At 41.4% G+C, this 110,238-nt stretch overlaps 2 protein-coding genes across 3 annotated transcripts; one reads left to right on the top strand and one right to left on the bottom strand.

Moving 5' to 3' along the window:
* Positions 1-13,365: 13,365 nt before the first annotated feature.
* Positions 13,366-36,316, top strand: CRB3 (crumbs cell polarity complex component 3). Of its 2 annotated transcripts, none has more exons than XM_075206556.1 (4): positions 13,366-13,459; positions 13,928-14,035; positions 33,163-33,206; positions 33,797-36,316. In XM_075206556.1, exons 2-4 carry the CDS (start codon positions 13,972-13,974, stop codon positions 33,998-34,000), a joined length of 312 nt encoding a protein of 103 aa, XP_075062657.1. In that variant the 5' UTR covers positions 13,366-13,459; positions 13,928-13,971; the 3' UTR covers positions 34,001-36,316. The 2 variants fall into 2 exon arrangements, with proteins under 2 accessions (XP_075062657.1, XP_075062656.1); XM_075206555.1 differs by lacking the exon at positions 13,366-13,459 and adding an exon at positions 13,463-13,523.
* An 842-nt stretch (positions 36,317-37,158) lies between these two features.
* Positions 37,159-94,772, bottom strand: LOC142151187 (DENN domain-containing protein 1B-like). The gene is made up of 22 exons (XM_075206554.1): positions 94,491-94,772; positions 85,076-85,140; positions 75,185-75,228; positions 74,492-74,541; positions 73,512-73,628; positions 72,008-72,077; positions 71,833-71,913; positions 70,612-70,665; positions 68,645-68,755; positions 67,110-67,210; positions 66,978-67,023; positions 66,700-66,801; positions 65,037-65,162; positions 63,918-64,019; positions 60,454-60,541; positions 59,930-59,970; positions 59,261-59,332; positions 59,119-59,175; positions 56,882-56,989; positions 56,009-56,067; positions 47,654-47,852; positions 37,159-38,538 (listed from the first exon to the last, which is right to left on the bottom strand). Exons 1-22 carry the CDS (start codon positions 94,505-94,507, stop codon positions 37,600-37,602), a joined length of 2,649 nt encoding a protein of 882 aa, XP_075062655.1. The 5' UTR covers positions 94,508-94,772; the 3' UTR covers positions 37,159-37,599.
* Positions 94,773-110,238: the final 15,466 nt, after the last annotated feature.

The following is a 110,238-nucleotide window of genomic DNA, read 5'->3' as shown; positions in this document are numbered from 1 at the left end:
GGAAGGTTCTAATGCTGGTGATGTTACGAAGATAGAAGCAACATGAAGTGGAGAGGGACTGGATGTGGCGAGTGAATGAGAAGGAGGAGTCTATGATGTCCAAGCAGTGGACTTGGGGAACAGAGGAAATTGCAGTGTTGTCAACAGTGAGGAAGAGATGGGAAGAAGTGGAGACTTGTGAGGGTGGGAAGACAATGAGCTCAGCTCGAGAAAGCATTGAGTCATCCAGGAGGAGATGACAGAGACAGCTGGACACCCGAGAGAGCAGGTAGATTTGGGTGTCGTCAGCATATAGGAGGTATTGGAGACCAAAGGAGCTGGTTAGTTAACCAAGGGAGGAGTTGTACAGAGAGAAGAGCAAAAGACAGAGGACAGAGCCTTGAAGGACCCCAACTGGAAGCTGGGGGGGAGGGGCAAGAGGTAGAAACTGAGAAGAAAAAAGAGTTAAATCAGCAGAGGAATGTGTTGTGAACTCATATGGCGTGAAGGGAGCACAACAGGAGAGGGTGGTCCACAGCGTTGAAGGTCACTGATGATACAGAAGGATAAGCATGGAGAAATTACCCCTGGATTTGGCAGAAAATCGATCATTGTTCGGGGCAGTTTCTGTGGAAGGAACAAAAGCCAGTTTGGATAGGCTCCAGGCGGGAGTTGTCAGAGAGGAAGGTGATATGTCGGCTATAGACAAGCTACTCAAGTATTTTGGAGGCGACGGGAAGGAGAGAGGCTGGGCATAGTTCAAAAAAGAAATAGGCTCAAGATTGGATTTTTTTTGAGAACAGAAAGTGTTTGGAGGAGGGGCAGATGGTGGAGAGGGATCGATTGAAGAGGTGCACGAGGTGCAGGCAGGTGTTGGGAGAGAGGGAGCAGAGAAGGGAAGAGGGGATGAGGTTGAGAGGTCAGGTCGATGGGGGAGAAGATGATAGAAGATCTTGGACTTTGTCCCCCACTGTGGGAAGGAAGGAGCACATGGAGGGACAGCTGGAGGGGAAAGGGGAGCGTGAGGTAGGAAGGGCATGCTAGAGTATGCTAGAGTATAAAGGGGAGGTTAATGTTGGAAGGGGCAGGAGGGGTCAGACAGAGGGAGATTTCAAGTCTGATGGTATAAATTTAGCAGTCGAAGAAGGTGACGAACTTAAGGGTGGTAAGGGAGAGGAGCAGGGCAAGGGCAGAGGAAGGAGTTGGGGATGGTAAAGAGGCATCGGGGGTTGGAAGAGGAGCGAAGGAGATGGCAGAGCTGTAGGAAAGTATCCCACTTGATACAAGTCACAATAATGCACCCTCACAACCATCCCAATCTCCACTCTGATCCACACTCGCTCCTCTTCCACTTAAAATGTAAGCTCACTCGTGAGCAGGGTCCTACATACTGTTTGTTTTCATGTCTGCATTTATTTTGTCTGCCTTGTTTATCCCTGTTGTATGCATGTCCTCTTTTCCCTATTGTACGGCACTGTGGAGCCTTACAAATTTACGATAATAATATATATAGTATTGGGTTGTGCTCTACTGAGACAAGCCAGCAGCTCAATGGCCACTGCGAACAATGCAGGCAAGAGAGGGCAACTCTGGACTCAACCAATAAAACCAGGACCAATGCACCTCATGTCTTCCCAAAGATATATCCACTCTGCTGAGTCAAAGGCCTTCAAGGACACCACCACTGCTTCGTCGGCAGAATGTGAAATATGCAGGTGTGTGACTAATCTAAAATGTAGTGAATTTCCTGAGTATAAAGCCTGTCTGATCTAGGTGAACAATTTGGGCAATAACCTTGTTAATTTTGGTCGCTAAAATCTTGACCTGTACCTTAGCGACAATAGCCAGAAGTATATGGGATGGTATGCCTAGAAATAAAGTAGGTCCTTGCCAGGTTTCAGGATCTTAATACTAATTTCCTCCAACATTGACAGTGGCAGAGATCCATTCCACTGTAGGTTAGCCAAATTGTCTAGAAGTTTTGGAATTCAAAATTGGCCACATTTTTTGTGTACTGCCACGGGGATACTGTCCACACTGAGGGCCTTGTTATTGGGAAATTATGTGATTGCCAGGTCAGTTTCCTCCTCGGTTATGGGAGCATCAAGAAACTCCACTGAACCCGAGGACAAAGTAGACATGTCCAGATACCAAACAACTGAGAAGGCTGATAGTTTGCTTGCGATTTATATACATTTTTATAAAATAAAAACATATGCTTTGACAATCCCATCACCTGTATAATGTTTAACAGTATTATTATTAAGGATTATCTGGAAAACCCGATTTGACAGTTCATCTGTAGCCAGGCGAGCCATGTAGTTTGCCCCAATATTGAGTATATTGAACCTGTCAGGCCTTATCAAACAAATCATCATCATCACCATTTATTTATATAGCTCCACTAATTCCGCAGCACTGTACAGAGAACTTACTCACATCAGTCCCTGCCCCATTGGGGCTGACATTCTAAATTCCCTAACACAGACAGCCCCCCCCCCCCCTTCCTCAGAGCCGGATCATAGATATATACCCTCTAGATTACAGCATATTCCCTCTAGAAGTTTCCTCTCTTCTGTGAAACTTTTTAAGATTAGCAACTCCAGTAATGAATATATCCATAAGATAGGCCTTGTTGAAGGGTTGAAGTGTCCCACAGAATTCCAGGGCACACATTCCCAACACTCTCCCCAAAATAACCATCGCATTAGGCGACAAATTCGCTTCCGGCAACAATTAGAGTCAGCCAAAAGGGATTTATTTCCCAGAAGTGTATTCCCTTGGAGGAAATGTCTAGCGTTAATGACACGGGGAAATGGTTAGAAATGCCTATTGGAAAATACTACAGGCTTAAGGCCTGAGGTACCAACCTATAGAACAAAAGGATTAGATCAATCCACTAAAAGTTGTGATGAGCTGTAGAATGGCGTGAAAACTGTTTCGCTTGAGGATGCCTAGTTCTCCAAATATCCACCTAACTAATCACATCTGTAAACATAGCCAGGGAAGTACACGTAGGTCTCCTAGGCCTGGGTACTTCCCTTCATCAATCCAGATTAGTATCCATTGTATTATTGAAATCCCCCATGCATACCACAGGGGTATCTGGGGTCAAAGTTATGAAGGCAACACATTTCTTGAGAATTTTGCTATTGTAATGAGGAGGTACATAAATTCCTAATATCAGGAGTGGGTGTGAGTCTATACCGCATCTCATAAAGATGAACCTACTGTAGGGATCACACTAGGGGGTAAATGTATCAATATGCGGGTTCTTCAACACCCGCGTGTTCAGCCTCTTCCGCGATTAAATTTCAAGCGGCGCTGCATTGTAAAGGGTTAACTTCCCTTTACAATGCAGCGCCGCTTGAAATTTAATCGCGAAAGAGGCTGAACACGCGGGTGTTGAAGAACCTGCATATTGATACATTTACCCCTAGATCTGTTTAGAAACAAAATTTAGATTTTATTTTTAATGAGAACGTATACTCCTCTTGTATTAGGAGAGTGTGTGGCATGATACACCCAAACAACACAAAGTTTCTTGAGGACGAAGACCTTGCTACCAATCAGATATGTCTCCACCAGGCTGCGATATCTGGGATGCATTTCTTAACCTGTTTCTGAACTAAAGATCTTTTTATTTTTCCATTATGTCAAATAGTAAATCCTTTTAAAATGAACATTTTCCTTGCTCAACCCACCTCGTATATCCCTAACTAACCTAGCTATACCTATTCCTCTCAACAATAACAACAAAAAGACCCTCAAAACTACCATCCCACCCACCAAACTACCTATCTCAAACACCAAGACTAACTTAGAAGTCAGGGTGAGATACACAGTAGGCCACATAGGGGGCACTATTAGAAATCAAGGCAGGGGCTAGAAATGACTAGCTCTATAGCAAGGAACCCTCCTATATATTAGGTTACATATAGAGAACTAGAAACTCCAATTTAAGTAAAAAATAAGAAGTGCCCAAATGGCTGGACCAGACAAAGCCCAATATAAAGCTAGCAAAACTAATATACAGTTAGTTAATGAGCCAATACGCTGCCGTTTAAGGAGTTTAAAAGAAGTGGGTTCTGCCATACGTGTCACGATTGCTAAAGTGTAACAGCTTAGCTATAAATGTTCGAGGAAGAGCTCCTGACTGTGAAACCTGAGGAAGAAGGAGATGAGCCTTCTCAACAGCAAACTGCAGGGTGAACAGGGGCGGATTTAGACAACTGCTTTACCCCGGGCGATTTTAGTGGGGGCGATTTAGGCCCCGCCCCCCTTTCTGATTTCTAAGGCTGCCGGCGGCTGCACACTATGTGCAGATCCGCTCGGCAGTGACAGTGTGCTGTCCCGCTGCTCGGATTGTGTTTAAAACACAATCAGAGCAGCCGGGCAGCACACTGTCACTGCTGAACGGACCTGCACAGTGTGCAGCTGTCGGCAGCAAGCCTCTGCTAGGGCGGGGGTGATCCCCCCTCCCCCCTGGATCCGCCACTGAGGGTGAATACTGTTCTCTCATGGCTCTAATAGATAAGCACACAGTAGTGACAGGAGAGGTCCCAGAGCATACAGACTCACTTTTAGGCTGTGTCCCAGCATATCCCTGATGTCTGTGGCAATAAGACCAGGCAGGCACCTAGATGATTGCAGACAGCATAATATGGAGACAGCTGCGCCTGCTGGGAATTGCGGCAGTCCGGTCTCAGATCTGTGACAATGGAGGATGGGTATTCAGGTGTGAGGAAGAGGGTTAGCCAATCAAAAGGTGTTACAACAGGATCCTCGTCTGTGTCTCCATTAGACCCGGATTTCCCTTGAGCCAGCAGCAGTCTAAGGTCAGCAGAATGGTCTCCCTCCTCCACCTGCACAGGACCAGAGAGGCTGCAGAGCAGCGGTGCACAGGTTACATTCGTTCTAGCAATTGTCTGATCAGAGTCAGGTTGGGCAATAAACAAGGGTGTAATAAACAGGCAGTTGAGTTACCAAGGTACTCTGTAGGCAAAAGGGTAAATGCCTGGATTTTTGGCAGGAGATTAGGAACTATGCTGCCTACTCCATGCTCAGTCATGCTATGTCCCCACAGTGTGATAGTGTATTACTATTGTTAAGTCATATAGATCCAGGCACTTTCAGAGGATCATAGAGGCCCAGGGAAACCTAAATTAAGAGGCCTCCCACCCCTTCTTTCTTACAGAAAAACCCCAAAAACATTAAAAATGCATTTAATGTGGCATATTCAATTAGGTTTCCGGTCCGCGGTAATGCGCGTTACTGCGGAAAGTGCGCAGTATTGACGGTAATACGGTAGCGCACGAAAATCCACGTTATTTCGGTACCGTGGATTGACTTTGCGGCGCGTTACTGCGGACCGGAAACCTAATTGAATATGCCCCGATATGTATTGTAAATTGATTTTACCGCTTAACTTTGCTAAAATTTACAACTAAAATACTTTATACATATACTGATGTACTGGATTATTGGAGATTTCAAATTAGAAATGCTTTCCTAGGTTTTTTCGGCAAATGCAGCAATCAATTTTTAAAAATTTCACTATTAATTTTGAGCACGGCCAACCCATCCAATCAATCGCTCTTGCCCCATAGTTGAGCAATGCTAATTTTTTTACGTTCTTTAAACACACTGAACGTTCGTTCAACAAAAGCAATAGATGTTGGCAAACTGAGAAAAATGAATTGTAATGTTGGGGAAACACCACAGAAAGTCCTAGTTCTAGGATTTCTGTTAGAAGTTCCTTTGGCTTGCTTTCTATAAATTTGCTTTGGGAAAATTAGTTTGTCACTTAGATCTTGGGCAAAATATATATATAATATATCTTGTATTGTTGTTGTACGTTTTCAGCTGCGGAGCACAGATTTTCATTACTCATTTTGTTGAACTCCCAAAGAAATTGAAACAAGTTACAAACTTCTTCCACTTTAGTAAATCAACGATGAAGACCAGATAGAATGGAGTCTACAACTACATAGAAAATGTTGACCCTAGTGCTTTTCGGCATCGGAATGAGTAGGTAAATGAATGTTTTTTGCTCTAATTTTGCTCTCTATGACGATCTCATCCCATTTATAGGGCATCGGTTCAATGTCTTTGATAAGACATTTGATGTTGTCCAGCTCAACGTCTAAAGTAGCATTGCGTGCTTCAATAAGGATGGTAGTTTGGTCGATCATTATAAGTAGATTTATCCACAAAAATGACATTAGAACGATTTCAAATTTCGAAAAGTACTTCTTAATTGACTGAATTTCCGATCCGAGTTTGTGCAGTGAGAATGAGAGTTACAATATTTGATAAAGCATTTCTCAAAGAATAGAAATGATGTGCAACTGGTTTAACAGAATCAATGTGTGCAGACCATCGAGTTGTGGATATATTATGGAGTGAACAGGAAGATGCTCTTCAGAATTCCCCACCTTTGTGGAGAGGAACATGTATTGCACAGTAAGTGATTGCCTCCTTACAGGATTTAGGGCTAGATTTACTAAGCTGCGGGTTTGAAAAAGTGGGGATGTTGCCTATAGCAACCAGATTCTAGCTGTCATTTTGTAGAAGGTACTAAATAAATGAAAGCTAGAATCTGATTGGTTGCTATAGGCAACATCCCCACTTTTTCAAACCCGCAGCATAGTAAATCTAGCCCCTAGTGCATTTAACGCCCACAAGGTTTAATGTGTGGTTTCCACAGCTGGGGAAAATACAGTATGAGTTTTGCTCAAGCAGAATTTCTTGTACTCTATTGTATCTCCCGGCCATGTTAGATTAATTTTCATAGGCTTGGCCAATGCATGCTTGAAAATCCAACTTTAATCCTACCAAATTTTGAAATACTCAAACAGCAATTTCTTTTCCATTTCTTTGGTGAAATTATCAAACATGACAAACCGTTCAACTGAAAATTTTGAGAATTCTACAATCTTTACATAACGAATCACCAGAGTGGTCTGTTCCTTGTGAGAACTACCAGGTGTGGCATCAACTATGATAGCAAAGTATTTTGCAATTCTAAATTCATTAATCATTGTTTCTTGTACAAATAACCCACACAGCTCAATAAATTTTCTATCTGCATTGATAGGTAATAAACTTGAAGGCGTTTTTGGATCTTATTCGATTAATGTACAAATTTCATCATCATCATCATCATTTATTTATATAGCGCCACTAATTCCGCAGCGCCGTACAGAGAACTCATTCACATCAGTCCCTGCCCCATTGGAGCTTACAGTCTAAATTCCCTAATATAGACACACACTCACACACAGAGAGGGAGACAGACAGAGACTAGGGGCAATTTTTTTTTTTTTAATAGCAGCCAATTAACCTATCAGTATGTTTTTGGAGTGTGGGAGGAAACCGGAGCACCCGGAGGAAACCCACGCAAACACAGGGAGAACATACAAACTCCACACAGATAAGGCCGTGGTCGGGAATCAAACTCATGACCCCAGTGCTGTGAGGCAGAAGTGCTAACCACTAGGCCACTGTGCCTTGATAAAATTGGGTCATAAATGCTGATAAGCTCGATTATACCTAGAAAGTTTCCATTATTACGGTCACCAACGCGAGAACTGGAAACAAAAATTTGGTATTTCCAAACTAGGAATCAGAAGAAATGACATATGGGCAGCATCGCTTTTGTTGATAATACCGATGTTGATTGTAGTGATATTTTCAGCAGAAAATAATTCTTGCTCTTCTGATTCTCAGCTTTTTTGCTGTAGAGTTTCTGGACAGTAAACTGGATCTTCTGCTGCTGGTGATGTCGGCAGACTCGGTGATACGGCTGTTGGCACATTTCGTTCTCAAGAAATGTCTTCATGCGCATGTTGAACTTCAACCCCAAGCACTGAATTTGGAACAGAATTGTCATCATTTGCAGTTGTGGCGGTTTGGCTGGTTTCACTTTTAACTGGGTTTGAACCTGGAGTTCCAGGTCCTGAAGCACTTGTTGTTGAATCACTTGGGTGAGGAGCGTTTTCTTGTAGAGGTGATTTAAAAAATTAAGTGTTTGGCCTTAACTTTTTACATTTGTCTTCCATTGATTTTTGCCGTCGCCTTTTAGATGCCCCATTTTCAAATTTCCTCAACAACATTGTACGGCTTCTTGTAATATCCTGAAACATCAGTTGTATAAAAACGATTATTATTATTTGTTATTTAAATTGCCATAATAGATTTCTGGAAACCGAATACATATACACATGGGTGGGGTTAAAGGCTTTATGTGACGCTTGCTCCCTTCCCCCACAGCTCACACTGCCCCATCACACTGCTCCCATTTGCTCATACTCTTCCCCTCACACCTCAACCTGCTCCCCTCATGCCCTTGACCTTTTCCAGCACCCCAAATAATTTCTCCCGCTACTGTAATTTTTCCCAGCATCTTAATTGTCCCAGCATACAGCAATCACACACATACACTTCAGAAAACAGTGAGTCTTTCCTGCTCCCTGTGAGTCTGACAGCTGCTGCTCAGTCCGTATAGTAGCCCCGACCCCATGATCTGATGTCGCTCTCCCTCCCTGTCCTCTCCTCAAGATCTCACAGCCCTGCAGGAAGGAAACTGCAGAGAATGAGCAGGGTACACTGCTTATAAAAACATTGCAGCGGGCGCCCGGCAAATGGTCATTGTCACCAGGGCAGACTGCGTTCTGCGCTAGGGCACCGGCAGCACCGCCCTAGTTACGGCCCCGGTTACCTAATTTATGCTATTTACCTTTAAGAGCATTCAGATGTTCATGTAAAAACATCAAATAAATGCTGAACACCAACCAGTTTCCTAATTATAAATAAACTATACACACACACTAGGGTCCAATTTGAAGAAAGCGGAGCACCTGGAGGAAACCCACTCAAAGACATAGAGAACATACAAACTCCACAGAGATAGAGAAAGTTGTCAGCGCTTATCCTTTAAACTGCATATCTGTGTGTGTCTAGCAAAATGAAAATATGAGGTATTAGTTCATATTTTGATCAAAAGACTTAAGCCTGCATCCCAACGTCAAGGGTACCTCATTATATGCAGGTCCTACACTGACCTATACGCTTTAAACACTATTAAAATGCAGTTAAAATCAGATGCACTCACCTCCCAGGTATAGGGGTTTACATCTAGCAAAGGCTGGCCTGTGAGCCACACCCAAATGTGCCTTAAATAGGCTTGATGGACAGCTGCTATGACAAAAAGGCAATATTTTGAAACAAAACCAGAGAAAAATAAGCCCGCGCTCCGTATATCCCACATTATATATGGTACCAGCTGCTTGGCAACAATTTTGCCTTTACAAGCCATCGCCCCTTTAAATTTTCACTGCAAAGTCGCCGATTTCCGGCAACTTGCAGAAATCGGACTTTCATACATTTGCCCCCCGAACGGTACTACAGTCACCAGGTCCCAACAGTGATGTATGTTTCATTAAAGTAAGACGTCAGTACGGGTGCAGCTGGCAGTGAGGGAATTATTGAACTGGTACATAAGGCACAATTTAGAGTTTTTTGTTTTGATATTGTATGTAAGAGAAAATGTTTGTGGGCCCAGTGTAACTTGCGAATACCTGTTTACCTACATTGTAATCTCTGTAGCATCTGTGACCTACTCTGAGCGAATTTTGTGCTGCTGTGCCAAGGTGACTGCACCCCAACCACTGCCAGGAAAAACAATATACTGCTAAGTATAGAACAATCCTTTTGAGAATCAAGAGGTGGAAAAAAAAAAATTATCAACATAACACGAACTATGAAAAGGAGCTATTTAAACTAACTGTACTTCCGTTAAATAACAAAGAACTCTTAAACGGCGATATGGTTGACACATATCTGCACAGATATAAATGTATAACCAGTCAGCAGTAAAATCTGTTATTTTATCTAATGCAGAGAAAAAAACATTAAAATTAAGGGTCCAAAACAGACCTGTTAAAGCATTGGTGCTGGTGGGTTCCTACAGCTATCAAATCATTGGTGTAGCAACAAACTCTTTACAGAAAATATCTGCCACAAAAGGCAGATAATGGGAATGGTCCCGATTGCTGCTGGAGTGACAGCTTACTCCCAGAGAGGTGCGGAGTCTAACGGTGGAGAGGTCTTCACCAGGAATTCCTGCAAGGGAATACGGCCTTGGCTGCTCTCCACCACAGGTTGTGGTCCTCTAGGGGGTGCAGAGCAGAGAATGCGCAGAACCACCAAGTAGTTGTTAGGCAGCACAGTAGTAGTTGTTAAGAGATGCACGGCAGAGAGCTGGAGCGCTGAGGTCCACGCAGGTGTATAACTCTGGGACAGAACCGATGAGGAGCGATGCTCTGCAGTGAATCTACAGGTCTTGACTGTGAGCGAAGCTGAACCAATATGGCGGTGAAGTGATGAGCTGCAGAGAGCAATAGCACTGAGATCCACACAGGTGGAAAAGGACCAATGATGAGCGATGCTCTGTGGCGATAATACTGGGAAGCAATGAGCTGCACAGGTAGCTGCTGAGAAGTAGTGAGCTACACAGATGTTGCTGAGTAGTGATGAGCTGCACAGGTAATGCTGAGAATCAGTGAGCAGCACAGGAATTGTTGAGTAGAGATGAGCTGCACAGGTAATTGCTGAGAATCAGTGAGCAGCACAGGTATTCTGAGTAGCAACAGGCTGCACTATCCACGATGTCAGGAACAACAGGAGTCAGAGGGAATGCTTCCTATCAGGTAGAGAGACCTGATTATCTGACACCCATTAAAGGGAGGAGGGCCCTTATAAAGGGAACTGGCTGCAGATGATCCAATCACTGCGGAGCAGAGGTTTTGAAGGTTCCCAGGCAAACGCATGCGCAGACCACTAGGCAAGATGGCGTCCGATGATAAAGTAACGCCAGGCTGAACAGCAGATAGTGGTAACCAAGGGAAACCAAAGCACACAGTGAACCACAGGGGCGAATCTGGTGAGATGCATGATAATATCAAGGATAAGCAACTGTATTAACTAAATCTTCATCAAGGGTGCTCATATCATATGCATAATCACTGAGATTGTGGATGATAGCGATATGTTAATTACGTAAAGGGTAATCTTACTTTCACTCTTACTTTCAAGGCCCTCTCCAACTCCACTGCTCCCTACATCTCCAACCTAATCTCCATTCACGCTCCTTCCCGCCCTCTGCGTTCGGCTAACGACCGCCGCCTCTCTTCCCCCTGGTTACCTCCTCCCATGCTCGCATCCAAGACTTCTCCCGCGCTGCCCCCCTCCACTGGAACCAGCTCCCCCGCTCCATCAGAACTTCCCCCAACTTGTCCAGCTTCAAACGGGCCTTAAAAACCCACCTTTTCCTTAAAGCCCTCCAGTCCCCCACCTAATTGACCTTCTCCCAGTCTCCCACTACCTCCCTCCTTTTCATTCTCCTCTCCCCCCCTCTCCGTCTCAGCCTCCGTTCTCCCCATTCCCTCCTCCTACCATTGCGTCTCTGTCCGTCTACCCTCCCCTTAGATTGTACGCTCCTTCGAGCAGGGCCTCCTCTCCTTCTGTTCTCCACCACCTTAACTCTGCTCTTCAGCTCCTTGTCTCTTACACAAGGTCCTCCTGCCCTTCTACCCCTCTCTCTACCCCGCTTGGGGCTCTCACCTCTCATCTAGCTGTACATTGAGCTTCTGAGTTACTGTGCTTTTTGTTAACTGTACCGTGCTGTCTCACCCTGTATCATGTTTCTGTCTGTCCCTGTACGGCGCTACAGATAGCTAGTGGCGCCCTATAAATTAAAAATTAATAATAATAAAATAATAATAATCACTGAGCAGGAGATGCTGATCTGGAAGCTTGAGGTGAGCGCTGGCTCAATGGGTCAGGTCTAAATTAATGAAGGTGAGTAGGTCCTGTTCATCTCTGGAGTTTTTTAGAAGAATATTTTTTCCTCTGAGGTCTACTATATGTTTGAAGGGGTAACCCCACCTTGTAGTGGACACCTCTGTCATGTAGATCCTTTGGCATTCTCTCCTCAGCGATAGTCACTGGAGATAAGTCCTGAAAGAACTGCAGTTTGATGTTTACGTGTAGTATATGAGGTTTGTTTCGGGTTGCTCCCATTGTGCATTCTTTATCTTTAAAGTTCAGAAAATAGACGATAATGTCACATGATGGCTTGTTATCTCTTGCTTAGGATGCAAAGCCCTGTGTGATTTTTTTTAATTGGGATTAGTCACAAGTTTAGATCATAGCTGTAAATAGGCTTTGTAGGTAAGGATCTAAGACATCTCGGGTCATGGAATCCGATTTCTGATGCTAAAGTTTCTCGATTTTTGAGTTTTCCAGTTCTTTGTTGAGATGGTCTAAGTCTTCATCTGTATCTTGCTGAAACTTTTGAAAACTTTCCTGGCGCGGCTCCAGCTTGGTTGTGTGAGCCACTGGAATCGTCAGCTTTAATAGATGTTACAACTTTTTGTAGATCTGTTTCAAGTGATTATTTAAAGTCCATAATGAAGTTGTGAAAGGTCACTTTTTGTTGCTGGAGCTGGATTTGATGATTTGTCTCCTGTTCTGTTGGAGTATTTGAAGATGGTTGTGTTTCTGGTTGTGGGATATTTTTTTCCAGTCTCGTTAGATAGCAAGTAACCAATAAGGAGCCGTAGATATTGATCCTGGCATAGTTATAGCTGCCCTTAAGCCTTTGGGTAATTTGCACATAATGTATGGTAAGATTTAACAGGAATTGGGTTTGCACTGTGTTTGCTTATGCAATTAATCCCAAGAGATTTGTGTGGGAGAAAATCTGTGTAGCCTTCTCCTAAAATAATGAAATAACTTTATCAAAATACATATATATATATATATATATATATAAACACACATGCAGTGTGTCTGCTAAAAAAAAAAGCAGTTGACAAACTATAGTCAAATTATATATAGTTCAACACACATTTCCAGTACAGATAATTTTCTGTTGTAAGATTAGATTAAGTCACTTTATCCATGACTAAGAGATATGCTCCGTTTGGGGATACCCATGTCACTACATGGACCTTCACCACTCAACTATACTGTATTTAATTAACTTCAGTTGATTATTTTAACACTAACAATTGGAAAAAAAAGCAGAAAAACAGAGTATTATTACACTGGGAAATTGAGTGCCTAAATACACATAAACATCCATCATGCCAGCACATGTATGCCATACAATGTATATAATAAGGTGTATGCACACTAGATGCACTAGCACACAGCACTGTGTACACCATACAGACACCTATAAGCCACATCTGAGTACACCTGATCACAGCTGCATGTAATCACTGGGTGACACAGGTGAGCTCCCGGAAATGACGCAGACAGGTGAGCTCCCGGAAGTGCTCTCTGCGGCTCCACAGGTGGCTTCGGATGTGACGTGACGTTGCCCCTAAGGGTGTACCCGGATGTGTCGCCCAGGTGTGAGGGCGGGGTCACGTGAGCAGCCGTGAGGGCGGAGCCGGCGAGTTTCGGGCAGGTAAGAAAGTGTCTCTATCTACCAATTACCTGTCTATAGATGAGTATCGATGGTAAAGTAATAGGTGAGCTGTGTGCTGGGGGGATATTGGTATATAGCAGTATTGTGCATGTGTGTCTGGTCAGCTGGGTGTAGACGTACCTGGACAGGTGCATTCATTCCCATACATACAGACATATAGACAGACAGACACATATACACACACAGATATATATACACACACAGATATATAATATAAATATAATATATATATATATATATATATATATATATATATATATATATATATAATGTGTCAATCTCAACCATGATATCTGTAACATACAGTAGGCAGCCTGTGGAACAAGTCATGCTGGGACTTGTAGTTCAGCAACAACTGGAGAACCACTGGTTGCCCGAGGCTTAATATGCTGTCCGTTGTTTGTCATTAGAAGATAACTGCTATAATTGAGATTTCTTCTTTCTTAGCACCTGCACCCCTGGCGCAGTCTGCGCCCTCCCAACTTTGACTGATGGATCCGTTTATATTACTGGTATTATTCACCACTGTGGTGTCCACCCTTTCCCAGGATCCTGGTGAGTAATGCAGAATACTGTATTACTTAGTGATATTTATATTGAATTATTTTTATCTCCCTATACTACCTCAACTGAGTGTCTTATTATCTCTGTAATATGTTATTACATTAACCAAGCTCTTGAGTGTTGTATTGTCCTAGTACAGTGTTGGCTAACCTGTGACACACCAGGTGTTGTGAAACTACAAGTCCCAGCATACCCTTCCAGCAATAAGCTGCTATATATTGGCAAAGCATGCTGGAACTTGTAGTTTCACAACACCTGGAGTGTCACAGGTTAGCCAACCCTGTCCTAGTAACACATTATTACAGTTACACATGTCTATTACCTCTACAACATCTTGCTGATATAACCTTGCTCTATTACCTTGTATCATCTGATATGCTGTACACTAACTATAGCCATATAAATCTATATCGCTCAAGGATGCGGTGAGAATGTTGAGTCAAACCTTTGATCGCATTGTCCTCAGAACATCATTTTATAGTAGATCCTGATTCTTATCCTTGAAACGTTTTAGTGCGGTAACCCAGCGATGGGCCACATGTGTGGCGTTCAAGCCTTAAAAAGAGCCACACAAATGAAGGAGGGAGACCACAGTACACTCCCTCCTCCGCGCAGGGGAGGTCATGTGACATGAAAATCATCTGCCCTGTTCTGCCTCATTGTCTGTTTATTAAGCAGAGAAGAAGATCGGGAGCAACAAATGAAGGCTCAGCGGGCCGCTGGCTGTCCGCAGGGCACTTGTTGCCCCCCACAACATTAACTTATATCCTTGGTGACTTACTGTTGTGACTTCATCTTTTTACACATCGCCTCCACCTCCCGATAGTTCCTGTACAATGTAAAAATTTGTCATTCGGCTATGAGTCACCCAGATTGTCAGGGAGGAGGACTGTATGAATACAGCATCTCTGTTTGTTATGATCCATTAAGATTCGGTGCCCAGAGCCTTAAGGGTTATAATGATCTCCAATTGCTGTTGCTTGGCACATGATGTGTTGCAAGTGTCAGGTAGTTCATTATTAATGAACATAAACCGTGACGCTTGTCTACACTATGAGCATTAAAAGGATTTCCAGACAGAAATTCCACCAGGGGACAGGCTGCCAAGATCACAGTTGGCTTTTACAGATCAATTAGTTCACTGCCATTAAATAACCCTTTTAAGTGTCCATGTATGCTATATACTCTATCTTTGTTTTCTCAGCAGATATTTACTAAGGACTGTCTTCAGCTTGTGTTTGTATACTGCACAGGATAAAGGTTGTTGTACCAAGCAGGGTTTTTTTTTTGTAGTAGTGATCACATGAGGATGAATGAATCTAAGCTTTATGGCCATTCAGCAGATAAGAGGCGGCACAATACATTTAGTAATTATTAGGGCAAACATTATTAATTAAGGCAGGGGCTGCAAAAATAATAATGATCTTAGGAGGGGCAAATTTATTTTATGAATGTATTAGAGGGACCAAAATTATGTATAATTATATTACGGTAAGTGGGGCATATTTTATAATTCTGCTTTGGGGGTAACACTATTTGATTCGTAAGGGAGGCAATAATAATTTCTCTGACACTTATTGCGATTTAAAGTGCACACTTGTAGCACTACAAAGGCCAGCACGTGTGTGTGTATATGTATTACACCGATCATCCACAACATTAGAACCACTAACAAGTGAAGTGAATGACATTGATTATCTCGTTATAATGGCAAAAAACTAACAAGCAGGAGAGCGCTAGTTAGAGTGACATTTATATATGGTATTTACTATAAACCTTACATTTAAAAAACAATAATACATTCACACATAAAATATGACATAGAAAACATGCTAAATGTGACAGGTATAGATAAGAGTAAAATTCAAAACTATCTATTTCTCCAACTCAATTGCTTGTAAGCCATTCATGTCTGCAAACTCTCATTCCTTTGAATATATCCGTCCTTGTGGAGAGATTTACTTGCTCCAATAATCCAAGTTGAAGTCTCTAGTTTATGCCTCCTTTAAAAAAGCCAAGATGAATCACTAGAGTTAAAATCCTTCACAGGGATACTCCCTGGATATGCAAATAGCAATTAATTTTATCACATGTCCACACCTAATTCAATCCGTTTTAGGAAACGGCTCAAGCAATTTGGAAAGTCAGTAGCTTGATTGTCGTAAAATTAACGAACGCTGTACTGGTCCTGAAGGAGCATCCCAAGATGTATTCGGAGGATGGAACTCCTCTATACTAAATACGAATAGGCAATCATAAAAAGTGTTCAATATCTGAGCAGAGATTGTTTGGCAAAACCTGCACACATTAGCACGGTGGCTAAGTAGTTTGCACTTCTGCCTCACAGTACTGGGGTTGTGAGTTCAATTCCTGACCATGGCCTTATCTGTGTGGAGTTTGTATGTTCTTCCTGTGTTTGTGTGGGTTTCCTCCGGGTGCTCTGGTTTCCTCACTCACTTCAAAAACATACTAGTAGGTTAATTGGCTGCTATCAAAATTGACCCTAGTCTGTGTGTGTGTACATTAGGGAATTTAGACTGTAAGTTCCAATGGGGCAGGGACTGATGTGACTGAGTTCTCTGTACAGCGCTGCAGAATCAGTGGCGCTATATAAATAAGTGGTGATGAGGATTAGCGTCACCTGACGTGTTATTCCACCTCTTGGGGGGCAGTTTCATCAGAGGTGTAATGGCACCCGTCAAGGGGCGAGATATATTAGGCATCAAGTGAACAGTCAGTTCTTGACGTTGATGTGTTGAAAGCTGGAAAAATGGGCAAGCGTAAGGCTCTGAGCAACTTTGACAAGGGCCAAATTGTGGTTGCTAGATGACTGGGTCAGAGCATCTCCAAAACGGCAGGTCTTGTGTGGTGTTCCCGGTATGCAGTGGTTATACCTACCAAAATATATCCAAGGAAGGACAAACAGTGAAACGGCAACAAGGGCATGGGCGCCCAAGGCACATTGATGCGCATGCGGAGTGAAGGCTAACCTGTCTGATCCAATCCCCACTCTAGCACAAATTGCTGAAAAAGTTAATGCTGGTTATGATAGAAAGGTGTCAGAACACCGTGTATGGCAGCTTTCCGCATATGGGGATGCGTAGCCGTACACCGGTCATACTGCCCCTGCTGACCCCTGTCCACTGCCAAGAGTGCCAGAACTGGACTATGGAGCAATGGAAGAAGCCTGGTCTGAAGAATCATGTTTTCTTTTACATCATATGGATCGTTGGGTGCGTGTGTGTCGTTTACCTATGGAAGAGATTGCACCAGGATGCGCTATGAGAAGAAGGCAAGCTGGCGGAGAGCACTGTGATGCTCCTAGTAAACCTTGGATCCTGACATTCATGATGATGTTACTTTGACACGTACCACCTACCTCCTACCTAAACATTGTTGCAGACCAAGTACACCCCTTCATAGCAGTGTAATTCTCTGATGGCAGTGGCCACTTTCAGCAGGTTAATGCGCCCTACCACACTGCAAAAATTGTTCAGGAATGGTTTGAGGAACATGACAAAGAGTTAAAGGTGTTGGCTTGGCCTCCAAATTCCCCAGATCTCAGTCCGATCGAGCATCTGTGGGATGTGCTTGAGGACTTGAAGGATCCTCAACGTGTCAGAGCTATTTTGGTGGCACTCTATTCTCAATTCGGCTGCGAGACTTATCTTTCTTTCACTCCGTTCCTCCTCTGCCTCCTGTCTCTCCCTTGTCTTACACTTGCTCCCTTTCACCTACAGAATCCTCTCTCCCCTTATATCTTTAATCTCCTCTCCATCCACACTTCTGCCCGTTCCCTGTGCTTGGCCAATGATCATCACCCTCCTCCACACTGATCACCTCATCCCACACTAGAATTCTAACCTGTACCCACTTACATCATGGTATGTCCTCATCAACACAGAATATTTTAGGAGGTGAGCATACCTCCTGTTGGGTAGGTGGCATGAGGACAGGGCATGGCCACACCCAGGGCCGTGCCTAGCACTTTTGGAAGTGCTACGCTGCCTTGTTCTCTCCATCCCTTTCCTCCGAGCACCTTCATTGCCCTGTGCATCACTGCCATGCAGAGCAGAAATGAGCGGAGAATTCTTCCCAACTGCGGGAAAAAGCTGTCCTAATTGGAATGGTGGGACAGAGTCCTCAGATCGGGGCTGTCCCGTCTAAATTGGGACAGTTGGGAAGTATGAATTCAACTGTCGTCTCCTGTGGTTGATGAGAACAGGCCTGTATGTGACGGGCAACGTCACGATGTGAGGATGGGAATGAAGGCAAGGAGAGAATTACATAATGAAAAGTACAGGATCCCCAAAAGCACAGAATAGCTACTATCGCACTAAAGCTGGAAAATTGAGGGGTCAAATGCTCCATTCTAGAAGTCAATAGAAAACAAAATCTCCAAGGTGCATAAATATAAATTTAAAGGGAGAGGAGAATTGAAATGAACCGTATATAATGTATAAATGTAATGTGCAAAAAAATTAAATTAAATATACCTGCACACTAGTGTATTGATGATAAACTGTACTCCTATATCCTTTATGTATATTTGTTGTTCTGTCCAGAATCAACACACAGGTATATATGTGTTACAAGTACACATTGTATAAAATAGGCACCTATATCATACACAGTGTATGTAAAAAAAAAATGCCCAGAAGAGACAGCTTATCTCCATATGACTAACACACACAGGAGTTTAATGAATTGATAATCGAAAAGATATTTACTATCTGAAAAACCTTATATGGTCAGTGTTGACTGTGGTAGACTTTCTCATATACTGAAATAAGTCCACAACTCCAGCATAATACTCCAATCACCCTTACAGGTGTAGAAATAATGTAGGTCAAAGTCAGAATGGTTACATTGTTAAATCCATATAAGTACTTCACAAATAGATGATTTGTCTCCCAACACACCACTTCAGATACTTATGTCAGGCAGAAGAGGGCAGGCTGTGGCCACTATTATCCAGAAAGTGATAGCGGTGTGGTTGATGGCTCATATGATCCTGAGTGGGGAAGGGTATGACTCCGATACTCACCTTTGGTATAGTAGTACGCTGCTAGAGCTGCAGAAGGTATCTAGTGGTAACATTTGGCGGTGGTACGGTGTATCTGTTCTTGGTCATATCTATCGGGATGGTGTCCTTAAGTCTTTTACCCAGCTGCAATTAGAATTTGGTTTTCTTTCACTGTTTGCAGATGCGGCATGCTATTGGTTCCCAATTTAGTGACTCTCCTCTGCAAATCTCTGTCTCCCCAATTAAATAACTTCTGTTAACCTCAGAGACGAGTAATTTCCACACTTTATTCTAACTTGCCCCTAACGGATTGCTCCCCCTTAAATCTAAATCTGAGATCGATCTGGGTTCATTGTCTGATGAGGACTGGATTTAGATATTTAAGAGCCTTGCAGTTGCCACATCCTGCATTAGATTCCAGCATATACTTATATGTCCTTCATAGGGTATACCACACATCAGTTTCTCTATTTAGAATGAGTAGTAGACTGGACACTAACTTCCCGAAATGTTGCTTCTGTGACAGTGCATTTTGGTTCAACAATTCTGTCAGAGGTGTGGAAATGTGTATGTGATAATGTGCCTGGTGCTTCTTCCCTTGACCCAGGGATTTGTCTGTTTGACAACTCGCTGGAAGACAATTTGACAAAAATGCTTCACAAATATATTTTTACTCTGATCACCCTAGGGCCTAGGGAAAGGCATTCTTACCCGCACTTGGCTTGCCGCAGAACCACCTGACTTCCAAAAATGTCGTGCCCTCATAAATGTGAACGATATATGTACACAAGTAGAAATGCCAAACAGAAGTACCACCAGATATGGTCTTATTGGTTTAATGCAGAATACAGAACATGTTCTGGTCGACGGGAAGTTTGTCCACCTCCTGACTAGTAGTATTGTACGTTTCTTTTTCTGGATCCCTGGTTAGTCTAGTCCTGAACATCCAATTGTCTATTGTTAGATCTGTTCTAATGACTGCAAGGTTAACTGCATGAGGTTTAATAATGGTTTATTTGGTCAAAATGCTGTGTTTTGTGTGACGTAAGAGCCGCACAACTTACATCTAAATTGATTGCGTCTAAATGGAGCATGCGTGGATTAACCAGCAGCAGACTTCAAGGCTTTACATTACACTGCTCCCCGTTTCCCGTAGAGGAATTAAGGATGGTCTGACTGGAGGGAGATACTCCAGGACAATATCATCATCCTTCATCATCATCATCATCATTTATATAGCGCCACTGATTCCGCAGCTCTGTACAGAAAACTAATTCACATCAGTACCTGCCCCATTGGAGCTTACAGTCTAAATTCCCTAACACACACACAGATCGAGAGAGACTAGGGTCAATTTGTTAGCAGCCAATTAACCTAGTATGTTTTTGGAGTGTGGGAGGAAACCGGAGCACCCAGAGAAATCCCACGCAAACACGGGGAGAAGATACAAACTCCAGTTCCCAACCATGTGCTTATCTGTGTGAACTCATGACCCCAGCGCTGTGAGGCAGAAGTGCTAACCACTTAGGCACTGTGCTGCCATATATAACGGCAAGTGCCTATGACTTATGAGACTGTGACAGTTATCTGTTGTACCGACCCTTTTGAATGAACATTATTCATCAGATAAAACGCTTGCTCACTCTGCCATCTTAAATCCATATAAGTAGTTCACAAAAAGATTTATATTAAACATTGTAACAAGTTTGACTTTGATCTACATTAATTCTACACCTGCAAGGGTCATTGGAGGAGTACACTGGATTTGTGGACTTATTTACCTATATGAGAGAGTCTACAATAGTCATCTCTGACAATATAAGGTTTAATAAATATATATATATATATATATATTATATAAATACACACACACTCTGTGTGTTGATTCTGGCCAGAACAACGAACATGCATACAGGGCTATATGCTTACAGTTTGTTATGAATATACTTGTGCAAAAAAGAAATAAATTAAAAATACCTGTACATATTGCATTTTTACATTATATACAGTTAATTTCAGTTATCCTCCCCGTTATATTTATGTACCTTGGGGATTTTGTTTTCTATTGACTTGTGCTAATTTACGTCAGGGAATTTAGACTGTAAGCTCCAATGGGGCAGGGACTGATGTGAATGAGTTCTCTGTACAGCGCTGCGGAATTAATGGTGCTATATAAATAGCTGATGATGATGGGATTAGACGTTTTCCTATGCTACCTCCCATTTGGCTACATTTACGCGCATCATACACACAAGGGAGCGCAGATTAGGTGCCTACTACACACCTCTTGCTAAAATGTCAACTTTTTTTTTTAATAGGTCTTTATAAAAAGTATTCGCTAAAGTGATTTTGCTGTTGCCAATTCACACATGAACCCAAACTGTTATGTATATGAGGCAGAGCCGAGGTCACATGTCAAACTACATCTGGCAAAAATTGCGGCTTAAAATAAAATGGGCAGGGGCGAACTCTTGAATGGTGTTGACTGAGTGCGGATTCTTTTGCATTGATCCCGTTACCCATCCTCCCCGAGCCTCCCCTGAGTTCTGATCACATAGGGCCCAAGTCCTCATCTCTTGGTTAAATACGTTGCCAGCTCTCCATTGCACTGATCTCATTGGTAGTCCCCTACTTTAGTTATTCCCTCCCTTTGCATTAGCAGGATACCATTGCATAACAATATTTCCCCCTCATTGTGTGATGTGTCGTTGTAACCTGGAAGATTTTCTGGATCCAGTAAATTGACCCCATGACTAGTAATGTACTACTGTAACCTTTGGCTTGGCTTATACCAGCAGTTGAGAGGCTTTTAAAGACTCAACTGGCCAAGCAGAGAAACTTCTTGGAGGATAATACATATTTCCTCTGTTCCCCCCCCCCCCCCTTCACTGGAATGACCTCCCTCGTTCCATCCGCCTCTCTCCTACTCTGTGCTCCTTCAAACGTGCACTGAAAACCCACCTCTTCCTTAAAGCCTACCAACCATCCACATAACCCCTTCACCTCCTCCACTCTCTCTTTCCCATTGCCTCATTTGGCTCCCCTTGTGCCTGTTCTGTTTTCCCTCCCTTAGGATGTAAGCTCACATGAGCTGTGTGGAGTTTGTATGTACTCCCCGTGTTTGCGTGGTTTTCCTCCGGGTGCTCCGGTTTCTTCCCACACTCCAAAAACATACTAGTAGGTTAATTGGCTGCTATCAAAATTGACCCTAGTGTGTGTGTGTGTGTGTGTGTGTGTGTGTTTTTTAGGGAATTTAGACTGTAAGCTCCAATGGGCAGGGACTGATGTGAGTGAGTTCTCTGTACAGTGCTGCGGAATCAGTGGCGCTATATAAATAAATGATGATGAGCAGGGCCCCCTTCCCTCCTGTCTCCCTACCTGTTCTTCCGCTCCGTGTTTATTGCGTTAACCAGTCTGGAGTTTCTGAAGTACTGGTATTTTTTGTTTATTGTTTTGTACCGTTTCACCCTGTATGGTGTACGGCGCTGCGGAAATCTTGTGGCGCCTAACAAATAAAGGATAATAATTTTGATAAAACTCTTTTTATTTAGTGATGCCGTCCATGTGATTTTTAAACAGTGACGTTAATGAAGACCTTGCTACATGACAGGGGTTACAGATGACACATAATGAATGCTGTTGTGCTATGGAATTAGCATGTCGGCTGTGTTTCCTCTGTATCCGCATGTAAATAAAAGCTGAAGTCCTCTGGTTATGTGTCATGTACTAGGGAAGTTGATTACGTGTATATGTAAACTTAGTAAGATGTTAGTTTCCTCTTTACTTCGCAGGTTTGTCACCACACCAAGCTGACAGATTTCACAATTCCTTACACTGCTGCAAAGTCGATTAGATATTTATACCTGGGATGATGAATCCCTGTACTGTATTTATTTTAAGATATTCAAAGTTACCTAGAAGTCCTGCAGCCTTTTGTTTTTATACAGGGTATGGACCGCTAAGGCAAGTTCTAATATCCATATTAAATTAAAGGGACTGATTTTATTACCGTTTAATTGTGAATGATTAAATATTGTATTTGCGTAAAATGGTGGCACTATATAAACAAGAATAAAAACAAAGTGAATCCTATTTACTGTTATCAACCTTTTTTTTTTTTTTTTTTCATATGCATATGATTTACTAAAACGTGCAACTTTTCTGCATTAGTATGTTTTCTGTTTCGATACAGACCTAGGTTTGTTGTAAACAATTAGTAGGGAGGGACACAGTCTTGTAATTGGTTTTCTCCATAATATTGTGTGTTTATAATGTTACATTGCAATTATTCAGCGTTAATATTACATATTTTCAGACCACTTAGAGATATGAGAGCATGTAGTGAATACAGCTAAGAGTCTGGGGTACACATCTCAGATTTAGGTGCTTTTAGACACTGGACTGCTTTTTGGCTTTAGTATCTACACTTGTATTTTTAAATCGTGTACAACTCTAGTGTCCTAGAACAAGTTGGACGTATTTACTTTGTTTTCATACAGAGCTGCGTTTTGGCGTCACAATGTTCCTGCACCAGTTTTATAGGCGCTACTATGTAACTGCACTGTGCTGTTGGGAGACCCTGCTCGTTCCACCATTTAACTCTGTCTGTGGCTTCCTGCTTACCCTCCTAGCATCATGTCGCATGCACTCAATAACATTGTCACAAGAGTGTATAGGTCAATCCCACAAGATCGGCTAACTCATCTTCTGCTGGTGTGACTCCTAGATTCTGAGTAACTAATAAACGGGGTACGTAACTTGTGAGCAGCGATGACTAATAAATGCAATTGTGTTCAGATTCCATTCAAAATACCTTATAAAGAAAAGCTGGTTGGTGGAAACTGTATATTTTTTTTTTTGGGAGGTAAATTCATTGGCTTTCATTATGTACAGTATATGATACCATATGTAAATCGAGTCGGTATTTATATAATATATAACACACACACTGTTTACAACCTCGGGTAATTTGCCTTCTGAAACATCATCTGATCTTTTCATAGAGGAAGCATACATCCAGAGATTACTATAGATAATATTGTGAAAGCTGTACAGTCATGCAAGAACATGTCCCAAAAACTGCAGCTACATACCATGTTTATGGGACACATCTAAGGTACAGGCTGATTTCAGTGTTTTGCAAGCTACGGAAGTCCTTATAGTTGGTGACCTTCTGTGTCCTTATTAATTGATAAAATGATCTCGTGTGATGTATGTGAGATTCCTGTACCTCTAGAAAGAGACAGACGTGTCTAAAAACTGATCTACAGGTAACTGTGCAGAAAAGGTGGTTTGGGGCAAAACCACCAATCCGATTGTAACTGCTTCTTTTTTTTTTTAATACCTGTAGGAGAATTTTCACTAGTGTTCTTTAGAACTTTCGTCAATGTTGGCCCAGATTGGTAGCATTTTTAATAGCCCGATGTGTTTTTCAATGATTTTATGGATTTACACTAAACCGGTGCTTATGGTCAATACTGTGATACTTAGTGATGTTTTAAGCTGGACACTGCATTTTATTTGTATTATATATTTTTTGTGCATGAAAGGTGTTGTTTGTTTTTGTTTTGTTTTTTATATATTTATATATCTATGACCTCCTCTCCATTCTCACTCCTGCCCGCTCCCTGCGCTCGGCCAATGACCGTCGCCTCTCCTCCACTCTGATAACCTCTTCCCACTCCAGAATCCAAGACTTCTCCCGCGCTGCCCCCCTTCACTGGAATGACCTCCCTCGCTCTGTCCGTCTCTCTCCCAGTCTTGGCTCCTTCAAACGGCCACTAAAAACCCACCTGTTCCTCAAAGCCTACCCACCTTCCACCTAACCCTGCCTCCCCTCCTTTATACGCCAACTCACTCCCTTTGTACCTGAGTTTTGTTCACCCTCCTTTAGCATGTAAGCTCATTGAGCAGGGCCCTCTTCCTTCTTGTGTCCTTACCAGCTCTTCTGCTCCATCTCTACTGCATTAGCCTGCTTGGAGCTCCTGAAGTGTCAGTATTTTTTGTTTACTGTTCAGTAATGTACTACCCTGTACTGTCTACTGTTTTTGCATTGTACGGCGCTGCGGAACTCTTGTGGCGCCTAACAAATAAAGGATAATAATAATATTTGGGTTTGAGAAACTGGCAAATCAGCTGGCTGAAGACTGGTTGGCAATGAATGGTTAGCAGCGTGTTTATATTTACAATGGTTCTGTGAAGCCCAAGCATATCTCACTCCTGGAAGAATGTCATTCTGGTTTAGAGACCATTGTAAGTGGACCAACTTAAGATGGGTCTTGAGCAGATCATTGGATTGTTCCCATCAACAGGAGATAAACGTATGATGTTGGAGAAAGTGATTTGTCCACTCTTACGATTGTTAGTGGGGACAGGTCTGTATGTGACAGGGGCAGTGTCATGATGTTGAGGAATGAATGGAATTGGGAGGAAGTCACAGCCTGAGGGTTGGATAGAGGAAGGAGCTGGGTATCCCAACAGCTCAAATGCTTCTGTCAAAATGATGTAGGTAGATGGCAAGGTCAAAATCCCTCTATGTTAAATGAAGTTCATACATACAACTATTTGATCTTATCAATGAATCCTTTCAGCTAGCAGCAAGGTGGGGTTTGCATGTCTGGGGGGGACCCTTCAATTCCAGCGAGACTTAGATCCTGCTGGCACAATTTATTGATTTGTACTTGGGCTACTTCAGCCTTGACTAAATAAATCTTTTTGCCTTGTAACATCCTACTGTATTTGCAGCCCGGTCTTTTGATTGTCTGTTAGAGTTTTTAATCTTCGTTGCACTGAAGCACAAGCTGCTCTCTGGGTATAGCTGAAGCCAATGCAGAGAGCACAGCAGATCTGTGTCATAACCAAGGGCAATGGTAGAAAGTATGTTTAGTAATATTTAATAGAAGCTTAAAAAAAATAGAAATGGGTCAGGGAAAATGTTATGTTAGGGACATATGCAAACCAATATATTGCAGTCCTCTAAATGAGGAAATCCCCCTATAAAGAAGAACAGGAATGCCTATACCACTGTGGCCCTGAATGTGTTACAGGCTTATACCTTTTATACGTGCTGTGTAGACTATTGAAATAGCTTGTCAATGACAGCAACACCTCACACCTTGCAAAAATCAGATTACACTGACACTGAATTGACTAATTTAAGCAAGCTCTGATAACATGAGGTTTAAAGGAACCATGTCTGGGATCCCTTGTCGATTTGTTATTTTGGATTATTAATAAACGTAACTGCGAGGTATCTCCGGAATGTACGTGAGACACCTCGCGGCGGAACTCTCGCAGAAAGCTACGCTCATCTTTCCTAGCACTCCATAGAGTTGCAAGGGGAAAATGAGCACGGATTTCTACCGTAATTGCCGGCAAAGTGCGTGGCGCGATGCGGTGCGCGGACAGTTGAATGTCCCCCTTAATATCCCAGTACAATGCACATATTTGTAGCCGTTCAGACCCTTAGGGGAATTTTTAGCTCAAGGAGTCGTCTAATGTTTAACAGTGTAAAATATTGTTTAACCTTAATATAAGCACCACTTATTCTGAAGGTTAATGAGTAAGAATGCAGAACATTGTGTTCTCAACACAACTTGTGTCTTTTGGACTTTGGAATTCTATAATAAGAATAACGCTGCCCAATTTTTCCTGTTGCTGCGGCTCCTATTACATAGACATTGCCTCTTGGCTGCTGGGCATTCTCCTTGGTTCTTACATGCCAGGTGCTTGGAAATACATGTACCAGGATTGCACCATGTGCCCTCTAGCTGGGTGTGGTGTTGAATAAGGTTTGTTTATTTCAGCTGCAGGTAATTCTGTGATTATAAAGTGTGGCTCTGCAGGTGCGCGCAGATATTACAATACTGGAATTCTTCACAATGCAGACTGTCTCTCTCAAGGTCACCCTGAATGGTACATGGCAAGGACCTGGCCAGTGGTAGATGAAAAAACGCATTTTAATGAACATTTGTGACTTGATGTTGTCAAGAATATTTTAGTCATTGGCTACAGGCTGTTAAGTGATGTTGGTAAAAATAATTGAATTCAAATAATATGAAAGTGTAGTAAAAATGGATTAAAAATATGTATATTTGATAAAGAGGGATATTTGCCACACCTCTCCTACATAGGGACAGGTGAGGTCCCAGGGACTCTGCAGGTACGGGCTGCAGACAGGGTTGACTTCCTACAGACTAGGGGCTAGATTTACTAAGCTGCGGGTTTGAAAAAGTGGGGATGTTGCCTATAGCAACCAATCAGATTCTAGCTTTCATTTATTTAGTACCTTTTACAAAATGATAGCTAGAATCTGATTGGTTGCTATAGGCAACATCCCCACTTTTTCAAACCCGCAGCTTAGTAAATTTAGCCCTAGGACTCGTGGGTAGAGCGTGCACAGGTGGAGGACAGGGTCTAACGAGGTGATTAGACAAAAGGGCGGTGTTTATTGTACTTAAACCTATGTTGTTCCACTGTGCTGGACGACAGATGTCAGCGAGTTGGCCGGTGACTAGGCAGCAGGTCTATGTCTTGCTAGAGATAGGTTCGCCTGGTGTCATCCTGATGGAAAATGTGCTGTTTTATTTGTGAGGTGAACAATAATAGCACCAGTTATTCAGCACTAAGTTGTTTGTGTATGTCATCTGCTAGGTGTCAGTATCACAGTGGTGTTATCGTAGGATTACAGAGGACAGCCAGGTCCTGTTGTCCACCCAGTCAACAAATGGTGGCAAATGAAACGGTTGAATATCACTATCAAGTAACAAACTGTTATAAAGCTGTCCGTGGCAATGGAAAAAAATTGCTGTGTTGCAGAGAAAGCAAACACTGTGGAGAGACAGAGATAAACCAATATGTGAACTGTTGAGCAGCTGTTTGTTTTGTAAAGAAAGCAAAAGTGTTAAAAAAATAAAAAACTGCTGGTTATTGTAGCACCACACCTGCTGACTCACTGGTCCAAAAGAGCCCGTGCAAAGAAGTTTTGCTATTTGCCCAAACTTCTGTAGAAATAACATATACTAAGAGCCTTGGGGAATGTGGCAGCAACATAGGAGGATAATAAGTAGGAGATTGCTCAGGGGAGACGACACAGGGAGGCTCCAGCTGCTCCCCCACTGCAGAAATGAACATCCGATGATGATAAGGGAGCATATATGGTAGCACTTGAACGTACCACCATCGGAGTTGGTCTGAACATCTGGCTCCCTATCTTTCGGGGAGGCCCAGTGTACTTGTATAGACCTGGACGAGGTCCAGACTGGTCACTATCAGCAGCTGAAAGCCAATGTACTTCTGTGGATTGGAGACACCGTCAACAGTCAACGGTGTCCTGACTGGAGACTGTTCAAAGATTTGTGGGTTCTTGCTCAGCTTGCTGAACTTTGTAAAAAAAAAAAACAAAAAAAAAACTTACATTGCAGCCAGAAAAGAACACTGCGGTCAGGATGATCAAGATTGCGGTTATCAATCATTCTATCTGAGGTATGGATCGAGGGCTCCAAAGGTGGGCGCTACAGGTGGACCCTCAGACGTGTTAGGAATTGGTTGCTATAGTTGAGAGATACAGTGCCTTGCAGCTTATGCCCAAAACTTAGTTGCCCGCTCTAAAGTTTGTGCCTGGGCCAAAACCTGATATACAGAAAAGTGTACCGGACATTGGTGAGAGAAGTTCATTGGACAAAGAGGCAGTCAAAACTGCTTTAGGTCCAATATGCTTCGAGTGCGGAGAGCCTGGATACAATGCCCAACATTAATTGGACCTATGGATTGTTTGCTGGCGCACACAACTGATCTGTCCGAGCTGCAGTACTATGAGTCCAGTTCCATGTAAATCCTGCTTATTCCGCCTGGCTTTCTGTGATTCACCATCAGGTGCTGGTTTTTGCAATATAGAGCTGAAAACCAAGGTCGGTTCATTACCAGAATCTGCCAAAAGTTTTGGCTCCCAAACTGCACTAAGTAAAGGTCCTCTGTGTCCACAGGACTGCCGAGGTATATGACAGGACCCTTTTGCCTGTTACCATAAACGGCCATTGAGTCACTTTAAAAGCGGCAGTTGCCCCAAAACTACCTTACTCAGTGATACTTGACAGAGACTTTCCACTGTTTAAACAAGTCCTCCAGGAGCGAGTCCAGTCAGGCACCTCTGTGATTGAATCACTGTATGAAGGTCCAGCCTTCAAGGGCAAGTTTGAGGATAATGAGAGGAGAAGTGACATGCTCTGCCACAAAACCTTGATCGGAGTGCACTCTAAGAGAACAAAGCTTTGCCATCTAAAAGATTGGGGAAAAAGGTCAAGCCAATACCGAGGTGTCGGTTGCTCAGACCGGAGTAGCCTTGTCTTCGGATGAGTGTATAGACTGATCTGTCTTTCCAGAACTGTTACATTTGCAGAACTTTGCTTATGACTAGTTAAGTGATATAACTTTACAACATGTCTTTAAATTGGCTTACACCGTTGGTGATATTGCAAAACCTGTCATCTCTGCAGGCTGTATGTCCTCTCTGCAGGCTGTATGTCCTCTCTGCAGGCTGTATGTCCTCTCTGCAGGCTGTATGTCCTCTCTGCAGGCTGTATGTCCTCTCTGCAGGCTGTATGTCCTCTCTGCAGGCTGTATGTCCTCTCTGCAGGCTGTATGTCCTCTCTGCAGGCTGTATGTCATTATGTCAGGCTGTTTGTTATCAAAAATTATGTTGCATATAAAACGGAGAAAGGTAAAACAATTCGTAGTTTCACAGCTTCATGTACCCTTGGTGTTAAAAACTGTGTACACTCAGGTGGGTGGTGGACACGTAGGGGAAGATAGAACTAGTTATATGTGGATTTTACTGGCCCGCAGTCCACCTAGCCATAAAAAGGTTCTGTAGGTCTTGTTATGTATGCCAAAAAAAAAAACCGGTACCACAGTTGCAGTACTGCCACTGTTGTAAAGGGTTCATAAACATCCTTTTACAAAAGGAAGAGGGCATGAGTTGAGAGAGAAAGAAGACAAGGTGTTTCAAAATAGGGTTTTCAACAAGATAAGTTAGTTCGCAGGTAGCCGTGGATGGGAGGACACTTAAAATGACAATAGAACCTTCCTTTTCGTGGGCCTTAAAACATCAGTTGAGCAAAATGATCGCAGACACTCTTGTGCGTTCTTCACGGTGTCCACATCACCAAGGTTGGCGATGCTAAGGAGAGAAATATGTGACAGGGTTATTTGCTACACCTCTCCTACATAGGGACAGGTGAAGTCCCAGGGGAGGCTGCAGGTGCAGGCTGCAGTCAGGGTTAAGTTACAACAGATTAGGACCTAGATTTACTAAGCTGCCGGTTTGAAAAAGTGGGGATTTTGCCTATAGCAACCAATCAGATTCTAGCTGTCATTTTGTAGAAAGTACTAAATAAATGATAGCTAGAATCTGATTGGTTGCTATAGGCAACATCCCCACTTTTTTCAAACCCGCAGCTTAGTAAATCTAGCCCTAGGACTCCTAGGTGGAGCGTGCACAGGTGGAGGACAGGATCTAGTGAGGTAATTGGACCAAAGGGAAGGGTTTATTGTATTTAAACCTGTGTTCCACTGTGCAGGGCGACCGTTGCCAGCTAGTTGGCAGGATGTCTGTCTAGCTAGAGCTAGGGTTAGCTGGTGTCTTCCTGACAAAACTCTGCTCTTTTATTTGTGGTGTGAACAATTAAAGAAGAGTTCATTCCGGAAGAGGTTATTTGTGTCTGGAGATATATATATATTTTATTGATACAATCTTCATCCTAGAATCTCCGCTCATCTTACAGCGCATTGCCATAATGGCCGCCAGTGTACACAGCTGGACATTGCAGTAATGTCTGGTGGCTTAATGCCAGCAGTTGAATGTCCCCCTTAGAATAGAATGTCTATTTTTGGTTTATTGTACCTATTGCATGTTTAGTATAGTGCATCATGTTGCGGATTGCAGGATAGATGCCTGATGCATTTTACTTGTGTAATGAATCTCTACATTTCTGCTGTACAATATTTTAAAAAACATTTCTGTGGTGTTTGTAGTTATGATTTATCAATGTAACCGTTACACTGTTGCTAGTTTTAGAATAATTGTAGCTGAGGATGCTTTACACCCAGAACCTTCTTTACAAACATTTTATGATAAAATGCGATAAACCTGTGTCCTGCATCATTAAGTATACCCTGCTTATTTCTTAAGTTTTGAACATCATAAGACAATTTACCATGATGCTGAATTGGATAGAAATACCACTCAAAATATTAGGATATGTAATTTTACTCCACATAAAAAATGTAGTGCATCCACTGCATAGAGGTATGTCTGACAATAGTCTTCCTGATGATTGTGACAGGAGCCTGACATAACTACAATGTGCTGTTGGGGGGACCCTGCTCCTCCTACTATATAACTCTGTCTGTGACTAACTGCTGCCTCCATTCCCCTCCTCACATCCTGTCACTGCCCCTGTCACATGCAGCCCTGTCCTCACTAACACATCACTCATCTCCTGATATACTCTGTGCTGCTGGGGACCCTGCTCCTCCCACTATATAACTCTCAGCCTGTGGCTTCCTGCTGCCTCCATTCCCCTCCTCACATCATGTCACTGCCCCTGTCACATGCAGCCCTGTCCTCGCTAACACATCACTCATCTCCTGATATACTCTGTGCTGCTGGGGACCCTGCTCCTTCCACTATATAACTCTCAGCCTGTGGCTTCCTGCTGCCTCCATTCCCCTCCTCACATCATGTCACTGCCCCTGTCACATGCAGCCCTGTCCTCACTAACACATCACTCATCTCCTGATATACTATGTGCTGCTTGAGAACCCTGCTCCTCCCACTATATAAGTCTGTCTGTGGCTTCCTGTTGCCTCCATGCCCCTCCTCACATCATGTCACTGCTCATGTTTTATATGAGGCTCAAGTAGGTGGGTTGCTATTTTACAGGAGATCAGCTCACATCTCCTGGAATACTTTATGCTGCTCAGACATGCCATCAATCTAATTGGCTTAAAAAAAAACCAGGGGATGCATAGACCATTCTGGTCTCCTGGGAAAGACTAAGAAGGAGAGGCAGACTTGCTTTAATTTTTGCTGTCATCTATCGCTCACTTTCCTGATTGATTGAGTAATTACTCTTCTATTCTGAATGCTGTAAATCCCCCAACCACGCTGCCCCTTTCTTATACCTGTCCAAAGTGCTCTGTGATGGGCAGCCGGTCCTGCAGTCTCTCGTGGTTCTGGGTAGGAGTTCTGTCTGCTGTGAATGAACCCACATGCTGCATCTGATGCTTTCCTTGGTGTGGAACATAGGCCAGCCAGAAGCAAACATGGCTGAACCATTGATATTTTATTTTTGACATGGCCAAAACAAGTTGAATGTATGAACTTTGTTTCATATAGAAGTTCATCTGACAGCACTCTCCTTGCATCTGTTTGACAGGAGATTGACATTACTAATATGATGTTGTCCTGCTCGTTCCACTGTCTCTCAGCCTGTGGCTTCCTGCTGCCTCCTTTTCCCTTCCCATCTTATTACACTGCTTCTGTCACGTACAGGCCTGTCTATACGAACAGGCACACAAATGGACAGGTCTTTGTCTCCCATGAGGACGGGACACATCATCTGAAATAATCTCTGATGCTTTGAAATTTTCTTATGATCTGATTGGCTTCAGGTTGTTCTATACCTGCCTACTTTTAATCCGAGGACACACAGACATGCACGAGATAAAGAATTATATCAGAGAGGTGCTGTGACTTTAGTCAAAGCACCAAGTTAGTCAAAGTACCAAGTTAGTCAAAGTATCATGGAGTACAGTCATACATGGTTGAATACAAATTTTAAGGGGCCCAGCAAATTATTTTCCGCCTAATCCGATTCCAACATGACTAAACTGGTTGGAAAAATAATTTTGTGATTGTGGCCATCATTTGGACCTGTATCTGTAACATTCCTCTCCGTTTTGCCGTTTAGTTCTGGTCAATCTTCTCATTGGTCTTCCGTAGACTGATGTGTATTTTACATATAAAGACAAAAAGTCTTTATAAACATATTTATTTATTTTTGATATTTCTTTTATTTTATTCTTTCTACAGGTTCGAATGAAACAAGCGCTACACCGTCTCCGACAGGATTATCGGTGAGTGCTGGGGGTCTTGGGTTTACATGTGATGGCACCTTTTGGAGAGGGGAACAGCAATGCTAAGGTCTCGTCAAGGAAGAACAGGACTTTTAATAACACCTTGGACAGTAATGTTATCAGAGAAGAAAGCCTTAGAGCAGGCCTGTCCAACCTGCAGCCCTCCAGGTGTTGTGAAACTACAAGCCCCAGCATGCTTTGCCGGTAGACAACCAGTTGATAGCTGGAAGGGCATACTGGGACTTGTAGTTTCACAACACCTGGAGGGCCGCAGGTTGGACAGGCCTGCCTTAGAGGAACAGGAGAGCTGGGTAGTAGAATACTTTGTCCATGACTGGAGAGAGTACATTAATAGAGAGGACGTTGTGGTAGTCAAAAACGGGAAATCATAAAGCAGGACCGCCGCTTACAACTAGTGGTGGCAGATATTTTGTGTTCTAAACTAATAGTCAAGAGAATGCAGCGTATCCATTCACTAGGTTTTGAGCAGGCAATGTATGTACTCTAAATCTTTTTGACTGGTAGATATCAACAATTTTAAACTAGTCGTAGTAATACCTATTCTCTTTGTTTTGTTTTCTATTTCACAGGGGCCCGAGCGACTGGCAGCCATAATCGTCCCGTCTATAGTGGGCGGTCTTCTTTTAATTGGCATCGTTGTTTTCTTAGTCATCAAAGTGAAAGAGAAACGACAGACGGAGGGAACGTACCGGCCTAGCAATGAAGAGCAGGTAGGATCCAGAACGGAGCCCAACGCTGCCTTGAAACTTCCGCCCGAGGAAAGGCTGATCTAACCGGAGGCCTTCCTTTGCCGAGTAAATACTCCTAATTGCACGAGGAAGAACAGACCTTCAGAGACTCCTAGCGGGAGCTTGAATCTATACATTACCTATGCTGAAGCCAATTTGAACTCTGGTAGTAGAGATAATACAGCTGAAATTTTAATTACCACTCTACAAGAGTTATTTTTATAGACATGAGTTCATCAGCAAGACCTGTCCAAGAATGATTATGTGGAGAACAGTGGTTACGTCAGGACTGTGTAAACACTTGTCCATGAAACGTTTCTTCACCGTGGACTGAATGAGAAGAGAGACTGAATAACCACCTCATTCTCTCATTAAGCAGTATTAGATAAGGAGAGAAACTTAAGAGCTGTGGTTACCCTCCTATAAGGGGTAAATGCCACATCAACGCCTTATGTCAGGAGGGTAAAATATACAACTGAGTGCCTGCTTGGGCAAAATGTCACATGTGGTTAAAGGGGTTGATACCGTTCCCCCAAACTGTCATGTGAGGGTTTAAGGCTTTATTAGTTTTTTTGTTTTTTTTTAGTAATATTACAATTGTAGATAGCATAATTATTTTTGTATTTATACACCCCAAATCAAGGTATTGATCTTAACATACATTGAACTATATATTTAATCCATCAACGTATTTTTTTTTTCATGATGGTTTATTTTTTTTTAATCCACAGATCTAATATCAACTAATATATACCAGGTGATGAGTTACTACTTTGACACAGTCACACAAATACCCCTTTGGAGCAATTAATTCATAGCAAACTACCTGTAAAAGTATAATTATTTAGTCTAGTGCATTTTTTTTATTTCACACCATATATGTACTTATTCTGGAGATATGTTCATTTTTGTTGCTTCAGGTTTACTGCTCAATGGACAATTGCAGATTGTCATCTGGGCTTGTGCTCCTATTCACAAAAAAAGGCATTTTCTGATGCGTAGGCTGTAACCTGAGTGGATCAGCCAGGAGTATTGGTTGTCCTACAGGGATTAGATGTAATTCTCCATCTTTATACCCCCTTCCAAAGTAACATACCATGAGTATGGTGGCCTTGTCTCTGGTTGTTCCTCCTGAAGAACAGACCAGTCACTTCTCATAAACCTCTTGTTACTATGAGATTCCTGTAGTTGGGAAACAGGTTCAAAAGGACATGAGGTTTGTTTTTCAATGTTGCTCCAGGACGCAGATCTTCACTAAAACCATAGCTACAAATCATCAATGAGCTTTTATCTGTCTTAAAGCAAACATCTGGTTGCTGTGGTGTTAATGCACATTTGCAACTTTTGAGCATTGCTAAGAAGAAACAGTCAGTAACCTCTTCACCATTTCTCCTGGCCTATGTGAAGATCTGAATGTGCGTGTGCCAGCAAATGTACAATGTGTTTGTGTAGGAGTATTTGTGTCCATGGAGTAATTATCTGGAATTTGTTTTTTCATTTTAACCGTCCATATTCCTTTTTATTTATTTTTTAAAAGCATTAATGAGTTTAACAACAATCAAAGTCAATGCACTCCAGTACGTGCCCCCCTGCACCTTGTGATGAAATGCATTGCTTTTACTTCCAAACCTAGATCTGTGCTTTTCAGACATGTCTTTATGCTATGAAGCAGAGTCGTTAATTTTTGCTGCATGGATAACAAAGCTGCTCTGTGGATACAAGTATATCCAGTGCAGGGAGCACAGCAAGGTTGTGTCCTATGCCAAGGTAATACACAGCTTTGCCTATATTTAAACATACACTTGTAAAGCACAGAAAGGTAAAGCATTCTTCTAGTGAAGGTTTCAGGTTGGTACGTACAAGTCCGGTGCATTCATGTCATGTAACGTAGAGAACCACTTTAACAAATTTGCCACATGTTACATTTTCCCAGTAGCTTTGTGTATTTTTTTTCTTTTTTTACGTTTTTTTTAACATGTTCTTGAACGGCCCTCTGGCCCTACACTGGAGGCAGCCATTTTGTGAACTGACCAAATATTCCTAGCCTATAAATTTGCTAGGAGCTAGTGACATTAGTGAGGCAGATGACACACAAAATGGCTGCCTCCACTGCGTGTTGGTAATGGGTATACTTTAAACCTGGGGATGTTTTCCGTCTAGCACAGGACAGCGCTTCTGAATCTCGTGTGCCTTAACCACTACATCCTGGATCTCTTGCCCCTCACAGCCCCTCATCATGTTTCGCCAAATAACTGTTTTCTCACCACTGTTTGTGCAACCTCTCTGTGTAACCTGTTTTGTACTGATCCAGTGATTTTACACATTTTAGTTGTAAAGACAATAAAAGTATTTTATGAAAAAGTTCCAGATTGTGTTTCGCTCACTCTCCACCAATTGTCCTTTCGAGTAAAAGATTGGTGGTGACTTACTGGGTACTTTCTACAGCACTAGACACTGTCCAATCAATACAGACACCCTTACACTCGTTACTATTTGAGTGTGGTGCAGACATTTTATTAGGGGACAAATAGAAACTGCAAGCGACTGTGTCCTGCTAGAGTGCAGATAGGAGAAGCAATGTTCTCCTCTCCAATCAGAATACAGAATATATAGCTTGGCTCCGTCAGCTGGGAGAGTAAGGGAAAAATAGGTTGTGCAAATTACTAGAATCTCATCTCATAGTATCAGCACTTTGTATATGGTATTGGGAAGAATTTATATTAAACTAATAGTACATAAAAGCATTTCCTATTTTAAAAACTATATACACATTTTGTGGAAATTGTTTTGCTTCGATTTTCTGAGAGATGCTTTGTTCAATAGGTAATGCTGGGTAAAGTCAAACATCTAACTTACTGTAGGGCACTGGGGACATTGTTCAATTGAAGCTTATGGATGACATTTAAATATATTACCAAAGGGCTAGTGAATGGCATTGCAGCTTTGGGAATTCCAATATTGGAACATCCCTGTGTCTTACTAAGCTAAATAATATATATGATCTGTCCAACTAATTATTGATTGAATTTTAATGCCTGTAAAATCTTTTAATTGATTGTGAAGGAGGAAGGCGAGAAGGATCGCTGTACATGATTTCCAAGCTTCATCTCTGCCTCATTAGATTCCAGACTTTTAAATAATGACACAACTCTGTATAGATTAATGGATTCAAACTCTGGCATAAACAATGATGTCCCAGCACATTTTAAAGTATTAACTGTAAAAAATACAAAAAAAAATGTTTATTTATTAGCATATTTTCAAAGCTGTCCTGTATCACAATCAAGTTACATTCAATATCAAAAGGGGCAAAGTATACATTTGAGGGTTGTTTTTTTTTATCCAGATCATCAATTATTAGCCATTGACTACATACTGTTAGTGTTGGAGGATGTTGGAATTACTGTACTCAATCACACTTTTGCTTTCCAACAATACCTTGATGAAATGTCACATGGAGAGATGCTTATCTCTAGGCTTCACCTATTAAACTTTAACTTTCTGTCGTTTAATTCTTCTTTTAATGCAAATATTAATATGATCTTACCACAGGGGTGACCATAGTTAACAGGGTAGGTCTCTGTCTTTGGTACGGTATGTAATCTATATTATCAGATATATACAGTCTGGAGTCCCAGGATTACTTATGCTTCAAATTTCTTCTTTAGTTCCGAGACCTTGACCAGAGAGGATGGGCTCAGGTCATTTGATTGTGGAGGATGGACCTTGCTCTGGCCAGCGTCATCTCTGGTTATGTTGTGTGTTGTAGATGTTGTATCCTGCAATGAGGCGATGAGTTTTGGAATGGCAGATGTGGGGCTGCTGGGTAAGTCTAACTTTGGTGTGCTCTGTGTCCTAAGGAAAGTTGGACGGACAGAATGTGTCTGAGTGCTGGGTTTTGGGCTATGATAGGTCTCGGAGATGGGCCTTTGGGTGTTAAAAGAACGATAGATATGTGCTACTCTCTGGGCTTGTGTTGACTCTCTCTTAGTCCCAGTCCAAACCAGTCTGGGGTCAAATGGTCCTGCCTGAAAATGAGAAATAGCTGCTCGCACACAGGGTCCGGACACCATGAGGGGAGTGCTCTCCAAGGTATTCTTGGACCCTGTATCCTCACCAGTCACATTTGGCACTACAGTTATAACATTTTCCTGCTTTTCAGCCTCTGCGTTAAATGGTTGAAGAGTTTCAGGCTCGGGGGCTGGTGAAACTGCTTTTAGCTCAGTTGTGACGTTCGGATCCTGCAAAGTCACGTTATGGGTGGATGATTCAACCTCTGGAGATGATGATATGGTGATCTCTGGGGTGGAGACTTCAGGAGTCTGAGGTGTTATTTCTGATGGTAATATAGAAGTGTCTTCTACTCTCTCAGAAGTGGCTTCTTGAATGGGTGACTTTATCTCCAATGATGTGACTTCAGTGGTCTCTGAGTTGTGTGAAAAGTCCTCAGCTGGTTCCTCTGAGGTTTCCTGCAGGTCCAAAGATCCTTCATCCACTTCCTGCAGGTACCATAGATTTGAATCTCTAGGCTGACTCAAACTGAGGCTGAGATCCTCATCACTAGGGGAGTTTATAGAGTGGAACTGGAGAAGAGAGAGATGGAAGTCCCTCATTATATACATCAATAACACATGTAAATACTTAGGGGTATATTTAGTAAACTGGGTTTGAAAAAGTGGAGATTTTGCCTATAGCAACCAATCATATTCTAGCTGTCATTTTGTAGAATGCTATAAATAAAAGCTAGAATCTGATTGGTTGCTATAGGCAACATCTCCACTTTTTCAAACCCAGTTTAGTAAATATACCCCTTAGTCTGCAACGGACACTCATAGCCATAGCTAAAGCAGCTTGTGTGGAGTTTTGGAATAAAATTCTCCCCACTAACACTTTTTTTTTTTTTAAATTCAGTCACTATATTTAAGGCAATAAAAAGGTGTTAAGTAGCGTGGGAATTGCTTTCGTGACAGGTCTTTATTTTGGTAGAACAATTTGAATAATTTTTTATTTTATTTTAAGTGCAGTATATAAAGAAATAATGCTAGGGCGAAAACGCTTCAAGATTCTGTCAAAGATTACTTTCACACTAACTATTATTTTACCTCAACCTTTAATTTGTCACCAGATATACTACTTTTATAGCATGCAATGTAGTTACAGGGGAAGAAACCGGTTAGGATTTTGTTTATATTAACTGAGAGACACCTTGATGAGTACATCCAAAATCTTCTGAATGTAAACTGGATATAATCTGATTGGTGTCCTGGAGCTATTCTATAATCAAACATGCAATGAAAATACAATAGACAATAAAATTTTTCGGGACTGTCCCATTTCTGTTATTGTCCAGACTGTAGAGCAGTGGTCAGGGAACAGGGGTAAATTACCCCAAATGGGATAAAAATGAAATTCCTGGGGGTAATGCTGCCGATTCACATGCTGTCAGATGGATTGCAGACCCCTTTAAATGTGAAGTTGCTGTTGTACCAGAAGAGCCCCAAGGGTTGGCAGAGGCACTTCTTGAGCTTCGACGCAATAATGAAGCACGTATTGCATTTGAAAACAAAGCAGATCTGTCATATTTTTGGATGTCAACAGCTACAAAGGCATTCAAAATTGCACATGAGGAGGCAGTCAAAAAGTTGTTGCCTTTTGCCACAACCTACTTTTGCAAAGAAGGATTTTCCACTCTAACGAACATAAGAACAAAGCAGAGAAATCGATTGGACACTGAAAACTGTATCCAAATTGGTCTGACATCAAAATGCCCCAATATTGATGCTCTCGTATCAAAAATGAAGCAACATCATTTCTCCAAAACCTGAAGTTTTGAACTTGAAGCTTTCAAAGAAAGTTTGAATAGATTCAATAAAATTTTGAATTCCAATAATTAATAATATATGATTTCCTTCCTTTAAAATTAAGGGGGTAACGTTGTTGTATCTAAATATATTTTGGGGTAAAAGGTAAAAAAGTTCCCTGACCCCTGCTGTAGATCCAAGTTACAGCTTGTGTGTACTCACCTAACTGATGAGAAATATGCACTTTTCCTGATCTAGAAAATGTCTACCTACCTGCGTTACGGTGTAAAATGCTTTGAACAACTTAAATAAGTTGCATAACCCAGTGGATCACAAACTTTCTCCGTTCGAGGCACCCTTATGGTCTCTATAATTTTTTCAAGGCATTCCTAAGCCAAAATAATTACCAAGTAGTCCCGCGTCTTGCTTACCACCAGCACTGGCGCCCCTGTGAGAGCGCCACAATTTGGGAACCACTGGCACAAACCCAGATTCATTGGTTTTTCCAGGATTGTTAAGTTGCGTAGTAAATCTTGTTTTTTAATGCAGTGAAACATGCAATTAACTTTTAGGTGTGCTGCTAACCTTTCAAATCAAGGAATTCACACCTGATACACAAACCATTATGTAGAACTCTTAACACCTTTATCTTTCTATCCGCTCTGCATAGATCGCACTATTATACAGTCTATAGTCAGTTTCTCCAGCAAACCTGATCCCCATTCTAATGTCTATCTAAAGCATTTCTTATATTTAGAAAGCCCTTTAATTTACTTAAAAATTAACTTTGTCAGTTCTTACATAAAATAGATTGCAATCAGATTTTTACAATAGACTATTAGCGTGATAAATTGCTACTAGTAAAAGTTTGAATGATGTCCATATAAATCATTTGTTTACTTGGGAGGAACAATATATTTTTTTATGATTATTATTAAGGTGTTACCTTACACTCATCCTGCATTATGCTTTGCTGATTATGAGTGAATAGTAAAAGCGAAGTTACAAATAGCGCTTATTTTATATAGAAGAGTTTTCTCTCTTCCTTCCTTAGGTGTTTAGGAAATAGTTCATTGCATTCTTCCATTTATAGTAACAGTTTCTTCTTAGTCACAGCTGATTTGAGATCACTGTATACAATCAATTGAACATGAAGCAGGTATACAGTAGAAGTAGTGGAGAAATTTTTTTGAATCAAGAATTATATAATGAAGACTTAAAGGATATTTGAAGGATGGTATTAAGTTCATTTTAAAAAATATTTTTTTTCATTTTGGAGACATTTTATGCAGCAGACTGGGACAGCAATGGGCACTAGGTCTGCCCCTAGCTATGCAAACATTTTTATGTCACTGGGAAGATATGTATATTTGTGGTGACCGTGCGTTGGGGACAACCTATTGCTCTGGAACAAGTATATTGATGATATCCTGTTGATATAGAGGGGAGATGAGAGGTGTTCTGTGAGAAACTAAATATGAACCCATTAAACATTAATTTGACCTACTCCATTTGTAGAATGAGTATGAATCTCTTACAATATAGAGGATGGGAAAAAATTAAAACAAACAACTTCATAAAACCTACTGATAGTAATTCATATATTAAAGCAAGCAGTGGCCATCACCATCGGTGGTTTAAAAGTATTTTGGGTCGTCAATATAAAGGACTAAAAAGGAATTGTAGTAATGACAAAATGTATAAAGATCAAGCCAATGATATGTGCAAACAGTTCCTGAAAAATGGATATCAACCTGAAGCAGTTAATAAGCCTCTTGATAATGTAAATATGATAAGCAGAGAAACCCTGTATAGACTTAAAGATAGACAGACACAGGGTCAAGGAGTATTGATTACTCAATATAACAGTAAATATATAGAGTAAATATGTAATAAACATTGGAGAATATTGAAAAAAAAATCCAGTTTTATGTGACCATCTTACAGATCATATATAAAAGGACTCATAATCTAAATTGAAAAAGAGTGCCTTCACTAGTAGAGATATAATGACAGGTCAAATCAATTTTGAAGGTTTTTAAAGGTGTGGATCATGTATAGGTTTCAGAACATGTGAAGATAATACAGGGGGGGGGAAAAAGAACAAGCTTTACAATATCCACTACTAATCAGGTTTTTGAGATAAAGTGCATCTTCTCAAATGCCTGTATGGGGAAAAGTATACCGGTCACACCTCACGCCCCTTAAAACTAAGCACATTTAAGGAATATAAAAAGGGGTTTTGAAAACCACTCATTGTCAAAACATTTTAAAGAAGTCCATCGATGTTAACCAAGTTCTATAAAGCTTTTGTGCTATAGACCAGGTATTAGGGAATTAGAGAAGTAAAGATATGAATGCATCTTTAGCAAAAACAAAAATGCGTTGGGTGTACAAATTAAAAACCTTTCATCCAGAAGGTCTTAATACTGCCTTTGAATTGTTTTTTTTTTTTTATCACTTGTTATCAATAATCCATAATATATAATCATTTTCTTTGGTAACTTGGTTTAGGTTGCATAACACAATATGGGGCATATTCAATTTTGACGGCGGGATTGCCGAAAATCCCACGCTCCAAAAATATTACCGTTATTACGGTAATCCTGCGCGGGAAAACTGTTAATACGGTAATTTACTCGCTGGATTTCAGCTCGCAGCTCAGGGAGCTGTAATTCAGCAAGATATTACCATATTAACGGTAATATTTTTGGAGCGCGGGATTTTCGGCGATCCCGCCGTCAATTGAATATGCCCCAATGCATCCCTTATTCTATATACCTGTTCTCTATCTAGAACTTAATATATTTATTTCCTCTCTTAATGTGTATGTTATATGTATGGTACGTTGAGGTATTGATTGTATTCATAAATAAGAGCATTCATTCTTTAACTCTTTTTATATTTAAAATAGTTTTATTATATCATTGATTCTGCAATTCAAGTTATCTATGTAATTGATACTTTAGTATAATAGAATTAAAGTAATATATAGTCTATAGTTTTTCCTTTTAAAATATGGTATCCCCGTTTATAACATGTTTTAAAGTACACTATTCTCTCTGCAATGAAAATTCGTTTTGGATTATATAGTTTATATTTATATTACTGATTTAGGAAACCATCTCATTTATTTAATGCAAATCATCCCTCTATAAAGTTCTTAAGTTGGCATCTATATTAATACCAGAAATGAAGAGAAGTGCTAAGCTATTATTTCAATGTCCGACTAATTAATTTAATGAAAGCATTATGCCTTTATCTGTTTTATACTAGCACTCTCGCTGACTGTCTTTTTAGATTGGACATTTATGATGAATAAAAAACTATAAAGGAAGAATCCTCATTCTGAAACAAATCAAAAGGAAGAATACAATGAACTATTTTCTTAAACACCTAAGGAAGTAAGAGAGAGCAACTCTTATAATGAGCAAAGCATAATGCACAATGGGTGTAAGATAACACCTTAATAAAAAAACAAAACAAATCTATGTTATTTGTAAGCTATTTTATGTACGAACCGACAAAGTTAATTTTGAAAGGGCTTTAAGAGTTTTTATATAATGGTTGGTGTATCAGGAATGTTACTTCCTTGCTTATGTGAAAGGTTGGCAGCGCACCTGAAAGTTAATTGAACATTTGACTGCTATAAAAAGCAGGATTTACTATGCGGCTCAGTAATCCTTGAAAAAGACAGTGGAGCAGTTAAAACGCGTTGGGTAAGAGCTACAGAACTACAGACTGTTTTGTTTTCACGTTCCCTTTGCTTATGCAATCTATTGGAGTTGTTCAAAGCCTTTTCCACCTTAAAGTGTGTAGGAAGACTTGTAGGGGCGGACTGAATTTTTTCTAGTAAAATATCCATTCACTTTTACTCGTGTTCCATAGAGATGTAGAAATGGTAAAAATGCACAGCCGTGATGTTCCTAGGACAACATTGTAGCTAATTAAATCTGCCCTGTAGCATCTATTTCTATGTTATTTGTTATATATGCTTTTAAGGAGTTGGGTATGAAAATGTCGACATTCAGAGTGTCGATATGTTCATTAGATCGATATTTCATACCCAACCGGTTAAAAGCATGTTGACATTGGGAATGTTGACAAGTTGTAAAGTCGACAGGTACAATGTCGACATAAAACATTAAAATTAAACCAGCGATACCGCCGACAATACAGTAAAAAAAAAAAATATAACTAAATGTGAAAAAAAAAAAAGTGAAAAATGTGTGCCTCAACCCTCCCAAACAGCTTATCCAACCCTAATGCTGTCTGCCTAGGTTGGCTCAGGGGGACTACAAGCACTAGTAGTAGAATAGAATGGCAGTGCTCTGGTTGGTTAAGCTGTTTGGGGGGCGGGGCACGCATTTGTTTTTTTTTCCTTCACGTATATAGTTATTTATTTATTTTTTACTACATTGTTGGCGGTATAGTCTGTTTAAATCTAATGCTTTATGTCTACATTGTGACTGTTGACTTTAAAACATGTCGACATATTAATAACTCTGTCGACCTAATGAACTTGTCGACATTCCGACTGACAACCTTTTAACTGTCGACATTCTGAATGTCGACATGTACATTGTCGACATTCCTACTGCATCTCCTTTTAAGAATGTTTTTATTGTAAGTGCAATAATGCTCAACTTTAATTTTTTTTAAATAAAAAACTGTAATACACCAGGACTGCGGTCTTGCTGTCTATCACTCTTTCAGAGTTCTTAGTGATCAAGACCTTCCCTGCAACAATCAGTATTCAGGTGGGCTCAAGTCAACAGTAAATACTATAGGAATCAAAAGATGTGAAGAAAAAAAAAATGCATCATTTTCCATATGAGAAAAAGTGCATATTCATTAAACAAGTGAATGTACACACCAAAGGAGGAACACAGATGTACAGTATTTATGATAACATAAATAGGACTGTCCTGAAAATTGTTATTTTGTTTTGGAACTTTACATGTAGAGTATTCTCATTGCATGTTTGATTACAGAATAACAACAAGACACCAATTATACTCAAGTGTGGTGGCATTTGCAGATTGGTGACAGGCCACAATTTTAGAGTCATTTGTGAGTCTGCTGGGGGGGGGGTTAATGTTTTTTCAATGAATTTTTGCATTATTTGTTTGCCTGGATCTGTTACAGAAACGTGTCATCAAGTTTGAATGCGATGTGCAGTGATTATAGAGCCCAGCCTGTCATTAATAGCAGATGTCCAGGGATGGAGGCATATTTAAGATATCACGGACACCATCTTTATTGGATGTATAAAAAAAAATCCATTTAGCGATCAAGTATATCCAAAACCCCAGTTTATAAATGTTAGTGTTGAATGAATGAAGAGCTCTGCAGGAAAAAAATTACATTTTGTTTATTTGCCTGTGTGCATACCACAGTTTTACATCAGACTCCATTTCATTGCTACTTAACTTTATTCAGAATTATGTTGTCTCCTATAAGTCTCTGCACTCCTCTCTTCATCTCGCCCTACAACCTGTCTCCTTGACCCTTTCCCTCCCAACTTCTCTGCTCCCTCTCCTCCACTGGATGCCCAACTCTGTCTCACCTCTTCAACTTGTCTCCCTCCACTGGCACATTTCCATCCTCCTTTAAACATGCGCTCATCTCACCAATTCTCGATCCAGCCTCTCTCTCCAACTACCACCCTATTTCTCTCCTCCCCTTTGCCTCCAAACTTCTTGAGCGATTAGTGTACAAACGCCTGTTCCACTTTCTCCCCTCTCATTCCATTCTCGACTCTCTGCAATCAGGCTTCCGCCCCCAACATTCCACTAAAACTGTTCTCACAAAAGTGATCAATGATCTACTTACTGCAAAGTCTAAGGGTCATTTCTCCATACTCATTCTCCTGGACCTCTCTGTTGCTTTTGACACTATTGATCGCCCTCTTCTCCTACACACCCTTCACTCCATTGGCCTTTGTGACACAGTTGCTTTCTGGTTCACTTCAATATCGGTTCCTTTAGTGTTTCTACCTCTGGCAAATCCTCCCCTCCATTCCCACTATCTGTTGGGGTACCATAAGGGTCTGTTCTTGGCCCTTTACTTTTTTCATTATACGCTCTTTTCTTGGGGCACTAATTTGTTCATTCAGCCTCCAATACCACCTCTACGCTGATAACACCCACATCTATATCTCTTCCGCTGACCTCTCTCCTTCTGTACTATCTTGTGTAACCAACTGTCTTTCTGCTATCTCCACATGTATGTCACAACGCTACCTAAAGCTCAACATGTCCAAAACAGTGCTAATTATCTTCCCTCCTGCCAGACTCACCACCTGCCCTTAAATCTTCCTCACTGTCAATAACACCACAATTTCTTCAGTCTCCCAAGCCTGCTGCCTTGGTGTTGTATTTGACTCCACCCTCTGCTTTATTCCTCATATCCAGACTCTCTCCCAGTCTTGTCAACTCCACCTTAAAAACATTGCTAGAATATGCTTTTTTTCTTACTCAACATGCTACCAAAACTCTTATCCATTCTCTCATCATCTCTTGTCTTGACTATTGCAACCTCCTGCTATCTGGTATTCCTGACACCCATATATCCACACTTCAATCCATCCTAAATGCTGCTGCAAGGCTGATCTCCCTCTCTCACCGCTCCACATCTTCTGCACCACTTTGCAAATCCCTACACTGGTTCCCTGTGTCCTTCAGAATCAAATTCAGATTAATCACCCTTACATACAAAGCCATCAACAATACTACCCCTGCATACATCTCATATCTCATATCAAAATACTCTCCCTCCCGCCTTCTTAGATCATCATCATCATCATCACCATTTATTTATATAGCGCCACTGATTCCGCAGCGCTGTACAGAGAACTCATTCACATCTGTCCCTGCCCCATTGGAGCTTACAGTCTAAATTCCCTAATATAGACACACACTCACAGACAGACTCATACAGACAGACACAGAGGGAGACAGACAGGTAGAGACTAGGGTCAATTTTGATAGCAGCCAATTAACCTACTAGTATGTTTTTTGGAGTGTGGGAGGAAACCGGAGCACCCGGAGGAAACCCACGCAAACACAGGGAGAACATACAAACTCCACACAGATAAGGCCATGGTCGGGAATTGAACTCATGACCCCAGTGCTGTGAGGCAGAAGTGCTACCACTAAGCCACCGTGCTGCCCTAATCTAACTCTGACTTTTGCTGTGTCTCATCTCTGATAACCACCTCTCACTCCTGCCTACAAGACTTCTCCCGTGCTGCTCCCCACTTATGGAATTCCCTACGACGCTCAATCAGACTTTCCCACAGCCTTCAAACCTTTAGACGCGCTTTGAAAACCCATCTTTCTTTTTTTTTTTTTAAGAGGTGACCTTATCCCCGATAACTCTATTCACACAAGTGTCCCACTCTCCACTCTCAGCCACTTCTCTTCTTTCAACTGTACTCTCTTCCACTTAGAATGTAAGCTCTCTAATGAGCAGGGTCATTCATAACCTTTGTTTTCATGTCTGCGTTTGTTTTGTCTACCTTGTACATCACTGTTATATGAATGTACTGTTTTCCCTACTGTACGGCACTGCGGAGCCATACAAATCTACAACAACAGTGATGATAATAATAATAAGTCCCTACATCCACCCTCACCACACTTTATCATATATGAAGTTCTGGCTATCCTCTGCTCCATCAATTTCAATTTGTATTGTAGAAATTTTATTATCAATACATTAAACTGTTGGTTTGAGTTTTATCTAACAGGTTCTATTACCCGCACATCTGTCTGAGGGCATCCTGGGGATACACGTGCCGCAGGTTGATGAACCTTCTTCTTTATAACTCTCTTACCTGCATTCCACTCTACCTGTCAGGTGTGCGGCTTTGCTTTCCCCAACAGTCACTCACCTGTGTGAAGTATTGACTGTCCTCCAGACTGAAGCAGTCTAGGCTGTGTGCCCCATATAATGCACAGTTGTCTCCAGGTGCTCTTGTGTTTAGGGTTTCGAAAATTTCATTTAGCAGATCCATACCATCTTCTAGAAGGGGAAACTCTGTTTGTTCACTATCCCCAGAATCATCCACCTCATATGTTTCTTCAACATATCTGAGAAAAGATAGTTGGTTAACAAGATATTCACAAACTATTTTACTATAATAAGGGGTAATAAGACACTCAGGAGCTGGGTTACTGTAATAAGATGTTACAGGGGTAATAAGACACCCAGGAGCTGGGTTACTGTAATAAGATGTTACAGGGGGTAATAAGACACCCAGGAGCTGGGTTACTGTAATAAGATGTTACAGGGGTAATAAGACACTCAGGAGCTAGGTTACTGTAATAAGATGTTACAGGGGTAATAAGACACTCAGGAGCTGGGTTACTGTAATAAGATGTTACAGGGGGTAATAAGACACTCGGGAGCTGGGTTACTGTAATAAGATGTTACAGGGGTAATAAGACACTCAGGAGCTGGGTTACTGTAATAAGATGTTACAGGGGTAATAAGACACTCAGGAGCTGGGTTACTGTAATAAGATGTTACAGGGGTAATAAGACACTCAGGAGCGGGGTTACTGTAATAAGATGTTACAGGGGTAATAAGACACTCAGGAGCTGGGTTACTGTAATAAGATGTTACAGGGGTAATAAGACACCCAGGAGCTGGGTTACTGTAATAAGATGTTACAGAGGTAATAAGACACTCAGGAGCGGGGTTACTGTAATAAGATGTTACAGGGGTAATAAGACACTCAGGAGCTGGGTTACTGTAATAAGATGTTACAGGGGTAATAAGACACTCAGGAGCTGGGTTACTGTAATAAGATGTTACAGAGGTAAAAAGACACCCAGGAGCTGGGTTACTGTAATAAGATGTTACAGGGGTAATAAGACACTCAGGAGCTGGGTTACTGTAATAAGATGTTACAGAGGTAATAAGACACTCAGGAGCTGGGTTACTGTAATATGATGTTACAGGGGTAATAAGACACCCAGGAGCTGGGTTACTGTAATAAGATGTTACAGGGGTAATAAGACACTCAGGAGCTGGGTTACTGTAATAAGATGTTACAGGGGTAATAAGACACTCAGGAGCTGGGTTACTGTAATAAGATGTTACAGGGGTAATAAGACACTCAGGAGCTGGGTTACTGTAATAAGATGTTACAGGGGTAATAAGACACTCAGGAGCTGGGTTACTGTAATAAGATGTTACAGGGGTAATAAGACACTCAGGAGCTGGGTTACTGTAATAAGATGTTTCAGGGGGTAATAAGACACTCAGGAGCTGGGTTACTGTAATAAGATGTTACAGGGGTAATAAGACACTCAGGAGCTGGGTTACTGTAATAAGATGTTACAGGGGTAATAAGACACTCAGGAGCTGGGTTACTGTAATAAGATGTTACAGAGGTAATAAGACACTCAGGAGCTGGGTTACTGTAATAAGATGTTACAGGGGTAATAAGACACTCAGGAGCTGGGTTACTGTAATAAGATGTTACAGGGGTAATAAGACACCCAGGAGCTGGGTTACTGTAATAAGATGTTACAGGGTAATAAGACACTCAGGAGCTGGGTTACTGTAATAAGATGTTACAGAGGTAATAAGACACTCAGGAGCTGGGTTACTGTAATATGATGTTACAGGGGTAATAAGACACCCAGGAGCTGGGTTACTGTAATAAGATGTTACAGGGGTAATAAGACACTCAGGAGCTGGGTTACTGTAATAAGATGTTACAGGGGTAATAAGACACTCAGGAGCTGGGTTACTGTAATAAGATGTTACAGGGGTAATAAGACACTCAGGAGCTGGGTTACTGTAATAAGATGTTACAGGGGTAATAAGACACTCAGGAGCTGGGTTACTGTAATAAGATGTTACAGGGGTAATAAGACACTCAGGAGCTGGGTTACTGTAATAAGATGTTACAGGGGTAATAAGACACTCAGGAGCTGGGTTACTGTAATAAGATGTTACAGGGGTAATAAGACACTCAGGAGCTGGGTTACTGTAATAAGATATTACAGGGTAATAAGACACTCAGGAGCTGGGTTACTGTAATAAGATGTTACAGGGGTAATAAGACACTCAGGAGCTGGGTTACTGTAATAAGATGTTACAGGGGTAATAAGACACTCAGGAGCTGGGTTACTGTAATAAGATGTTACATAGGTAATAAGACACCCAGGAGCTGGGTTACTGTAATAAGATGTTACAGGGGTAATAAGACACTCAGGAGCTGGGTTACTGTAATAAGATGTTACAGGGGTAATAAGACACTCAGGAGCTGGGTTACTGTAATAAGATGTTACAGGGGTAATAAGACACTTAGGAGCTAGGTTACTGTAATAAGATGTTACAGGGGTAATAAGACACTCAGGAGCTGGGTTACTGTAATAAGATGTTACAGAGGTAATAAGACACTCAGGAGCTGGGTTACTGTAATAAGATGTTACAGGGGTAATAAGACACTCAGGAGCTGGGTTACTGTAATAAGATGTTACAGGGGTAATAAGACACTCAGGAGCTGGGTTACTGTAATAAGATGTTACAGGGGTAATAAGACACTGAGGAGCTGGGTTACTGTAATAAGATGTTACAGAGGTAATAAGACACTCAGGAGCTGGGTTACTGTAATAATATGTTACAGAGGTAATAAGACACTCAGGAGCTGGGTTACTGTAATAAGATGTTACAGGGGTAATAAGACTCAGGAGCTGGGTTACTGTAATAAGATGTTACAGGGGTAATAAGACACTCAGGAGCTGGGTTACTGTAATAATATGTTACAGAGGTAATAAGACACTCAGGAGCTGGGTTACTGTAATAAGATGTTACAGGGTAATAAGACACTCAGGAGCTGGGTTACTGTAATAAGATGTTACAGGGGTAATAAGACACTGAGGAGCTAGGTTACTGTAATAAGATGTTACAGGGGTAATAAGACACTGAGGAGCTAGGTTACTGTAATAAGATGTTACAGGGGTAATAAGACACTCAGGAGCTGGGTTACTGTAATAAGATGTTACAGGGGTAATAAGACACTGAGGAGCTAGGTTACTGTAATAAGATGTTACAGGGGTAATAAGACACTCAGGAGCTGGGTTACTGTGATAAGATGTTACAGGGGTAATAAGACACTCAGGAGCTGGGTTACTGTAATAAGATGTTACAGAGGTAATAAGACACTCAGGAGCTGGGTTACTGTAATAAGATGTTACAGGGGTAATAAGACACTCAGGAGCTGGTTTACTGTAATAAGATGTTACAGGGGTAATAAGACACTCAGGAGCTGGTTTACTGTAATAAGATGTTACAGGGGTAATAAGACACTCAGGAGCTAGGTTACTGTAATAAGATGTTACAGGGTAATAAGACACTCAGGAGCTGGGTTACTGTAATAAGATGTTACAGGGTAATAAGACACTCAGGAGCTGGGTTACTGTAATAAGATGTTACAGGGGTAATAAGACACTCAGGAGCTGGGTTACTGTAATAAGATGTTACAGGGGTAATAAGACACTCAGGAGCTGGGTTACTGTAATATGATATTACAGGGGTAATAAGACACTCAGGAGCTGGGTTACTGTAATATGATATTACAGGGGTAATAAGACACTCAGGAGCTGGGTTACTGTAATAATATGTTACAGGGGTAATAAGACACCCAGGAGCTGGGTTACTGTAATAAGATGTTACAGGGTAATAAGACACTCAGGAGCTGGGTTACTGTAATAAGATGTTACAGAGGTAATAAGACACCCAGGAGCTGGGTTACTGTAATAAGATGTTACAGAGGTAATAAGACACTCAGGAGCGGGGTTACTGTAATAAGATGTTACAGGGGTAATAAGACACTCAGGAGCTGGGTTACTGTAATAAGATGTTACAGGGGTAATAAGACACTCAGGAGCTGGGTTACTGTAATAAGATGTTATAGGGGTAATAAGACACTCAGGAGCTGGGTTACTGTAATAAGATGTTACAGGGGTAATAAGACACCCAGGAGCTGGGTTACTGTAATAAGATGTTACAGAGGTAATAAGACACCCAGGAGCTGGGTTACTGTAATAAGATGTTACAGAGGTAATAAGACACCCAGGAGCTGGGTTACTGTAATAAGATGTTACAGGGTTAATAAGACACTCAGGAGCTGGGTTACTGTAATAAGATGTTACAGGGGTAATAAGACACTCAGGAGCTGGGTTACTGTAATAAGATGTTACAGGGGTAATAAGACTCTCAGGAGCTGGGTTACTGTAATAAGATGTTACAGGGGTAATAAGACACTCAGGAGCTGGGTTACTGTAATATGATATTACAGGGGTAATAAGACACTCAGGAGCTGGGTTACTGTAATAATATGTTACAGGGGTAATAAGACACCCAGGAGCTGGGTTACTGTAATAAGATGTTACAGGGTAATAAGACACTCAGGAGCTGGGTTACTGTAATAAGATGTTACAGAGGTAATAAGACACCCAGGAGCTGGGTTACTGTAATAAGATGTTACAGAGGTAATAAGACACCCAGGAGCTGGGTTACTGTAATAAGATGTTACAGAGGTAATAAGACACCCAGGAGCTGGGTTACTGTAATAAGATGTTACAGGGTTAATAAGACACTCAGGAGCTGGGTTACTGTAATAAGATGTTACAGGGTTAATAAGACACTCAGGAGCTGGGTTACTGTAATAAGATGTTACAGGGGTAATAAGACACTCAGGAGCTGGGTTACTGTAATAAGATGTTACAGGGGGTAATAAGACACTCAGGAGCTGGGTTACTGTAATAAGATGTTACAGAGGTAATAAGACACCCAGGAGCTGGGTTACTGTAATAAGATGTTACAGGGTTAATAAGACACTCAGGAGCTGGGTTACTGTAATAAGATGTTACAGGGGTAATAAGACACTCAGGAGCTGGGTTACTGTAATAAGATGTTACAGGGGGTAATAAGACACCCAGGAGCTGGGTTACTGTAATAAGATGTTACAGGGGTAATAAGACACTCAGGAGCTGGGTTACTGTAATAAGATGTTACAGGGGTAATAAGACACTCAGGAGCTGGGTTACTGTAATAAGATGTTACAGGGGTAATAAGACACTCAGGAGCTGGGTTACTGTAATAAGATGTTACAGGAGTAATAAGACACTCAGGAGCTAGGTTACTGTAATAAGATGTTACAGGGGTAATAAGACACTCAGGAGCTGGGTTACTGTAATAAGATGTTACAGGGGTAATAAGACACTCAGGAGCTGGGTTACTGTAATAAGATGTTACAGGGGTAATAAGACACTGAGGAGCTGGGTTACTGTAATAAGATGTTACAGTGGTAATAAGACACTCAGGAGCTGGGTTACTGTAATAAGATGTTACAGGGGTAATAAGACACTCAGGAGCTAGGTTACTGTAATAAGATGTTACAGGGGTAATAAGACACTCAGGAGCTGGGTTACTGTAATAAGATGTTACAGGGGTAATAAGACACTCAGGAGCTGGGTTACTGTAATAAGATGTTACAGAGGTAATAAGACACTCAGGAGCTGGGTTACTGTAATAAGATGTTACAGAGGTAATAAGACACTCAGGAGCTGGGTTACTGTAATAAGATGTTACAGGGGTAATAAGACACTCGGGAGCTGGGTTACTGTAATAAGATGTTACAGGGGTAATAGGACACTCGGGAGCTGGGTTACTGTAATAAGATGTTACAGGGGTAATAAGACACTCAGGAGCTGGGTTACTGTAATACGATATTACAGGGTAATAAGACACTCAGGAGCTGGGTTACTGTAATAAGATGTTACAGAGGTAAAAAGACACCCAGGAGCTGGGTTACTGTAATAATATGTTACAGAGGTAAAAAGACACTCAGGAGCTGGGTTACTGTAATAAGATATTACAGGGTAATGAGACACTCAGGAGCTGGGTTACTGTAATAATATGTTACAGAGGTAAAAAGACACTCAGGAGCGGGGTTACTGTAATAAGATGTTAGAGGTAATAAGACACTCAGGAGCTGGGTTACTGTAATAAGATGTTACAGGGGTAATAAGACACTCAGGAGCTGGGTTACTGTAATAAGATGTTACAGAGGTAATAAGACACTCAGGAGCTGGGTTACTGTAATAAGATGTTACAGAGGTAATAAGACACTCAGGAGCTGGGTTACTGTAATAAGATGTTACAGGGGTAATAAGACACTCAGGAGCTGGGTTACTGTAATAAGATGTTACAGGGGTAATAAGACACTCAGGAGCTGGGTTACTGTAATAAGATGTTACAGGGGTAATAAGACACTCAGGAGCTGGGTTACTGTAATAAGATGTTACAGGGGTAATAAGACACTCAGGAGCTGGGTTACTGTAATAAGATGTTACAGAGGTAATAAGACACTCAGGAGCTGGGTTACTGTAATAAGATGTTACAGGGGTAATAAGACACTCAGGAGCTGGGTTACTGTAATAAGATGTTATAGGGGTAATAAGACTCAGGAGCTGGGTTACTGTAATAAGATGTTACAGAGGTAATAAGACACTCAGGAGCTGGGTTACTGTAATAAGATGTTACAGGGGTAATAAGACACTCAGGAGCTGGGTTACTGTAATAAGATGTTACAGAGGTAATAAGACACTCAGGAGCTGGGTTACTGTAATAAGATGTTAAAAGGTAATAAGACACTCAGGAGCTGGGTTACTGTAATAAGATGTTACAGGGGTAATAAGACACTCAGGAGCTGGGTTACTGTAATAAGATGTTATAGGGGTAATAAGACACTCAGGAGCTGGGTTACTGTAATAAGATGTTACAGGGGTAATAAGACACTCAGGAGCTGGGTTACTGTAATAAGATGTTACAGGGGTAATAAGACACTCAGGAGCTGGGTTACTGTAATAAGATGTTACAGGGTAATAAGACACTCAGGAGCTGGGTTACTGTAATAAGATGTTACAGGGGTAATAAGACACTCAGGAGCTGGGTTACTGTAATAAGATGTTACAGGGGTAATAAGACACTCAGGAGCTGGGTTACTGTAATAAGATGTTACAGGGGTAATAAGACACTCAGGAGCGGGGTTACTGTAATAAGATGTTACAGGGGTAATAAGACACTCAGGAGCGGGGTTACTGTAATAAGATGTTACAGGGGTAATAAGACACTCAGGAGCTGGGTTACTGTAATAAGATTTTACAGGGGTAATAAGACACTCAGGAGCTGGGTTACTGTAATAAGATGTTACAGAGGTAATAAGACACAAGACACTCAGGAGCTGGGTTACTGTAATAAGATGTTACAGGGGTAATAAGACACCCAGGAGCTGGGTTACTGTAATAAGATGTTACAGAGGTAAAAAGACACTCAGGAGCTGGGTTACTGTAATAAGATGTTACAGGGGTAATAAGACACTCAGGAGCTGGGTTACTGTAATAAGATGTTACAGGGGTAATAAGACACTCAGGAGCTGGGTTACTGTAATAAGATGTTACAGGGGGTAATAAGACACTCAGGAGCTGGGTTACTGTAATAAGATGTTACAGGGGTAATAAGACACCCAGGAGCTGGGTTACTGTAATAAGATGTTACAGAGGTAATAAGACACTCAGGAGCTGGGTTACTGTAATAAGATGTTACAGGGGTAATAAGACACCCAGGAGCTGGGTTACTGTAATAAGATGTTACAGGGGTAATAAGACACTCAGGAGCTGGGTTACTGTAATAAGACACTCAGGAGCTGGGTTACTGTAATAAGATGTTACAGGGGTAATAAGACACCCAGGAGCTGGGTTACTGTAATAAGATGTTACAGAGGTAAAAAGACACTCAGGAGCTGGGTTACTGTAATAAGACACTCAGGAGCTGGGTTACTGTAATAAGATGTTACAGAGGTAATAAGACATCCAGGAGCTGGGTTACTGTAATAATATGTTACAGGGGTAATAAGACACTCAGGAGCTGGGTTACTGTAATAAGATGTTACAGGGGTAATAAGACACTCAGGAGCTGGGTTACTGTAATAAGATGTTACAGGGGTAATAAGACACTCAGGAGCTGGGTTACTGTAATAAGATGTTACAGGGGTAATAAGACACTCAGGAGCTGGGTTTGTATAATAGGACACTCAGGAGCTGGGTTGCTGTAATAATAAAAGGTTACATGGGTGATTTAGTGTTATTTAAGTTCTTATGTGCTTTAGATATACTTTTCTGTATTATGGTGGATTGCTTATTGAATCCTAGAATTATTCACTCACCTCTGGCATTCCCAGGGGTTCCCCTCTGCGTACCCCTTCCCTGGTCTCTTGGGACGAGACTGCAAGGAGACCGTAATGCTCATTTAGAAACCTCAACAAAACAGACCTGTGCTTTATTTCCTTCTTTGCCTTCTTTTCCCTTTGTTTTCATTGAAATAGAATCTTACCCCAAAACTTAGGGCTAGATTTACTAAGCTGCGGGTTTGAAAAAGTGGAGATGTTGCCTATAGCAACCAATCAGATTCTAGCTGTCATTTATTTAGTACATTCTACAAAATGACAGCTAGAATCTGATTGGGTGCTATAGGCAACATCTCCACTATTTCAAACCTGCAGTTTAGTAACTATACCCCCTCATCTACACTCTGTAAGAAATATCCCATCTTCCCATAACAGAGTGTTTACTCTTGCACCCCTACGGACGTGGCCCTCATATTCATTTGTTTACTCATAAGACCGTGAAAGCAGGTGCATGGCGTTACAATACACTGCAATTTTGCACATTCATAAATGAGCCTTAGAGAGACAGATTCATTTAGATTTTTAAGAATGCGTAGATATATACGTTCATATTACTAATACAATTTCAAACTGTTCAGTACATTGCTTGTATGCTGGACACTGTTGCCCCTCATCAGTGAAACACTGCTCTCTCTTTCCCTTTGTGTGTTCATCCTCCTATATGTTCTCTGTCACTATCTAGTTATCACTCACTGTTATATTATCTCATAGTCACTTCCCTAAGCACTGTTGCTCATGTGATTGTCTGCCATGTTGTTACCAATCACTTCCGGCCCTGATTGATTGATGGGGCAATTAATCTTCTATTCTGAATGCTGTAAATCCCCCAACCACGCTGCCACTTTCTCTTACCTGTCCAAAGTGCTCTGTGATGGGCAGCCGGTCCTGCAGTCTCTCGTGGTTCTGGGTAGGAGTTCTGTCTGCTTTGAATGAACCCACACGCTGCATCTGATGCTGTCCCTGGTGTGGAACACAAGTCAAAATGCCAGTCGGAAGCAAAGATGGCTGAACCATTGATATATTATTGTTGACATGGCCAAAAGAAGTTGGATGTATAAACTTTGTTTCATGTAGAGGTTCATCTGACACCACAATCTTCTTGCAGAGAGTTATAGTAAATGGAGTGCATTCACAGGAGGGAAAGGTTACCAGTGGAGTCTCCCAAGGATCTGTACTTGGACCAGTGATTTTTAATATCTTTATTGGCGACGTTGCAAATGGTATAGAAGGGAAAGTATGCCTTTTTGCAAATGACACAAACTTATGCAACAGTGTAGACACACCAGGAGGGGTAAAACAAATGATTGGATGATCTAGGTAGACTAGCATAATAGTCAAGAGAGTGGCAACTACAGTTTGATGCCAAACAAATGCAAAATCATGCACTTGGGTCTCAAAACCCATATACTAAATATAGTATTAAGGGAACTATAATGGAAACTACTGAGGAGGAAAGTGATCTAGGAGTCACTATTTCAGGGGACTTAAAGGCAGGTAAGCAATGTAACAAAGCAATGAGGAAGGCACGTGAGATGCTTGGTTGCATAGGGAGAGGAAATAAAGAAGTAATAATACCACTGTATAGGTCATTGGTACGGCCTCATCTAGAATACTACTTTCAATGCTGCAGGCCTTATCTCCAGAAGGATATAAATACATTAGAGACTGTACAAAGAAAGGCAACTAAAATGGTGCATGGCCTACTGCACAAAACTTACCTGGAAAGACTAAAAGTTCTTAATATGTGTATTTTGGAGCAGAGAAGGGAACGGAGGGACATGATAGAAACGTTCAAATATATCAATGGTTTTAACAGTGTACAGACTGGAAACATTCTTCAAAGGAAAAGAAATATTAGAACACGAGGACATGCACTGAGACTGGAGGGAAGTAGGTTCAGAGGAAATTTGAGGAAAAACTACTTCACATAAAGGGTAGTGGATAAGTGGACTAGCCTCCCATCAGAGGTGGCTGAGGCTAATGCAGTAGAGCAGTTTAAACATGCTTGAGATAGACATAAGGATATCCTTACAAAGATTAAAAGATCAAATAGGGTTTGAGGCTACCATAGGTTAAAAATTGAGCAGACTAGATGGGCCAAGTGGTTCTTATCTGTCGTCGAATTCTATGTTTCTATGTCAGGAGATTGACATGACTACAGTGCTGTTGGATAACCCTGCTATTTCCACTATCTAATTCCTTTCTTTTATATCATGACACTGACCCTGTCACATGCAACCATGTCCTTACTTACACAGTCACACAAGTGTACGGGTTAATACCGTCACAAGATGAGAACACACATTGAAATGATCTGTGCTGCTGTGAACATTTGGATGATATGATTGGCTATTCTGTAAGCCAGGGGTATATCTAGGAACTTGTGCGTCACATAGCAAAATTTGAATGGGGGCCACAATGTTTCTTGGGAGGGGCACCTTCCCCTCCACCCACTCACTTTACCGGACCTTCACAATTCTGCACATCCTGCTCAGAGTGGATCAGAACACAGAGTACTCGTCACTTCTGGACGGAATTTCATTTTGGAAGACTAGAATGCTGGCTCGCACGCATAGCATTCTGAGAGGGCATTGCTACCCTGGTAGTTATGCTCATGTTGTGAGTATTCTGATTGTCTAATTGATTAAGCCAGGGTTTCCCAAACCCAGTCCTCAGGGCTCCCCAACAGTGCAGGTTTTCTGGATCACATGTGACATAATTAGGACCACCTGTGGATCTGTTACAATGTGTCAGGCAGTAATAAATACACCTGTGCTCCAGCAAGGAGATATGGAAAACATGCACTGTTAGGGAGCCCCGAGGACTGGGTTTGGGAAACCCTGGATTAAGCAAAGTGGGGACAACTAGGATGAGTAGAAGATGAAGATTGAATGCAATAACATGCTCTGACACTAGACAAATGCACCATAAAAATCTGTGAAAGTTATGAAGCATTCAGCTACCATGGAAGAATTTTGGAGGGAATCAGGTGAGTTGGAACCTGCAATAATAATTATAAGACACTTTCCACGTGGGCGGAGACTGCACCACTAGTTTCTAACAGAGATGATTAAACTGTGAGTGTTTACCTTGTGTTTAATGCGCCTCTTCATTCCTTGCAGACCTGTTTTGGCTTGTCCTTTAGCCTGAGAGAAGAAAAAAAAAGAACTTAATAGACGCATCCTAAGCATAGCTGAGATAATGTGGACACTAGGTTGATTTGCCACTTACATATCTCAGCATGTTCCTGACTGTGGGGTGTGTCCGGTTCTTCATGTTATTGATCAACGTTCCACCTCCTTTCTGGGTGAAGAAAATAGACAGAAATGACAGGCACGTTAATGAAATTGTGCTGTATATGACATACTTGGAAGATTTTGCAGATACATTAATATGAATTGGGTTGACATTGTACTCTCAATGAATTTGCCCAAAATTAGTAACCATGTTCTACAGACTCACTCTCCTCTCCCAAACAGCAACTCCTCCACTATTTTATACTGGGAACATAGGTGATTAATAAAGGTTCATTAAATAAAGAAAATAAATATAAAGCCACTTCAGTGCAGCCCCCTGGATAGAGCTGCCATAGTCTTGTGGCTAGTTGGCTCTTATGATCCTGATTGGATATAATCATCTATCTATTTCATTTAAAAGGTTAATATAAATAAATACATCATGGAACTTTGGCCATAAAGCTTTAGAACCCAAGAATCTTTCAGTATCAAGTATTAATGGTCAGAGTAGCCCAGTATTCTGTTCACAAAGTTTAAAGGGTATAAATTGGTTGGATCACTCTGCCACAAAATTGAAACACAATGTTGTGACCTTTATTTTAGTAGCGCAATATAAAACATTATTAATATCCTGTACAGGGATGGTACATGAGTCACATATTACCTTGAGGTTTTCCAGCCACATCTGATAAGACTTGGAGACTCCTAGATGGGAATAGAAAATGATTTATAACAATACATTGCGAGACAGTGCTTCATTGATAATACCATATGCTACAGTGTGTTAGACTGTGTAAATAAAGTTTACAGCATAAGGCTTTCTTACATTGTCTAGTTAATGCAAGTTATATCTGTGAACTTTAAACAAATTCTCCATGAGAAGATTTAAAATAAGTAAAATAGAGAAAGAAATAGAAGTTCAATAGTGATATTGTGATTTTCTTTTCCTGAACCTGGTCCGAAAATCAGAAAGTACAGCACGCTTGAATTAAATGTCTAAAAATGTTACTCTGGCAACTTAAACCAATATTTAAAATTTTACTTATACATGTGAATGTCACAAACAGGATGTAAAAGCAACATAAAATAAAAATGACACAAGAAGCAAAAAGTCAATGGACTAGAGGCCCCATGATTTTGGCTAGAATCCCAGAGACCCTGATATGTACCCAGGTGTGGACACAGTACCTGAAAGACCACAGTTGGTAACTTCCTGCTCAAATACATCTGTGAATTCTTCACCAGCGTTCAGCTTCTCCAGCCGGCTGTCTATGAACTGGGAGGAAATGTAGGTTAATTGGCATCTTTATAACTAATGACTTTCCTTGCTGCCAGCTCTTAATTGATAAGAAGTAATAAAAAAGGAATCTGCATTTCCCATGTCTGCAGACGATAATGAGCTTTCTGTAGCCAGTCAACAGCAAACTACAGAATAGCTAGCAGTGTTCTAGGCTATGGGGGATAGTATCGAGTATCAATGTCTATTAGTGGTTCATCAGTGATCAGAAGCAGTGTCTGAGGCTTGTATAATTTATTAGGAGATTGCAGTATGTCATGTAACAGCTACAGGCTTTACATTCACACCGTGTATTGTTCTTTGTTTGCGAATTGTATAATGCTAATGACTTATCCACCAATGGTTATGGCATTGTGATGTGTTTCAGTTGTTCTCCTATTGTCTGTGGTTTATTTTTATATTTTTTGGGGAAACCTTTCACCTAAATAGTGGAGGGAGCTATTATCATCAGCATCACCATTTATTTATATAGCGCTGTACAGAGAACTCGCTTACATCAGTCCCTGTCCCATTGGAGCTTACAGTCTAAATTCCCTAACATACACACACAGACAAACAGAGAGAGACTAGGGTAAATTTTTGTTAGCAGCCAATTAACCTACTAGTATGTTTTTGGTGTGTGGGAGGAAACCGGAACACCCGGAGGAAACCCACGCAAACACGGGGAGAACATACAAACTCCACTCAGTTAAGACCATGGTCGGGAATTGAACTCATGACCCCAGCGCTGTGAGGCAGAAGTGCTAACCACTTAGCCACCGTGCTGCCCAATTTTGTTGACAGAACTGCTATTAATGTGAATGCCACTTGTCAAGGCACTGGTAACTGGTGACATGATGGAGACATGTTTATGTATTTTGGTAATTCTGACTAACACAGTGGCAGTACCACCTATCTTCTTGATATGTATGCTGGAAAGTATACTCAGTGTTTGTTATTATCCAGTGTGAACGGACAACAGCACAGTACCAGTACCACCTCTCTGGATATGTATGCTGGATAGTAGTGAACAGACAATTGCACAGTGTCAATTACCTTGTTTTATATGCTACACGAACAATTCTAAATTTGCATGTCTGGATATTTTTACCCTCTATACCCCTGTGTGTCCCCATGTGAGCGAGCTGTATTGTTGTCTGCCAATCAGAGGTATTCAGATGCATCAGTACAGCAATAAATCACATATACCAGATTCCAGCTGATGTGTTTTGCTTTTAATCACGATGCTAGGCATGCAAGAGTTCAGCAATTGATCTGCCACTTTGCAGCGGTACGCGCCTTAGGATGTATAATTAGTGCATTGGTTTCCTGTCAATAATGTTTCTTAGCAATATACATTAGTTATTCTGTTCTGGTGCACTGACTGAGGTGAAACTGTAATGAGGTCTGGGCTATTAAGATGAAACTGTAACGAGTTTCTGTGGAATGTTTTGTTATTGAAGAGGTTCAATTCAATTCTATATTGTAATGGTTTGTTACTTTAGATTTAATTGCCTTGTTTACTACATATTAAGTCATGTACTATGGTAGATCGCAAAAGATTTTCTGTCTTTGGTAGATCCAAAATGAGCCCAGATCTGCACAATACCTCCGCTGTACATCTCTGTGTCTGCTGGATACAATGCTCAGTATTCTATCCTACCTCCTAATAGAAATTAATATTTACATTATGATAGAACGATATTATGACTGTATGATGTGGTGTCATGCCTAGATTTGTTATTGTTCTCCCTCCGACTTCAGTGACTCAAGGTTGCAGCAATATTGAGATGATGTCCGCCTTTGTTGAATTAATGTTTTTATTCTTTTTACTTAATCAGTTCTCTAAGGACATGTTTATGAAGGTGACTAAATTCATCAAAACTAAACAGGACGTCTCACTATATGGACCTCATTTAGAGTTGGACGCAAAGTCCGTTTTAGGCGCATCCAACACAAAAACACTATCACAAATGTGCAGAAAGCACCAAATCCGCCTGCATCTTGGATGCAATTAACACTTGCGACAGCTAGCGACTCACTACGAGAGAATGGGAGGAACGCGGAATTGTGAAGGCGTGACCATGTAAATACATCCTAGTCGCAGTGAGGCGCAGACGCAACACACGTCAAAAAAGGGCTAAAGCTGTGCGGCAGGAATTAGGTGGTGCAAGCGGTTAGCTAGCTGCAGGAACTGCTCGCAGCTCGGTAGGGTATTACGAGTGGGACGCGACTGGTGTTGCTTACCACTCGTAATACCCTACCAAGCTATGGCACACTCCCACTCCTACATTTCTTAAACAGACTTTGCATCCGACTCTAAATGAGGTCCTATATATTTATGCAGTGTTCTGAAATGTTCTAGCAACAGGCAATCAGGGGATTATCTACACTAAGGCTCACTTGTAAACCTCCAACATGTGGTGGAAACAGTAACAATGTATCATCGAAAGCCAACTAACTTCTACTATTTTCATTCATTTTAAATTTTACTTTCTGTGCCCTAAAATACTGCCATTAATTAAAGATGAGAGCGAGGGGACATCAGGACTATCTTTATTGCATGTGCAACTGGAAAGTGCAAAATGTATCCCATTAACAATATTATTATTATTATTATTATCATTTATTTGTTAGGCGCCACAAGGTATCCGCAGCACCGCACACAGTACTAACAGTAGACTATACAGGGTGAAACCATACAGAACAATGAACAAAAAGTACCAATACTTCAGAAACTCTGGCTAGTCATATGCAGTAAAGATGGAGCGGAAGAACAGGTATGGAGACAGGAGGGGAGGGGGCCCTGCTCATACGAGCTTACATCCTAAGGGAGGGTAAACAGACCAGGCACAAGAGGAGCCAGTTGAGGCAAGAGGAGAGAAGGGAGGACGAGCTAAAGGAAGGAGGTGGGGGTTAAGTAGATGATTGGTAGACTTTGAGGAAGAGGTGAGTTTTGAGTGCACGTTTGAAGGAGAACAGAGTAGGATGGAACGAGGGAGGTCGTTCCAGAGAAGGGGGGCTGCACAGGAACAATGGATGGAAAATATCTGATTATCGGGATGGAAATGAAAGTTCTTCTGTGGGGAGAAGGAGGCTGTACCCCTCCCACAAAGGAGGGACTGCTCATGTAAATGTGCCAGCCCTTTATTTCCTTTACGCAATATCATCCTACAAAACTGTTGCAAACTATTACACTCCCTCAGGTGCAGCTATCTTAAGCTGCAAAATTGATTTGCTTCCCTGTAACGTGGGGTATAAAATCAGGTCTGTGATGCCCCAAATGAGCATGTGTGCTGCAATTGACTTGTGCTACTCTCACTGTCAAAGATAGTTTAGAGCGTTGGTCATTTTACGTAGCGGCTGCTTCTCTGACCTGTGTGAAGAGCTGAAGGTGTACTGCGTTCTGCAGGAAGTTCCTCATGGAGCTACACTTGTGGTTCAGGAAGGTCTCCTGGCAGAAAGTAAGTGGCTCTCCCTGTGTGGACAAGAACCATAGCAGATAGTGAGGAGTCATTGAATGGTAAAGTAACGAGAAAAGAGTAGAATGATTTGAAGTCCCCAAGAGAACATCAATAAACCAGCTATTGACATGGCTAAAGTTCACAAAGCTGATGCTATTAATATTTCCTGATAGTTTGGTTACTGGGGACACAGTTCCATTGGACATATAGATGATACATCATTTAAGTGGATATCCTTGGGAGGAAAATTTTCTACTAAAGCTGTATCACCATTCTGCATAATATTTTGGAGGTCATCCATCCATCCAGACGATCCATAACTTTTTTTTATAATTGTTACCATCACTGCAAGTGTTGGCTGCAATTGGTTGAATTTCCTGAGACAGCCAACCAATCAAGGCCATCTTTCCTCCACTCTAACCCACTATGGAAGTCTGACAGTAAAGCGCTCTAGCACAGGTACAGTCAGTGGACTGAATACAGGTAATTGCAGAGGTTCTAAAGGAAGCAACATAATAATATTACATAAGGAGGATGGCACTGAAGAAAGGGTAAATATCCATGAGTTTGTTAATTTTCAGGAGAACAATTAAGATGGCACATTCCACTCATAATACAATCACACAAAATAGTAACTGTCCTATCCAGGACATGCTGAAACCTCCTGTTTTGATACACTATTCAATATCACTTTTTATTTATCTTTGATAAGAGGCAACTACCATGCTCATTGTTAGGCAGAAGCCAAAATAAGTATTGTCTATATCTGCAATGGATGAGTGCCCCGGATTATTATAGAATATGGTAGGGTATCGACTTACATAATAACATTTGAATAAAACATCTCTCAGATATGGGGGTATCCTATCAGAACTTAACAAACATGATGCTACATAATATACTGTATATCACTTATAGATCTGTGAACGTTTAATTAGCATATTTTACCAAAGGTCAGAATAACCGAAAAAGGAGCACCTGCATTCTGGAGATAAAGGAAAGTAAGTTCAAGTAACAATAGTACCACATACCGGAGTGCAGATGAGGGCATCCCTGTAGCTGCCGAACAGGAGAGCCTGGGCACCAAGGAATGCGTAGGATACCCTGTCACCCATAAATGCTGACTGTTTTGTCAGACGCAGCTTCAACAGAGAGACCTGGGAAGGAGGAGACTGTGTCAAGATAGTGAGAAATTGTGTCACACTCACAGTGTAACAGGGAGTAACTTTATACATCTGGTTACATACACTGAGGTGCAGTGATGATGGGTTCTGGGGAGGAGGAGACTGTGTGTCAGTATAGTGAGACATTTTATCACAGTGTAACAGGAAGTCACTTTATACATCTGGTTACATACACAGAGGTACAGTGTAGAGGTACAAAGCCAGATCCATAATATAGGAGTACAAAAGAGTTTTTTTGTAAACTTGCTTTGATCACCTGCATTCATTGAGAATGTGTTTCATACATCTATGGATATTTTTGCATCCGTCTTGCCCAGCACTATACCAGTAAAAGATTACTATTATATTCACATATACTGCCTTGCCCATGCTGTGGGGTGTACATACTCCCACGTCACCAATGTAAAGGAGATCCATGACCTATCTTGTGATGGAATGGGTCTGTCCAGATCTTGTGGCAGAATAAAAGACTTTTTCTTGCCCAAAAAGCAAGTCTCAGGCTGTGAGTTTCACTAGACTATAGTGGCTTGCTGCATACCCGGCATTGTGATCCCAGATCTGGTGACCCACTGCTAATATATGTGGGGCTTAGCTAGTCAGCGCACTTGTCTTTTTCAGATTCAAAAGCACTGTGTCTGGTGAAGTAGACCAGGCATAGAAGGCCTGCGGGGTTACCAGTGTTACGCTACTAAACAGTTGGGAGTTAGGGCACCGATGAATATTGTTCTGAGGAAATGCAGGGGCAAACGCAGGATTTGTAGAGGGGGGTATCTACACCACCCCGCCAGTGGGTGTGACCAGCATGCATAGGGGCATGGCTATAATTTTAGACAGTGCTTGGCTGCTCACCAACTCTTCCTATCACCATAATATACATGGGCAATGATGCATGCACTCAGGGCCGGATTAAGGGAATGGAGGCCCCTGGGCTAAGAGCGCCTCCATTCCCCCGTGAGGCCCCCAATGTGAGCCAACCGCCGCCCCCCCGTCCCCAGTGAGGCCCCACCAAGCACTTACCTGTCAGTGCAGTCCTCCGTCCCCGGCGCGCTGTAAGCTCCTTACTGAAGAGATCACTCATGAGATCTCCTCATTAAGCAGATTACTGAGCGCCGGGGACGGAAGACTGCACTGACAGTGCTCAGCAGCATTGATCGGGCTGGGGGCGCCCCCGGACCAATCAATAATGCTGCTGAGGACTTTGAAGGGCCCCCTGGATGCCCGAGGCCCCTGGCTATAGCCCTGTTAGACCTCGGGCTAATCCAGCCCTGCATGCACTACTGTTATGTGCACGCAGCTCTCCCTTTTCAAGCAGAGCTGTGTGAAGCGGAAACAGGGTCCAGCCACCTCAATTATACAGTGCCCCAGGCTTGGAGGGGGGTTTCCAGGCACTAGAACCCCCCTTCAGTTTGCCTATGAAATGGTAAGCGGATCATAGACTATCTAGGCATATGATTGTCCATGGGCAGAGGCTTATATATTTCTTTACTGAGAAATCAGCTACTGTTCTTACCACATGTGGGGGCAGATTGTCCAGGTCTTGGAACGGAGTCTCCAGGTTGTTTGTGTCCATATCGAATACTACAACATCTTCCAGAGCTCCAACATTGACTTTCTGTAGAAGGGAGACGGGTCAGTAAATTCACAAACCTCTTTATTGGCACAAGGTTACCCATCCCTGTAGATGTAGACCCACCAGCACCAAAAGATATAAAGATATCATTTTTATACCTAAGAAATGTTTACTGTTTATTGGCATACATGATATAAAGTGAGGAGTGATCCACTGACCTCAATCAGACTGCTGTGAACGCCAATCAGATAAGGCATAGGGGCCCTGGGAAAGAATGGATAAGCTGGGGTCAGGGTAAGAGTAGAGGGATAGAAAAACAAAATGACATCGCCATACACTGAGTGACTGACCCGCAGTAATCCAGGAGATGGGGTGGTAGTGTAGGGATGTAGATATGCTGCCAATACATGGGATACAGGAGGGCTGCGGAGGCGTGTACACACGCTGTCAGCTGGGAGAGAAGACACGTCACACATGCATGTTAGTATCCATGGAACCATCCTTCTCTGTTACAGTATATAAAAGAAACACTAACAATCAGGATATTCTATCACAATATCCCAAGTACTCTACTCTCTATTCCACTCTATAAATGGTCCTGTGGTTGATGATAAAGCTTCTGCCTTTCTTTCCTCCTCGCATATTACCTGATCCCTTGATCCCCATCAAATTAAATTTTATTTTTTAAGTTTTTATTTTTTAAGTTTTTTTTATTTAAGTTTTTACTTTTTCTATTCAACTTTGTTATTTTTTTTTTTTTTTTGGCTAACATCATTATTACATTTCTTCTTCTTCTTTGGGTTGTTTCCTCTCCCTGCAAGCGTTACCTTGATTACTTCTAACCTAAAGCAGCCACCTCTTGCTCCATCTTCACTTCCAATCTACCTCTTGTGGTTTACATCAATACTTCTTCAATGCTTATGTTGACACTTATTCTTAGTTGCAAACCCAAAATATGGGTTTTCCTTACTGAAACATACTAAAGATCCTAAAAATCTTCAGCTGCTAAATATAAGAGGCAATTCTTCCTATTAGCTATTTTAAATTTATATTTCGCCATCAATACAGTCAGTTAGTCACTTCTTGTTTGAACTATGAGCCAAAAATACTTTGCCAAATCCTGGTTCTCATTGTATAAACCATTGTGTCTTCTTTCCGTTTTCTACCTCCTCCTCACTCCCTATACGATTTGGAGTATATAGAGTGCTTGTGTTAAGCCCTCTTTTGTTGTCTCTTTATAGTTCTTGCCATCGACTCAAAATCAACTGATTATTAGCACCATTTCTATGCTGTTAATAAGTAACTATATGCCTCCTGTGAACTCTCCCCTCTTGTACCACTAAGCACTATCAGTCATGTTATCCTTAATGTCATACTTCTACTTGAGACTTCACCTACATAAGACTTAGGGGTATATTTACTAAACTGCAGGTTTGAAAAAGTGGAGATGTTGCCTATAGCAACCAATGAGATTGTAGCTGTCATTTTGAACTAAATAAATGAAAGCAAGAATCTGATTGGTTGCTATAGGCAACATCTCCACTTTTCCAAACCCGCAGTTTAGTAAATATACCCCTTAATCCTTGTGCTTCCCCCTATCCACTTACACCACTGCACTTGAAATTTCTATTTAAGAAACTTTACCATCCCTCCATTTGATGGTGCTTATGGGTCAAATTTGACTCTTGTTGTCATTTTTGATGTTTATATATTATTATATTTTTTTATATTACCATAGTTACAATAGGGGTTAAAACAGTACTACAACATCAGGGATGGACAATATATAGCAGTTACAAGAGCAGTGTAGTACTGGTAAAGGTGGCAGGGGAGTATATAAGAAGGGGCATTATACCCATGATGACGACAGCGGTATAACACTTACGGTGCTGAGTTTGCTGGAAGTAATGAGGATCCTCCTTTCGCACAGCAGGCTGGCATATAACTGCAGCATCGTGTCCACTTGGACAGCAACAAGGAACTCTGTGAGATTTCTCTGAGAAAAGACACCAGAGGATAGAGAATTTGTGACGGTCTCAGAGAAAATACTAAATAGACACGATTAGATATATCTAATTACGTGGTGAAATATGCAGATAAGCATTGATTTTGTGAATTGTAGTGGAAGAATGACAGTTATAATTGGATAGGTTGCTGTGGGATATTCAACATTTGTGCACTTTGCATCATTTGTAAGATATATCCCAATGTCTCCAGACAGAAAGAAACTACTACAGTAGTGAAAGCGAGAGACCACCAGGGTCAAGCTGAAAGGGACTGACAAAAAGGTCACACAATATCTTAGACAGCAAGGAACAAGACAGATCAATAGAGAGAGGAAGTGAAAAATTGACAACATGAGATAGACCAGTGGTCAACTTTTTTCAGATTAGACCCAAGTGTCCGTGTGTAAGTGTTCTGTGACCCCAAGTCTCACATAGCCATTGGTCTGTGAATCCAATCATGGCATCATTGTTCTGCGTTATCAAGTGTAAGTGTTATCATTATTCTTTGACCACAGTTGTTAGTGCTCCCTTATTCTGGAACCCGAAGTGTCAGTGTGCCATTGTTCCAGGATTCCAAGTGTCAGTGTATAAATGTTTTGTTACCCCAAGTGTCAGATTGCCATTGTTCTGTAAATCCCAACATGGCACCATTGTTTTGCGTTCTCAAGTGTAAGTGTTATCGTTATTCTCTGAGCTCAAATGTCAGTGCTCAATTGTTCTGGGACCCTAAGTGTCAGTGTGCCATTGTTGTGGGATTCCAAGTATCAGTGTGTCATTGTTCCAACTGTCAGTGCGTAAGTATTCTGTGACCTCAAGTGTCAGATCACCATTGGTCTGTGATCTCCGTCATGGTACCATTGTTCTGTGTCCTCAAGTGTAGGTGTTATCATTATTCTTTGACTCCCAAGTGTCAGTACTCAATTATCATCATCATCATCTATTTATATAGGGCCACTAATTCCGCAGCGATGTACAGAGAACTCATTGACATCAGTCCCTGCCCCATTGGAGCTTACAGTTTAAATTTCCTAACTCACACACACACACAGACATAGACATAGGGAGAGAGACTAGAATAAATTTGATAGCAGCCAATTAACCTACTAGTATGTTTTTGAAGTGTGGGAGGAAACCGGAGCACCCGGAGGAAACCCACACAAACACAGGGAGAATGTTCTGAGACCACAAGTATCAGTGCGCTATTGTTCTGTGAGTACAAGTGTCGGTGTGCTTATGTTCTGTGACACCAGGTGTCAGTGTTATTATTATTCTGTGAGTCCAAGTGTTAGTGTTGTCCTGGGAGCCCATTGTATCATTGTTCTGCGACTGTGTGACTTGTGGAAACTACCAGGAGGCAATTCCCATTAGAATGTATTGCTCATCTGACAATTGGGGGACCCAAAAACAGATTCTGGAACCCTGCTTTGGTCCCGACCTGCAGCTTGCACACATCTGAGATAGAGGAAGTAAGAGAAAGTGACAGTCCATCAGAGAGGAAGTAACAACAAGAGACAGTTCATCAGAGAGGAAGTAACAACAAGAGACAGTTCATCAGAGAGGAAGTAACAACAAGAGACAGTCCATCAGAGAGGAAGTAACAACAAGAGACAGTCCATCAGAGAGGAAGTAACAACAAGAGACAGTTCAGCAGAGAGGAAGTAACAACAAGAGACAGTCCACCAGAGAGGAAGTAACAACAAGAGACAGTCCATCAGAGAGGAAGTAACAACAAGAGACAGTTCATCAGAGAGGAAGTAACAACAAGAGACAGTCCATCAGAGAGGAAGTAACAACAAGAGACAGTCCACCAGAAAGGAAGTTGAAAATAACTAAAAAAGTGACTCACATTTTCTGGAATTGATGGAAGTTTTGCTGGGTCCGGAGCAACAAAATATGAAAACTGGGGGTAAACAGAAAAACAGATACATATATTATGATACCCTGTATCTCGGGCACTGTGAGACACCATACATCAAGCTGTTACATTTCACAAATTGACTGCATGAGGGACTCTCGGTTTCACGTTTCTATATGATGGTTCTCATGTCCCAACAGGTCATGTTTCTATGAGTTCACTCAGTGTAAAAATGTAGTGTAATCGATAATCTATTAAAACATATAAATTCACCTGTGCTTGATAACAAAAATCCTTAATAAAAAATTATACATCCAATGATCAGAAAGGTATGTAAGGTTATTTCCCCCCATATTGTGTGAGCTATACATTGATGTGTACAGTCATGGCAAAGAGTTTTGAGAATTACACAAGTATTGGTTTTTGCAAAGTTTGCTGCTTCAGTGTTTTTAGACCTTTTTGTCAGATGTTGCTATGGTATACTGAAGTAACATTACAAGCATTTCATAAGTGTCAGAGGCTTTTATTGACATTTACATTAAGTTTATGCAAATAGTCAGTATTTGCAGTGTTGACCCTTCTTTTTGAAGACCTCTGCAATTCGCCCTGGCATGCTGTCAATCAACTTCTGGGCCACATACTGACTGATGGCCGCCCAATCTTGCCTAATCAATGCTTGGAGTTTGTCATAATTTGTGGGGGGGGGGTTTTGTCCACTCGCTTCTTGAGGATTAACCACAAGTTCTCAATGTCATTAAGGTCTGGGGAGTTTCCTGGCCATGGACCCAAAATTTTGATGTTTTGATCCCTGAGCCACTTACATATCACTTTTGCCTTATGGCAAGGTGCTCAATCATGATGGAAAGGGCATCGTTCATCACCAAACTGTTCTTGGATGGTTGGGAGAAGTTGCTCTTGGAGGATGTTTTGGTACCATTCTTTATTCATCGCTTTGTTCTTAGGCAAAATTGACTCTTTGCATAAACTTAATGTAATTGTCAATAAAATCCTTTGACGCTTATGAAATGCTTGCAATTTTACTTCAGTATACCATAGCAATATCTGACAAAAAGGTCTAAAAATACTGAAGCAGAAAACTTTGTGAAAACCAATTCTTGTGTCATTCTCAAAACTTTTTTTGGCCATGACTGTATACTGTTAGATTTCCCGTTCAGTTCCTGTACTCTTGTCAGATGATAATAAAGCACCCACCATGTCTAGGTTCAGAGCCATGTGCACCTCCGGCACTGGATGGTCATAAAGAGACTGCAGGGTGTCAGTTATCTCGGTGATCTGTCCGGGAGGAAGAGGACACAGTGTGAGAGGATGGAGACAACATGTAATGGACACATGGAAGGATAATATAGATAGAGAAGAGATACGTCACCTGATCCTTCACCAAGTACTCTGCAATATGGTTAAGAAGTTTGTAGAAAAATTCAAACCATGGCAGACAGCTAAAACAAAAAGAGATACAGTGGTACAGTAATTCATAAGGAATAGAATAGAACTGCTGAGCAAATATATCCCTCAATTTCATTGTATCATGGACTCATTGTCCTGCAGATAAAGCCAACCCTACTCATTTCAGTGGGCTGCATACTGATCTGTATTTCATAGTCTTCACGACCTACAGATTTGTTATTTCCTTGGTCTGTAGCTATAAAGTTATCATGTTGATGCATCTTTACAAGTAATAGATTCTCTGTGCATTAAACCAATATTATACTTCAAGTTCTCCGTGAGCTGCAGATAAACTTGTATATCAGGCCTGGCTAACCTGTTGCTCTGCAGGTATTGTGAAACTACAAGCCCCAGCATGCTTTGCCAGTAGATAAACAGCTGATAGCTAGCATGGCATGCTGGGACTTGTAGTTTTGCAACACGTGGAGAGCTATATGGTGGCCAGACCTGCTCTTTATCTAACAGGTTTCTTGTACTACAGGCGCTACAAACAGTGCAGTGCCAATGTACCCAGATACATAGATTTATGGGCCAAGATGTTGACATCCAGCGGTGCACAAGTTTGCATCCTCTGATGGGAAGAGTTGGATAGATTGGGAGGTGGCTTTTCATGGATGTGGATTAAGGGCCTGAATGTGCCTGCTTATGTATATATGAGCAAACACAAGATTTATTTTTGCAGTACAGCATTATTTACATTAGCTAAACAGGATGTGAATTTATAAGAGTATTCTTTGTTTTACATGAGGGAGAACAGCGTTTTTTCTCCCCGTAAAGGACTGGATATTTTCACATCCTCTGATGTGTCGGATATCAGGGGGTATATTTACTAAACTGCGGGTTTGAAAAAGTGGAGATGTTGCCTATAGCAACCAATCACATTCTAGCTGTCATTTTGTAGAATGTACTAAGCAAATGATAACTAGAATCTGGTTGCTATAGGCAACATCTTCATTTTTTCAAACCCGCAGGTCTGGTCTTATAATTTCAGTGGGATGCATATTGCACCATACAGTTGCAATAACATGGAAAAGTAATTTCTATATACTTCTAATGTGAAAAAAAACATTCAAACACATAAAAGTAACATGTTATAAAAAGAGTAAACTTATTACCTTACATTCTTGATTCATTTAATATGTAACTGAGACTGAACTAACTTGTAAAAGTTTAAATTAATGAAAGAGGTGGTCCTAAAGTAATAGTAGGTTACATTTTGAAGTGGTATATTTACTTTTTTCCATTTTGAAGTGGATCTGCAAACTCGTAAAAGTATTCCCCTTTTACGGAGGCAATCCAAAGGACCGGCAAGAAGGCACCTTGAAATGCTCTTGTGCAAACACAAGCATCTCAGGCATATCTGATACTGGTATTGATACAAATACAGATTTATTCCTGGATTCCTTCAGGGGTACAGTAACACTTACCTCAGGATACAGGTGCAGTTTTTCGCCTGTACAGACAGGCGACAAAACCCAAAACGCTGGTAGCCCTGGAGATCGGTCAGAGTGAAACTGAAGTGCTGGACTGAGGAGTTCTGCCATCTAGACCACAGGGACAAGGGGTAGAGTTATGGTGATACAATGGAAGTGAGTGGGAGAGAGAGAGTAGAGGCAGAAAGACAAAACAGACTGAAATAGAGAAGAGCAAGAAGACAGAACAGACACAGGAAAGAGGAAGTTAAGAGAAAGGATAGACAGAGAGAGGAGATGGAGAGAAAAGAAAGAGGAGACAGAACAGACACAGGAAAGTGAGAGACAAGAGAGGAAGACAGTGAACAGAAAGAGGGCACAAAAAGATAGAAAGAGAGAGGAATGAGAGTGACAATGGGTAATAATACACAGTGGTGGGTGATGAAGGGAATTATAGAGAAGGTCAGGAGGTTGAGGTGGGGTACGGAATAATGATGGTGATTATTCCGACAAGACTTACCCCTACGTCTTGACACCGAAAGGCTTCTTCCCGACCAGGATCCGGGGCGACTGATGTGCCAACCGACTGGAAGCAATCGCAATGAATGAAGAAGACGGCGCAACTTGATGACGTCACTGGCAACCGCGACACTGTACATTGGACATTGTACAAAGCGTTGTACATTGTCCATGCCCGCATACTTACATTGCCCCCTTAACAGCACTGATACCAGCGTCACAGTTGCCAGTGACGTCATCAAGTCGCGCTGGCTTCTTCATTCATCACGATTGCTTCCAGCCAGTTGGCACATCACTCGTCCTGGAGCCTGGTTGGGAAGGAGCCCTTTAGTGTCAAGACGTCAGGGTAAGTCTTGTCCGGGCAGTCAGCATCGAGACGCTGACTACCACCGGGAGGTTGGGCAGTGAATAAGATGCTTAGAAAGAAAAAGGGAAACACAGAAGACTCAGCGAGAGTCAGATATTGTGGTGTTTACCTTTCCACATGGAAGGGAAAGCAGAACTTTGTGAGCGTTGTAACAGAGTCCTAGGGTATGATCAGAGACATCATTATATATATTATATATCTTAGTAATACACATGTGTCAATATACTGTATATTAATGTGCAGTTGTGAGTTTCCTGTGTCAACTGTCAGTTCTTTGGGACAATTCTCACGATCCTTCTTTTCTGCTACCTTGCGGCCCTCATTATAGGGGTGCAAATGCATTTCTTTTCTTTTTTTGCCTGCAGGGAAAATACTGTCTGCTGTTGTATGTAGCACACAGATACTGGACAGCTTTACCTTTACACTGTAATTTAGAGTTGAGGTCGGACACCCCCCTCCCAACTCTCATTGTGGATAAACTTCTTTCATCGGCACCCAGACGTGGCTTTTTGTTATTATGTCTATTGTTCTGTAGTCCTCTTAGTTATGTATTTATTTAAAAAAAAAAAAGTTTTCTTTGCTGCCCCCCTGGCTGACATCATCCTACTGTCAGCAATCAGAGGACAGCGGTGTCACTTGTACAGCTGCTGTCCATGACCAACAGGACATCGCGGGAGGCCACCAATGAAGGTTACCGCCATGGATAGCTACTGATAGTCATCACCAGGAAGGGGGGGAGCTTTGATAAATAGGCAGAAGCCATCTATATAAATATATATATATATAAAATCTATCTTCTCACCTGGTCATCAAAATGTTCAGGGAACTGTCTGTTTAACACCGGATCTGAAATTAAAAATGAACACTGTAAAATGATTAAATAACAGAGAAGAATTTACAATATGGAAGAGTGTGTGGGGCTTCTGATGTAATTAGGAAAGAAAAGACAGATTATTATTATTATTATTAATCATTTTTATTTATAGGGTGCTACTAGGTGTCCGTAGCGCCGTACAGGGACAAACGATTACAATACGAGGTGAGACAGTATGGTACAGTAAACAATAAGCACAGTAACTCAGTAAGCTCGAAGCACAGCTAGAGAGGGTGTGGGGGGGGAGAGGGAAGATCCGCATGCGACGGAGCCCGAGAGGGAGGGAATGGATGACGGAGACCCCCAGAGGGGTGAGGAGAGAAGCGAGAGGAGTCAGAGGGCAGAGGGTCCTCGAGGAGGAGGGCTAGGTAGCTGGAGAGCAGAGTTAGAAGTGGTGAAAACAGGAGGAGAGATGGCCCTGCTCAAGGGAGTGTACAATCTAAAGGGTGGGATAGACAGACAGAGAGACACTGGGGTGAGAGGGAGAGAAGGGGGAACGGAGGCAGATTCAGGGAAGGGGGATGAAGGGGGAGAGGCAAAAGATAAGGTAGGAAGTTAAGTGGGAGACAGGAAGGCTTTGAGAAAAAGGTGGGTTTTTAAAGCCCATTTGAAACTGGACAGATTAGGAGAAGTTCTGATGGAGGGAGGGAGCTTGTTCCAGTAAACTTTCATATTGAGCAGATTGCAGTTTCCAGGGCAGGGACTTGGCTGATCCACATCACCAGGTTGTCCACCTAGTGCTTATATGGACCAGGTGACTCCATAATGGAATGTGCCTACAAGGAGGTAAACCGAGGCAGCAAGTTGTGACGGGCATTAAAAAGTTGTAAAAGGTCTAGCTGCATGAGTCTGACTAAGGCTTTCCAACTTCCTGGCAGCTCTAATACTGAATAAATGAAAGGTAATAACATTTGTCTTTTACAGGGTATAGTGCTGGTATGCAAATACTTTCTATCAGTGCTTTTTTTGTAAGAAAAAAGGTGCCGGAACTCACATCACGTAGTCAATCACTGTACATGCACCCACACAGAGTTGTGTAAAGAAACATGACGGTCACCACCCGCAGTAAGCACTCAGCGCACGACCACACGACCAATCACAAGCCGAGCAGTGCCATCACAACCAGCGCGGACGAAGTACGCATACATCGGACTCGACACACAAGCAGCCCGCATGCACCGTTTTAATGATTTTGCCGCCGACCTGCTAACAGTAGCAGACACTTGCTGCCGACGGATGCACATTATGTGCAGGTCCGTCCAGCCTTGACAGGCAGGGACAGTGTGCTGCCCGGCTGCTCTGATTGTGTTTAAACAGCCTAAACTGTTAGAAAGGGGCGGGGCCTAAATCGCCCCCCCCCCCCCACCCCCCTAAATCGCCCCAGGTACAGTAGTTTTCTAGATCCACCCCTGCCTGCTACGCTCGACAGGGCGATTCAAGTCCATGTGGACCAAACATTAAATGTTCAAAAGTTACTTTTAAAACTTGGAAAATCCATTGAAAAAAGGTGGCGGAACTCAGTTCCGGTGAGTTCTATGACAATAAAATCTCTGCTTTCTATTAGTTTATATTTACAATTTGTATTTTTTTTAGTCATACATTCATGCCCAAAAATCTAAATGTTTAAAATAAATATAAAGTTTAGCGGACTTTCCGTAAGGGATGAGAAGGGCACCACTGTATTCCATTTTAGGCAGCAGAATGACTAGGCACACACCTTGCAGGGGAGATGCCCCCCTTTGGGTAAACAGGAGGAGGCAGGGGCCATCTGTACAAGTGCCCCAAACAATCTGGCACCCTGTGCCAAAAGTAGCTTACAATGGTCATTTTAAAAAGATTGATCAGAGCAGAACAATTGAAGATGAAGGAGAACAGACTCTGGAATGCAGGCGCTAAAGAAAGGAGAATGTGGCAATAGAGACACAGAGGTCAATACTTCCTCTTCTCTAAACTATGCTCAAATCTTTTCACAGTACGTGATGAAACCGCACACACAAAGCAGGAAGTCTGTGTCAGACACAATGCATAGAACCCTCACAATAAATACTGACTTCACAGTATCTGTTATAGATCTTCAACCTCAGCATTAGATACCAGCAACAGTATCTGTGATAGACCTCAGCATGTACTACTAGTAAAAAATAGTTACCGTACCTGTCCTGTGTAGACAAGTTCATCTGATGTTACCTTCAGTACCCACTTCACATGCTCTATGCAGGGAACCTTACACTTACTGCACTAACATAAGTATTGCCTATTATTAATGACTAATATTTATCCTGAGATAACCAGACTAAACTAAGGCCCTCTCCAAAGGTACAACAGACCGTTCAATGTGGAGCCATTTGTTGACCACTCATAAAAGATCATGAAGGATCTCATTTAAATAGAATATTCCATCTAAAGGGGAGATATTGATGGTAATTTCAACAGATCAACAAATTATGAATACTTATTGTGCAATGAGTAAGTAAGTATTTATGTCACAGGTATGTACAAATTTAGACTGTAAGCTCCAATGGGGCAGGGACTGATGTGAGTGAGTTCTCTGTACAGCGCTGCAAAATTAGTAGCGCTATATAAATAAATGGTGATGATGATGATGATGACTCATCTTCCTCTCTCGCCGCTCCTCCTCCGCATCCCCCCTCTGCCTTGCCCTTCACTGGCTCCCCATCCCCTACAGAATCCTTTTCAAACTCCTGACCACCACGTTCAAGGCTCTTTCCCAGTCCACTCCCCCCTATATCTCTAACCTCCTCTCCATTCACACTCCTGCCCGCTCCCTGCGCTCGGCCAATGACCGTCGCCTCTCCTCCACCCTGGTCACCTCTTCCCACTCCAGAATCCAGGACTTCTCCCGTGCAGCCCCCCTTCACTGGAACAACCTCCCTCGCTCCATCCGTCTCTCTCCCAATCTTAGCTCCTTCAAACGAGCACTTAAAACTCACCTCTTCCTTAAAGCCTACCATCCTTCCACCTAACCCATATTCCCCTCTCTCCTCCCGGTCCCTTCTCCCTCCCATATGCATCAACTGACTCCCTTTGTGCCTGAGTCTTGTTCACCCTCCCTTAGGATGTAAGCTCACTTGAGCAGGGCCCTCTTCCCTCCTGCATCCATCCCTGTTCTTCTGCTCCGTCCTTACTGCATTAGCCTGCCTGGAGCCTCTGAAGTTTGGTATTTTATTGTTTACTGTTCAGTAATGTCTTACCCTCTATAGTCTACTGTTTTGTACAGTGTACGGCGCTGCGGAACCCTTGTGGCGCCAAACAAATAAAGGATAATAATAATAATAATAATGATGATGAAATCTACTAATGTAACACAGCAGCATTCATTGTTATAACTATACTGTGGCGGCACACTTAAAGCTTTGGTTCTACAGACTATTTATTCTGGAAACTGACTAAATCACAGGGATACACAGGGGCTGACTAAAGGCTCAGGCTAGCCTAGGCTACTACACTCACAGTGCCCCCTTATCTACCATGCCAGGCTAATACATGGTAAGGAAATACTAACTCATCCTTAAGTTAAAATTTGACTTCTCCCCCATCAATGTTTATGTTCCTTAGTTTTCAAAAATCCACTCCACTTGACTTTTAAAAAGGGTCACTGCAATCTCTGACACTCATTTTCTTTTCATTAAAATTAGAACTATATAGCAGAATGAAGGCGTGAATGAGCGTAACTGAGGGTGAACATGTGAAGGGGGAGCGGGCTGTCCCACGTTCGCCTCTCGTCATCCTTGTTTTTCCTATTTGCTTATCCTCAACTGTCCGTATAAGGATGACTCACTGTATTCAGCCTTTACCATGGGAATACGTCATCATTAAAATATTATTACATTTTTCTTTCATAATTTCCCCTTTTTTTACTTTGGAAAACAACTATTATAGTTAAATTTCAGTTTACACCTCTCCCTTTCCCAATGTAGCACCCCCCAAAAAGCCTCACGCCCTAGGATGCAGCCTAGTCAGCCTATTGGATAATCAGGCCCTAGGAATGCATGCAGGTACAGCTAGAAAATGTTAAACTTTCACCTGGAAGACCTAGAAAGTTGAAATTTGTCACACTGGTAGTTGTTAGGACACAAATGACAGGATTGTTCCAAAACACCTTCAGTGTAGCCTAGGTTTGGAGCATCCATTCTGCACACAAATGTACTTCACTTGCAACTAAACCACTGAGTTCTACAGGCATTATGACATCAGCTTGTGATATAAAAGATAATTAGGTTAGTCTAGGAAACTACATTCATGCTTGGGGACCAATGCAAGTGCGTGATTATAAACTGTCCAAGTTGAACCAGTAGACCCAAAGATGGATTTGCGAACAAGCCACATTCATGCCAAAGAATGATACCGACACAGCCTTCTTGGGGTGCTTGGTACACTACAGTCCGAATTAACAGGAAAGAAGTAAGCAGCTTTAGTTGTGTCTAGGTTCAAGGTGCAGTCTGAGTCCTTCGACTTGTGGAATTTAAGCATCTCTCACTGACGGTTGTATGTCTCCCGCTTGCATTGATTTGCAAACTAGCCATTTTCACACCAAAGAATAACACCGCCAAGGCCATAAATGGGTAAATGCTATACTTTTTTCTCAGCAAGGAAAAGACATACTGAGTCAATAGACAGCACAACGAATGATGAGACTCAATCAACTCAGTCAGTCCTCAGCTTTATCCTGCAGGCCTAGAAAGTTAAAAGTTGTTGGACACGCAACTTTTAGATCACATATGACATGAAAAACCTAAAACACCTTCAGTGGTGCCTAGGTTCAAGGAGCAGGGACAGTCCTTTAAAGTGACTGGGATGGTGAGGAATCGGTGCTTCTCACAGTCAGATGTATGTCATCTGCTCGAGAACCAGAGCAAGAAGAACCTCCACATTTTGACCCCTATTGAAACAATCTGTAACATATGTGTATGAGGAAGCATTGGTATCATGTACACATTTTAAATTAAGTGGCAATTTAAAATTTGGAAATCCGCTGTGAGAAATGGGTCACCTGCTATATAGAAAACAGAGTGGATATTTTGGTGAAAAGCAGACAGAGTGAGATATAAGAGCTGGCCTGGCTGGTCATGTGACTGACTTACATCATAACCAGCCTTTGTGATGTCACTCAGCTCTGGTATAAAAGTCACAGCTGGGTATAGAGCAGTCAGTTATCAGCTCCATATTACACACATACATATACACAGACTTTGTTTACTGCTCTGATGGTGTCTGCTGATATGACTTCTCAGTAAGATTATTTATAACCTAAATGTTAAAATTAAAATTGGTCACATTTGTTATATATATATATATATATATATATATATATATATATATATATATATATATATATATATTTTTAAGCTTAGTATATTAATTTATTTATTTATGTGTTATTATATATAGGAGCCTGGGTGAGGTACACTTTTATTATATATTATTATGTATTTATATGGGGCGATGTATGCTTATATTATATTACTATTTATTATTTATTACGAAGCAGCTGGGTCATGTACACTATTATTTTATGTTGTATTTGCTATTTATTGTTATATACAGGGTGACTAGATCATGTATGCTTTTCTTACATATATTATTATTTGTTGTTATAATATACAGGGTGGCTGGGTGATGTATACTTTTATTATCTAAAATATAAAACAGAGTGAAGGTATTTATTAAAAATATTATTATTTTTTTATCTAATTGATGCATGTATGTCCAAAAATGTTTAACCCACTTCCGAAAGACCTAGAAAGTTTATATTTTAGGTCATAATTAACAGGAAAAATTCAAAACACCTTAATTGTAGCCTAGGTTCAAGTCTACGCAGCATTCATGGGTTCCCTATATGGAAGCCTGTGCAATGCAGGCAGGTTTAAATGTAAGAGCTGGCCTGGCTGATCACGTGACCGACTTACATTATAACCAGCCTTTGTGATGTCACTCAGCTCTGATATAAAAGTCACAGCTTGATATAGATAGCTAGGTATCAGCTGTACATTATACATATACACATACAGGGCCTGATTTATTTAGGAAGGTAAATGCAGATATGTGCTGTATTTTGTGTTAAATCCCACTGCTACACGTCAGTGAACACAAGTACACCCAATTCATCTGCTAACATAAAGGACACCACCGACAGCCTACGATTTCATGAGCAGAACAGGGAGAGGGGACTGGGCAATGTCCGATACAAAGTTTAGGCATCTCTAAGGTACGTGTTTTTCATTCGTATCACTTGCAACAGCTACAGGTCTGGTGCAAGTGCCGAGTGATAGTAATGACAGTCTCATATGCATGCTAGAACATGTGTTTGAAATCAGGAGCAATGGTAAAAATGCATTTTATGTACAGCAGACATTAATAACACATACTTGCCTACTCCCCCGGAATTTCCGGGAGGCTCCCGAATTTCAGTTAGAGTAGGCAATCTCCTGGACACTTGTGGAGGTGGGGCTTAATGACTTGATTGCGCAATTAAGCCCCACCCCTGCTTTTCAATGCCGTAAATTTCGCCTTTTTCTAGTAGGGGATGCGGGGCTATGGTGGCTCAACGGCGTCACCACGCTCCCCCTACACTTGTCACATGACCTGTCCTCCAGAGTCTAATGGAGGACAGCTTTTAAAGGTTGGCAGGTATGTAATAACATCCTGATACATGTAATTTATGGTGGGAAAAATGCTTTTTATGTGTTTTCTCATTAATTATTATTATTATTATTATTATTATTAACAGGTGCCAATAATTGAATACTTTTTTTTCTGCTCGTTCTGCTGGAACTTTACATTCCACATGTATTTTACGTATCTTGCAGTGTACTGTGTCTGTTTCAATACAGCAACTGCAGTATAAGCAGACTGTACCTGGACCTGTATTCAGCAAGAGACGGTTCTTCCAATCCGCTTTGTAGTTGAATACGGACGTGTGTAAAAAAAGCACAATGTGTTCGTTTTGCGTGGCTTAATGGATCAAGCCCACATTGTTGATTACTGTGGCTTCGTCTACTGATATGACATCTCGCAGACTGAGGTAAGCTTATTTTTAACCTAAATGTTAGATGAAAATAATGTTTAATTTAACATTGGTCCCACATTTGAACATTCCAATGTGAAGTAGATGACACAATAATTGAATTCACTCGCATACACTTGTACTCTGGTTACAGCACAGCTTGAAGGGGCATGATTGACCAGCCATGTGACAAGCACTCAATCTTATCATCAATCTATAACAACTCTACTTTATCTGTTTTAAATGATGCAAATATATCCCTGATTTCCAGAGAGGTCTTAGATTGATGTAATATGGGCAATGGTATAATACAACAGCAACCCTTGCGTTTCTTATCTCAGCTATGCCCATTTATGTTTGGATTGTAAGCTCTCACGAGCAGAGTCATCCCCACCCTTTGTTTCCATTTATTTTGTCTACTTTGTATGTCCTTGTATTATATATGTCCTCTTTTATTCACTGTACAGCTCTGCGGAGCACCTTACAAATCTATAATGATAATAATTTATCTTGTTTTGTTTTGTGGATTAATTTGTTGGCACTTGTTCCTAATATGATATGCATGCTGAGATGTAGGTCATGCTTGCCTACTTTTTAAATCTGTACTCCGGGAGATCGGAGTACAGATCATGTGACAGAGGGTAAGAGGGGGCGTGGCATTGTCATTACATCACTATAGCTCCGCCCCTATCATAAAATACAGAAATTCAGTGTATTGAATAGTGGGGAGCGGGGATTACTGGCGCAATTAAGCCCCGCTCCCCGCTATTCAGTGCTGTGAATTTCGGTATTTTGCAGGTTTGACTACTCTTCCGGCCCGAAATTCGGGAGCCTCCCGGAAATTCCGGGAGAGTAGGCAAATATGAGGTAAATGTTGGCATATAATGTAATAAATAGGATAGTTTTCCCTTGTTCATGGAACCCAGAGGGGACTTCTGTTATCCATATGATCTGTAGCATAAGAGGTATTATTTACTTTATAGTTATTCTTTTTTAAGGAAGTGTCAGATTGTAAGATGCTGAACCCTGGTGATAGGGACTTTACAGCCTGTCTACACTCACCAGATAAAAGAAGGATATTAGGGAGAATTCTCCTGGTTGTAGCTTAGATACCTCCACTGGTGCCTTCAGAGAGGATTCATGCTATTCTGGAAATAAGAGGCTCCTATGAGACATTGCCCCTCCTTGTGGCCTGTGTGAGATGTGCACTAGGGAATATAATATAGCTGAACTTAACTAGGATGACAATAAAGGTTCCGATGTTCATATTTTTAGGAGAAGACCTCCTCTCCTTTATTACAGCTCACAGTGGCTTTACCCAGTATTCATAGATGAACCCAGATAAACAGGACAAGTGGGAATAGGATCCCATAACTGTGTTCCCCTTATTTGGCAAGTAAAAGAAATGTGGGCTGGAATTTACAGCTTTTAGAAACATCAGGTTACATGAGTGGGAGCTCCTTCTTGCTATACTCCCAGCAAGCACTGGTATAGGGGGCAGTGATAACCACAGACATCAGAAATAAACTGGACAAGGTTTAGAATGTGGGGCTAACACGGCTAGGCTAGGATAGTCTGGGCAACAGAAGTAGTAGTTGTTAAGGATAAAAATGGACGTAGGCATAGGCAAACTCCATAGAAGAATAATTTGATCCCATGCACTTTCAAACCACACCCATGTGTAAAATATGCGGACCTGCAGAGCATTTGGCTTTCATAAGTACGCTTAGCTTGGGGCCTTTTGAACATGCTGCACATGCAGGCTAGTTGGCTTCCTGTTGGCATGTTGGGACCATACTCCACTGCAGTAGACATATTCAGCTGGTTAACATTATTAACTAGACGAATATACTGCCGCTGTAGATATGGAACACTGCAGTCGTCGGGAAAACTTCTTCATTGTACAGTGCCCAGGGCTCAGCACCAGCCCACCGTATGTTGGCCCACCGAGGTATGCCCTGATATGGGCAATGCCCCGATAGGACAGTCAACCCCCCACTTGACAGCCTTGTGCATACATAGGTGCACACGTCTGCATTTTAGTCCTAAAGGGCCTGGAGATAATAAAAAAACAAAGACAGAAAACATTACAGACCTATTCTACAACTAGTAATAAGATACAAAATAGTTTACTAAGGAGATTTGCAAATCTTAACTTAAAAACATATTTCTATATGTGTACAGAACCATGAGGTAAGTAAAATATGACCTAAAAAATGCTTCATTCTGTCATATCCCGTCTATCACTATATTCCTTTTTTTTTTTAGAAATTATGATCACTTTCTCTTTATTCTAATGCCATTGTCCCTTCAACCACTAAATTCATACTAGCTGCATCTGCTTCAACCCTCTAAATATAAGCTTTAGATTGTGAGCTCTTTCATAGCTTTTGTCATATGCAGGGCCATCTTAACAACATTATGGGCCCCCGGGCAAAGCAGTGCACCGGGGCCCCTAGATATAGATATAGATATATAGATGTATACAGATACAGATATAGATATAGATATATAGAGATAGAGATAGATAGATGTACTTGCTCAGTGACCCTTGTAGGTTTTTTTTGCAGGTTTTTTTCTTTTGCAGGATTATTTATTCTCATTAAGAGCCGTGCCTATGGGGCCCCACTTGCCCGTGGGGCCCCGGGCAGCTGCCCATCGTGTCCAATGGATAAGATGGCCCTGGTCATATGCTGTTGTGTAACCAAAATATATTACATTTATATATAAACCATATGCACAGAAAGGTATAGTAGTATAGGAGTGTAAGATACCAGGAACTAAAAGGTACTTACCTTTGTCCAAAGATGTAGGGCACAGAACCTCAAAGTAGCCTTCAAATATCCTTTCTGGGTTCTCTCTGCAATAGAGGTACAATGTGTGAGAAACACCAGGTCTAAACATGCCACATTACATATCCACATTGCGCATTCTGCTGCCAGCAACAGGGGCAAACGCAGGATTTGTAGAGGGGGGTTTCCACACCACGCCACCAGTGGGCATGACCAGCTTGCATGGGGGCATGGCTATAATATTAGACAGTGCTTGGCTGCTCTCCAACTCTTCCTATCCCTATAATACACATGGGCAATGCTGCATGCACTACTGTTAGGTGCACGCAGCTCTCCCTTTTCAAGCAGAGCCGTGTGAATCGGGGACAGGGTCCAGCCACCTCAATTATACTGCGTTCCAGGCTTGGATGGGGGGTTTCCAGGCACTAGGAACCCCCCCCCCCCCTTGGTTTGCCTATGAGCAATGTTATACACTCCCCGTTGCACAAGTCAAAAATGGGACACACCAAGCACTGCACAGAACTCTTTTTTAATATTTTACTAATATAGCCCTCGTGTTCACTGCAGTTGGAGAGAGGGCCAGTTGCTGCCGACCTCCCCTGTTGCATATGAAATGGTCATGTGACTCCCTAGAACTCCAGTGGGTTCAAACATTCCGAAAAGTCAACCAACCCACCTCCTTTAGGTCCATGAAATGTTTTGGATAAAACAGCAATATATCTACAATACATTGCACTTATCTTTATCCATAGGTCGGTCATCTTATCTTTAATAAAAACACAAATCCTACTGTATTCATTTCATAACCACCCTGCCCATTCCATAGAATGCCACTGGTTTCGGCTTGGTGAAAAGCCCGTTTTAATCACCTTAATTTGGATACAGACTGCATCATGTTAGTATAATGTCTCAGAATAGTTATAGGCCTGTACGATAAACATCTACATTTCAGTGACGTAGACAGGTGATGCATATTATAGCTTACAATGTTCCCTCATTTCACAGTTTCAGGTATTGATTATTTGTCTTTTAGAAATTTGTGGAACTGTTTAAAACTGACAACCTGCAGAGTACCACTTCTCTTGTTCTTGATATATGTTGTTACTCTGCATGCATAATCAATTGCACAGTGTCATTTCTCTTGTTCCCTATATATGAGCAACTGCAACGTACCACGGGTGTTTTCTCTGGCGATAGGGCTCTTTCATGCTTCTCCCTATGCAGTAAAGATAACCGCTGAAGTAAGAGATCCTTCAGGAACAGATAATCTTTATTGGGGTTAATCACTTTCATTGCTGACAGGTGTGTGCTAATTACCTTTGAACATGATTTTGAATGTGATTCGTTAACTCTGAACACAGCTACAGGCCTATTATGAAAGGGTGTGCACACTTATGCAACCAGAGTATAGCAGGTTTTTCATTTTCACTTTTTCTCCCTCTAAAAACTGTCTATTTGTTTTCCACTTGAATTTTGTTGGTTAAAAAGTCAAATTAAAGGCGGAAAAAGTTCTGACATGATTTATTTTGATTCCAAGCTGCACATCAAGAACTTCTGCAACTTCAATAAGTGAGTAGACTTTCTTGTATCCACTGCATATATATATATATATATATATATATATATATATATATATATATATATATATATATACACATGTGTATATATATATATATATATATATATATATATATATATATATATATATAAACATATTAATATATGTACATATTAATTTAAATATATATATATATATATATATATATATATATATATATATATATATATATATATATATATATATATATAGTCTTACAAATTGCACCCTGTAGAGTTGAATGAGAGAGTTGGGAGCCTGCGCCAAACCATGTGCTGACGCGTTTCAACACAGATAGTCTTTGACAGAGGGGTCCAGCTGGCAGATGAGGCAAGCAGCGGTCAGCCCATATTATGGAGAGATAGCCCTGTTGATTATACCTATTACTTTTTTACTGTGTTATAAGAAGCCTGAATTAAAAGTTGGAGTGCCTCCTTATACCTCTTTTCTTTTGGATTATTCTGATCTGTGAAGATCTGTTTTTTTTGTAAAGGGAAAGTTGCAGACCTAAACATTCCAGTCTTATTCATACAGCATTGGTCCTTGCACTTGCTGAAACTGACTCATGTAAGGAACTTTTCTTATGAATCATATTACTGTACGCAGGATTTGAAGTGACTCGTTACATTTTTATTATGTGTTATACACACTAACTAAAAGTTCTGAAGCTCACCTTATAATTTATGAGCATGATGTGGCTGGGGAGCATGATGTGGCTGGAAAGCATGATGTGGCTGGGGAGCATGATGTGGCTGGAAAGCATGATGTGGCTGGGGAGAATGATGTGGCTGGAAAGCATGATGTGGCTGGAAAGCATGATGTGGCTGCATAGAGCATGATGTAGCTGGGGAGGACAGGATCTCTGTATTGTGTGGGGGTCAAAAATTTGATTTCTATATTTTGTGTGTCAGTCACAATGATGCCCTCCTAATTGTATTGGTCACAATGATGCTAAATACTACTGTAATTGTATGTACAATGATGTGCAAAAGTTTTAGGCAGGTGTGGAAAAAATGCTGCAAAGTAGAAATGCCTAAAGCCAATCAGACACCAATCCGACACCTCCCTGATGGTATTGCATGATGGATAAGTACCTGCCTATATTTCTTAGCATTGAGAACACCATTAATCCTGACCAAATTCCCAACTCTATTTGCTGAAATGCAGCCCCAAACTTGCAAGGAACCGCCACCATGCTCACTGTTGCCTGCAAACACTCATTATTGTACCGCTCTCCAGCCGTTCGGCGATGGGTGTACTTGGGTCCCACTGTTTTTTTCCAGTTCAGAGCTGATGGCACTGATGGACATCTTCAGATTTCAAAGGGCAGTAAGTATGATGTGTCTTTCATTTGATGCACTAAGTTTCTTTGGCCGACCACTGCGTCTACGGTCCCCAACGTTGCCTGTTTGTTTGTGCTTCTTCACAAAAGCTTGAGCAGCACATCTTGAAACCCCAGTCTGATTTGAAATCTTTTCATTGCTCATGCAGTTAGTATAACTAACTTGTGTCTTGTTGTTGTGCTCAGTCTTCCCATTGTTTATGATCTGTGACATGAAACTGTCTTCTAATTTTATCCTTGACATAGCCCCTAGTGGATGAAATGTGTAGGTACAGTATTTCACATTACACTCTTTAATCACAGCAAATCCATCTGGTTTAGCAAAGATTATCATCCCCTTTTTATATCACACACTTACTATTAATTCAAAAACTGCCACCACCAACATTTGGTTTCAGAGATCACACTCCCCATACTCAGAATTCCATCACGATTTATATCACTTTATAATTAAACTTCAAATCAGCCAGATTTATCATTAGACAAATAATACCTTGTATTTCAGTTATGTAGTGCTTATAAATGACCAAGCTTCACTGGCACATGAATTTGTTAAAAATACTGAAATTAAATGTTGTTAAATGTGATTTAATATGGCAGAATAGCCACAATGCTGAAAGTAAATAATAATAATAATAATAATAATAATATGACATACAGTATAAAATGGCAAACACGTTTATTTGAAAAAAAAAAAAAGAGAGAAATGCAGAAATAGAAAAAAAAATAATTTCCTTGATTTCTGTGCTCAGGAAAGTGGAAGGTCGGACATAACTTCACTAACCAAGTGATCCCCTTAGCCTGACAAGGTTTAACAGGTGCTTACAGCAATATAGATGGGTAGGGGGCGGCCTAGTGCACTAAGCATGCCACAAAAGAGGTAAGACATGCCAGCTTTGCTTCAATGTGGGGCACAAATTCTACTCTAAACGTCTATGAAATTTGCTTAAGGCTAAAATATGCCAATCAAAAGCAAAGGGGGTTGGTTCCACGGACAGACTTGTGTCTGGTTGAGAGTGATTATCTCGGGCTCTCTAAATGCCCTAATCACTACTATAGAGATAAATGTGTTGGACAATGAAAATACCAGGGTCCCAAACAATAGATATAAAAGGCAATATATGTACCAGTGTCCAGTAAAACACTATTATAATGGTACAAAATTATCTCCACTGACCAACCAGAGGAGCGTGGGTGTGTGTTGTTAACCCAATTGGCTTCAAGGTTCATTAAGTCAATGAAAGTCACATGAGTAGTGGTTACCACAGATAGACTTGTTATCAGGTAGGAATGATTATCTTGGATGTGCTTAATGTCCGAATCTTGTTCACATCATCATCATCATCATCATCATCATCACATGACGGACAAAGCAAATGATAGGGTCACAATCAAACTTAGAAATATAATAGGATACACACATAAGTCATCACCTTAAATATATATTTTAGGCATTAAAACTATAAAGAGAAAACATAAGACATTAAAAACATAAATATGGTAAAAAGCACAGTGACGCTCAGAACTGATTTTGTTTCATTATATTTCATCTAGCCAATCACAAGAGAGTGTGTGACTCTAGCCCAATTAGCTTTAAATGATAATATTCTAATTTAATTTAGATATAATGTCTTAAGCAATCAGAATGCCCATATTCAATAGTAAACTCACACCAGGGGGTAAATGTATCAAGCTGAGAGTTCTCCAGCGGGTTTGAAAAGTGGAGATGTTGCCAATAGCAACCAATCAGATTCTAGCTATTATTTTGTAGAATGTACTAAATAAATGATAGAATCTGATTGGTTTTTCAAACCCGCCGGAACACTCTCAGCTTGAAACATTTACCCCGAGGGGTTAAATTTATAAAGCTTACAGGTGCAAAATGCAACGTATTAAAGTAATAAGATGAGACCAGGGGGTAAAGTTGCAAGTTTCCGGCGGGTTTGAAAAAGTGGCGATGTTGGTTATAGCAACCAATCAGATTCTAGCTGTCATTTTGTAGAATACAATAAATAAATGATGGCTAGAATCTGATTGGTTGCTATAGGCAACATCTTCACTTTTTCAAACATGCAGCTTGATAAATTTACCCCAGATATCATATTAGTATATTCAAAATATAAAATACAATATAAAACAAAAACAATACCCGTTTTACAAATTCAATTAAAAGGTTGGATAATCTGTTTCTGCTTTCCCTACATATTTTCTAACCTGGACTAAATGAAATTACTGGAGCTAAAGGCATTGTTAACATCAATTAATTAATGAGTCAGGTTGGCAACTTAGAAACCAGTCAGTTACTTTTTATTTACTTCCTGTATTACCATATCGCTATCTGGTGAGCTGCCCGGTTTTCTGAATAGTGCGAGATTGGCATCCTAAGGTTTGGCAGAAACTCCACTGTCTGCACACAAAATATTTACTAAATTAGTCATATTTGCCAACCTTTGGAAACTTAATTCCGGGAGATCCCAGGCAGGGGGCGTGGTTGGAGGGCGGGAGGGGTGGGGTGCAGAGAATCGCGTAATTTTGGCCAATTTTTTCACCACGATCGCGTTATTTTGAGGAGGAAGTTGCTGTATGCGGGATATTTGCCTGCTCACCTGGGAGTCCGGGAGACCTTCCCGAATTTCGGGAGTCTCACGGACATTTCGGGAGAGTAGGCAAGTATGAAATTAGTTGGTCAAAAAGTACCTCTAAATGCAATAACACAAAAACAGGACAGGGAAGTAACTAGAAATGTTTGGGCCCCTTAATAAAATTGCAATGTGGCCCTCTATCATACATCCCAGCATTTACACATCCAAAATCTAAACATAATAATAAGCAATTGGAACTATCCCACTGAAATTGACATTTGGAAGGTATGCTACATGCATCATCATCATAAAGTCATACTTGCCACTATGTCTGTGCCATGCCCAGTTAGTACCTAATAGGGCACTGTACCATACTTCCCAAGTATCCCGATGCTGGTGAGACAGTCCTGAAGGGTGGAGCTTATGCAAAAATTGACATTTTAAGGAGGGTTTGAGTTGATTGGGATGGGGCTTATTTTGATCTGATTTTGTGTGTCTCAATGTTTTGAGGTTTGCAGTACTAAATAGCAATCCGTCACATTAGTCTAAATTAAACGTACAGTCATTGTATCCTTATTATTTTCCAAATTGTCAAATCAATTGCCTGAATAAACTTGTCATAAAGCCCTATTAAATTTATACTTTAAGACACATTTTTCTCCTCTTGGTAAGGGTCCCCTGAGCAATCGCATGGGCTGCTATGGCAGTAGTTAGGCCCATTGGCCTGGGGTCCTTTCTTGAAATCAATAAGCACAAACATATTTACAAACATATTTTACTTGATTGTTTTACGAGTAGAATTATGCCACATTTCCTGGAATCCTTCATGTCCAGTACAAGACTGTTCCCATTACTATCACTCAACAGATTCCAGAATTTCTAGTACCTCTACTAGACCACCGAGAGAGACGGCCTTTCTCCCGGATCTTCCTATTGAAGTGAGTGAGACGGGGTACAAAACGATGCGATTTGCGGCGCCACTTATTTTCCCTTCACTTGCCATGTTTTGAAAGTTGGCAAGTACGCACTGTGTCTACATAATATAACCACAATTGATCTAATCAGTACAGTCTTAGATCTCAGAGCTTCCCAGCTACTACAATGTATTATTCAACTCTGTAAAATAAAGATTTGGGGCAGGGCTGCTTTAAGACATTATTGGGATCAATACTGCTTACAAAACACAAGGGGTAGCTTGCAATTGTATCTATTGTTTTCCCAAGGAAGCAGAATAAGACAGAGAAAACCATTGTTCTTCACTTCTCTTCTCTTCCCGCTGGTTCAGTGTACTTAGATTCTGAGTGAGGATTTTTAATTTTTTTAGATTTTGGGAAATAACATTAAAGGGCTTGGAATAAATTTAGATCTTAAACTATGTTTTCAGTCAGGGTTTAGTCTTTGATTAGGGCTTGCAATGTTTCTAGGGTTAAAATTGGGATAGCTTCAGTTTTAGCACTTGGGACAATGTTAGACCAATGTAGAAGCTAGAGTGAAGTAGTACTGTAGGTTGAGTCTCAGGTAACCATTATTTTGATTTTTTTTAAAATCTTTATTTGACTGGAAGATCTTAAAATCATCAAACAAGTAAGAGCAGGTTTTTCTTTTTCCGGAATGTTGCTGGTCCTTAGCAAATTGACCAACTGCATACCGGTGCAGCCTACACATAGGGGCCTGATGAGGGGGGGGGGGGGGTAGCTAGGGGGTAATTCCACAGGGTCTGGGCCTTTGGGGAGCCTGGGGGGCCCAAGCTAGATGTCGGAGCATATATTCAGCTGAAGGTGCCTTTTTGCATCACGATAATGCAAGAAAACATCATGACAACTCAACAAGACAAGCAGCCGAGCAGCATGAGAGTTCAGAGAGGGATGACCATTGTCTTTTGAAAGAGTGTGAAGAGGAACTTCATTTCCCAATATTCTATCGTGCTGAGAGAGATGTGACTATGCTATCAAAGACAAGACCAAAGAGAGGGGGTGAAAAACACGCAGATGATTAAGGTGGAGGGGGGCCTGGAAAGACCTCTATCCCCTAGGCCCATGATCGCTGTCTATGGCCCTGCTTACAGATAACAGAGAATACATTTTAGAGGACTAAAATGTTCATCAACAGTTTAAATGAGCCCTAATGTTTGCAGCCTTGCTTTTTAGTTCTATAAAATTTGGTCACATTTGCACATTACTGATATGAATACATATATGTGTACTGTATGTATCTGGTGACTGAGCTAAAACATAACAGTGGGGTGGAAATTAGTAGCTGGGATGGCAAATACACAAAGTGCAATGATAATGCCAATTCCTGAGTTTGCATGTGCACTGTATCACTATTATAATCTTTAGTGCAGGTGGAGCAGAGTTTACTGAAACAGATGGTGCCTGGTTGCTTACGATTAAGTGGAGAATGTTTGCATTTTTGTGGAACATCTCTGAATAGTTTATGATATAGCTTGAGATATAAGAATGAGTCAATTACAAAAAAAAAACCTTTTGAACTAATATATGAAATACATTGGATGTGCAGCGCATAACGGTATGTTCTTGCACCAGTTCGATGACGGAGGGTCTTCCTAGAGCATACCGAGGAGAACACCTACACTCTTGTCTAAGTTAGCAGAGAGGCGGCAGAATCTCAACCGTTGCACAGTGCAAAAGACACATCAAAAATCAGCTTTAAAATCATTCATTTAAACATTTCAGTTATTATTCTAAAATACTTCTCAGTTTAGCTTCATGGCTTACATTACTCACGAGAGTGAGTTGGCATCAGAGAGTTTTTATCGCATGTGCCAGTTTTGTGTGTGAAGCTTTTATAACATTGCTCAAAGTACGCCTGCAAATGCACTGTTCCACCAAAATGCAACTTATTAAAGTAATAAGATGAGACCAGAGAGTAAATGTATTAAGCTGCCTGTTTCCGGCGGGTTTGAAAAGTGGAGATGTTGCCTATAGCAACCAATCAGAGTCTAGCTGTCATTTTGTAGAATGCACTAAATAAATGATAACTAGGGGCCTGATTCATTAAGGATCTTAAATGAAGAGGATCCTTATTTCAGTCTCCTGGACAAAACCATGTTACAATGCAAGGGGTGCAAATTAGTATTCTGTTTTGCACATAAGTTAAATACTGACTGTTTTTTCATGTAACACACACATATCAACTTTAAATTTCAGTGTACAAATAAACTATCAAGTATTTGTGTGTTACATGAAAAAACAGTCAGCATTTAACTTATGTGCAAAACAAAACACTCATTTGCACCTCTTGCATTGTAACATTGGTTTTGTCCAGGAGACTGAACTAAGGATCCTGTTCATTTAAGATCTTTAATGAATCAGGCCCTAGAATCTGATCGGTTGCTATAGGCAAACAGCTCCACTTTTCAAACCCCCAGGAAACTCAAGGCTTGATTCATTTACTCCCCGATCTCCTTTGGGGAGTGGAAGTGGCTGTGTCTGTGTCAGCACAGCAAGGAGTGCCTTTAAAAATGCACCCTCTCCATCGTTTTATCTCATTGCAGTAATCAAGCCAAACAAAATTAAATCTCGTCCTTGCAAAACTAGACATCTACAGCATACCACCATCTTGCTTCGCCAACCCAGGCTTATTAGTGGATATTTAGTTGCACTATGGCAAATAAAAAAACACCTGCACCAAAAATTATTTTGCTCTGTGCTTTGGCCACATCGTCATTGAGGTCCATTATGTGCGGAGGCAATACAGTTTTGCTTTCTGTGTACAAGGTAAAAGACATCGCTCTATACAGAAATATATTTAGTGTAAACTCAATGGCTGGACTCTTACTAGAAAGAAAAAGAGGAAAGTAAAAGAGGAAGATGGCGAACAAGCTCTTGTTAAAAAGGGATTAAAATAAATAGAAATAAGTTGACAGGTGCTTACTTAATACGGGACCCCATGATGTTGCTGCAGTGTCTGTTGTTGACCTATGAATCGTACAGCCTCACTTCATTGTTGTTACGTCTGGTCTTGTCCTTGTGTGGCTTATTACAAAATAAACGCTCCTCACTCTGTCTGCGCCAGGTCGCCTGTCTTCTCATGGACCCCCCTTGTCTCAGAGGGCCCTCGGCATCGGTCCTGGCTGCTGGTCCAGGTTTGGGGAGGTTGGAGACGCAGTGGTAATGAGCACAGCTTGTCAGATTTCCTGTGTGGGTTTGTAGAGGAAGTTGTCTTGTGTGACATGACTTTAAAATTCTGAATATTTTTAAGCTGTCTGCACCTATACAAAGTGCGGACAGTAATGTTGTGTCTTATACGGAGAGAAAATAAACCTGAACAAAGGCTGATCACCAAACACCTGGATCAGCTGTTTCTAGAGTATAATTCTACTTTAATAGAGTATACAATGTATATGTGTCAAATGTGACTGCTCACCCTATTGCTCAATAGACATTAATACTTTATCTATTGCATCTAACTTCTTCCTCTGCACAGTGTGACTAACACTGACCTTTCTTTCTGTCTGTCTGTAAAAATATAATTAAATGCATTTGGTGCACGTGTGCAAAACATGCAGAGTCTTTTAATATATAAGGTATATTTTGGGAATAGCCAGTGCAAATATTAATATACAATAAGAATAAAATTCCAGGCCTGAAGAGTTTGCAGTCTGATTGGATAGAGGAAATCATGTACAGAAATAACAGACATAAAAGCGGAAAGCGGAGGAAAGGTGCTAAAAACAAATCATCACAGTATGTGCAAACATATATACTAGAATATGGATTTTATTATCTTAAGGGAATTATGTAAAGAAATCTGGTACAAATCAGAAAAAATATATATTTTGATGATTCCTCTATATAGGGCGCAGGGACAAATTTTTTATTTTTAATTTGAAATGTTTTTTTTTTCCCACTGATATTATACAGGGGCAATTTATGTCTATTTATGTGTTTATACATATATTTTTTTTATTTATATATACTTTTTTGGCCATGGGGTGCCATTTGGGTTAGGGGGAGGATGTTAAAGGAGGGGTGCTGATCAATATCTCTCAGCAATAGTGATCTAGTGCAATCTGACAATACATCCAACAATTATATACCAATCTGGAGATGTAGGGTAGATATGTCTCCTAGTAGGCCACTCCACTGTAACGTCACTATAATGCCACTTGGTCTTTGCAGCAAGACCAAGTGGCATTCTGAGCAGACTGTTAAAACTATAACTGATTTAATGAGCCATTCACAGTTTTGGACAGTGTGTATTTACACGTGCATGGCTTAATCTTTGAGACAAGCATATACTACTGGCAGAATCAGCTACTTAGCTTCCTCTTCTGGGCAGAAGTGGGGGGCTTACAGCGATCCCAGGCACGATTCTGAAACCAAGGGCTGTCAGTGGCATCTGATTCCGGCACTAGTAGAAGGGCACACTGTGTTAGGTTTCTTTGGAATCTAAGACAACATATTGTTATGGCTCACATCAGGAAGTTATTTCATAAGCTTGTTCCTATTCCCTTCCAACTCCTTCTATCCTATATAAAAAGTCTTCTCTCTCAAAGCTGGATCATTGTGGCTTCGGCCTTCTTTCCACCTGTTTGTCTAGACCTATATCTACGACCTTCTGCTCAGCTTGCAAACCCCTTTTCTGTGACCTTCTGCTTGTCGCATAAAGGCAGGCAGTGAACGATGCCTACTTGCTGGGATTGGCACTACTGAACTTGGAGGCGTGGAGTCTAACGTGCCCCTGGTCTTTGCCAGTGACTCCCACAAGAAGGTATGGATTTTGCTGCAAGGGATGCGCAGGACGTGGTTCTCCAAGACAGCTATCAGCGAAGTAGCAGGTGAGTAGAATAGTAAGATAGTCCGAGTTCAAGCTGAGCAGGATGCAAGGTGCAAAAACAGAATCCAAAAGAATGGTCAATATAGCCAGAGGTCAAATGCAAGAAGATGTATTGCAGAGCCAAATGTGATCTGAAGAGAGTAGTCAGAAGCCAAAGTCAGGAACCAGAATCAATAATAACAGTCAGAACACAGGGAGTGCGGGAACTCTAGAGTACTGGAGACTAAATATTATGGGATCCCAATGGTGCCACAGCCTTACTTAAATAAGGAGAGGAAGCACACTAATTACCTAACAACGAGACAGGCATAATCAGAAAAGCGGAACGCCTATCTGGAAGCACCACGTTTGGTTGCTGGGTAAAAGGATGCAAGGCTGGAGGAGAAAACAGGCAGCCGCCCCTGTAAGGGTGGAGAGGGACGGCAACTGACATTGCTCCATCGGTTTATCTACTCCTTCCATCCATATTAAGCAATCTCACTTCACTGCACTGAATCATTGTTCTCACTGTGTCCTTTCCAATCCTGCCCCCCCCCAAACTCCTCCTACTCTGCCGCTCATGTATATCCTATTAAGGTAAGAAAATAAAACTTTAATATAGAACATTGATCATACAAAACCCTGGACTGTAATAGCCCAAATTTAGGGTATGATTCATTTTTTGTTGCCATTTAAGTACAAGGAACAAGCCAAGCTTCAACATAGGAGTGGAGGGGGCATAATACCATCATCACCTGAGTGATACAATCATTTCAGACGTACCCATGTTAAGGAAATAAAAGGGTGGTTAAAAATATAAGCAAACATATATGACAATATGAACTGAAGGTTGCTTGAGCCAATCCATTATAATTTGACTGAGGGGAAGGTTATGAGTGGAACAAATAAGCTAGGGAATGTTACCAACATAAAAAGAGTGGGAGAGTCATCTGTTTACAAAAGAAGGAATGGATAATATGGCAAAATGACTACCTCCCCAAATACACAGTTAAATTAAACCCTGCAATGTAGTCTTATATATTAATGTGATGGTCTCTGTCACTGACACGGTAAGAAGCAGAACCAGCTTCGGGTACAAGAGAGGTTGCAAAGTTCATCCATTAGTTAGACAATGGTACAATTCTTTATACACAGAGGTCGAAATGGGTGCGTATACGTTTGTATGTCATAGCACCACTACTCCTACTGCTTTGATTGCAAAAACTATCAAATTACATTCACTAACATTTTTCATACTGCCACTTCTAAATTTACACTTTGACCATATGTAGGAAACCGGAAAAACGTGTCTGTAAGGTGTCGTCCCGCTGTCTCTCCGGGACGGTCGCCTGTATCTTCTCCCCACGTGTCTGGTTTCCGCCGCCCTCTCTATGCCCATTGGCTGCCCAGAGTTTATAAGGCATCACCAGTCAGATCTCCAGTGCCAGAGTATCAGGTCTCATTGCCTGCTCCAACGTTCCTGTACCTTTGCATTGCCTTGACTATCCTGCCTTCCAGTGCCCTTTCTATCAGGACCGTTTGACCACTCTTTTGGATTTCCCTTTTGTACCGCATTACCAGACTTTTACCGACCCGGCTTGTCTCACCACTCTTCTGGATATCCCCTGTGTACCTTGTTCGCCAGCATTGTTACCGACCCGGCTCATCTGACCACTCTTCTCACGTGCCTCGCTATCTGACTTAGGGAAGGACCACGACCTGCATGTCTCTTGCGGTGGAGTCCATACCTCCTTGCAGGTGTCCCTGGTGAACCAGGGGCACCTCAGATTCTGCATCTTCCTCCAAGTAGAGCCAACGTTAGCAGGTACGCAACATATAGTTGTGGCAGTGTCTGTTCAGGTGATTAATTTACAACCAGTAACTACTCATATCTCAATGATAATCAGCTACATGAAGCAAGAAAAAAAATAGGTGGAACACCCAATCAGAGCAAACCCCCCTAATAACACGGCATGCTATAATAAATGGCTTTTATTGTAAAGTACAAGAGAGAAGAGTGGGAGGGATAATTACTAGGATAATACAAAATCACTAAATTATCAATTAAATCTATTAACATTTCACTATCTTGTTGTTATTGCTAACTTCTCTAATTCTATAACTATTGCTCTATTAACAATTATGTAAATTACTTTAAATATCTTGGCTGTCACCAATAATTTTTACACTGTTACAATAAATATCATATCTCTGAGTTAGAAACACTATACAAAGTTATGTTTTAGTTTCAACTAGAGTATAGTAGATACAGTTAGGGACAGCTGATCTTTTTAATGTTAATAACTTGTCCGTGATTATTATAGAATTGATAGTGGCATTTATCTGATGGTGGTGAAGGAGTTGTTCTCTGTGTTTGTTACTTTTTCTTAGTTTCTATGTTTTGTATGTTATTATTAATGAATTTATGGGTGACATTGGTGTTATGAAATTAACCTGGCCAGGACTTATGATTATTTGTTAAAACTCTTGTAATCATATTGTGTGAGATTTTGAGTGGTACCACTTATCTGTTCCTGTTTGTTTCAGAGCTAAGATGATGAATTAGTGGGCCCTTGTCATCCTGCCTGGCTCTTGTGGGCCATGGAGTTGTACCCACTCCGTGTGCCTCTACACCTAGTGGGTACAAAATCACATAGGCAAGTATCCTACAAAATAATTTGTACCTTTCTTATAAAACAACACCACACTGAAAGGACGATAGTTATTTACAGACAGTCTACCAGGGAGTTATCCCGTATTGTAAGCTTACAAATTGATATGGGTCCATGGAGGCAGCACGGTGGCCCAGTGGTTAGCACTTCTGCCTCACAGCGCTGGGGTCATGAGTTCAATTCCTGACTATGGCCTTATCTGTGTGGAGTTTGTATGTTCTCCCCGTGTTTGCGTGGGTTTCCTCCGGGTGCTCCGGTTTCCTCCCACATTCCAAAAACATACTGGTAGGTTAATTGGCTGCTTTCAAAATTGACCCTAGTCTCTCTTTCTCTCTCTGTCTGTGTGTGTATGTTAGGAAATTTAGACTGTAAGCCCCAATGGGGCAGGGACTGATGTGAATGAGTTCTCTGTACAGCGCTGCGGAATTAGTGGCGCTATATAAATAAATGGTGATGATGATGATGATGATGGAGGCGAGTTATAGTGTACCCATGACGAGGGGAGGTTATCCCAGTTTTGAGTTATAGAAAAAAGTCCAAAAGCCCCCATGGGGAATTGAAGTGTGAGTATATTGAATAAAAACCAAGGTATCCAGGTCTGAGAGAATTTATAAGTTTTATTGCTTTGATAGGAAGTCATTTGTTGCATGGTTGCCACGTGCCAAATTTTGCCATGAAGAAGAGATATGGGTGCAGAGTGTGGTTGTTTCCAATGGTTAGCGATTAAACATTTCACTGCATTAAGAATGTGGGAGGCCAATTTATTTTCATGTGTATCGATGGGTAGACCTTAGAGGAATGACCATGGCTCTATTTAAATAGGGTGTTGAATGATTTTACCAAGGAGTTGGGAGATCTCTTTCCAAAAAGCTTCTATTTATACTAGGCCTGGCCAACCTGTGGCTCTCCAGGTGTTGTGAAAATACAAGTGCCAGCATGCCCTGCCAGCTATCTACCATTAATTATTTTGAAGACTGGTTTGCACAAAATACCATCCACTCCGGTGAAAAATAGAGTGATTGCTATATATAGGAGAATGCTTATGTTTGTAGACTCCATGTTGAAACAAACTCACATCAAAGCCCGGTATGGAGAAACAAGGTATTAATTCACCCCAACCAGTCTGCACCTCGTTTCTCACAAACTGTGAACTATAAAAACATATACTTTTTCTAGCCCTCTGGTTCCCCATATTTCTCAGTCATATTTAGACTTGCATATATTCTATTTTTAAATTAGTTAAAATGTCTGCCAGCATGTTTTGTTATCTTGCAGACTAGTCCATTGTTTCAGCACAGGCAAAAGGATTATTGTCCACCAGTCCTGTATGAATGTACATCACAACAGGGGGTCTCTTGTCTTTGTTTAGCTGTGGATCTGTGTGTGCTAGCATAAGGAAAAGGCCCACAGACAGAGCTCTATGTTTAATTACAGAGGATTGCATTGTGTATTTAAATGTAAATGTGTCTGGATTGTGATCTCTCCTGTTTAAACAAACTCTGCTGTATAGCCACAGAACAATACCTGTCCCTAATTAAATAAGGAGTGGCTTATCTGCTGTCCCTTTGTCTGTATGTTAACCTCTGAAAAGGTAAATACAGAAAAGGACCAATCAGGCAGGTCCTGAATTTGCAGATGAGGTAATTTTTGGGCTTAAAAGAAAGCTCCAAAGGACAGCAAATTGGCATTCACTACCCAGTGATAGCTGAAGTCAGGCTGGTGTTGAGATTTAGATCTCTGCCCCTGACAGGAAAGTGACAATCGGTCCCTGGAGTACTGCCTTTGCCCTGATCTACATCTACATTTCTTGGGGAGCTGTGTGTCTGCCAAAAGCGGAGTGACAGTGACTCAGGGCCCCTATCTTGCTGGTAGCCTTAAAGGAGAAAGGCGGAGAAGCTGGATGGATAGACAGCAGTCCCTGAGAGTGGCTAGGATACTGTTGAGGTGTTTTCATTATACCCTGTATGTTGTCTGTGCCAAACTGTAGTGTTATTTGTTTCAAGTTATTATTTAAATATGTTTACTGCTGTTTGGTGCTACCATTGTGTTAAATAAACGTATTTATTTTATTTCGGATATTTGCCTGGGTAATTTTGAACCTTGGCTAGGTACCGGGTAGGCCAGCTGTGCAGTGCAGAAGGTTACACCCGGTATGCTCACACCCGGCTACAGTTTGCCCAAAGGCATGTGAGAGATATGACCATCTGGAGGAAAATTCTATGTTCTGTGTTCAGCTCAAATGCTAAACACTCTGCTTGGTGTCAACCTAACACTTCACATCACATTGAAAACACGATCCCTACAGTGAAGCATGGTGGTGGCAGCATCATGCCATGGGGGTGCTTCTCTGCAGCAGCTACTGGAAAGCTTATAAAAATTGAGGAAAAAATGGATGGAGCAAAGTAAAGAGAAATCATGCAGGAAAACCTGCTGCAGTCTACAAGAGTGCTTGGATGTGGAAAAACACAGAAAGTGGAACATAACAATGACCCAAAGAATAGAGCAAAAGCCAAAGTGGAGTGCCTCACCACCAAACAGATTAATGTCCTGAAGTGGCCTGGTCAGAGTCCAAATCTCAATCCAATTGAGTATCTGTAGCACTACTTAAAAATTGTTTTCCCCCAACGATCACCATCCAATCTGACGGAGCTAGATTAAATTTGCCAAGAAGAATTGTCTAAAATTCCAGTGTTTACATGTGCAATACTGATAGACACTTACCCAAATAGACTCAGAGCTATCATTGCTGTCAAATGTGGTTCTACCAAGTATAAACTCGGGGAGAGTTCACTTTTTTTCAGTTTTTGGTTCATGACAAATTTTTACAAATTTTTGGATTACATTTTTGTGTGGTTCTCCAATCAGGTTTCTGCCCCCTCCACTGAAACTGTCTTGGCTAAAGCCACCAACAATCTCCTATAGGCTACAGCAAGGGGCCATTTCTCCCTTCTGATCCTCCTGGACTCGCAGTGGCCTTCGAACCCATAGACCACACCCTCCAGTCCATTGGCCTCTCCGGCACAGTCCTTTCCTGGCTCACCTCTTACCATGCCGACCGTTCCTTCTCTGTATCCACCTCTGGTTCTCTCTCCCCCTCTTCCAGTTGGGGTCCCACAAGGCTCTGTTTTTGGACCCTTACTCTTTTCGCTATACACCACCTCCCTGGGTGAATTCATCAGCTCCTTCGGCCTCAAGTACCACCTTTATGCTGACGACACTCAACTCAACCTCTCATCTCCTGATCTCTCTGCCTCCCTCCTCTCTTGGATGTCCACTTACCTCTCTGCCATCTCCTCCTGGATGTCCTCTAGATTTTTTAAACTTAACATTGCTAAATCTGAACTCATTGTCTTTCCTCCATCTCGAACCTCCTCCCTCTCTGACCTCTCTATCACTGTTGACAATTTCTCTATCTCTCCTCTTCCCCGACTTCACTGCCTGGGTGTCATCCTCCACTCCTCTCTCTCCTTTGCCCCACACATTCATTCTCTTGCCAAATCCTGCCTTTTCCAGTTATGTAACATTGCTCGCATTCAGCCCTTCCTCTCCCAGGATGCCACCAAATCTCTCATCCACTCTCTGATCATCTCCCACTTGGAGTACTGCAACCTTCTCTTTACTGGCCTCCCCCATTCTCATCTTGCTCCTCTTTGATCTGTACTCAATGCAGCTGCTAGACTTATCTTCCTTTCTCGCCACTCCACTTCTGTCTCCCCCCTCTACCAAGCCCTAAACTGGCTCCCCTTCCCCTACAGAATCCTTTTCAAGCTCCTCACTGTCACATACAAGGCTCTCGCCAACTCCACTGCTCCCTACATCTCCAACCTTATCTCTATTCACACTCCATTCCGTCCACTGCGATCGGCCAATGATCGCTGCCTCTCTTCCCCTTTGATTACCTCTACTCACGCACGCATTCAAGAATTCTCCCGCACTGTCCCCTTCCATTGGAACGATCTCCCTCGCTCCATCAGAAGATTTGCAGCTTGTGCTGAATATATCTCACCCTTTCTCTTTAGCTGTGATTTGAGCTATAGTGTTTATTGTTAATTATGCCATGCTGTTTTACCTTGTACCGTCTTATTGTTTGTTCCTGTATGGCGCTACGGACACTTTGTGGCACACTATAAATAAAAATTAATAATAATAATATTTTGTTTGCACCTCATTTGTACTTCTCAATGACCTTATTCTGTATCTGCTTGGAATGTTCTTTTGTCTTCATTTTGTAGTCTTTGTTTGCAAATGCACCAACTACCTGGGAGAGGTCACAGCTGTATTTATACATTTATCTTGTAATCATTTGACACACCTTAACTGCACATAGGTGGACTCCATTAAATACTCTGTGTTGATTAATGGGAATAAATTTAAAATAATTCCACCATGACTCCATATTGTAACTCAGCAAAGTGTGAAAAAGTTCAGGGGGCGAATACCTTTTATAGCCCATATATATATATATATATATATATATATATATATATATATATATATATATATATATATATCTCCCTTAAAGAAAATGTCCAGGAAATATGCTTGGATATATATAATCTAGTATATTTGTCTAGAAAAAGCAAAATAATTAATCTCTTCACTAAATAATCCATAATAAGTGGCTGATGTGTTTATATTCTCGGCAACGTCTTCCCTTTCCCACCTCTACCTGATCGGAATCTTTCTCCTGGCTGTTGTAACTATTCTGAGAGGTGCACCATTTCAGATGAAAAGAAGGCAGGAGAGCATCCCCGAAGGAAAAACATAGGAACGAACTGAGGTTGACTAGCAGCCGGAACGCTATGTGCTGCTTGGCCACATACCTATTATGGAGTCGCCATGCTACTTCCAATAGCTCACACTGATTCTATGTTCTGGATGTTGCTAACCACTGTTTCCTGTCGGGCAGACTGCTTCTTCTTCCTTGGCTGGTTGTCATACAGCCAGGATGCATTGTTCTGGGATCGCAATCTCATGACTGCAATCACCAATTACAGTAGGCAGGCTCACTCCCAATGGAGCATTCTGATTGGCCTTCGTTAGTTTAAATGACAGAAAGGGCTTAGCCGATTATAGCGTTTGTGCCTGTACCTCATGAAGCTTGCTGAATTATAAATTGTTTACCTGTTGCTTGACCTTTTTGCCTGTTCCTGGATATTCTCCGTCTGCTGCCGATCTTGACCCTTGGCTTGTTTCTGGACTATTCCTGCTTGCTGCCCACCCCGACCTTCTGGCTCATTTGCAGTTATTCCTGATCGCTGCCTGCCTTCAACCATTACTGGTTTGCCTTCTATATACTGTCTGGTGTACTATACTCCCAATCTCTAAACCTCATGGCTACCTGGAACCTAAGATAAACTTTTACTATACTGAGCTTCTGGGGGTATGTGAGTACCTGTGTGAACATCAATTTCTATGGGAAAGCGACTTGCTATAGGCGAAGACCTCTCTCACGTCTTGCTCTAAAAAGTTCTTCTAGGTTTCCAGTGGGAGCCGTTACGGGTAGATTTTCTACCTTTGTCCATACTTGCTTTGTTTCGGTGTTGGAGTCAGTTTTAGTGCGGCTTCAACAGGAGCTTCTCTCGGAGTCTCAGCTACATCTCCGGGAGCTTGGACTTTGATGTGATGTTTATACTTTTGTACAGTGCCACATTGGATATTTTTCTACCTCTCCAGTGGGTAAATGTATTAATGTCCGGATTCTTCAACTCCGGTGTGTTCAGCGTTTCCCTTTACAATGCAGCGCCGCTTTAAATTTAATCGCCGAAGACGCTGAACACGCCGGAGTTGAAGAATCCGGACATTAATACATTTACCCCCAGATGTTTAGCTGCACTTAGTTGCATAGATTTGTGGAGACAACTCCCAAGAGCAGAGAGTGGATGCACTCCTTGCTGTGTGCTGAGCAAACTATCTAAATGTGCCGGAGCAAACTATCTAAATGTGCCGGTGCAAAACAAAGATCAATGTGTTAAAGAATGAGGACAATCAAAAGGACTTTTGAGGAATTATGGAGGAGCAAGTGTCAGGTTTTAGCTATCGTGTTAATATGATATGAAGAATAGAGATAGCAGTCAAAGATGTCACGTACAATGTCCACTGGGGTTATTTCTGTTCCATCAGATGTGATCCCTAATGTTAATTATTGGGACAGAATCAGGTAAGAAACCCAAGCTCAGTGTTGAGTCTAATTTTGAGAAAGCCACAGGCACCCATGTGGACAGGGGCATAACAAGACATCTGTGGGCCCCATTGCAAAAACGTACATATACACCTGGGACTTTGACAGGGATGGAGGGTTCCATAGCAGCTACATCGCAACTCTGATCATTCCACCCCTGCATGTGGAGATTGTCACAAAACAATCAGAGATATCTGACCCACATGCTACAGTGATGTTCTGCACAGAAAAGTAGATTAGCAGAGTCATCTGTATACAGACCATAACCAAAGCCAAATGGATGAATGAGGTCTCTGTGAGGAAACAAGGGGTTAACTTTACCTCACCATGGATGCATCTTGTTTCGCATACTTTGCAGAGTTTGGTCAGGAGTACTTTTTACTCCCTAGGATCAAGGAGAGGCAGGTACCAGCCATGTTCAAAAACGTAAGTCCGCCGGAACCCGCTCTTCTACGGTAATTTCTTTCACGTTGCCTTGTGTGCCTATGTATGTATCCTTTATGTTTTCACTGTGTTCTCATGATTATAATAGTACTTAAAGCTATAAAAGAGCTGTAGCTAGCCACCCTGGGGACAGACCAATCTTGCCAAGATTGATCCAAGCACAGCTTGCTCTATGTGGGACTATGAACACAGAGGACTGGTAAACACACACAGGAAGTGTGTATTTAAGTCTGTAACTCTGGTTGTCACTAGAAGGGGTTAATTCAGGGAGGTTACCAGAGCTGAATTAATCATCAGTGATTAGACTATCTTTGTTGAGATCCATTGTGCAAGCTCCAACCTTTGTGGAGTCAGTGCAGGCAGGTGGTCCTGGACTGAGATGGACAAATGTCAGTCCATGTCACGTCCCCAGGAAATAAGGGCTGCCAATCATGTAGCCAGCACAGTTAGTCGGGAACCAGAACCAGGTTAAAAGGCTGTGCCTGGAGACAAGTGAGACATGGGGTAAATGTATGAACATGCGGGTTCTTCAACAACCGCGTGTTCAGCGATTAAATTTCAAGCGGCGCTGCATTGTAAAGGGAAGTTTCCCTTTTCAATGCAGCGCCGCTTGAAATTTTATCGCCGAACACGCTGAACACGCGGGTGTTGACGAACCCGCATGTTCATACATTTACCCCATGGTGTTACAGCATATAGGTTGTGAAGCTGGATGTCAGGACTCGTGTGGGGTTGTAACACTTGACTGAGCAAGAAGCAGAGGTTACAGCAAACAAAACTTTGGGCACAGGCAGGAGAATATCTTAAGAGAAGTTATTAGCTTATGGAAGTAATAAGCAATTCAGCATAGAACAGTCTCAGTCAAATGATCAGTGTGCAAACCAGCTTGGAAAGGGGACAGAGTTATTGTATGAAATGCTTGCGATACGTGTTTTTTTCTTTTTGCACAAGTGTGTAATAAAGGTTAAGTCCGACGAAACCCGCTCTTCTACGATAATTTCCTCCAAGTTGCCTTGTGTGCCTATGTATGTATGTATGTATGTATGTATGTATGTATGTATGTATGTATGTATGTATGTATGTATCTATCTATCATGAATGCCCAGCCTGTCCCAGATACAGCAATCTGAACAGCTGGCCGTGACTGGCGTCACCTTAGTCACTTAGCAATGAATACACCTTTTCTACCACCACAAAGGATTTATTATGGTGTCTTTATGTTCACCAAAACCCCTTATTAATGTATCACACTTAAATCACATACACGTGTAGCATGAGCCTCCCTGGGCCTTGTAAGTTCACAAAGAATCATGGAGAATACGCTAAATAAAATGTATTTAATAGGAAAAATGTTTCCAAGGCTTAGACAGTGGTTGATTGCAGTTATTTTGGGTGCCTTTACCTAAAAAGCTATAATTTGACATCATCTGTACATAAGATATTATCCAAGAAAGAATTTGGCTTGTTAAGGTGTGTTTTGGCAAACTCCAGTTGGCTTTCTTATGTCTCTCTCTAAGCAGTGGGACCCATCCTGGGACTCCTACCATATAACCCCCTTTCATTGAGTTGGCGAGTTGAAACTGCCATACCTTGTATCTGCAGGTCAGTGTCAATCTGTTTGGCAGTTGATTGAGGTGGCAATATGCAGAGAAAGCAGGGAAGTAGAGTAAAACATTGGCACAGTTATGTACCTAGGTGGAGATTAAACCAGGTAAAAACATATGTGTAGTTTAAAATTGGTTTACTTACATGATTTAAAAGCTGCTTCTATGGGGAGACGTATGTGGGGTTAGACGTGTGTGATTTCTGCACTAAGTGGGATTTTCTCACAAAGTGGACGAAAATGCACAGTTAGACAACACAGTTGGACAAACATTGGACTACATTGGACTACATTTGACTTGCTTTTACTCCCATCAATAAGCAACATCTGCCACAGCCTATTTCAGCACTACTTGTCTATTTATATGGAATACTGCTAAGAGGTAATTCTTAAAATACCCTTGCTTTTTGCTTTTACCCCTTTTATCACAATGTTTCACAAATTGCTTTTCTTAGTCTCCTTTCATGGCATGATCTTTAGGACTGTGTCAGCTTTCACCCCTCCACCAACACACCAATTTGTTCATATTGCACCTGCATTACTCCACTCACCTCTATTTAACACCCATGAACTGTTGTCCTATTTATTATCTCTAACAAGTACAGCCTCCACCTGTCGCCAGAAAATAAAAGGCCACACATCTTACAATCCCCTTGCCTATCTTTCGCTCACTCTGCTTCTATTAGCTGGTGATATATCACCTAATCCAGGTCCCCCACACTCCTCACACACACATACATCAGAACACTACCGTTCTATAGCAAACCTCAAACACATCACCTGTCTCCCCTCTCTTCCCAAGTCCTTTAAATGTGCCCTTTGGAATGCACGATCTGTTTGTAACAAACTTACCTCCGTTCATGATCTCTTCCTCTCAAAAAACCTCAACCTTCTGGCAATAACAGAAACATGGCTTATGCAATCAGACACTGCCTCACCTGCAGCACTTTCACATGGTGGCCTCCATCTCACCCACACCTCCAGACCTGAAGGCAGACAAGGAGGTGGGGTTGGACTACTTCTCTCCCCACAGTGCACATACACAGTTCTACCAAATGTCCCATCACTCACGTTCACATCTTTTGAAGTACATGCTATTCGCATTTTTAATCCATTCTCCCTACGTGTTGCGGTGATCTATCGTCCCCCTGGAGCACACCAACAATTTATTGAGGATTTCTCTGCATGGCTCCCTCACTTCTTATCTTCAGACATCCCCACCATCATCATGGGTGACTTCAACATCCCCATTGATAACCCACCTTCCAAAGCTGCTTCCAAACTACTCTCTCTAACATCCTCACTTGACCTCTCCCAGTGGATTGAATCATCTACTCATAAGGATGGCCACTGCCTTGATCTTGTTTTCTCTAGACTATGCTCAGTTTCTAATTTTATTAATACACCCTTCCCCCTCTCGGATCATCACCTTATCAGCTACACTCTCACCCCCACTGCTCTAACCTCTCTACTGTCTGACTCAACCAAGCCTCCTCATACTCGTAGAAATCTTAATTCTATTAATCTTCAACAATTTTCCACCTCTCTCCAACACCTTCTCTCCCCTATCTCTACATTCTCATCCCCTGAGATGGCAGTACCTCATTTTCACCTAACCTTAGCAACGGCCCTTGATCAAGTGGCTCCAGCGACACTTCATACTACACGTCGACTTCGATGTCAACCGTGGCACACCAAAGCAACACGAAATCTTCAAAAACTGTCCCGTAAAGCAGAACGTCACTGGCGTAAATCTCGAAGCTCTAATGACTTCTTCACATATACTTCTGTCTACCACTCCTATCGAAATGCTCTGGACACTGCAAAACAAACATACTTTCAATCTCTTATCTATGCTCAGGCTTCTAACCCCAAACGCCTTTTCAATACATTTAATCATCTTCTCAATCCTCCCACCCCGAACCCTCCATCTACTATCAGTGCTCAGGATCTTGCTTCCTACTTCAAGGACAAGATTGACAAGATCAGACTAGAAATGGTATCCTCTTCCTCAACAAGCCATCAGCTCATTTCCTTCCCACTACCCTCTGACACCCTTTCTTCATTTGACCCCACAAATGAAGAGGAAATTTCTACGCTCTTCTTATCTTCCTACTCTACCTCCTGTCCTCTTGATCCTATTCCCTCGCAAATTGGTAGATCCCTGTCTTCTGTGCTCATTTCACCTCTAACTCAAATCTGTAATCTCTCACTCTCTACTGGCATCTTTCCATCACTATACAAGCATGCAGTGATTACTCCTATTCTAAAAAAACAAAACTCCGACCCAAACTCTCTCTCAAATTACCGTCCCATCTCTCAGCTCCCTTGCCCCTCCAAGCTTCTAGAGAGACTTGCCTACACTCGCCTCACACGCTTTCTTTCCGCAAACAACCTGTTGGATCCTCTTCAGTCTGGCTTTCGTTCTCAACACTCCACAGAGACTGCGCTGACCAAGGTTGTTAATGATCTGATCACTGCTAAGACTGAACGCCATTACTCTCTCCTAATTCTCCTTGATCTCTCGGCTGCATTTGACACCGTTGACCACTCTCTTCTCATACAAACACTGCAATCCCTAGGTCTTCAAGACACAGTTCTATCCTGGTTCTCATCTTACCTCTCTAATCGCTCTTTCACTGTTAATTTCTCTGGAGCCACCTCTGCTCCGCTTCCCCTATCAGTTGGAGTACCACAAGGCTCGGTGCTAGGTCCTCTGCTGTTCTCTATCTATACCGCTTCTCTTGGAAATCTAATAAGTTCCTTTGGCTTTCAGTATCATCTCTATGCGGATGATACCCAAATCTATCTATCCTCTCCTGATATCTCGACATCTGTGTTGTCCCGTGTAACTGACTGTCTTTCTGCCATTTCATCTTGGATGGCCTCTCGTCAACTCAAACTTAATCTTTCTAAAACAGAGTTAATAATATTCCCACCCGCCAACAAGAGCATACCTGACAT

Source organism: Mixophyes fleayi, chromosome 4 (assembly GCF_038048845.1).
Source record: "Mixophyes fleayi isolate aMixFle1 chromosome 4, aMixFle1.hap1, whole genome shotgun sequence".
Lineage (NCBI taxonomy): Eukaryota > Metazoa > Chordata > Amphibia > Anura > Limnodynastidae > Mixophyes > Mixophyes fleayi.
Note: the sequence above shows the minus strand (reverse complement) of the source record. Positions and strands in the feature narration are given on the sequence as shown.

What these genes read in the sequence shown, in the direction of transcription:
- LOC142151187 (XM_075206554.1), bottom strand. An exon ending in AGTACTTGGTGAAGGATCAG is followed by an intron (nt 71,914 to 72,007) that starts GTGACGTATCTC and finishes CCTCCCGGACAG; the next exon opens with ATCACCGAGATAACTGACAC. An exon ending in ATGCCCTCATCTGCACTCCG is followed by an intron (nt 64,020 to 65,036) that starts GTATGTGGTACT and finishes TTGTCCACACAG; the next exon opens with GGAGAGCCACTTACTTTCTG.
- CRB3 (XM_075206556.1), top strand. Translation starts at nt 13,972, where the DNA reads ATGGATCCGTTTATATTACTGGTATTATTCACCACTGTGGTGTCCACC. An exon ending in CACCCTTTCCCAGGATCCTG is followed by an intron (nt 14,036 to 33,162) that starts GTGAGTAATGCA and finishes TTCTTTCTACAG; the next exon opens with GTTCGAATGAAACAAGCGCT. An exon ending in CGTCTCCGACAGGATTATCG is followed by an intron (nt 33,207 to 33,796) that starts GTGAGTGCTGGG and finishes TCTATTTCACAG; the next exon opens with GGGCCCGAGCGACTGGCAGC.